Genomic DNA, 139191 nt, shown 5'->3' with positions numbered 1-139191 from the left:
AGGGTCAGTCTGGTCTCGAACTCCTGATCTCAGGTGATCCGCCCGTCTCGGCCTCCCAAAGTGCTGGGATTACAGGCGTGAGCCACCGCTCCTGGCCCTCAAGAGAGTAACCTTGAAGGAGCTAAAGTGGGAAGGGAGTGAGTTTGAGCAGGTAGAGGTGGGGGAACTGGCACTTGTTCAATTTGATGACATGCTTCTTTATGCATCACATGTCTCATTAGCATGTGGAATCTCCACCCCTGGGTGTGATTTTTAGTATTATAATGAAACAAAGGCGAAGGAGCACTCATTCTTCTGGTCTTGTGTACATATGGGAGGGAGGGTTAACTCCTTTGAGTAAGATTTAAGGTGGGAGCTGCTTATTTTAATTTCCTCAAGCTTCTGCCACTAGTTGTTATGGCACCTGGAGTAAGATTTATGTTGGGACGTTGCTCATCTTAGTCTCCCTAAGACTCTACGATGAGTGGGCATAGCACCTGGAGCAAGATTCATGGTGCAAGGTCTGGACAGTCTCGTTGGGGTCCCTGCTGGCCACTCCCACCCAGCTTACAACAGAGGTCCTCGGTGGGGCATGAGTGGGGTCCAAGTCCCATCCCTACCCTGCCTCAGTAGGACAGCTTGAGGTTTCACACTGCCGCTCAGAACAGTGCCCAATTTTTGTTTCTTTCTGGAATTTTTCATTTAATATTTTGGACCACAGTTGACAGAAGATAACTGAAACCATGGAAAGCAAAACCAGAGTTAAGGGGGAGCTACTGTACTACCATTTGCGAAAATAAAAAAGCGAAGGAGGCTGGGCGCGGTGGCTCATGCCCGTAATCCCAGCACTTTGGGAACCTGAGGAGGGCAGATCACAAGGTCAGGAGATTGAGACCATTCTGGCCAATATGGCGAAACCCCGTCTCTACTAAAAATAAAAAAAAAAATAAAAAAATTAGCTGGGCATGGTGGCGGGCACCTGTAGTCCCAGCTGCTTGGGAGGTAGAGGCAGAAGAATCGATTGAACCCGGGAGGCGGAGGTTGCAATTAGCCGAGATCACGCCCCTGCATTCCAACCTGTTAACAGAGTGAGACTTCATCTCAAAAAAAAAAAGCAAAAGCAAAGGAATATATTCGTATATATTTGTTTGAATATGCATAAATTCTCTCTGGAAAAGTATCAGAAACAGTAACATTGATTGCTTCCAGGGCAGGGACCTTGGTGGTTGGAGAGATAGGAGTGAAAGGGAGACATTCCACTGTTTACTCTGAAACTTTTTTATTTTTGACCCATGTGAATAAATTATCCATCCGAAAGAGAGGAAACAAACACAATTAAAACTAAAAAAGAAAAGGAAAACCTGACATTATGATTTACACAAATGGGAATTTTTTTTTCTCTCTCATAAAAAGAAGCCCAGGCCACGTGCGGTGGCTCACGCCTGTAATCCCAGCACTTTGGGAGGCCGAGGTGGGTGGATCACCTGAGGTCAGGAGTTCGAGACCAACCTGGCCAACATGGTGAAACCCCATCTCTACTAAAAATAGAAAAATTAGCCAGTTGTGGTGGCAGACGCCTGTAACCCCAGCTCCTCAGGAGGCTGAGGCAGGAGAATTGCTTGTACCTGGGAGCTGGAGGTTGCAGTGAGCCAAGATCGCACCACTGTACTCCAGCCTGGGCAACAAGGGCAAAATCCATCTCAAAAAAAAAAAAAAAAAAAAAAAAAGCCCAGAAGGAGGTGCTGTCCTTACTTACTGTTGATTCGGGTGCTCAGTGATGCCTGGGGAGCCAGGCTCTTCCTTGTCTTCCAGGTCCTCAAAGGATTGGCTTTTTATTTCCATGGCTGTTTCCTCATGATGGCAAGATGGCTGCCACAGCTCAGAAAAGATGTTGTCACACACAACATCCCCCAAACAAAAACTAAGGGCCAAGGCAAGCCAAAAACTTTCTCCTAATGATGCTTTTTATCCTGGAAAGAAAGACTTCCCTGTGCATGTCATTGTACAATCGCAAAGAAGAATGCGTTTATCGGCTCCTGAGATTGGGGGAAAGGCCTCTCCTCCTGATGTCATGGAATCTCTGCTCTGGTAGAGAAATGGGGTTCTGTCCTCAGGAAATGTGCGGAAGTCCGTTAGGCAGGTAGCAGAAAGAGTCTAGCACAGCTGTCTATGTGAATCGCTTCATCTTTTGAACAGGGAAATTCTTACTGACCCTTGGTGGGCTAACCCTGCTGGTACCCACAGTGCTTTCTGCAGGGAAAGAGTGGACGGAGTCTCCTGTGAAGTCTCAGACTGGTGGGGAAGCTGAACGCCCACCCCCATCCACTATGTCCACTGGAGAAACGGAACATCCAGGGGCTCCTGTGTGTGGCTGTGCAGGCTGCGGGGAGGGGTGGCGTGGCCGGAGAGCAGCCGTCCCCTTACCGTCTGATCGTGGGTTTTCTCGGCTCTGCCGTCTCAAGGGATACACAGCTTCACTCCAAGTTCTGGGATGTTCAGGGTGGTAAACTTGCCACGGGATTGTTGCTAGTTGAAATTCTGTTGGGAAGGAGAGGAGCTAGATAACTCCTACCTTGACATTTTGTTGATGCTACTCTCAAAAAGGGAAACTCTGAATTACCCGTGCTCTCCATGTCCCTGTGCTGCCGCTCTGTCCCGTCTCAGCCACCATTTTTTTTTTTTTTTTTTTTTTTTTTGAGACGGAGTTTCGCTCTTGTTACCCAGGCTGGAGTGCAATGGCGCGATCTCGGCTCACCGCAACCTCCGCCTCCTGGGTTCAGGCAATTCTCCTGCCTCAGCCTCCTGAGTAGCTGGGATCACAGGCACGCGCCACCATGCCCAGCTAATTTTTTGTATTTTTAGTAGAGACGGGGTTTCACCATGTTGACCAGGATGGTCTCGATCTGTTGACCTCGTGATCCACACGCCTCGGCCTCCCAAAGTGCTGGGATTACAGGCGTGAGGCACCGCGCCCGGCCCTCATCCACCTTTCTTCTGGACTTCAGTCTCAGCCCCGTCACGGGTGTCCCACCGCCGTGTGATGTGGGTTGGACTTGGTGCCGGCTGTATCCTTCGAGGGGAGGATGATTAGGGTTCTCACAACGAACGATTATCCCACTGTCCACGGCCGTGGCATCCTGTTGCGTCTTTTGAAGGCCACCATCAAAAGGCTATCTTTGTCGGTTTTCTATCAGCTTTTCCTTCTAGACAGGAGCTCCCCTCCATGTGGCCTGTGCTCTGTGGTTGTGTCCTGGAGCCTGTACTGACTCAGCACTGCAAAATAGGCAGCAGCAGTGCTGTGGGTGGAATCGTGGACCCTCCAAAATCCATGTGCCGCAGCTGTAATCCCCAGGACCTCAGAATGGGACCTTCTTTGGAGATAGGGGTTTGCAGAGATGATTAAGTCAAAATGAGGTCATCAGGGTGGGCCCTAATCCACTGAGAAATTAGGACACACTGATGCAGAAAGGAAAGACCGTGTGAAGACACGGGTGGCAGGAAGACCACCACCAGCAGGCCAAGGAGAGAGGCCTCAGAGGACACCAAGCTTGCCAACACCTTGATCTCTGACTTCCAGCCTCCAGAACTGTGAGAAGATAAATCTCTGCAGCTTAAGCTATCCAGTCTGCAGTACTTTGTTATCGGGGCCCTAGAAAATCAATATAGGCAGTTGGGGTGCAGTGGCTCATGCCTGCAATCCCAGCTCTTTGGGACGGTGAGGTGGGAGGATCACTTGAGCCCAGGAGTTTGAGAGTTTCACACAGTCCTGGGCAACATAGCAAGACCCCATTTCTTTCTTTCTTTTTTTTTTTTTTGTTTGAGATGGAGTCTTGCTCTGTCACCAGGCTGGAGTGCAGTGGGGCGATCTCGGCTCACTGTAACATCTGCCTCCTGGGTTCAAGTGATTCTCCTGCCTCAGCTTATTGAGTAGCTGGGATTACAGGCACGCACTACCACGCCCGGCTAATTTTTTAGTATTTTTACTAGGGACGGGGTTTCACCACGTTAGCCAGGCTGGTCTTGAACTCCTGACTTCATGATCCACCTGCCTCAGCCTCCCAAAATGCTGGGATTACAGGCATGAGCCAGCATGCCCAACCTACCTGCCTATATTTTTTTTAGAGCCAGGGTCTTGCTGTGTTGCCCTGGCTGGAGTTCAGTGGCACAATCATGGCTCATGTAGCCTCAACCCCTAGGCTCAAGTGATCCTCCTACCTCAGTCTCCCCTATAGGTGCATGCCACCACACCTGGCTAATTTTTTTTGAAATTTCTGCATATATATATGCAGGTGTGATTGTAAATGTGAATGGTGTCACAGAGGGCTGTGCTTTAGCACCATTTCTCAAAATATTTTCCTTCTTTTATTTCGTTGAAAAATGTCTAACATTTGTTTTTTTTAATCTAAACTATTAAGAATCCATGCAGTCTGGCCCCAGCCTATTGTAGGGGCAGGAGGATTTGACTTTATTTAAAGATACAGCTCACCATTATTTACTTCTCAAAAAAGGAAGTTGGAGCTGATGCTTTTACGGTCAACCTTAAATGACCCATCCACTCAGTCGGATCAGACGCCTTCTGAGGTGCGTGTTTTGCAGCTGCCCCGTCCTGATGAGCCCCAGCGATAGAGTTCTTCACATCAGATCCGTGACAGTGGCCTTTTATGGAAAGAGCGGCCAGCTGGCAGCAGCTCCCTAACAATCCTGCAAGCTAAGATCCTCTCTACGGAGTAGCATGGGAGAGAATTCAGGGGTGGGGAGGGGCAAGGCAAACATTTACTAATAAGAGGGCTTGAGGAGATTTAAAGTCCTTTTTGGGCAGTAGCGGTGGGGGGGGAGGATAAAAGAAGACAAAAAGAAACCAAAAACATAAAAATCATAAATACTCCTTCTGAGCCAAAAGGAGGCCAGCTAGATTTCTATTCACCAACAGAGTGTGAACTTGCGCTCTCTCACTGTATGTATAAAGTGCACACCTCGGGTCAGGCACCGGGGCTCATGCATGTAATCACTGCATGTTGAGAGGACAAGGCAGGAGGATTGCTTGAGCCCAGGAGTTCGAGACCAGCCTGGGCAACACAGGGAGACCTCATCTCTATTACAAATACAAAAAAGTAAGGCTGGGCGCAGTGGCTCATGCCTGTAATCCCAGCACTTCGGGAGGCCGAGGCGGGTGGATCACCTGAGGTCAGGAGTTTGAGACTAGTCTGACCAATATGGTGAAACCCCGTCTCTACTGAAAAAAATACAAAATTAGCCGGGCATGGTGTCACGTGCCTGTAATCCCAGCTGCTCGGGAGGCTGAGGCAGGAGAATTGCCTGAACCCAGAAAGCGGAGGTTGCGGTGAGCCGAGATCGCGCCATTGCACTCCAGCCTGGGCAACAAGAGCGAAACTCCGTCTCAAAAAAAATAAAATAAAATAAAATTAGCCGGGTGTCATGGCACACATCTATAGCCCCAGCTATTTGGGAGGCTGAGGCAGGAGGACCCCTTGAGCTAGGAGTTCAAAGTTGCTATGAACTGTGATAGAGCCACTGCACCACAGCCTGGGCAACAGAATGAGACTCTGTCTCCAAAAAAAAAAAAAAAAAAAAAAAAGTGCACACCTTTCCTTTCAACCAACCTTGGAGAATATTTTTCACTTTGCATGAGGCTAGATGTTTGAGAGTTGACTGAGATGTAACACCCGTGGAGCATGAAGAGATCTGATAGGACCTGAGAGGGCCAGACCACTCTGCCCATCCCGAGAAATTCTGAAGGGCATGGCATATGAAGTATTTTTTGTTTTGTTTTGTTTTTTAACCCAAGAGACCTCTAAAAGCCAGACTAACTGGATGCAAATCCCAGCTTCGCATTTGCAGCTGAATTGGAAAAGTTACCTCTCTGTGCCTCAGTTTCCTCCTTTGTTGAGTGGGAATCGTATCTACCTCATGGGGTTATTGCAAGGATTCAGTAAGTTAGTATCATAAGGTATGGAGAGCACTGCCCGGCACGTTGCCAGCCGTCACTGACTAACACGGTTCTTATTGGACTACACCCACCAGTTCCTCACTGAAATACCTTCATGGGATTATATTTTAGTGTCTTGACCTTTGTCTTTGAGATTGTCCCCATGGAATAGTATTTCTGTATAAATCCCAAGAAAATCAATCATCTGGGTCCGGGTCCCATTCTCTTTATTTGCATGTGGTTACAATATAAATACACTCGCCATTTTCCTCCCCTTCCAAAACTCTTCCCCATACCTAGGAGTCCTGCCCAACCCGTTGTTAGCAACCCCCTTTCCTCTCCTCTAGGGAAGGAGATCCTCCCTATAATTTCATCATGCAGGATCTACCTCAGTCCATGTGAAGTGTGGAACCCCGAAGGGCCTCTGAAACTTTGGGATGAGCACCACGAATCCTTTAGAGGGCCCGGTGACGTCCTTGCAGGTGACCGCGTGGCGGCTCCCTTGGTGCCGTGCTCTGGTGCAGCATGCCATGGTGGGCAGCAGTTGGCATCATATGCCCTGTCCGTGCCTGAGGCTGAGCAGCCCCGGTCAGTGGGTGGGCCTGCCAGGAGGCCTCAAGTTTGCTCAGGCATTTGGGAGAGTCCTGTGGAGGGCACAGTATCCAGCCAGTGCCCACCTGCTCTCAGAGGTGTCTGAGCCTCAGTCCCTTAGGGCTCTGCCTCCCCAGGCCCCCTGTGAATCCCATGTGGGTAGGGCGGCCTCAGGGGAGAAGGTGCCCTTGTGCCTCTCTTCTTCTGCCTTTTCCCAGACACCATCAGTCATGGGTGACAAATTGGGTGACTGTTAGAGGGTATGGCATCACAGTGCTCTGTCTCCGCCAGGTGCCAAGCCTTGCCGTCTTCCTGCGAGGGTGTAGAGAGCCAGGGAGGGCCAGGGTCCCCCTCTTCGGGAATGGGGTATGGAGGTTCTGGGGTAGCCGGGGGATCGCCAGGGCCCGTTGCTCCCCCAAGTACTGGTCCATTGTAGATGTAGATGTTGCCAGTGATTGTCATAGACCCGCCGGTGACATGAATGCCATTGGTACCTGTGGGAAGGGAGGTAGAGTGTTGAGGAAGGAAGGCCCCTGATTCAGGCCCGCTGCTTATTGAATTCTCCTTGTCTTCTTCTCACCTTCCCCTGTACCCCCTCCAAAACCCGGCCAACCCCTCTCCTGCTTGCTGCTGGTTTCTTGAGCCCTGTGTTCATTTCTCTGTTTCTGGGTTTTCCAGTCTCTTCCCTCTTCTCTAGCTGTGACACTGGCTGGCAGCGGAGTCTCTGTCCCTGTCCCTTTTTATTTCATCTGGCCCACAGTGTCTCCCTCCCTGCCATCCCTCCCTCCCCATCCCTCCCCACACTCTCTTCTCCCTGCCCCAGGCTCACCATGGGGCACCTGGCCCTGCTCCCCAGGTTCCAACGGTGGCTCCCTGATCTGACCCAGAGGACTCTGCTGTTGCAGCATCCCTTCTTCCAAAGCTGAGTTTGTGGGGAGCCCAGTGGAGATTGGGGAGACATCTCCAGAGTTGGGCAGCAGAGGCTGTTCCAGGTCGAGGGAGTGTAGATGGGCCTTCGGAGGCTCCCAGCTTCCACCTGCGGGATTGGGCCCCTCTCCCTGCAGGAGACAGACGGAGACCCAAACAATGGCAATGACGAGGGCCCCAGACCCACCCTCTCTTTCTCTCTCTTTCTTTTTCTCTCCTCCCTCTCTCCCTCTCTCTTTCTTTCTCTCTTTCTTTCATTCTTTCTTGAAAGGATCTGGCTCTGTTGCCCAGGCTGGAGTGCAGTGGTGTGATCATAGCTCACTGCAGGCTCACGAACTCTGGGACTCAAGTGATCCTCCAGCCTCAGCCTTCTGAGTACCTGGGACCACCAGGTTAACTTTCTTTCTTTCTTTCTTTCTTTCTTTTTTTTTCTGAGATACTCTCACTCTTTTGCTCAGGCCAGAGTGCAGATCTCAGCTCACCTCAACCTCTGCCTCCCAGGTTCAAGCAATTCTCCTGCCTCAGCCTCCTGAGTAGCTGGGATTACAGGTGCGCACCAGCATGCCTGGCTAATTTTTGTATTTTTAGTAGACATACTAAAAATGGTTCCACCATGTTGGCCAGGCTGGTCTGGAACTCCTGATTTCAGGTGATCCGCTTGCCTCAGCCTCCCAAAGTGCTGGGATTACAGGCGTGAGCCTCCGCGCCTGGCCCTGCTGGCTAAAACTTGAAACAACATTTTGGGTAGAGATGGGGTCTGGCTGTGTTGCCCAGGCTGGCTCATCTTTCTTTAGTTCCCACACCCCACTCTATGCTTTGGCAACCCCTGGTGTGCCTCTGCTCCTCCCCACACCCCCTGCCTCAGGGTCTTTGCACTGGATGCTCCTTCTTCCCAGAGGACGTCCCCCACAGATAGCCCCATGGCTGGCTCCTCGCTTCTTCAGCTCTCTGCTCAAATATCACCTTCTCAGAGAGGCCTTCACTGTCCACTCCGTCTAAAATGCCCCCATCCTCTGCCACTGTCACTCACTGGCTCCTTTCCTGCTTTATTTAGCAATTATACCCCTGATATATATTTAACTTTATTCTCGCTCCATGGGTATGTCAACTCCAGGAAAGAAGGCACTATATTTTGCTCACTGCTTTACCTATAGCGCCTAGGGCAGTGCCTGGCACATGGCATTTCAGTAAATCATCAGCTGAATGAATGAATGAGTGGGGAGTCAGCCTGCACACTCTTTTCTTGTCTGCTCCCACCTTGTACCCTCATCACCTCTTCCCCTCCTTGCTGCCTTCTCGGCCCCCGCCATTACCTCTGGATGCCTCTTGAGCAGCGATCCTGCAATGGAGAACAAAATGGGTGTAGGCACTCTGGCAGGCCTGAGACCTAGCCTTTCAGCCTCCACACCCCACCCAATGTGTAGCAACTTGACCACTGTCACTCTCATCTTCAGCCTCAGAATAAGCAGCTGGATGGAGATAAGGATGTCTATGTTGGGGGTGGGCATTGGGAGTCTTGAGGGTGTGGAGGGTTGCACTGGGGAAGTTGAATATTCCTCCCTCGGGCTCCCACTGCCATCCCATCCACTGCATCCAACCCCTTCCTACCCAGTTTCCTGCAGAGAGAAGGGTGGCTCTTCCAGATGCAGGCGAAGACGATGGCGAGGACCAGAAAGAAAGCCAGCGGCAGCAGGATGGCCAGCATCAGCATGGTTCCTGCCAGGAAAGCAGACAGGAGGGGTGATGACAGGCGCCAGAAGGGCAGAGGGGAGGAGGAGAAGGAGGAGCTTTCCAGATCCCTGGGCAACCCAGACAGAGAAAAGGGAGCAGCTCTTTTCCTTCTAGCCACACTGCAGCTCCTAAAGGCAGAATGAGAGAAACTTCCCTTGGGTTACAGGGAAGGGGAATTAAGTTGGGCTTGGGGACCTCTTGGCAGTCAGGAGAGACCGTACCATGGATGGACCTATTTGGGGGTGGTGCTGGTGCCCTCTTGCTCAGAGAGCAGGATTGAGCAGGCTTGTGCATGTGGGATGGGAGCTTGGGCAGTTGATTTTCAAGGTCTGGAAGTGGGACTGGGAGATAGTAGGGAAGGGCGGGGCTTGGAGTTGTAAGCAGACACAGGGTAGAGCCACATTTCTGTGGCCTCGGCCATCGCACAGAGGGCCGCTGTAGAGGGGCTAGGGTTGCCCTGCTGTACCTGTGGGGGTGTTTGCAGGGGTGAGAGAGTGGGGAGCCTTGCTTCTCAACTGTCTGTGGTCGCCTGAGAGGCACGGTGTGCAAGTTTTCCACCCCTTGCTCAGGGCAGGTTCTGGGAGGGGAAGAAAAGAGAGGCTGGAGTTCAGCTTCTCTGGCTTTGATCCATAGCAGTGGGTAATTGTTCTTTCTCTGGGTGTCAGTGCTGCTGGCAATAGCATGGAGTCTCCAGTGGCCATCAACTACACCTGGGCCAGGGTTTTGGGAGGACTTGGACATTTGTATTCGGGCCATTTTGCCCCTTCTGATTCACGTACCTCTGTAGCCTAAGGGAATGTGGAACGGGAGGCCTGGGGAGAAATTGGACTGGTAGTCTGGGCCATGGTTTCCTGCCAGCCGTGTGACTTTTAAGTCACTCATTTCTTTGAGCATCAGTTTTTCATACATAAGAGGTTAGCTCACATACTCTCCAAAATTCCAGCTCCAAAATGCCAGTCATATTTGATACATAGTTAAAAATTAACAGGGCATGGAAAAATACTTATATTGTGGAATGAAAAAAATCAGGTTACAAAATATTACAATTACTCTACTTTTAATAAACAACAACAACAACAACAAAACCCAGTATGTATAATCATGCATAGAAAAATGTCTGGGAGGATAGATGCCACAATGTAAAGAGTGGGTATTCTAGGTGGCGGTGCTGCTGGTGAGTTTCAGTTTTGCTTATCTGAAGTTTCTAATTTTCGATAGCGCATGCAATTACGACATGAGCTCTGGAGTAAGAAAACCTGAGTGCAGGTTCTAGTAACACCAATGACCACCTAGGTGGGTGATCTTGGGTATGTCACTTAACCTCTTTGAGTCTGTTTCTTCCTTCAGTCCATGAGGATAATAATAGAATCTACTTCATAGCATCGTTAAGCTGATGAAATGAGTTGGTGAATGTAAAGTGGTGACTGGGTGCCCGACGCACACAGCAAACCTTCTGCCAATGAGTGATGTTACAGTCCTTAGAAACAAGCTGCAGTCATCTACGAGGCTAGCAAGCCAATCAATCCACAGGAAAAAGTCAAGAAAGAGTCAAATGGGAATCTTCTGTCTAATAATAATAGTATATAATCTACTAAGGAGGCATTTGGTCTAGTAAATGGATTGCGTGATGCTGACATGCCTAGAATGTTGACAATAATGGTTATCACTACATTTCAGTGTGGGATATGTTCCTTGACATAGTATTACAGTATATATACTTTAAAATTGCATGTATGTGTGTGTGTGTGTGTGTGTGTGTGTGTGTGTAAGGAAGCTAGCCCACGGGTACTCCAATTTTTTCTGTAAGGAACTTTTCTTCTTGCCCCAATTCTGGGACGGAAGGGTTCATCTTTTCCCCATTTTTTAAAAAGATGTGGGGCATTAAGGCATGTTCCCAGGCACCTCCCTGTGCCCCTCACCCCTGGTCCCTCACCTGGCACCTCTGGGGGCAGTGGCTCTAATGGATTTCTGCAGCTTGTGTCGGATTGGGCAGTGCCTGGAGCTGTCTCCACCAGACCTTGGTCCTCACACCTGCGGAGGAAAGAGATGATGACCTTTACATGCTCTGGCCCACCAGGGCCCGGACTCGGATGGGCATGTGGAGCTAGCTGGAAGTGGCGAGTCGAGCTCACGGTGTCAAGGATGGGGGTGAGGACTGTTAGCAGCTGAGGCTTCTCAGAGGGTGGAAGGAGCACAGGCAGGGGTGCACTCACCTGGTATGGGGCTGGCAGCGGGCACTGGGGGAGGAGGTGTTCTGGAAGTACCCTGTCTTGCAGGGGATGCAGTGGTTGTTACTGTTACCGACTTCATCTGGCAAGAGAAAGGCAGGCCAGCCAGGGTGAATGGGCAAAAGGGAGGAGCCCTTTGCCCACTGTGAATTTCCTTTAAGCCCCGGGATGGTCTCCTCCTTGCCCATCTGCCCCATTCCGTTGCTCTCACCTTTCCCAAGCTCCGCTTTGCTGCCTACGCCTTTGCCCAAACTTCCCAGTACTGAGAGGAACCCCCTCGTGTGCCCCTTGCACCTGCCCCAGCTCCAGTCCCTCCAGACCCCTTCTGTGATCCTCTGCATGGAATGAGAAGAGGAATTTTAAGCCCAGGAGAACTACCTAGGCAGTCGCTGTGGACACAATACCATATTCCCTGCTCCTACTCGAGATCCCTGGCAATCAGCCTCCTTTTCACATCCAGCCCTCAGGGACCTCTGACCTTTGAGCTCGGCTTCAGTGCCAGGCGGGCAGTCAGAAAGTCGCTCGCAGTGGGTACACTCGGCGGCCTCGGCAGCACAGAACATTCCCGGCCGGCAGCGGCACTGGGTCTTCTGTTTGCGTGTGCAGGGGGCAGTCTCTTCGAGGCCCATCACTGGTGGGGAGACGGGAGGGCTCAGGGAGGGGCTGAGATCCAGGGGACCCAGCCTCCCCCCGCCCCCCACCAGGCACATCCTCACTCACCTGAGTCACAGGGGCGGCACAGCTGGCAGATGGTCAGGTAGTTCCAGTACTCATTGTAGGAATTTTCAGCACATGTGGCACAAACTGTGTCGCGGCTGCGGCTGCATTTAGCTGAGACATAGGTGCCTAGAAGGTGAGCGGGACAGTGGAGCCTCAGGAGACAGGGCTGCACCCTCACCTCCGCTGCCTGTGGTGTGACCCCGGCCTGTCCCTCGGCCCCTCTGGCCTCCCATCACCCTGCCTGTGGCCCTCTGGCTCCCTCTCAAGAGGTAAGAAAAGAGGAGGCCCAGTGGGGAGGGCCAGTCCCAGCTCCTGCAGGTGATGTCCAGGGTTTCCCACGCTCATCTCCAGCAGCCATTTTTCCTGGGGGGATAGTGCTCACCGTCCCGCTAAGGCCACAAGGGGGCTGGAGCCGCCCCCCACCCCCGTGACCCACCTCCGAGGCCCTGCTCTGTCCGGCCACCGCCTCTCACCTGGCGGGCAGCGGGAGCAGCAGATGCGCTGCCTGAGCTCGTAGTATTCCTTTTCCTGGTCCCTGCAGGTCTGGTTCTCCGACTGGTATGGAGGCACCTTCAAAGGGAGATGGAGAAGAGGAGAGAAGAGTTAGGGGTCAGAGGGAGGGCAGAGGGAATGAAGCGAGGGCTGCCCAGACCCCTCTCCCAGCCCTGCCAGGTTCCCTTCCTCACCACCTGGGGCTGGGATACTGCCAGGAGCCCAGCGAGGCCCAGCACCAGAGGCCCCCAGGCCAGGCCGCGGGCAGAGGTGGCCCAAGGCGGGCGCATGGCGGCCACTCGGCCAGCCGGCCAGCAGCGAGGGGGCCTGGGAGGAAGGCAGGAGGCCCGACGCCCCGGGCAGCGGTGGCGGCAGCTGCGGGAGCCCAGAGCCTGGGACGGGACTCAGGGCCGATGTGCCCCCCGGGGCCGGGAGCGGCCAGGCCGGGCCTCCAGGGCTCCCACGGCGGAGCTCAGGAAGTGGGAGTGCAGCAAGCTGGCTGCGGGGCGGGGACAGGGAGCGCTGGGAGCCGGGCCGCCCTGTCGCAATCGCAGCCAAGGGAAGAGGAACAGGCTTGTCTGCCTCGACGCAGGGCGGGAGGGGTGGCCGGGAAAGCACGTGAGGGCCGCGGGGCCGGAACCGGCCTCCTCCCTTCTTAGGAAGCCTGATCCGAGAGCCGGCTGCGGACAGCCCGGGCCCAGGAGGGAAGGGCGGCGGGTCCCGGGGTCAGCCCTTGGACAAGCCTGGCGAGTTCCAGAGTGCACAGGGGACAGCTGGGTGTGGGATCTGGAGCGCGAGGGGCTGGGGCCAGGGCAGGACAGGCATGGAGAGGGCAGGGCACAGGGACTGCCAGGCTGAGGCCCAGGAGAACCGGCTGGCAGACGCCTGGGTTCCTGCCCTGCTGTGGGACTTTTTCAGACAAATTACAAGGGACTAGCAAGTCAGCCAGCCCCCTACACCACCCACCCAGCCCAATCCACACAGGAGTAGGCACAGGTCACCTAGGAGACCCTTGAGAGCTGTGCAGCCAGCCCTGCTCCTTGTCCAAAGCTGGGAGCCCACCCAGTCCAGCCCTCTCCCCTTTAGCATGGAGAGGGAGGCCAAGGGTGACACGTAAGGGGACTGGGATTCCAAGGTAGCCTAGTCTGGTTCCTGTCCCCTTTCTTCCCCTCATCTTCCTCACCCCTTAGCAGCCCACCCACCTGTGGAGCTACTTGCAGCTGCCCCCTTTTACACGTGGCTCTCTGGTCCCCAGGTTTCTGTCTTCCTAACTCCCGCCTGTCCTTGAGGCTTCACCGAAGCTCTGAGGGGGGGCGTCCTCTGCCCGAGGTTACGCAGTCCCCGTGAAGACAGCTCTCTTTCTGTACTCCGTTGTCTTGCCTGCCTCCCACCAGGCTGTGAGGGCCGCAGTGGCGCAGACTGAATCTTCAAGGCCATGTTCCCCGTGCATAGCAGAGTCTGGCACATACCATGTGCCCAATACGTATTGATGGAATAAACAGGTGATGGCTACATCACAGGGCCAGTCCACGGCAGAGCCAGCTGCAATCTGAGTCTCCCGATGTCTGGGTCCCAGCTCATTCCAGCCGTCCTGCCACCTCCTTGTGGCTCAGGGGTGTCTCCCTTGGGATGAGGGGCTAAATTCTCTTGAGATAGGTCACTTGGGCACCATCTGCCTCCCTGAAGGGCTCTGTTCAGCATGCATCCTTACACTGGTCTGTCTAATTTTGGTTCTGATGTCTGGACAGGCTCTTGGTGCAGGTAATGGGAAATGTGCATGGGGAGGAGAGGTCCCCAAAGGGTGAAAGGGCCTAGGTGGTGGGCATTTCACTTGGTGAGGCTCTCTCCCCTCCTCTGGTGCAGGCAGCTCTCTGTACAGATGGGCCAGGGATGGCTGGAAAAGGGGCTGCTGCTCGTTCCAAGGCGCTGGTGCTCGGGGCTGGATGAGGCTCCGCACTGAGCTTGTAAATGCGTAAAGGAATGTGTGTGTGGTGACCGTAGGTCCTTTTTTCTCTCTCTTCTTTCTACTTTTTACTGTGGAAATTTCACACCCAAGATAATATACAAAAAGAAAAAAAGTAGTATTGGGAGTCTCCCACATACTCCCTACCCAGCTTCCACTCACGGTCAGTTTCATTTATTCTGTATACCCCCTGCCCCACCAACACACACGCTCTTCTAATCCCTCGTGATTATTTTGAAGTAAATCCCAGACGTCGGATCATTTCATTTGAAAATATCTCAGGATTGCTGGGAGAGGTGGCTCACACCTGTAATCCCAGCACTTTGGGAGGCTGAGGCGGGCAGATCACCTGAGGTCAGGAGTTCGAGACCAGCCTGGGCAAGATGGTGAAACCCTAACTCTACTAAAAATACAAAATTAGCTGGGTGTGGTGGTACATGCCTGTGATCCCAGCTACTTGGGAGGCTGAGGCAGGAGAACTGCTTGAACCCGCGAGACGGAGAGTGCGGTGAGCCGAGATGGCACCATTGCACTCCAGCCTGGGCAACAAGAGCGAAACTCCGCCTCAAAAAAAAAAAAAAAAAAAAGAAAGAAAATATTTTAGGATTTTACTCTAAAAGACAGGGACTCCTTTTCTTTCTTTCTTTTTTTCCCCACCCTGTCTTGCAGTGCTGAGACCCTGCCTTTTAATCAAGGTATAACATATAATACAATGAAGCACATAAAGCACACTGATCTTACAGATACAGCTTAGAGAATTTTCACTTTTGTGTATTCTTGCATATCCCCCGACTGTTCCAGAACGTTTCTTGTACTACAAAAGGTCGCTGCGTGCCCTTCCCAGTCAAAGCTTCCTGCTTCACAGACAACCACTATGTCAGACCCCTTTTAACCCCAGCTGGTTGGACTGTATCCTTCTTTCTGCTGCCAGCCCCAAGCTGGCACTTCAGCCCTCAGGGACTCTCTACCCCCTAAGGAAAGAGCCCTGAGATCTGAGTTTTGATTTAGGCCACATCACTTTATCTCTCTGCGCCTCTTTATTGTGCCAGTCAGCCGCTGGTTCGCTTGCAGGCCTGTGAGATGGAGGTGGGTGGGAGGAGAGAAGCAGCCAGGCTATTCCTCCTCTCTCTGCTTTCGGGCTTCACCTGCAGTCGGTTGCCTTCCTCCCTTCCCTCCTACCATAATCTCATCTTTTACCAGTTCCGCACTATTTAGTTCCTGCCACATGGCTCCAAAGGCCTCCTGATCTTCGATCGCTCCATCACCTTGCCGTCTTTCCAGGCCTAGAAATGGTAGCTGCTTCCTGCTTCGCTGTTTTCTGAGCTGCCTCCCATAGTGCTTCCATCACCTATGTACCAGTTAGTTTCCTGTGTTAAATTCCTGTTTGTTTTTTTGTTTTTTTGGTTGCGGGAAACGGAGTTTCACTCTTGTTACCCAGGCTGGAGTGCAATGGTAAAATCTCAGCTCATCGAAACCTCCACCTCCCAGGTTCAAGCAAGTCCCCTGCCTCAGCCTCCCGAGTAGGTGGGATTACAGGCATGTGCCAACACACCCGTCTAATTTTGTATTTTTAGTAGAGACGGGGTTTCTCCATGTTGGTCAGGCTGGTCTCGAACTCCCGACTTCAGGTGATTGGCCCACCTTGGCCTCCCAAAGCGCTGGGATTACAGGCCCGAGCCACCGTGCCCAGCTTAAATTCCTGCTGTTTGAAAGAGTGTTTCTTGTTTCCCAGCTGGATCATGAAAGACAAATCTTACCAATAAATGGCTACTATAAATCCCAGCCTTCCCCAGGAGGATAAAGGGAGACTCACAGGGGTGAGAAATCCATGAGCTCATGCGGGCAGGCATTGTCTTTTCTCCTTTCTTTTATGTTCTTCACCAATCTCCCTGAGGCTGATTTCCACTGGGCAACACCAGATCCAGGCTGAGTGTCCCAGGACCCCCAGAAGATGTATGAGGGTGGGGCTCTTCTCCCAGGCCTTCTTCAGAGGGAGCTGCTGAGAGAGCCTTCTTCCCACAGGCCCAGGAGGCGTCAAGAAAGGGAATTGGTGAAAGTGGATTCTTCTTTTTTTATTTTTTCAGAGTCTCACAGTCTGTCGCCCAGGCTGGAGAGCAATGGTTCAATCTTGGCTCACTACAACCCCCGCCTCCCAGGTTCAAGCGATTCTCCTGGACTCACCCTCCCCAGTTAAGTAGCTGGGACTACAGGCATGCACCAACAGGCCCGGCTAATTTTTGTATTTTTAGTAGAGATGGTGTTTTGTCATGTTGGCTGGGCTGTTTTTGAATTCCTGGCCTCAAGTCGTTCGCCTACCTCAGCCTCCCAAAGTGCAAAGGGCTCACAGGTGTGAGTCACTGCACCCAGCCAGGAATGGATTCTTCTAAATACTCTGTCCCTTCTTTCCCACTCCGCTCTTAGCTGACTAGTGCTCTTGGAAAGGAGCTGGCAAACACCCAGAAGTGTGTAACTGATGAGGGTTGTCCTTCTCCAGAGTGTTTGCATTTTCAGTGGTGACAATGCCTTAACCCAGTCTTTTCGGCGGGGGTGACTTTGTCCCCCAGAAGTCACTTGGCAATATTAGGAGATGGTTTTGATCACGATGACTCAGGAGGAAGTTCTACTGGCATCTGACAGATGGAAGCCAGGGATGCTGGTAAATGTGCAGCAATGCACAGAATTGTAGATAGGACAGAATCGTCCTGTCCCACCACAGAGAATGATACAGCTGAAAATGTCAATAATGCCAAGGTTGGTAAACCCTGTCTTTTTTTTTTTTCTTTTATTATTATTATTATTTTTTGAGACACAGTCTCACTCTTTCACCTGGTACCAGGCTGGAGTGCAGTGGCGTCATCTCGGCTCACTGCAACCTCTGCCTCCTGGGTTCAAGCAATTCTCCTGCCTCAGCCTCCGGAGTAGCTGGGACTACAGGCCAACACCACCATGCCTGGCTAATTTTTGTATTTTAGTAGATATGGGGTTTCACTATGTTAGCCAGGATGGTCTTGATCTCTTGACCTCGTGATCCACCTGCCTCGGCCTCCCAAAGTGTTGGGATTACAGGCGTGAGCCACTTCACCCGGCCAATCCTGTCTTAACTAAGTGATAAACTTCTAATAGTGAGCTTCTAAGTAATCTGCCAGGGCACTAGACGAAGAGTTTTCTGTTCCATCATTTTAGATGAAAGAGAAATCTGAGGTCGGGCGCGGTGGCTCACACCTGTAATCCAGCACTTTGGGAGGCAGAGGTGGGTGGATCACGAGGTCAAGAGATCGAGACCATCCTGGCCAACATGGTGAAACCCCGTCTCTACTAAAAATACAAAAATTAGCTGGGCGTGGTGACATGTGCCTGTAGCTGTGTCCTAGCTACTCAGGAGGCTGAGGCAGGACAATTGCTTGAACCCAGGAGGTGGAGGTTGCAGTGAGCCGAGATCACATCACTGAACTTCAGCCTGGCAATAGATCAAGACTCCATCTCAAAAAAAAAAAAAAAGAAAGAAAGAAAGAAAGAAAAATCTGTATTTTATAAGGGCAGCTAAAAGGACTGCTGCCTTCCACAGTGAGCAGTCCAGTGTGGAGTGGCTAATGGCTCCAAGTGGTAAGAATAAAGAGTTGCATTTAACTAAGTAACTGATTCTCATCCTGGAAAGGATAGAAGTGAAAAGGGAAAAGTGAAGAAAATTTAGATAAATTAATAGACACAAATAAATGGGTTGTCAGAGGAAGTTAGGATGGTTGAAGTTTTGCAGCTGCTTTATCAAAGCATACCCCGCTCTGTCCAAGATAAACCTTGAGTCTTACCCAAGAAGGTAGTTCTGCTGTCTTCCGCAGAGTGGGTCAGCAAGCAATGACCACTAGACACTGAGGTCACCAAGATCAATACGCCTGGTCTCTCCTTGCATCTATACAAACACACGTACATCAGGATAATAGTAAATAATAATAATAAATAATAGTAAACAGTGGTAAGTGCGGAGATAAGCTCTCCCTAGGCGGGTGGAGGGAAGGGTGATGACTTTGTCATCTCCTGTCTGTGGAGAACAAGAGTCAGGAAGACCCTTCGCACTCATAACCCTCATCCCACGGCAGCCCTCTGGTTTCACTTCTCCCTCTGCAGCCATGCACATATTTTGGCCAAGCCACAGGGTTAGAGGATGGCTAGTGTTGGGAGGGGAAGGCAGCCCTAGGTTGATGGGAAGGGCTGGGGCTCTGGGGGGAATCTGGGGTGGTCCTGGGAAGGCAGGTAGTCCTTCCGAGACAGAGTCTACAAAGCTCTTGACTTCTTTTTTTTATTTTTTAGAAGGAGTCTTGCTCTGTCACTCAGGCTGGAGTACAATCACGCTATTTCAGCTCACTGCAACTTCTGCCTCCTGGGTTCAAGCAATTCTCCTGCCTCAGCCTCCCTGGCTAATTTTTGCATTTTTAGTAGAGACAGGGTTTCACCATGTTGGCCAGGCTAGTCTTGAACTCCTGACCTCAGGTGATCCACCCGCCTTGACCTCCCAAAGTGTTGGGATTGCAGGCATGAGCCACTGTACCCAGCCTCGACTTGTTATAGAACAAAATCGCACTTCCCTCAGAGTCAGAGAAAGAGAACTGAGCTTTGAAAGGGGTGGCCTAGTTCTCAATCTGGCCCCACCCCTAACTCCTGGATGACTGTGACCAAGTCACTTTGCTTCTGTGGGTCTCAGTCCCCTCATGCGTGAAGCAGGGGGCTAGATGCAGGGTCAGCTGGAAAAAGTCTTTGTGCCCATCTGGGCTGCCTTACCCACCCCTTCTTGCCCTTTCCTTTTCTTAGGTAAGACCACTGAGGCTCAGAGAGGTCAAGTGCCTTTCGCAAAGTCACATCGTTTAAAAGCAAAAATAAGGGCTGAATATGGTGGCTTACACTTGTAATCGCAGCACTTTGGGTGGCTGAGGCAGGAGGACCACTTGAGCCCAGGAGCTGGAGGCTGCAGTGAGCCATGATCCTCCAGCCTGGAGGACAGCAGCATGATACTGTGTTTAGTTAACCTTTTTTTTTTTTTTTTTTTTTTTTTTTTTCCCCAGTGGAGACAGGGTTTCTCCATGTTGGCCAGGCTGGTCTCGAACTCCTGACCTCAGGTGATCTACCCGCCTCAGCCTCCCAAAGTGCTGGGATTACAGGCGTGAGCCACCATGCCCGACTTGATACTGTCTTTAAAATAAATAAGTAAATAAAAGCAAAAATGGAAGTTGTAGAAAAATAGCAATATTCTTCTGGAGGTTCTGAAAAGCACCTCCCTGGCTTTTCTATTTGCCTCTTATAAAAAAAGAACTATATATTTTGTTTTTTAAAAATAAATGTAGGTTGGCCAGGCATGGTGGCTCATGCCTGTAATCCCAGCACTTTGGGAGGCCGAGGCAGGTGGATCACAAAGTCAGGAGTTCAAGACCAGACTGGCCAACATGGGAAACCCTGTCTCTACTAACAAATACAAAAGTTAGCTGGGCATGGTGACTCATGCCTGTAATCCCAGTTACTTGGGAGGCTGAGGTAGGAGCATTGCTTGAACCGGGACCCAGGAGGCAGAGGTTGCAGTGAGCTGAGATCGTGTCACTGCACTCCAGCCTGGGATACGGAGCGAGATTCCACCTCAAAGAAAAAAAAAAAAAATACATGTAAGTTTATAAAGGCACACGAAAAGATATAGACAAATATACAAAGTACGGTGGCTCCCCTCGGGGGTGGGGAAGGAAGGGGACAAAGGGAAGCTTTTATTGTTTTATATACTTCTATATTGCTGGAAAATCGTATTGTGACAAAACGTATTTGTGGATTATTTGGTACACTTTAAAAGAGCATGGTTAAAATGGACTTCTGACCAAAGTGCAGGTCTCAGATGTCTATTTTCCTCCCAACACCAAGCTGCTCTATCCCGTTCCGGGTCTAGAATACTGCAGCGCTAGGCCATTGCCGCTCCCGTGCCTGGCAGGACATGGCAGGGTCACCGCTCTCTGGCTCAGCCCAGACCAGGCATTGCAATTCTTCTCACAGAGCCCTTGATACGAAAACTGTTTGCCATGCTGCCTTAAGCCAGTGGTTGGATTTCAGGCTGTAGCTAGCAAATAGAAAAGGCAGGGAGGTGCTTTTCAGAACCTTTGAGATCAAACAGCCAGGGCGCTGAGCATTGTGTTTGCAGGGAGGACCATGGCCAGTGTAAGGGCCTGGCTCCAGGGACACTGGAGTTTCTGGTGGTATCTGGGATCTTTGGGGCAGTGGGGACAGTGCAGAGAGCTTTTCACAGAGCCAAGGAGATAACCCAGCACCCAGAGAGCGGATGAATCCATGGGCTCTGTGTGGGAGTGAGGGGGGCCTTCCCGGCTTTCGCATCCAGGTGCTTGGGAGCCCCGATCCCTCATGAGTCTGTCTCAGAAGTAAATGGCAAAAGCACTAAGGAGACAACCCCAGAGGAGGAGGAGAATTCTGAATTGTTTATAGCTCTGTTGTTATTTTGTTTTGTAACCTCAGAAAACTGGTTTATCTTTGGGAAGAGTTAGTTTCTTTACCAGGACAGTGAAGAAAAATCCAGCCATCCCTTCCTAGGGGAGGTATCGTGAGCAGTATCAAGGTAAGCAAGGGGACCTGGTTTGGAATCCTGGCTGACACTGGCTCTCACTTTAAGAAGTTGCAAGGGACAGCCACAAGAGAGGAAGCCACAGACCAGGCTGGACCCTGAGCCTGGCGGACCGCTTTTTCTCTCCTTTGCCTGGTAAACTCCTTGCTCTTCAAGATTCAGGGCGGGGCACGGTGGCTCACGCCTGTAATCCTGGCACTTTGGGAGGCTGAGATGAGCGGATCACAAGGTCAAGACATCAAGACCATCCAGGCCAACATGGTGAAACCCCGTTTCTACTAAAAAATACAAGAAGTATGGCTGGGTGTGGTGGCACACACCTGTATTCCCATCTACTCAGGAAGCTGAGGCAGGAGAATCGCTTGAACCCGGGAGGAAAAGGTTGCAGTAAGCTGGGATCGTGCCACTGCACTCCAGCCTGGCGACAGAGCAGCACTCTGTCTCAAAAAGGAAAAAAAAAAAAAAAAAAAAGAAGAAAACAGAATCAGCAGAGATGACACCTTCTCTGGGAAGGCTTCCCCGAGTCTCCCGCAGTGAGCTCCCCTGCCTCCCTCCCTAGGCTCCCCCAGCCCTTGGCTCTTATCTCTGAGAAATCTGAGACCCGCACTTTGGTGAGAAGTCTCTTTTAAAAATGATCTTTTAAAATGTGTACATAGAAAACTTATCTTATGATGCCGCAGCTACCTATTTGCAGGCCTAAGTATCCCCCAAGTCTGTATCAGTGCTCAGGCTGGGCCTTTGTCTGCAGGCTTGCGGAGGGAGGCAGGCCAGACCAGTGACCACATTCCTGCACTCTGGGCTGCCTCCGGTGGGGCCCTCGAGGGGAGGGAGCCGCAGCCCTCCCTTTTGCGTACCGGGCCTGGGCTGTGTGGGTGGCTCTCCCGAGTCTCCTCCAGCCCTCTTTCTGGGCCCGAGTCTCTGACCCTTCCCTCTCTCCTTGCTCACCACTTGGCACTCCACTCCTTATCCTTTTGCTGCATTCAGTTTGGAAAGAGATTTTGGAGAAAAATACAGCCCCTACCGATGAGTTTCTGCTCCTTTCGAGGCCTGTGCAGGCTTGTGCCATGCCCACCCTCTTCCTCCCCGACAGCCAGCGCTGGCCACATCCTCCCTGCACCTTGTCTGCTTTCCCTGCCTCTCCCTGGGCTCCAGGTCTGTGCCCACAGTGTCCTGCCTGGCCCTTGAGCTGCCTCAGGGTGCCCACATTCCTGCAACCCCGTGACCACAACAGGGGCCATTACACATTCCTGGCCTGGCAGCCAATGGTGTAAAAAAGAACAGAATGTCCTAGGGCCCTGCCCAACCTCCAGCCTTACCTGGGCCCCTCCCTGGGTCTGGACGAGGTCGGAGGGGGTGGTGAGGAATCAGCAGGAAAGAGGATGGACCAGGTGGAGGCAGATGCACCCCACCTGAGTGAGCAGGAGGAGACTTACGGAGACCTCTTCTCTCTTCTCTCCTGGGCCTGGGGTGAGGCTGACCTGCCAGTGCCCTTGGCGGGTTTCCCACTTGCAGAGACTCTAGCTCCTGGAAGCACACTTAGGACTTCCCCCTTGCACTCCTGCCTGGAGAGCGGCTCCCTTTGGGGCCGGTTCCTTCTCTGTGCAGCCCCCTCTCCACCTCTGCTCACTCGGTGCCCCGCTTCCATCCCTGTCTCTCCGTCCCGCGCTGTCCACTGTCCCTCTCTATTACCTCCCTTTTTCTGTCCTCCCAGCCTCAGGGTTCCCCATCCAGGCCCTCTCAACCTGGCTGGCCCCTTCTCTTTGCGTTGCCCTCCAGGCTGTGGGCTCAGGATCCTTCTACTTATTCAGATCTTTGCCCTTCCACCTCCATCCTGTCCCCCAGCCTCCTTGCCTATCAGCTCCGAATCAAAGCCCCTGCCCAGAGTCCACCGTCTCAGGTCCAATACTCCGGGTTCACCTGCCCTCTGGATCCCTCCTCCCTTCGGAAAACTCCCAGCTCTGACTCCTACTCGGCTTCTCCCCACGCCCTGCTCACCTTTAATTGAGATGCTAATGAGGCTCCTGTTGCTTCTACTTCTGGCCAGCCGGCAGGCGGGCTCCCCAGTCAGGCCGCTGCACCTGTCAGGTGAGGGGGAGGAGAGGCTTGGCTGCCAGATTCAACTGGAAAGGAACCAGTCCCAGTCCAGCCGCAACCTGGGAGTGGGAAGCTGGAGGCAGCCCAGACCTCCCGGAGCCCTGCCGTCCTGGGGCGGAGACGGAATCAGGACACAGCTCGAGGTCAGGGCCAGAGGCTGGAGGTGAGGGTCTAGAGTGAGAGGGGGTAAGGCAAGGGGGAAGAGGAAGAGAGGCAGGATCAGAGAGAGGAGCCAGGCCAGGAAGAGGAGAGCTGGGAGACACCCAAAGAGAAACAGAAGGCAGACAGAGAGGGAGTGAGAGGCAGGAGCTGAGATGCAGATCCCGGAGGAAGAAGGCCGAAGGAGGAGGGCAGAGACTGCTTCGGAGACAGAAAGGGGGGTGCTAGGACGGGAACCAAAAGGTGGCCCTGTCAGGGAAGTAGAGGAGAGGCCGTTCCCGGGAAGCCCAGCCGCGGCACTTCTGGCCCCAGCTCCGGCAGGTTTGCTGGCTCCAGGAAAGGTGGAAGAGGGAGGGAGGAGGAGGAGAATGTGGGCACCGGGTGGGACGTGGGCCTGGCCAGGGGCAGCCTCACTCAGGTTCCAGAGGTGATGGGAGAGGGCACTCAGGGTCCAGAGCTCAGCCTTGACCCTGACGCTTGCTCTCCCTAGCCCACTCCGGGGCTCACGAAGGGGGGACAAGCTGGACGAGCAGGACCCTAAAGCTCCGCAGCCCACGCCAGGGCTCAGGAAGGGGGACAAGCTGAAGGAGCAGGACTCTAGACCTCCACAGCCCACCCCAAGGCCCAGGAAGGGGGACGAGCATGAGGAGCAGGGGCTGGGCCCCGAACCGGCGGCACCGCAGCAGCCCACGGCGGAGGAGGAGGCCCTGATCGAGTTCCACCGCTCCTACCGAGAGCTCTTCGAGTTCTTCTGCAACAACACCACCATCCACGGCGCCATCCGCCTGGTGTGCTCGCAGCACAACCGCATGAAGACGGCCTTCTGGGCAGTGCTGTGGCTCTGTACCTTTGGCGTGATGTACTGGCAGTTCGGCCTGCTGTTCGGAGAGTACTTCAGCTACCCCGTGAGCCTCAACATCAACCTCAACTCCGACAAGCTCGTCTTCCCCGCGGTCACCATCTGCACCCTCAATCCCTACAGGTCGGTCAGTCCCGCTGCCTCTTCCTGGCGCCTGCGCCTGGCAGGGTGGTCCAGGGTGCTGAGGTGCTCACTGGGCAGGCAGAGCCTCAGACCTGAGGGTGAGGAGCCTTCAGCCTGCTGGACTGACGTCCCTGCCCGGTGGAACCATCCTAGCACCCGAGGCTCACCCAGAGCGTGGTTGTCAGAGCAGGCTTGCCCTCCCCTGCCCTCTCTGCTCCTTCCTTCCCGTTCTCTTCTCCCTCCTGCAAGTGGGAGGGATGCTTGCAAAAGGGCAGGGGTGTGCTCAGCTCCATCCCTCTTTGAGAGCAAGATGCCAGCCAAGTATAAGACCTCGTCCACCTGAGCAGGAGAGTCTGATGGAGAGGTGAGCCCAGGTGAGGGGGGGCAAGGCCACGCAGGTGCTGTGGAGGTGGGTGCTGTCGGTCTTTGTTCAGAAGGGGATGAAACAAATTTATGTTACGGAGAAAGCCAGGTGGGGGGGTCGTGGAGGTTAGGGCTGCAAGTGAGCCCGAAGGCTGGGGACAGGGGCCTTACAGGACAAGGAGAATGGGTTCAGCCAGAGAGCAGCTCCTTGTGAAGCTGTTCCCCCAAAATCCCCAGGCTGAAATGTGGAGGCGATCCCTCTGGCCGCACCGTTCACCTGTGCAGGTGCCTGACCTTTCCGTGCCTGGGTGTGCCCTGGAGTTTTGGGTTTCATCAGCGCTCTTTGCCAGTGTTGGGTCTGGAAACTGGAGGGGGTGGTAAGCATGGAGAAGAGAGGAGGGCAGGGCTGAGGGTTTTTATGTACCTTCTATTCGTATTCACTCAGCCACGCCACACCCTGGGGACACCTACATCAGGCCAGACACCGGGCTGGACACCTGGGAAATGGATTCATGAATAATTCATACACCCTTATTGAAGGCAGGGTAGTTTGCTGAGTTCTGGGGACAGAAAGCTAAAATAAGATGGCAGAGACAGGCTTATAGGCCAGTAGCTGTGGCACACTGGGACACGTATGATAAAAATGGTGAGTTAGTGTGCCTTCAAGGAGTGTAAAACCTTTATGAGTGTGAGTGTGTGTGTACATATTGGTATGTGTGTGATTATGGATGCTTGGGACTGGTCATGCTGTGGGTGGAGGCCCCTTCATATATTCTATCACATCCAGAGGCGTGTTATGGACTAAGAAAGGTTGGGACGTCCTGTCCTGGAGAGAAAAAAAAGCCAGGCCCTTTTGTTGATTAACCTCTGTATGACGTCCCGGGTAGGACCATTTCCTTAGGAAGCTGCTGTGTGCACAGACAGCGCCAAGGTGTCTACAGGCATCTCATTTCATTCTCACATCTTACCAGGCAGGTGCTATTGTGATCCCTATTTTACACTTGAGGAAACTGAGGCAAAGAGAGGCAAGCCACAATATCACCGAGCGAGTCACTGAACTGCGACTCATCCTGTTTACCCCTCATCCCAAATCTCTGCCTCTTTTTAATAGCCAAGATGTGGAGTGTTGAGTGAATGAAATTTCCAGTCAGATGTGGTTTCTATCTCATTTCAGAGCTCTCGTGGGTCCTTCCTCTCGGCCTCATTTTTCTCCCCCTGGTTCCTGCAGGCATCTTCATCCCTGTAGGCCTTGGTGGAGGGGAGGGATGGCAGGCCAGGCACGGTAGTGGGCACTCAATAACTATTTGTGGTTGAAAAAACGTCAGTGCGAGATGGAGAGGGAGGGCAGGGGTGAATCGGGTGAGGTCTGCACAGTTCTTAGGTTCTGCTGGTTGCAGGACCCTGGACAGTCCAGGAAAAAGCCAGGGAGAGGAAGCCATAAGCCCTGCCTCTGAGGCCTGCAGGCTGGGAGGCAGGCATCTGCCCAGAAAGACTCCCTCCTGCTTGAACTGCTGCGGAGTTAGGAGGCAGAGAACACCTAGGATGGGAGGGGAGTCGGGGAAGGCTCTCCAGCACAAGGGAAGGAGATTCAACACCCACCCAGCCCTACTTGCTTGACCTTGTAGTCACATTATGTGCTATACCCTAAAACTGGGAGCTTATAGACACTCACTCATTTAATACTGACAAGTCCAGGGAGGTGGACATTATTATTGCCATTTTTCAGATGAGGAAATTAAGGCTTGGTAAGGGAAAATAATTTGAACAGGGAACATACATTATTTATTTATTAAATTAAAAAATACGGGCTGGGCCTGGTGGCTCACACCTGTAATCCCAGCATTTTGGGAGGCCAAGGCGGGCGTTGAGGGGTGTGGGATGGAGCCCAAACAAGGTTGTTTAAAAGAGCCCCTCACTTGAGGCCAAGGGTTCGAGACCAGCATGGCCAACATGGTGAAACTCCCATCTGTACTAAAAATACAAAAATCAGCTGGGCGTGGTGGTGCATACCTGTAGTCCCAGCTACTCAGGAGGCTGAGGCAGGAGAATCGCCTCAGGAGGCGGAGGTTGCAGTGAGCCGAGATCACACCACTGCATTCCAGCCTGGGCCACAGAGCGAGACCCTGCTTAAAGAAAAAAAAAAAAACAAACAAACCAGTAACAACACTTGTATATATTTATGTGTCAGACATTTTAATAAATGAATCTACATCTAAATTAAATGATTCTGCTTTGAATTATTTAATTCTCACAACACAACTTGGAAGTACGTATCAATGATTACTCTTTTTTAAAAAAAATATAAAGACGAGGTTTCACCATGTTGGTCAGGCTGGTCTTCAACTCCCTACCTCAGGTGATTCACCCGCCTTGGCCTCCAAAGTGCTTGGATTACAGGCGTGAGCCACCACGCCCGGCAGGTATCATGATTACTCTTATTTTATGGATGAGGAAACTGAGGCCCAGAGAGTTAAGTAACTGGCTCAACTTCAGACAGGCAGCAAGGGGTGAAACTGGGACTCAAAAATCATCCCCCTACCCCCGACGAGAAGCCAGGGCATCTCAGATTAGCAGCTGAGTCGCCAATCAAGTGTGTTTGATTCAAGGCTCTTTTTCCCATGACACTTTAAGTAGGGATCAGGCAAAGGCCTCCCAAGGTTGTGCCCTACATGCTGTAGAGCAGCAGTCATAGGAGGACAATGTGTCAGGCGTGCAGGAGGGAGGGATCCAGGGCCACTCCTGCTCAGGAGGGAGGCAGGGCGGGTGGACAGGTTCACGCAGCCTGGTGCTGGCCACAGTGAGTGAGTCATGCGGAGCGCGGTGAGTGATCCCTGCAGAGGAAATCCACTGATGAGCTAGAGGGAGTGCAGTGAGGCGGTCCTTCAGGGCTACCCACCTGCTGAAGGTCACCACCAGCAGAGGGAGAAGAGGAAAAGGGGCATGTGGGACTCTGTGCTGCTTTCCAACTTCAAGGAAAGGGGACACAGTGCTGAAGACCTTTCCGACTAAGCAAGGGCGTGCCGAGTCCAAAGGGAAGGGTTGCCCACTGCAGCCCCTTTCTCTCTGGTCAACAAAGCGGTTCTTCATTCAAAGGAGAGGGCCAGTCATACCTACCATCATGGGAAACAGAGCCCACAGACGTATTTTTCATCCAGTCCCAGGAACGGTTTAGGCTGGACCTAAGAACTTGGGGTTCTTGAACAATGAAGGAGGTCATGGTAGCGTCTTTCCTGGAAATAGCACAGCAGGAGGCCTGGCAGCAGGCGTGGGTGAGGCAAGGGGCAATTTTCCAGACAGAGTCCCTTGGGGAGGGTGGGAAAACCCTGAGCCAGGGAGTCCGTCCCCTGTCCGTGGTTCCCTGATGTGGCAGCGTGACCCTGCACTTCCTGGACAGTCTGGACACCAGGCTTTGCTCAGCAGGCCTGGCAGGAGAAAAGCCTGGACTCTCAAGCGTTGACTCCCCTCTAGCCCTGCCACGGCGGTTGAATCCTTCTCATCTCAGAACGTTGCTACTGCTACGGCAGACGCTATTAAAAAGTTCTTCCTGGCCAGGCGCAGTGGCTCATGCCTGTAATCCCAGCACTTTAGGAAGCCAAGGTGGGCAGATTCTTGGAGGTCAGGAGTTCGAGACCGGCCTGAGCAACATAGTGAAACCCCGTCTGTACAAAAAACAAAAACAAAAACAAAAAAAATTAGCCAGGCATAGTGGTGTGCACCTGTGGTCCCAGCTACTCAGGAGGCTGAGGCATGAAAATCACTTGAGCCTCTCACTGCCCTAGCTATTCATCCTCTGGGCAATCATTGGTTTGTGAGCACCTACTGCTCTTAAAATGTCCTAGGGCCAGGTGTGGTGGCTCACACTTATAATCCCGGCACTTTGGGAGGCTGGGGTGGGCAGATCACCTGAGGTCAGGAGTTCGAGACCAGCCTGGCAAACATGGCGAAACCCTGTCTCTACTAAAAAATACAAACACTAGCCAGGTGTGGTGTTGTGCACCTGCTACTCGGGAGGCTGAGGTGAGGCAGAGAATTGCTTGAACCTCGGAGGCAGAGGTTTCAGTGAGCTGAGATCGCGCCGAGGCACTCCAGCCTGGGTAACGGGGTGAGACTCTGTCTCAGAAAAAAAAAAAATGTTGTAGCCAGGACTGAACTCCACATGTGATCTGAGAGCTCAGAACAGGCTCTAGTGGGGTGATCTCTGTTACAGGTGAAGGGCACCTGTCTGTGAACACACTGTGGTGCGGGCTGAGCTCGGAGGGACTGTGTGTCGGGAGGACTCTGCTGGGGTTGTGTGTTCACAGCCCCGTCGGAGAAAACGCTGGAGATGCTGAGAGGTGGAGAATGGCCTGTGGCAGGGCTAGAAGGGGCCAAAGAAGGAGAAGTCAAGGCCTCTAGGTGGTCCTGGAGGTGGGAGAGAGCACTTGCCGGGAGGAAGTTAGTGCATTTCTGGTGCCCAGCTCTGCCTGGTAATCTGGGAATGCTGGCTGAGTGCTCCGGGAGGGCCTCCGGGTGGGACGGGCCTAGGCAAGTCCCAAGGCTATCAGGGTGAGCATGGGCTCTTCTGTGAGAGGAGGCCACCAGGGCTAAGAAGGAGGGCAGAAGAGGAAACCAGATGACAATAGAGCAAGGTGTCAGCCCCAAGTCTCCCAGGGTCCCTGTACCCTGCTGGTCTGTCCTGGACAGAGAGGGGCTAGACAGGAGAGGGCCAGCTGCAGGGAAAGGAGACTGCTGCCTGATCTCAAATGCTTCAGAGCTGGGAGGCAGACACAGTGGAAAAGCAGGGGCCATGGTGTGAACAGTCTTTCCTGACTGAGTGACCCTGGGAAACTCACCTAGTTGACAGGCCTCAGTTTCCTCAACTGTAAAATGGAGATGATGATAATGCCTGCCTGATGGAATTGTACATGGGCTGACTCACCCCCCAGTCAGTGTAGGGCTGCCTGCCAGAGCAGATGGGAGTGAGGGCCATGAGCATGACCTGGGAAGGAGGTCAAGGCTAGAAGGGCTGGCCTGTCTGGAGGAACCCCTGTGGGCATTCTTTTTTTTTTTTTTTGAGACAGAATCTCACCTTGTTGCCCAGGCTGGAGTGCAGTGGCGTGATCTTGGCTCACTGCAATCTCTGCCTCCTGGTGTGGAGCAATTCTCCTGCCTCAGCCTCCTGAGTAGCTGGGATTACAGGTGTGTGCCACCATGCTCAGCTAATTTTTATATTTTTAGTAGAGATGGGGTTTCACCATGTTGGCCAGGCTGGTCTTGAACTCCTGATCTCAAGTGATCCACCCACCTCAGCCTCCCAGAGTGCTGGGATTATAGGCGTGAGCCACCATGCCCAGCCCCTGTGGGCATTCTTTATCCCTTCCTTCTACCGCTGGTCTCCTCAAAACAAGATCAGGTGTCTTCAGTGTGCCCTCTGTTTAGTGGTCAATTCCCTTAGCTAGGTGTCCTCTGCCTCTCGCTATAGGAATTTCTAGTATTGGGGGGTCAGGAAGGGAGAGATTTGTTTTTTGAGAGAGTGATATAGGAATCCTTTATATCTTATGCTGAAAAAGGGGAGCAGTCGAGCTTTCGGAGTGAAGGAATTCCCTATGGAGTCCAACCTCCCCTGGAGGCCTTGTCGCAGGTGTGTGGGGGAGGGATCAAGGGCTGGGAGCCCAGGCTGTGCTCAGTGCGGGGCTCATCTGTGAGGCCAGGCAGGAGGGAGGGGCGTAGAGTGGCAACATGGAGGAGAGAGCCTGGCACAGGGATGGCATGGGGCTCCCCAGGGAAGAGCAGTGTGGCCAGAGAAGTGACAACCAGATTGAAGTTGGTGATGAGAGAGAGATGAGCAGGAGGCAGAAGGGACCTGAGCCAGCTTGGGAGAGGGGTGGAAAGGGAGGCCCAGCCAGGATGTGGTGGAAAGAACTCCAGCCAAGTAGGGGATCTGGATTCCTCCTGTGTGACCTTGAGAAAGGCAATTCACTTTCCTGGGCTCCAGGCTCCTCTGTGTCTTCCTGATAGTCGATGGTCTCTTCACTTTGTGTCATTGAATATTTTCTCGTTTAACCCTCCAAGTGCTTCATGTGGTAGGCAGACCTAGTGTTATGCCCATTTTACAGATAAGGAATTCAGACTGAGATTCAGAAAGGTTGGGTAACTTACCCAGCGTTACATAGATAGAAAGTGTGTGACCAGAACACCAGGCCCCACATCTCACAGATTCTGGCTCCGGTGTTCTTTCTGGGGCATCATGTGGCCCTCCTAAAATAGCCAGAGGTAGCAGGGAAGGACCAGAGGGCAGTGTTGCAGTTGGAGTGCTGCGTGACCCATTTGTTAGCTGTGCCGTCTGGAACAAGTCATCATGCCTCAGGTTTTTCACCTGGAAAAGGGAGCGACCATTGTGTTAGCTAACAGTGGCTAACAGTATAGTGTGTTATGCTGAAGATTAGATCATGTTAAAGAAGTTTCAGCCTAAAGTCGTCTCTTTGCCTTTTTATTTTTTTATTTTTATTTTTTTTGAGACGGAGTTTCACTCTTGTTACCCAGGCTGGAGTGCAATGGCGCCATCTCGGCTCACCGCAACCTCCGCCTCCTGGGTTCAGGCAATTCTCCTGCCTCAGCCTCCTGAGTGGCTGGGGATACAAGCACGCGCCACCATGCCCAGCTAATGTTTTGTTTTTTTAGTAGAGACGGGGTTTTACCATGTTGACCAGGGTGGTCTCGATCTCTTGACCTCGTGATCCACCCGCCTCGGCCTCCCAAAGTGCTGGGATTACAGGCGTGAGCCACCGCGCCCGGCCGCTCTTTGCCTTTTTAAAGTTTGACCTAAAGGTTGCTTTGTGCATGGTGAACTGCAGCCTAGCCGGATGTGTGTTTACACTAGAGTGTGTTACACTATAACCTACTTTTGTAGCAATCACAGAGTTTTGGCCAGTGAAAGGCAGCCCACTGTTCACGCCTCGTCCAAATAAGGCAAATGCCGAAGGTATAACCGATCTGGCTGTTTCTGTACCTCACTTCCGTTTTCTGTGCATCACTTTGCTTTTCCTGTCCATGAATATTACCTGACCATTCAGCAGTCCCCAGAGTCACTCTGAACCTATTCTGGTTGGGCGGGTGGCGGGGGGGCTGGTTGATTCGAGATTCATTTTTTGCTCAGTGAAACTCAAGTTAAACTTAATTTGTTTAAAGTTTTTAACAATTAAATAATGTACATTCTAATGCCACAGTGCCTGGCTCATAGTAAGTGCTCAATAAACGCTAGCTATGATTGACATTCTTTAACTACCAATAACAAGCAAGTCTCTTAGAATGCCAAACACACACCTTTGGCCAGAGCTACGTTTCCTCCTGTGAGAGGTTTAAGGGCTGCCAGAGCTGATGCCTAAGGCCCAGTCAGCTAGACTTCTATGGTGGAGATGGAAATAGAGCTAAATGGAAGAGGAAGTGAAGATTTGGACTAGACAGTGGTTCATGTAGCTGCACGTTAGAACCACGTGGGGGCTCTTCTGAACAACCTTGTTCTGGCCCCATCCCAGATTCATTAAATCTGAATCTCCGGCAAGTAGGACCCTGCACTGGTATTTTTTTCTTTAAGTGAGGTGTAATTTACATACAATAAAATGAACAAATCTTGAGTGCCCCCTGAGGTTTGACAGTCAAGATGTTGAACACTCCTATTACCTGGTGCCCTTTCCATCGATCCCTCTTCCTCTCCCACCATCATTTTCTGAATTCTGTCACCATCAACTAGTTTGGTCTGTCGTAGAATTCATATCAATGGGATCATACAGTATGTATTTTCTTGTATGTGCATCTGACTTATTTTGCTTAATGTTTCTGGAATTCTTCCCCGTTCTTTTGCAAGTATCAGTTCCTTTTTATTGCTGAGTGGTTTTGATGAACCGATTCTGGTTGAGGGACTGCCTGATTTAAGTATCATTCTTTGCTCAAGTAAACTCTGTTAAATATAATTTTGTCTAAAGTTCTTCTTTTAACAATTAAATAATGTACATTCTAATACCATAGTGCCTGGCACATAGTAAGTGCTCAATAAATGCTAGCTATGATTGCCATTCCTTTTTTTGTTTTGTTTTGTTTAAAGATACGGCCTCGCTCTGTTGCCTAGGCTGGAGTGCAGTCTCTGTTGCCCAAGCTGGAGTGCAGTCACATGATCACAACTCACTGTAGCCTCTTACACTCCCAGACTCAGGCAATTCTTCTGCCTCAGCCTTCTGAGTAGCTGGGACTACAGGTGTGTACCACCACATCTGGCAATTTTTGTATTTTTTTTTTTTTTTTATAGATACAGGGTTTTGTCGTGTTGCCCAAGCTGGTCTCAAACTCCTGAGCTCAAGTGATCTACCCACTTGACCTTCCGAAGTTGGAATTGCAGGTGTAAACCACCATGCCCCGCTGATTGCCAGTCTTTTAATTAGCAGTAATGAGCAAGATTCCTAGAATGCCAAACACACACCTTCAACACACCTTTGAGTTGCTTTAGGCTTTTTGGCTATTATAAATAAAATGGTTATGAACATTCATGTACAAATCTTTATGTTTTTCTTGCTCTTGTGTGGCAGCTAGGAGTGGACCTGGTAAAATATTTAGAAATGAAATTACTGGGTCATAAGGTAGATACGTATGTTTAAATTTATAAGCACTACTGACTGATCCTCCGAAGCAGTGGTACCATTTTATACACCCATCAGCAGCTTAGAATAATTCCAGTTGCTGTCTACATCTTCACCAACACTTGGTATTGTCAGTCTTTCTAATTTTAGCCTTTCTAATGGTACTTTACTATGGATTTAATTAGCATTTCTCTGGGGACTAACTATGTTGGGTAGCTTTTCAGGTGTTTGGTGACCATTTGTATACGTTTTTTGGTCATTAAAAATTTTTTTAATTGTTAATTTATAAGAATTCTTTTTATATCAAGATGATCTTTTCATTAGGTGTTTTTCCTTTAACAAAACAGCTTTATTGAGACATAATTCACATATCATACAATTTACTCACTTGAAAGTCAATTGTTTTTAATATATTTCACAGAATCATGCAATTACTACAGCAATCAATTTTAGAACGTTTTCATCACCCCAAAAGAAGCCACATACCCATTAGCAGGCACTCATCTTTCCCGCCTATCTACCTAACCCCTAACCCTGCACAACCACTAATCTTCTTTCTCTCTTGATTTGCTTATTCTAGAAGTGTCCTGTAAATAGAATTGTGCTATACGTTGTCTTCTGTGAGTGTCTTCTTTCATTTAGTACCATGTTTTCAAGCGTCATTTGTGTTGTTGCATACATAGATCAGTACTTACTCCCTTTTTATTTGCCAAACAAGATTCCAGTGTATGGATACACCACATTTTATTTATACTTTTATCAACTGAAGGACATTGGGTTATTTTTACTTTTTGGCTATTAGGAATAATACTGAACATTTGCGCACATTTGTGTGTGTGTGTGTGTGTGTGTGTGTGTGTGTGTGTGTGTGTGTATCTGTATGTGGACATATATTTGCATTTCTCTTAGGAGCGGAATGGATGGCTTATATGGTGACTCTATATCTAACCTTTTGAGGAACTTCCAGATTGTTTTCCAAAGTGATTGTATCATTTTTATATTCTCACTAGCTATATACGGGGTCAGAATCTTTTAAAAATGTAGGTCTGTCCATAGTGTGCCTACTACATAGGGTTGCTGTAGGGATTCTTTGTTAGATATTTTTCTAACAAGAAAATTTTGCCCATCCCGAGTTCAGGAAGATATCTTCCATCTTCTACAGGGTTTTTGGTCCTGAATTTTATGTTTAGGTTATGATCCATCTTGAATTAACTTCCGCGTGTATAGTATAGAGGTTGAGGGTCATTTTTTCCCAATACAGTATTCAGTTGTTTTAGCACAATCTGCCAACAAATTTTATTTTCTCCACTGAATTGGTGTTTTGGTCAAAAAGCAGTTGACCATCTATGCGTGAGTTTATTTCTGGACTCTATTCTGTTCCATTGATCTATTGTCTCTCCTTACCAAGAACCACAACTGTTTTGATTACTGTGGCTTTGTAGTAAATACTAAAGTCAGGAGGAACAGATTTTCCAACTTGGCTCTTGTTTTCCAAAATTTTCTGGCTATTCTAGATTGTTTGCATTTCCCAATAAATCTTAGAACCAGTCTGTCAATTTCTTTTATTTACTTTTAAGATGGAGTCTCACTCTCACCCAGGCTGGAGTACAATGGCTCCATCTCAGCTCACTGCAACCTTCAGCCCCTCCTACCCCCCACCCCTCCCCTTCAAGTGATTCTCCTGCCTCAGCGTCCCGAGTAGCTGGGATTATGTACCTCGATAATTAATTTTTGTATTTTTAGTAGAGACGGGGGTTTTACCATCTTGGCCAGGCTGGTCTTGAACTTCTGACCTCGTGATCTACCCGCCTCGGCCTCTCGAAGTGCTGAGATTACAGGTGTGAGCCACTGGTGCCCAGCCAGGTACAGTGGCTCACACCTGCAATTCCACCATGTTGGGAGGCCAAGGCTACTGGATTACTTGGGTTTAGGAGTTGGAGACCAGCCTGGGCAATGTGGTGAAACCCCCTCTGTACAAAAAAAGAAAAAAAAAATACAAAAATTAGCTAGGTGCGGTGGCACGCTTGTGGTCTCAGCAACTAGGGAGGTTGAGGTGGGAGGATTGCTTGAGCCCAGGAGGAGAATGCAGAGAGTGGTGACTGTGTCACTGCACTCCAGCTTGGGTGACAGAGCGGATCCTGTCCAAACAAACAAACAAACAAAAAGCTGGAATTCTGATCGGGATTGTGTTGTATCCATGAACTTACGTATCTCTCCACTTACTCTGGTCTTTACTTCAGCAGGGATTTCAATATCGTTTTCAGTGGGCAAAGCAGTTCTCAGTCTTGCACATCGTTTGTTACGTTTATTTCTATGTATTTGATGTTGCTTATGTTATTTACTCTTGCTGCTGTATTTCTGGTTGTATTTTCCAATTTTTTGTTGCTAGCACGCGGAAATGCAATTAACTTTTGTGTGTGTTTTGTACTCTGCAACCTTGTTCCGTGTATTAGTTCTGTATTTGTTCTGTTTTGGTAGATCGCATCCCTAAGGCCCTGCTCCTCTGGACTTTCCTGATGGAGATGGTAACAGGACCTGCACTGAGAAGGAGGAATGTGGGGATTCATAGCGACTGTTTAATTTATGGTGTTTGGGCCGCACCCGAAACACATGAAAACAGTCTTCGGAGGAGGGAGGCGGGGTGGGTGAGGCCTCCTGTATTTTCCGTTTCTGGGGAGATTCTCAAAGTGCACTTGTGAACTCTTGATTCAGGTGCCATGTGGCACTCAAGCCGAACGGCCAGCGACCCTCGCCTGAGGGGCTCAGGGCGGGATGACCCGGGCACCACGGCCACGCCCAGGCCACGGCCCCCACCCCTCCCCTTCTCGGTAAAGGGCAAGTTCCGGGTTCCCTTCCAGGTCCAGGCGAAGGGGAGGAGGGCGCCCCACAGACGGCAGGCGCCGCGGTAACCGCCGTCCCAGCCCGGCCCCGCTGCCTCCGCCTCCCCCGTGGACACACCTGTCTGCCGTTCCCCGCCCGACCGGCGGGAGGCGCCACGGCCACCCCAGCCCCGCCCGGGGTTCTCCGGGGTGGCCCGGCCTCCCGGGGCACAGAGGAGGCCCCCTGGCCCGACGCTTTTCCCCTCGCCCCTTCCAGGTACGCGGAGATTAAAGAGCAGCTGGAGGAGCTGGACCGCATCGCCGAGCAGACGCTCTACGACCTGTACAAGTACAACTCCACCACCCTCGCGGCCCGCTCCCGCGGCCGTCGCGACCTTCGGGGGACCCTGCCGCACCCGCTGCAGCGCCTGAGGGTCCCGCCCCCGCCTCCCGGGGCCCGCCGAGCACGTAGCGCGGCCTCCAGCGTTCGGGACAACAACCCCCAAGTGGACAGGAAGGACTGGAAGATCGGCTTCCAGCTGGTGAGGCCCGCGCGCCCGGCCCCGCCCACCCGCTGGGCTCCGCCCCTTTCCGGCCCCCGCCCACCCGCTGGGCTCCGCCCCTTTCCGGCCCCGCTCGCGCAGACCAGTGACACGGTGCGGGGCCGGGTGGGCTCGCGAGCAAAAAAATAAGTAAATAGATACAAATCATAACCAGATAATTAAAATAACACCTCTGGGTGCCCCAGCTTATGGAGCCTCCTTCCCGAGGGGGAGGGTCTATGTAGAAGTGTTTCAGGGATGGGAAGTCAAATCTATTACGGAAAATGTACTTTTATTGTTATTATTATTGTTTTACTGTTTCTGGTCCTTGATTCAGGAAGGAAGATGCAACTTTCTGAATTCCAGTCCCCACTGGTGGGACTCAGTTGGGACCCTCCAGCCTGATGGAGAACTGGACTAACAGCCCAAGACAGAGAATAAGGAGACGGTTTAAAAAAAAAAAGGAAACTTGATTTTTTTTTTTTTTTTTTTTTTTTTTTTTTTTTTTTTGAGACGGAGTTTCTCTCTTGTTGCCCAAGCTGGAGCGCAGTGGCGCGATCTTGGCTCACTACACCCTCTGCCTCCCGGGTTCAAGCGATTCTCCTGCCTCAGCCTCCTGAGTAGCTGGGATTACAGGCATGCGCCACCACGCCCAGATAATTTTGTATTTTTAGTAGAGACGGGGTTTCTCCATGTTGGTCAGGCTGGTCTCGAGCTCCTGACCTCAGGTGATCTGCCTGCATTGGCCTCCCAAAGTGCTGGGGTTACAGGCGTGAGTTGCCGCGCCCACACCTGTAATCCCGGTACTTGGGAGGCCAAGGAGTGCAGATCACCTGAGCCCAGGAGTTTTAGAACAGCCTGGGCAACATGGTGAAACCTCGTCTCTACAAAAAAAAAAAAAAAAAAAATTAACCGGCATTGTGGTGGCACAAGCCTGTAGTTCCAGCTACTCAGGAGGCTGAGATGGGAGGATCGCTTGAACTCGGGCAGTGGAGGCTGCAGTGAGCCTTGATCACACCACTGCACTCCAGCCTGGGTGACAGAGTGAGCCACTGTGAAAGGCAGACAGACAGACAGAAAGAAAGAAAGAGAAAAAGAAAGGAAGGAAGGAAGAGAAAGAGAAAGAGGGAGGGAGAGAGAGAGAAAGAGAAAGAAAAGAAAGAGAGAGAGGGAGGGAGGGAGGGAGAGAGAGAAAGAAAGAAAAAGAAAGAGAAAGAAAGAAAGAAGCAAGGGAGAATGAGGGAAGTAGACAGGGAGGTTCCCACCAGTAGAAGCAGGCTGGGGACTGGAATTCTAGACCCAGCTCTTGCGGGAATGAATGTCTTGATCCCTCAGTCTTCCCACCAGTGAAATAGGAGAGAAAGTTTTGCTCCTCCCCAGCACAGGGGACATATAAATGAACCCGAACCGTGTGTGCAGCTACTGGTCTCCTTCCTGGCCCACAGCTCCCTTAATTCCATGCTCTCCTGGTCCATGCCCCTGAGGACTTCGGCTTCTCTTCCGCTTCTGTCTTTCCCCACTCCTGGCTTCCGACCCCTGTCCATCAGTCCTCAGAACCCCAGACCACTCATTCTTTGCCCTTGGCCCTGCCAAGGGCCCTATCCCTGGCTGCGTTTCCCCTCTGACTCTGGTCTCTGTGTCCAGTGCAACCAGAACAAATCAGACTGCTTCTACCAGACGTACTCGTCAGGGGTGGATGCGGTGAGGGAATGGTACCACTTCCACTATATCAACATCCTGTCGAGGCTGCCAGAGACTCTGCCATCCCTGGAGGAGCACACGCTGGGCAACTTCATCTTCGCCTGCCGCTTCAATCAGGTCTCCTGCAACCAGGCGTGAGTCAGTCCTGCCTGGCTCCTTGCTTTCCATGGGGTTCCCTTCCCTGGGTCAGCCTCACACCCTGCGTGGGCAGGGCCCAGTAAATGCTTGTTGACTTAAAAAATGCCAGTACCAGCAGGCCAGGGGAAAGTACTGGCTTCGGGTCCACACCCTGCCCCAGAGAGCGCCCTATGCCCTCCTGCTGCTCCCTGCACTGCTGGATCTGAGGGAAGCGGCTTCACATGGATGCCTTGGGAGCTTGAGGTTGGGCTTTGAGAAACCAAAGGTTGGAAGCCTGGGTCTTGGTCTTTCTAAGGCCCCTTTCTCCCTAGCATCAAAGCTCAAAAGGGCCTGGAAGGCCATCTGTCCCATATACTCTGCACCCTGAGCTGAGGCTGGTAGTAGGAGCGAGATGGAGTTGTGGGTTGAGGGAATAAACCTGAGTTTCCGCTCCAGCTCCGTCACTCCTGGCCAGGTGACTCTGGGTGTATCACATCATTCTTCAGAGACCACTTCTTTGATTGTAAAATGGAAGAAGAACAAAAATGAGATTCATTCAATGTTCGTTCAACAAATAGTTCTGACGTCTGGGCTATGTACCAGTCACGGTTCTAGGCATTTGGGTTACGTCAAAGGAAAAACTATATAATCCGTGCCCCTTTGGCAGTTTTACTCAAGTGATGAAGACGATGATGATAACACTTATCTCAAGAGCTGTAGCGAGTGCTTGAGATAGAAACATGAGAGCACTTTCTAGACCGCAGTAAATGATGAGTTTCATTACTCTTGTACTCAGACAGGTGAAGTGACTTGCCCCTGGGAATGGGCCGGCCCTGACCAAGGATTCTTCCCACCCCACTGCCCCTCCGGCATTCATTCTGTGAGGACCCCTGTTATAATGTCCTTGCAAAGAGCTCATGGCAGCTGTAGGCTCTCTGAGGGCTGGGAGAGGCTGAGGCCACGGGGGTCCCCTCCTGTAGCCTCCGGCCCCCTCCCCCCTGCCTCCTCCTCTTGCTCGTTGATTTTCAGGAGCCATCTCCCTGCCTCTGCTCTGGCTCTGCCCTACAGGGGGGCCTTCCCTCTCCTGCCCCTGAAGAACAGCTGAGGGCAAGGCGTCACTTCTCACCCCTCACGCACACTCTGCTCAGTACACAATTTTGTTCGTCTTTAGTCTTTGTGTTTGTTTGAAGACAGAAGCTATCAGCTGGGAAGCAAGATGGTAGCAACACCTAAGCCTGAGTCAGCCCGCACCTGCCACCAGGTCGCTCTAACCGTCGCCGTGGCACCTGTGCCTTCCCTATGCCCTCATCCAGTGCCCTCCCTTTGCCCCGTGTGCCTGCCTCCCAGTCAACGGAAAGTCCGTGGTTCATCTTTGTCTTGGCACGTAGCCACTTAGGTCAGCTCAGAGCCTCACCGTCCACCTGGGTTGTTAGACGCACCCCTCCACCCTCCTGTGTGCTTCTGCCTCCAGATCCTCCCTCCCTTCCGCAACCACAGGAAGCTTTGTACTTCAGCCTTACTTCACTGCACTACACAAACCATTCCAGTTAGTCCTGTGTGTTGGTCCATTTTGAGTTGCTGTAAAGGAACACCTCGCCGTGCCCGGTGGCTCACGTCTGTAACCCCAGCACTTTGGGAGACTTGAGATGGGCAGATCACCAGAGGTCAGGAGTCAGTGACCAGCCTAGCCAACATGGCAAAACCCTGTCTCTACTGAAAAATATAAAAATTAACCGGGTGTGGTGACATGCATCTGTGGTCCCAGCTACTCGGGAGGCTGAGGCAGGAAAATTGCTTGAACCCAAGAGGCAGAGGTTGCAGTGAGCTGAGATCGAACCACTGCACTCCAGCCTGGGCAACAGAGTGAGACGCCATCTCAAAAAAAAAAAAAAAAAAAAAAAAAAGGGAATATCCGAGGCTGGGTAATTTATATAAATAAAAGGTTTAATTGGCTCAGCGTTGTGCATACTGTATAAGCGGGGCACCAGCCTCTGCTTAGCTTCTGGGGAGGCCTCAGGAAACTTTTTACTCATGGTAGAAGGGGAAGAGAGGGGCAAAAAAGAGACACCAGGCTCTTTTAAACAACCAACTTTCGGTTGAACTAATTAATAGAGTGAGAATTCACTCATTACTGCGACGTGGGCACCAAGCCATTCAAGAGGGGCCTGCCCTGTGACCCAAACACCCCCCACTAGACTCACCTCCAACATTGGGGATCACATTTCCACATGAGATTTGGAGCGGACAAACCTCCAAGCTGAATCATCCTGTTTAAATTCCTTCAGCTCCTTAGTGTGGCTTTCTCACCCCTCTCCTCCCCTATAACCCACACCCTTTCCCCCACTATATAATCTTTTTTAAATAACACTTTTATTGAGAATAATTCACATACCATAAATGTATCCTTTTAATATGTACAGTTTAGTGATTTTTAGTGTATTCCGAGTTGTGTAACCATTACTGCTACCTATTTTTAGAACATTTTCCTCACTCCAAAAAGAAACCCCGTACCCATTAGCAGTTCTTCCCCCATTTTCTCCCCTTCTCCAAGCTCTGGGATCCACTCTTCTGCTTTCTTTTTTTGAGATGGAGTCCTGGTCTGTTGCCCAGGTTGGGGGACAGTGGTGTGATCTCAGCTCACTGCAATCTCTGCCTCCCAAGTTCAAGTGATTCTCCTGCCTCAGCCTCCCGAGTAGCTGGGACTACAGGTGTGCACCACAACACGCGGCTAATTTTTTTGTATTTTAGTAGAGGCAGGGTTTCACCATGTTGACTAGGATAGTCTCGATCTTCTGACCTTGTGATCCACTGCCTCGGCCTCCCAAAGTGCTGGGATTACAGGCGAGAGCAACCAGGCCCGGCCTCTGCTTTCTGTCTTTATGGATTGCCTATGGTGGACATTTCACATGAATGGAATCATACAATATGTGATCTTTTTGAGTGGCCTCTATTATTTAGCATAACATTTTCAAAGTTTATCCACGTTGTAGCATGGATCAGAGCTTCATTTTTATGGCTGAATACTATTATATTTTGTAGATATACCACTTTTTTTGTTTGAGACAGGTTCTCACTCTGTCACCCAGGCTGGAGTGCAGTGGCAGGATCAGACCTCACTGCAGCCTTGACTTCCTGGGCTGAAATGAACCTCCTGATTAAGCCTTCCAAGTAGCCGGGACTACAGGCTCATGCCACCATGCCCGGCTAATTTTTTTTTTTTTTTTTTTTTTTAAATTTTAGAGGGGCTGAGTCTTACTATGTTGCCCAGGCTGGTCTCGAACTCCTGAGCTCAAGCCATCCTCCTGTCTCAGCCTCCCAAAGTGCTGGGATTATAGGCATAAGCCACCCACGGCCAGCCGACATTTTTGCTTATCCATTCTCATCTGATGGACATTTGGATTGTTTCTACTTTTGGCCACTATGAATAATGCTGCTATGAACTTTCCTGTACATGTGTTTGTATGGATCTATGTTTTATTTCTCTCGGGTGTTTACCTGCGAGTGGAACTGCTGGGTCATATGGAAACTCTTTATTTAACATTTTGAGGAACTGCCAGACTTTTCCAAATGGCTGCACCGTTTAACATTCCCAACAGCAATGTATGAAGGTTCGAAATTCTCTACATCGTCCCCATGTAGTTGTCTGTCTTTTCGACTTTAGCCATCTTAATGAATCCCTGTAATCGTAATAGTGAGCTAATACAGTTCTTATTAAGCCTAAACACCATTCTAAGCATAATTCAATGCTCATAACAGCCCTGTGAGGTTGATATTTTTGTTATCCCCATTTTACAGCTGAGGAATCCGAAGTACAGAGAGATGAATTAACTTGTTTGGTCCCACATCTAATACTTGTTAGAGCCCCGGGATTCAAATACCAGGAATTTAATTCTGGAGTCTGTGCTTTTAACCATCACATTATACTCCTTCTCATAGGCCACTATATTAATGTGCTTAGTGTGTATCTCTGTGAGTTTTTGCAAAATGTGTATCTAATTAAAATAAATGGTATTGTGTTATAGATCTCAGTTCACCTCTTAAATTTTTTTTGAGTCAGAGTCTCACTGTGGAGTGCAGTGGTGCAATCTCAGCTCACTGCAACCTCCGCCTCCCGAGTTCAAGAGATTCTTCTGCCTCAGCCTCCCAAGCAGCTGAGACTACAGGTGTCCGCCATCATGCCTGGCTAATTTTTGTATTTTTGGTAGAGACAGGGTTTCACCATGTTGGCTAGGCTGGTCTCGAACTTCTGACTTCAACTGATCCGCCTGTCTTGGCCTCCCAAAGTGTTGGGATTATAGGCATAAGCCACCGGGCCCCACCCCCTGCTTTTTTTTTCTTTTTTAACGAAGTTCTGTGTTTGAAACCCATCGTGTTGTTCCACCTTGCCTGCTCATCCAACCTGTGCATGCTTTCTGTCAGGGCAGCACCCACCACCCTGTGCTTGTGCCCTCTCTGTGTGTGCAGGGCTCACCAGCCTTCAGGACTGGCCACTTCTGTAGCCTCTCCTCCATTCCTTCCCTGCATCCAGCCCAGGCTCTAGAAGTGCTGACTTCCCAGCATATCCTAGAATGTGCACTGGTATGTCACGCCTCTGTGCCTTTATTCTTCAAGGCCCATGGAATATCCCAGGTTATCTAGTTCCAATCTCCTCATTTTGCAGAAGAGAATAAGCTTAGAAACAATGACTTGCTCAAGGCTTTACAACCAGAGCCCCACTCCTTATCTCTGGCCAGCCTCTTCTCCCTCTTCTCTTCATTCCTTCTCTGCCTTTCACCAGCCAAAGTCCCCACTCCCTCTTTGCCCTGCTCCCATCGCTAGCTCCAAGATGGCAGGGTAGTAGAACACAGATTCTTTCTGTACCGTGTGGCACATGTGCTGTGCTACGATCCACACAGCCTCCCTGTTCTAGAACCTGTGATTTGCTGTGAAATTGCATTCCTACTGCAGCAGTGTTGCCTCTGTGATTGTTTTCCCTCTGTCCCCACACTTGTCACAGATGACTTTCGGACCCCCCATTCTGAGACATGCTGATGCAAAAGCCTCCGGGAAACACTTGGTCTCATTCTTGCCCTGGGAACTTACCTTCCTCCCCCCAGCTCCGTGCTCATCGCTGGTCACACTCTCTCCTTTAACCCTGCTTCCCTCCACCTCTCCATTTCATTCATTCATTTATTCATTTCTCACTCAACAACTATCTAGCTCCCCTCCACTCCTCCATTTCATTCATTCATTCATTCTTCACTGAACAACTGTTAATCATCTCCTCTATCTCCTAGATGACAGGAACTACGCAACTAACGCAGAGATGACACAGAGATGAATGAGATGTGGCTCCTGTCCTCAAGGAGCTCATGATTCATGGGAAACTAACACTTAGACACATGAACAGTTAGGGACACTGCAAGAATCGTTTTAGTGCAACAAGAGAGAAGTCACAAGGCAGCAGGGAAGTCAAGGTCAGTGAGCTCAGATGGCCTGGGGAGAGGAGCCTGGGCTAGAAGGTAGATGACCTGGGTGTGTACCGCGGGCTCGCCATCACTGTGTGACCTTGGGCCAGCTGTTTGAGCTCTCTGAGCCTTAGCTTCCTCCTGTGTGATGTGAGGATGAGGCTCTCACAGGCTGTTGGTTGGAGTGACTGAGGGAGTGTGAGTTAATCTCTTGGCATTGTGCCGGCACGTAGTAGGTGATCAGGAAACAAATGGCTCTGAAAGGCACGAGTCCGGTAGGAGTTTAAGGAAGTGGCGATTTCTCTCTGCCCCATCTTCCTGCTCCATGGACCACGCACACTTTCCTCTCTCACCCTACTCTCTCTTTCCTGATAAGGAATTACTCTCACTTCCACCACCCGATGTATGGAAACTGCTATACTTTCAATGACAAGAACAACTCCAACCTCTGGATGTCTTCCATGCCTGGAATCAACAACGGTGAGCGACTCCCCGCTTGCTCGCTTGCTCGGTGGCCGCCCTCTGCCTCAGCCATTCACGTGTACTCACCTTGAGCTCACCTCCTAGAGCTGCGGGAAGGGGTCCTCTCTGCTCTCTATCCCTAATAGGCACCACGTAGTCCATTCCAGACATGAGAGGAATCCTGTCTCAGGCCTTCCTCCTGCCTCTGGAATCCAGCTCAGGGGTTGCCAGGTCCCACTGCGGGTCTTCCTGAGCTTGCTCTTCTTGCAGCGTTAGAGATCGGGCCAGGGCGGATTTCCATCTTCTACCTCTTCTCCAGGATTCCCGCCCCTACCAACTCTGCTCTCTCTGCACCTCTAGGTCTGTCCCTGATGCTGCGCACAGAGCAGAATGACTTCATTCCCCTGCTGTCCACAGTGACTGGGGCCCGGGTAATGGTGCACGGGCAGGATGAACCTGCTTTTATGGACGATGGTGGCTTTAACTTGCGGCCTGGCGTGGAGACCTCCATCAGCATGAGGAAGGCAAGGATGCTGATGGGGGTGGGGGGGCCTCGAACGAAAGCCCAGATTGCAGAGGCATGAGGGGAAGGCATGGGGGGTGGGTTTACAAGCTAGAAGGCTGGGGAGGGAGAGTGTGTGGGGTGGACCTTGAGCATGTGGAGGTCTTCAGGAGCAGGAGGGAGGGGCAGAGGGGCTGGCACTGGGAAGCAGGCCCTGCAGGGTGGACCCTGGGGGACAAGGGCTGAGAAGGCGTTCAGGGCATGCTTAGGATTTCTGGGAATGCTCTGGGCCCAGTGGCCTTGAAATGGGCACTGGGTGGGCATGGGGATGGCTAGAGGCATGTATTGAGAGGGCGAGGCAGGTAGGAGGGGCTGGCAGGTGTGAGGTCCAACCTAGGACTGAGGGAAGGCAGGGAACCGAGAGGCACTTGCTCTGTCCTCTGATCTCTTGGTGTATGTGGGTTCGCAGGAAGCCCTGGACAGACTTGGGGGGGATTATGGTGACTGCACCAAGAATGGCAGTGATGTCCCCGTCAAGAACCTTTTCCCTTCGAAGTATACACAGCAGGTGAGGCCTGACCTCTGTGGCAGCCACCCCAGGCCTGCCCTGGTCGGTCCTGCAAAGCTGGAGGGGAGTGTGTGTGTGTGTGAGAGAGAGGGGGAAACTGGGGGGCAGGGGGTGGAAAGAAGATGAAGGCTCTGTGCAGAGAACTGCTGAGATCAGGCCTGAACCCCTCTCCTCTCCCCCTCCTCCCTTCCAGGTGTGTATTCGCTCCTGCTTCCAGGAGAGCATGATCAAAGTGTGTGGCTGTGCCTACATCTTCTATCCGCGGCCCCGGAACGTGGAGTACTGTGACTACAAGAAACACAGTTCCTGGGGTGAGAAAGGGAGCCCCTGCCCCGCCCCACTGAGGGCAGCACTCCCCGAGCCCAGGCCAGGGGCTCCTTCCCATCAGTGCGGTGCAGTTTGTGGAATGACTCCCACCTGCCGGAAGGAATCCTCCCTGGCTTTTGTTTTTCAGCCTTTAGTCTCTGCCTCTGTCCGTTTCCCTCTCCCTCCGTCTCCCTCTTCTGTCTCTGTTCCTCCCTCTCAGTGTGGCAGTCTCTCCGTTTTGGCCTTTGTGCATTTGTCAAGGAATTGCCCCATTTAAAAATAACCTGCAGCAGAAGGAAGGAAGAGCAGGTGAGAACATCTCCAGCGCTTCCTCACTGACTGCTAAGGTTTCAGTGCACACTCTGCCAACAGCTTCCCTGCTCGGTGCCCAGGGCACTTAGCGGGGCAGGCTGTGGAGGCGCTGGTGGGGTACACGACACTTCCTTGGGGCACAGGAAGAAAATATTAGAAGTTACATGGGTCTGTCTCATTCCTTCACATTTTCCATCTTACATGCTTTAGAATGGACATACTGTATCCATTCAATAGTAGAGGTATGTAATTTATAAATCAAATACATGAGGGCCTGGCGTGGTGACTCACGCCTGTAATCCCAGCACTTTGGGAGGCCGAGGCGGTGGATCACAAGGCAGGAGTTCAAGATCAGCCTTGCCAAGATGGTGAAACCCCATCTCTACTAAAAATACAAAAAATTAGCCAGGCGTGGTGGCACATGCCTGTAATCCCAGCTACTCGGGAGGCTGAGATAGAAAATTGCTTAAACTCGGGAGGCAGAGGTTGCAGTGAGCTGAGATTGAGTCACTGCACTCCAACCTGGGCGACAGAGTGAGACTCCGTCTCAAAAACAAAAACAAAAATCAAATACATGTATTGGACCTGCTTATTTAAGATATATGTATTTTAACCTGAACAAGGGCACAATCACAGTTCGGAGCACCTTGGAATCTCCTCCTTATCCTGGTATAGGAGTAGCAAATCTCTTTCCTCTCGACTACAGCTGAGTTGTTTGGCGGGGAAGCCGTGTGCCAGGAAGCTGAGAGAAAGAACATCACAAAAAGAAAATACGGAAGCTCCAAGGGTTTTTATCCCCGGAGTGCGTGCTCTTCCCTGGCACAGCTGGCCCGTTTCATCTGCGGTTTCTCCTCCCAGGGCTCTGCTGGGCCCAGCTGTCCCACAGGGTGGGCTGAGGGCCATCGAGGGAGGTGACATGGTAGCGGGCACTGGAGACACAGAGGCCCTCAAACGCAGTGGACTGTCTCACCCCAGAGCTCAGCGTCCACGTCCATCCCTGCCTCGCTCCTGTGGTGACTGTTCCGCTTCTTTCCTGGGCTGGCTCCGCAGTTTTCTTCTGCCTGGACTTTCCAGTTGTGGCCTCCTGGTTCCTGTCTCTCTGACCTTAGAGGACTGCAGCACATCAGAACTGGGGGAAACCCGAAGGCCATCTGGCCTCACCTCCTTTCTCACATGAGCAAATTGAGGTCCAGAGGGAGGATGTGACACATCCCAGGGTATGCGGGACCAGGACAGAGGGGTCGTCACCCGTCATTCCTCCCTGCCCGCAAATAATTATTTCTACCTTGTGGGTTTGCACAGCTGTGAATGAAAAATAAGAATATTGATTGCTGAGGAATCGTGAGGATGAGAGAGGAAGTAAGGCTGAAAGCACAGTCTGTTCATTTCCTAGGGCTTACTTCCCTGGGGAGGAGGACCAGCTGCCTCCCCTTCTTCCTGAAGATCTCCAGCCCTGCTAGGGATTTGGGTCATAAATGAAGAAGGACTTCGGACTGAGGAACTAAAAGTAGCAACAGTGACAAAATAACATTACTTAGAATTTGAGAAATGGGGGAGGAGAATCTACAGTTCCATTATTTTATTTTATTTTTTGGTAACAGCTTTATTGAGATAATTTTTATCCCATACAATTCACTCATTTAATGTGTACAACTTTGTTTTAGTAAAATTTTAGTTTTTAGTTTTAGGTTTTAAGTACAGTCCCAGAGTTGCTCAATCATCACCATAATCCATTTTGGAATATTTTGGACTACAGGTGTGCGCCACCATGCCCAACTAATTTTTGTATTTTTAGTAGAGACAGGGTTTTACCATGTTGGCCAGGCTGGTCTCGAACTCCTGACGTCAGGTGATCCACCCGCCTTGACCTGCCAGAAGTACCGGGATTACAGGCATGAGCCATCATGCCTGGCTTATTGTCTTTTTTTAAATAATAGATACCTTAGTGGGCGTGAAATGGTATCTCACTGTGGTTTAATTCCCTTATTCTCATACAATGATTGCTCCCGTTTTTCTTTATGGCTTTTAAGTTTTTGTCCATAGCCTATATTTCCTTACACTGGCGTATCCTGTTTTGTTTTTCCCCAGACTGGGCTTATTTTCTTTCTTTATTCATTTTTATTTTATTCTTTAGAGAAAAGGTCTCACTCTGTTGCCAGGGTTGGAATGCAAAGGCACAATCATAGCTCACTTGCAACTCCTGGGCTCAAACGACCCTCCCACCTCAGCCTCCCAAAGTGCTGAACCACTGTCCCTGGCCTAACTTAATTACTTCTTCTTTTTTTTTTTTTGAGACAGAGTTTCGCTCTTCTTGCCCAGGATGGAGTGCAATGGTGCAATCCCAGCTCACTGCAGCCTTTGCCTCCTAGGTTCAAGTGATTCTCTGTCTCAGCCTCCTGAGTAGCTGAGATTACAGGCACGCACCACCACACACACCCAGCTAATTTTTGTATTTTTAGTAGAGACAGGGTTTCACCCTGTTGGCCAAGTTGGTCTCGAACTCCTGACCTCAGGTGATCCACCCACCTTGGCCTCCCACAGTGCTGGGATTACAAGCATGAACCACCGTGCCTAGCTAGCTTAATTTCTTAAACACTTCCTGGAACTGCCAGTTGTAAAACACTTCTTGGTACTGCTACTTCTAAGGCATCATTGTAATGCTAACTAACGCTCTTGTAAAGTGCCTTAGTTAGAGATCTGGGGAGACCTCTTGGGTGTGGGGCGGAGGAAGTTGAGGTGCCCTAGGAAAACAGGCATTTTTCTGTACCCACAGGCTACTGCTACTATAAGCTCCAGGCTGACTTTTCCTCAGACCACCTGGGCTGTTTCACCAAGTGCCGGAAGCCATGCAGGTGAGTGTCCCTTGCCGAGGGTACAGGTTAGGTACAATACAGGTTACCCAGCCAAACCTTGGAGTGGGAGAGCTCTGCCCCCAACACTGAGCACCTTTTTCCATCCCCAGTGTGACCAGCTACCAGCTCTCTGCTGGTTACTCACGATGGCCCTCGGTGACATCCCAGGTAGAGTGTGGGGAAGGGACGGGTAGGGGATGTGTGTGCCCATGTAATGCGGTGGCCTTCTCTGGGTATATGTATGAGTGTATTTGACACAACCCTATCCCTGTAAGCCTGAAGAGTACGGGATGGCCTTGGTGACACCCCATTCTTTACTAGGAATGGGTCTTCCAGATGCTATCCCGGCAGAACAACTACACCATCAACAACAAGAGGTCAGTCCTGCCCTAGTTCCAGCCGCAGGAAAGGGATCTTTGGGGGGGAAAATAGACCTAGGAAGAGGGGGCTGATTAGACAAAGGTCCACGAAGTTCATCCCCTGCCATTTCTTCCCGCCCTCTGACCCACACCTAAGGAATGGAGTGGCCAAGGTCAACATCTTCTTCAAGGAGCTGAACTACAAAACCAATTCCGAGTCTCCCTCTGTCACGGTGGGTCCTGCCTGGATGGAACCTGTGATGCTTTGGGGGTCTGTCTTAGCAGGGCAGTTGTCAGGGAAAACCAAAATCTTGTCTCTGTGGGGTCAAAAGGCTCTGGGTCTCCGAGGCAGGGGACCAAAGAAGTGGGTCAGGGGGAGTTTGGGAGGGTTGAACGAAGGCGCTCAGCCAGGGCATAATGTCTCTGGGGGTGGTGGGAGGGACAGGCATGCTAGATGCTGGGGGGAAGATGCCCGAGTCATGTCCTCATTGCAGCTGCCCCTGAGTGTGGGGCCAGTTCTCAGTTTTCTCTGGGTGACACTGGCCAGGAGCAGAGACAAGGAGCCCAGGGGGCCACTGCGAGGCCGAGAGCACTCGGGCATCCTCAGGAATAAAGGGAAACAGCTTGGTGAGGAGGGATGGGGGCTGCTCTGCCAGAGCCCGCCCAGAGCCCTCCGCCCCGTCATCAGTGTGCCTCTCCTCTCACAGATGGTCACCCTCCTGTCCAACCTGGGCAGCCAGTGGAGCCTGTGGTTCGGCTCCTCGGTGCTGTCTGTGGTGGAGATGGCTGAGCTCATCTTTGACCTGCTGGTCATCACGTTCCTCATGCTGCTCCGAAGATTCCGAAGCCGATACTGGTCTCCAGGCCGAGGGGGCAGGGGTGCTCAGGAGGTGGCCTCCACCCCGGCATCATCTCTCCCCTCCCACTTCTGCCCCCACCCTACGTCTCTGTCCTTGTCCCGGTCGGGCCTTGCTCCCTCCCCAGCCTTGACAGCCCCTCCCCCTGCCTATGCCACCCTGGGTCCCTGCCCATCTCCAGGGGGCACCACAGGGGTCAGCTCCTCTGCCTGTCCTCTTGGGGGGCCCTGAGAGAGGAGAGGTTCCTCCCACCAAGGCAGATGCTCCCCTGGTGGGAGGGGCTGGCCTTGGCAGGACTGAAGGATGTGCAGGGCTTCCACTCAGAGCCGCCCAAACTGTCTTTGATGTGTGGAGGGGAAGGAGATGGGTAAGGGGTTCAGGAAGTCGCTCCAAGAACAGCGGCCAGTGAAGCTGCCCAGAAATGCCTTGGCTCGGGCTCCCTGCCCCTTGGAACTGCCTCTCAGCACTCTGGTTTCCCCACTCAACTGCAGACAAGTCTCCTTTTCCCTTGAATCAGCCAAGCCAAACTTGGAGCTTTGACAAGGAACTTTCCTAAGAAATGACTGACGACCAGAACAAAACACAACCAAGGGTACACAGGGGCATGCACGGGTTTCCTGAGCAGTGATGGCTAATGCCAGCCCCCGATTGGCCTGGCCACACTGCTCTCCAGGGACAGATGTCTGCTCCTCCTCTTGAACTTGGGTGGGAAACCCCGCCCAAAAGCCCCCTTTGTTATTTTTTAGGCAGTTCTCCTTCCCTGACGCCTCAGGCGAGGGCTGGAGCAGACCCATGTAGTAAAGGCAGCCCCAGGGCTCCTCTAGCCTCATATCCATGCCCTCACAGAGCCATACCGTGGTGTCTCTGCCCTGTGTCTTTCATATCTCAAATCTGCTCAGGATATTTCCTCAGCCTGAAAGCTTCCCCAAGCATCTGCCAGAGAACCCCTATGCATCCCTCAGAAACCTGCTCAGACACCATTACTTTTGTGAAGACTTCCGCCCCGTCTTGTCTTTCCGAGAATTGATCGCTGCCCCTTCTCCTGGGCTTCTATAGCACGCTGTGTCATCTGCTGGAGTGCTGCTGTTGTGTCAGACTTGTGCATTTGTGTCTGCCTCCCCAACAGGCTGTCAGGGCCTTGTGGTCAGGGACTGAATCTTGCCCGTTGACATTTGCTCCATGTCTAACCCATCATCCTGCTTGGAGCAAGTAGGCAGGTGCTCAATAAATGTTTGTTGCATAAAGGAATGTCTGGAGAGCTGAATGGGGCATGATGAAGGGGGCAGGATACAAGTCACCGCCCAAGCTTCTGGGTGGTCCCGGGGTTGGGGGAGGGTTAGATCCCCATGCCCCTTGGCTACCCCATGGAAGTGACCGTTCTTCATGGGGTCCTAAGAGGGACAGATGTTCTGGTGAATTCCTTCATGGGTGTTGCTGCTATGTGTCCGTGGCCATGTTAGGGTGGAAGGCGGAAGACATGGTGCTGCCCCCTCAGGGGACCTATCTGACAGTGTTTGGGGAGACTTGTCCTGTCCAGTGTCTGAACCTCCTTTTCCTTCTCTGCTGTAGTCACTGTCATCACTAACACTCCCCTCCTCCCACCGCGACAATGAACCCTCATCTGCCCCCTCCCATCAGCCGCCTGGTGGTGGTGGTGGAAGATGATGAGGCTCAGGCCAGTTTCTCCTAGAACTGCAAAGCCTTATACGGTCTTATTCATACATGATTGCAGAGGAGGGCACCGGGAACCTTCCCAGCTTTAGTAAAGGAGAGACTGCTGTCCTGGGAGGGGCTGAAGGATGTGTGAGTGGAACCCCAGTTCTCTGATCCTGGTTTCTCCCCAACTCCAGCGTTAAGACCTGGAATCCAGAAGCAGCCCTTTCTCACCATCTTTGGGGATTCTGTCCCTGCCACCTGAGTCTTGTTCGTCTTTTCTTTTCTTTTTGAGACAGAGTCTCACTCTGTAGCCCAGGCTGGAGTGCAGTGGTGCGATCTTGGCTCACCGCAACCTCCGCCTCCCAGGTTCAAGCGATTATCCTACCTCAGCCTCCTGAGAAACAGGGACTGCAGGCTCGCACCACCACACCTGGCTATTTTCTTTTTAAAAAATTTTTTAGTAGAGTTGGGGTTTCACCATGTTGGCCAGACTGGTCAACATCTGACCTCGTTATCCGCCTGCCTTAGCCTCCCAAAGTGCCAGGATTACATGTGTGAGCCACCACGCCCAGCCTAGTCTTATTCATCTTAATTACAGTCTCCCTGTTCTGAGGAGCCAAAGGTGAAAGGGACGTGAGGAAAGAGGAGAAGGAGCTGGTGACGGGTGGGAAGGTAGGCAGTGTTGTGACCTGAAACGGTGTGACGACTGCCGACTTCCCTTTCCTAGATATGAGCTGACGAAGGGGAAACAGTGTTGCCTCAGCCGCCTCCTCCGTCAGAGCCCTCAGGCACAGACTGCCCTTGTCTGCCCCTCAGCCTCAGCCTTGGCCTGCCTGGTCCCCAGCGCCCTCTCCTCTGGCTGATGCAGGAGGACCTGCCAGACACAGCCAGGTGTATCGCGGCTGACTGCAGTCGTCTCCCCTAGGGTCCTGCTTCTCCTGCCTCCTGCTTTTTTCCCCCTGGAGCTGTCTCCTTATCTTCTCTCTCTCTCTCTTTTTTTTTTTTTGAGACGGAGTTTCGCTGTCGTTACCCAGGCTGGAGTGCAATGGCGCGATCTCGGCTCACCGCAACCTCCGCCTCCTGGGTTCAGGCAATTCTCCTGCCTCAGCCTCCTGAGTAGCTGGGACTACAGGCACGCGCCACCATGCCCAGCTAATTTTTTGTATTTTTAGTAGAGACGGGGTTTCACCATGTTGACCAGGATGGTCTCGATCTCTTGACCTCGTGATCCAACCGCCTCGGCCTCCCAAAGTGCTGGGATTACAGGCTTCAGCCACTGCGCCCGGCCCCTTATCTTCTCTTGTCTGTGGGTTACTCCTGGACCCTGAGGTTAGGAATTGGAATCAGGCTGTTAGCAATAAAAGAGTTTAAGTTGACTTATTTTCCTTATCAGGCTTAGTAAGTGAAGTGACTTGCTAAGATTCATAATTCTTACAGAACCAGCCATGAACCCAGATCCCTTTCTGACTCATCCTGTCATTCTGTGACACATGCAGTCTAAATGGCAGGGCTGGGGCAAGAACCCATGTCACCTGCACTTGGAGTCCAGTGACCTTTGGGTTAAGCATGTCTGTGTGTGTGTGTGTGTGTGTGTGTGTGTGTGTGTGTGTGTTTTGTGATGGAGGAGGAAGGTCGCTGCTATCGGTAGCTGTTTTCTTCATTCTTTGTTCTACAAACCCTAACAGCCGATTCTGTCCTTCCTCGTCTGCCCCTCTCCTGCTTCTGCATCTACTCTGATCACGATTTTTTTCTCTCCCTGGAGGAATGACGGTCTCATTCTCACCTCCTCCACGAAACGTGTCAGTTTTTCATATTCCTAGATCCACCCACTTCTCACTGTCTCTTCTTTTTTTTTCTAAACAACATTTTATTGAACAATTTAATACTACATGTGTCAACGTTGTAAAGTTATTGAGTAAATAAGCATTTATCCTAAATATTGAGAAATATCCTGCGTTCGTGCCAGGCTATGTGTCATGGCTTTGGCACTTTTAGACTATTAGAAATACCTTGTAGCATTAAAAATAGGACACTGAAGTCATTTATTTTTGCAGCCCTCTCCCATACCACACTCCCCTGTATCACTTATCTTCCTGAAGTTGTTATTAATCATTAACACAACTAGCTGGGCACAGTGGTGTGTGATGGTAGTCTTAGCCCCTCAGAAGGCTGAGGTGGGAGACTAGCTTGAGGGCAGGAGTTCTAGGTTAGGTGAACTATGATTGCACCGTCGCACTTTAGCCTGGGTAACAGAGCAAGCCCCTGTTTAAAAAAAAAAAATAATAATAATTGCTATCATGCCATCACTTATTGAATGCTTAATATATGGCAAACACTTGCTAAACACTTCGCATGCTTGATTTAAGCATCAAGCCAGCTCTTTGAAGGGTACCAGCGTGTTTCCCAGTTTTTAGATGAGCAGACTGAAGTTCTTGCTGCTTCATATTGGAAACTTGCACTTGATTCTAAGGCCCCTGCTTCTTCAAGAACTCTGCTTTGGGTTTGCTTCTACTGTCCCTGGGGTCTCCCTTCATGATGGTGGTGAGCTGCTTCCTCTCTGAGTCCAGCTTCAACCCTACCGTTCTCCAGAAGCGGGACGATGGGGTGGAGTGAAGTCAGCTCCCCTCGCAGTGTGGGACACCAAAGCACCATCTCATCTACAGATCACAGAGGGGAGGCCAGGAAGAGCCAGGGAGGGTGGTCTTGGGGCTGGGAGGTCCTCTCAGAGGGAGAAGGGGTGAGGAGTTCTGATTTCAAGTTCCGAAGCTCTAGGACCTCCCTCTTCTGTGACTCCCTTCATTTCTAGCAGCCTCAGCTGCTGCAGGCCCTTGGATGGGGCTGGGTGTAGGGAAGGGGAAGATCATTGTACCCAGAAGATAGTTGCGTAAATGTTGTATCTTTGTTGTAAGATTCTTTTGGGAGATATCTGCATCAGTGGGGATGGCATAAAGTACCCAGAGTCAGGATGTGGGGTCTGACTCAAAGTGACAGAAAAAGTGGCAGTGTGTTCCTCATTAGCCAAAGGGGCCCTTGGACTGGGGGTCGGGAGTCTGGTGTTCTCTACTGGCTCTGCTTCCTGGCACACCAGGTTTCTGGACCTCAGTTTTCTTCTCTATAAAACCAGGAGGTTGGCCAGACACAATGGCTCACACCTGTAATCCTAGCACTTTGGGAGGCTGAGATGGGCAGATCTCTTGGGCCCAGGAGTTCAAGACCAGCCTGTAAAACAGGGTGAAACTCCGTCTCTACAAAAAATACAAAAATTAGCCAGGCCTCGTGGTGGGCACCTATAGTCCCAGCTACTTGGGAGGCTGAGGTGGGAGGATTACTTGAGCCCAGGAGGTTGAGTCTGCAGTGAGCTGTGATGGTACCATTGCACTCTAGCCTGGGCAACGGGGTGGATCTTCAAAACAAAAACAAAAATGAAAAACAAGCAAACGAAGAAATGAAAAAAACCTATGGGGTTGGAGTCGATGATCTCTAGGGTCCGTTATAATTGATGTATTAGAATATTTGGGAAAAGGGCCTTGGGAATATATGAGGAACACCCGATGGAAATATCTTTATTTCCACAGCAGCTTCGTGTGTCTCGCTGATCCCCGTGGCATCACTTTCCACGTGTAGTGGGCAGGCGTTGTTACCACTGTTTAATAAATGAGGAACCAACAGAGGCTGAGGAGAGGAGTCGCCTGATGCCCCATGATTGGTGGCAGAGCCAGGATCAGCAGTGGGGCAGGGGGGCAGGGGGGACCTGGCCAGGCGGAGACGGGATGAGACCTGGAGTAAGTAGTGGCAGGAACCCAGTCAGGACAGAAAACGAGGGTTAAGAGTTACTTTGAGGTTTGGATTGGACAAGCAAATTCCCAAGAAAGAAAGAGGCATGGCCGGGCGCGGTGGCTCAAGCCTGTAATCCCAGCACTTTGGGAGGCCGCGGCGGGTGAATCACAGGTCAAGAGATCGAGACCATCCTGGTCAACATGGTGAAACCCTGTCTCTACTAAAAATACAAAAAATTAGCTGGGCATGGTGGCGCGTGCCTGTAATCCCAGCTACTCAGGAGGCTGAGGCAGGAGAATTGCCTGAACCCAGGAGGCGGAGGTTGCGGTGAGCCGAGATCGCGCCATTGCACTCCAGCCTGGGTAACAAGAGCGAAACTCCGTCTCAAAAAAAAAAAAAAAAAAAAAAAAAAAAAAAGAAAAGAAAGAAAGAAAGAAAGAGGCATGGAGGCTAGCTAAGAACTCTGGAGTAAATAAAGGGGAGTGCCGGTAAGGGACGTGGAGTACTTTCGATGCGTCAGACACTTATCTATCTCTCTCCTGTCTGAACAAATCCTTACAGGAACCCAGGAGACAGGTTATCTCCACTATGAATTGGAAAACAGACCCAGAGAAGTTCAGTTATGTGACCACGACCACCCAGCTAAGAAGCTAAGCATTCTGAACTGGAACCCAGTGACTCTGACTCCTAAGCTCTAGGTCTCTTCACTGCTGTGTTCCATTTGGGAAAGGCGGGCGATGGGGGGAGGGGCTTATTGCACCCTGGTGTTTGGTTGGGAGTGGTCGGATTGGTGGGTTCGGATTGGTGGGTTCAGGGTGCAAGGCGGCCGGATCTGGGACTCCCGTGTTTGTGACTGGGGCTTACAAAGAGTTAACCCGCCTCCCGCCTCCTCCTCCAGCTCTTCCTGGTGCGCTGTTGCAACACCGCCTCACTCTGCCTCACTGTTCCCCTCCCACCTCCTCTCTCCTTCTCTCTACTTTAATTTTCTCAGAATTCTCTGCACCCGGGCTCCGGTTCTAGCCTTTGGGGTTCAAGATCACCGGGACCGGGCCGTGGTCTCTATGCCCGAGTCTCAACCCTCAACTGTCATCTCAAGACACTTGTGATGTCCTGGACAGACCGAGACGAGACTCGGGAAGCCTCCTGCGCTGCCACTGCCACACTGCCCTGAGCCCAAATGGGGGAATGAGAGGCCATAGGTGTCTGGCATGGGCCTCCCCATCGTGCCTGACCTGCTGCTGCCACTGGTGAGACCAGGGAGAAAGGGAAGAGTGGGCTGGTGGGCGAGGCCCTGCCCGGTCGGCGTGGGCACTATCCGGGAGGGGGCTGAGCCTCTCCTGGCCCGGCCTGGCTCTGGCGCCAGCCTCAGGCCGGCAGGTCCTAACGTCAGCCGCTGCCAGGGTGGGGTTCCCCATTCATCGGCCTCTTGGAGTAGGGGCTGCGCTGAGGCAGGGGAACTGGAGAAGTTCGAAAGGGAGAGAGTAAAAGGAAGCCCTGGCCCCTGACAGCGTGAGAGTTTGCCGGAGTTTGCCGGAGCCGCGGGGATGGGGGGCAGGTGATAGGTCCAGGGTGGGGCAGATTTGGCGGGGAAAGGAAAGGAGTGGGAGTAGGAAGGTTAGTGCTCCGGGAGCCCGGACGGTTCTGAATTCTGTCCCTCTGGTCAGCTGGCTGGCCTGGAATGTGTCGGGCTGTGGGTTGCCTGTGGAGCCTGGCTCAGCACCGCCTGCAGGGCAGGAGTAAGTTGGCTAGGGAAGCGGGGAGAGCGAGTCCAGGAGCGACGTGTTGGTGTGGTGGGTTTGGGATGCTCGTGGGGGGAGGTATTTGAGAATGGGCTGGGACACTGGATGGGGCAGGGCCACCCAGTGGACAGCGCCCCAGTGTCCCGGCCTCTCACCCGGGGACATTCCTCACCCTTCTGCCTGCTGGCAGACAGGTGGCTTCTGCGGGACTGACTCTTCCCAGGGAACCGGCACTACCCCCACCTGGAAAGTGTCCTTGGGTCTGTCCTCCAGCCTCCCCTCCCCCACCCCTCTTCCCATAGACCTAAACAACAATCCCTTAGTTTCTGATTCTACAGTTCAGTTTGGGGAAGTTGGTAGAAAGTTGTTTCGTCACTGGAAAATGTCCCTTTCTCTGACCTTGGCCTTGTTTCAATGTATCCTTGATCATCCTCCATGTCTTGGTCAGGGAATCATCCCATTCAGTAGCCCTGGGCCCATCAAATCGGGCAGATTTTCTCTGCCCTGTGGTGGCCTGGCCATGCCCGGCCTCCAAAAGCCGTGCCTACCTCCTCTCTCTTATGCTCTTCCTCTCCCACCATTCCTTTCTTTCCAACAATCTCCCTGCACTCTCCTCATACTTCCAAGAGACTCTTTTTTGAAATCCTTTCTCTCTAGTCCCCTTGCATCTCCTCTCTGCTCCGCTCTGGTCCCGCATTTCCAGCCCCAGGTCCCCAAGCGGCACGTCTCTGTCAGGGTCTGACTCTTCTTCTCCCTCCTAGTCCCTCCTTAGTTTCACCCCGTCTTCCCTTCTCCCCACTGTCCTTCCTCCAGGGTCTCCCCACCAGACAGCTGTCCCGACATCCTGCTTCTGTTTTCTGTTTGGGGTGGCCCCGGCTCTCTCACGTACCAGCGGCATGAGCAAGAGCAGGTTTTATAACCTAACCTTCCATGCTTTCGTTTCTTTATCTCCAAAATGGGTGTCATAGTCATGACCTCATACTGTTCTGAAAGTTGACTAGACTGATACATGCTCAGTGTCCATTTGATTACTAAGTGAGTGCTCTGGGCTAGACACTGTGATAGGTGCTGGGATGACAGCAGAGAACAAAATCCCTGCTCATAGCTTTGTCCATTGGGGGAATAGGTTGTAGCAAATAGAAAGCACTCAATGAGGGCTGTGTGTTGCTCTGATTAGTAGTAAGTACTCGGTGGTGCCTGTCTGGAAAAACAGAGGCTGAAGGTAGCAGGAACAGGTAAAGGACAGTGCCTGGGGCCTGGGTGCTTCAGCCCAGGTGGGATTATGTCTCCTAAGGGACAGAGCCTGGTCTGGAGTTGAGGGGAAGGGGAAACCAAGAGAGTGCAACATCGTTCTGAATTTCTCACCATTCATTGGGCAATGCAGAGCTCACAGTGTGTGCGTGTGTGTGCGTGCGTGTGTGTGTGCGTGTGTGTGCGTGTGTGTGTGCGTTTGTGTGTGTGAGGTGGCGTAGCGGAGTAGAGAAGAATGATATAGGAGAGAGTGTGGCAAAGCAAACAGGATTTTGCTGCCCTCAAAGAGCTTACAGTCTAGGAACCAAGACAGTTTACAGTGAAAAATGATTTCAGAGCAATCCCGAGGAAAATGCATTGTGATGTGGTGTCCTGAGCACCAACAGAAGGAGGAAGAACTGGGGAAGGAGATGGGCCTTCGACCGCAGCCCTGCCTCGCTTAGCAGGTCTCAGCTCCCGTGCTCAGTGTCACAAAATTCAGGAGCTTCCCCAGGCTGCTTCGGCGTCCTTCGCTGTGCAACTGGAGTGCTCCCTGTATAGATCTCAGGACCTACGACAGACTGTCTGACCCAGCTGAGAGATCTTTTTTGTTTGTTTGTTTTGAGATGGAGTCCTGCTCTTGTTGCCCAGATGGGAGTGCAATGGCGTGATCTCGGCTCGCCGCAACCTCCACCTCCCAGGTTCAAGCAGTTCTCCTGCCTCAGCCTCCCTAGTAGCTGGGATTCTAGGTCTGCACCACCATGCCCGGCTAATTTTTTTTTTTTTTTTTTTTTTTTTTGAGACGGAGTTTCGCTCTTGTTACCCAGGCTGGAGTGCAATGGCACTATCTCGGCTCACCGCACCCTCCGCCTCCTGGGTTCAGGCAATTCTCCTGCCTCAGCCTCCTGAGTAGCTGGGATTACAGGCACGCGCCACCATGCCCAGCTGATTTTTTTATATTTTTAGTGGAGACGGGGTTTCACCATGTTGACCAAGATGTTCTCGATCTCGTGACCTTGTGATCCACCCGCCTCGGCCTCCCAAAGTGCTGGGATTACAGGCTTGAGCCACCGCGCCCGGCCCATGCCCGGCTAATTTTGTATTTTTTTTAGTAGAGACGGGGTTTCACCATCTTGGTCAGGCTGGTTTTGAACTCCCTACCACCTTGGGTGATCCACCCGCCTCGGCGTCCCAAAGTGCTGGCCGAGAGCTCTTGAGAGTATGAGCTGTATATTAACCCTCTCGGCATCCCTAGCACCCACACAGGACCTGTGACATAAACTGTGCCCCTTAACTATTTGCTGAATGAGTTAAAGAACAAGAGGTGGGTTAGATGGGATGAGGGCGGGAAAGCCTCATAGAAAAGTGGATATGATACTGACATCTGAAGTCACTGCCTGGCAAGGTAGCTAGAAAGGAGGGAGGCAGAGTCGGAGGCTGATGTGAGGAAGAGGAGAGCAATGGAGAGATGGGATTTTGTGTTGATGGGCAGGGTGGCAGGAAGCCAGACACCTTGGTGGGAGTGGAAAGACCGTGCTGAGAAACACTAAGAAATGAGAATGGAACATTGGAGGGAGTGGGGGGAAGGATGGAGGAAGAACGTTGCATGTGGTCCCAGGTGAAGGAATCCATTCATTCACGTTTTCAGAAGTTGTTCTGATACATGTTAAGTGTTCATTTGATTTATTAAGTGCATGCTCTCGGCTAGACGCCGTGATAGGTGTTGGGATTACAGCAGAGAACAAAATCCCTGCTTATAGCTCTGACAGTCCATCAGGGGAATAGGCTGTAGCAAACAGAAAGCCCTCAATAAACCCCAAGATCTTGACATTAAATAAGGTTTGTATATTGCTCTGATTAGTATAATTACTGGGTGGACTGCCTGTCTGGAAAACAGAGGGTAAAGGTAGCCTGAACAGGTAAAGGGAAGTGCCTGGGGCCTGGGGTGCTTCAGCCCAGGTGGGTTTATGTCCCCAGGGGACACGCTGTGCCTGGACTGTGATTGGAAGTGAGGCATCTCAGACGGGTGCCGTGGCTCATGCCTGTAATTCCAGCACTTCAGGAGGCTGAGGCGTATGGATTGCTTGAGTCCAGGAGTTTGAGACCAACCTGGACAACGCAGCAAAACCCCATCTCTACAAAAAATACAAAGATGAGCAGGGCATGGAGGGGGGGCATGCTTGTTGTCGAAGCTACTCAGGAGACTGAGCTGGGAGGATGGCTTGGGCCCAGGAGGTGGAGGTTGTAGGGAGCCCTGAACACACCACTGCATTCCATACTGGTGGTGGAGGTTGCAGTGAGCTATGATTGTGCCATTGCACTTCACCCTGGGTGACAGAGTGAGACCCTGTTTCAAAAAAAAAAAAAAAGAATGTCAAAAAAGAAGTGAGGCATCTCTGGAAGTGCTTATTCGGATCATTTCCATGACCATGGAAATGGCGTTTGGAGCCAGGCCCTGGAGATGAAGAGAAGTTCACACACTTGGGCGTGCAAGTTAAAGCCTGAAAGTACTGGTGCCCACTGGCTGGGCATGATGGCTCACGCCTATAATCCCAGCACCTGAGGTGGGTAAATCACGAGGTCAGGAGTTCAAGACCAGCCTAGCCAAAGCCGTGTCTCTACTAAAAATACAAAAATGAGTTGGGCATAGTGGCAGGAGCCTGTAATTCCAGCTACTCAGATGACTGAGGCAAGAGAATCACTTGGACCAGGGCAGCAAAGGTTGCAGTAAGCCGAGATCGAGCCACTGCATTCCAGCGTGGGTGACAGAGTGAGACTCCATCTCAAATAAAAAAAGCCTGAATGCAGATAAGGAAGTGGGTAGGGTGAATGGGAGCAGGAGAGAGTCTGGGGAGACAGCTTCCATAACCCAGGTGTGAGGCAACCCAGGAATGCGGAGATGACGGAGAGGTCACAGAGGGAGGCCTGGCAAGATGAACTGACACAGGAAGGGACATTGACACAGCAAGGACAGGGACAGGGACCTGGGGAGAGAGCGTGGCGAGGTCTCAGCGTTTGTCCGGGAAGTCGATGTTGTGACATTTGTCTACGTGAGGAGACGGATGAATTCCATCTGGGGCATGTTAAGAGTCAGGGTAATGGTCACGTGGAAGTCTGTACCTACCAAGCCAGCGCAGGGGTGCTCAAAGTTCGTTCTGCCTTTGTATCATTCGGACGCGCTGTCCTCACTCATCAGTGCTTCTCCAGAGGAGAGGAGCTCACCAGACTCTTCAGTATGGGTGTGTGTGCTTGTGTGTGGGGAGGTGGGGGAATGGCCTGAAAACTCTCCCCTGGAGATAAATATATTCCTACCAGGGTGCTGTCTCCTCACCTCCCTCTTTGGGCGAGTGGAGACAGATGTGTCATTAGATCGATCAGTTGATCCCTATTTATCTGCTCCCAGTCTGGAGGCCTGGTTCTGGGAGCTGAGAGGGCACCAGGGGAGGATAAGATACCTTCTCACCAGGAGCCTCTTTGATCTCTCATCTTACAAGGTTCGTGGTCACTTTGGGGAGATCATATCTGTCACCCAACTTAACCATATTATGATAAGAGCCAGAAGTAGATAGGGTCAGTTCACATCATTCAAGTTCACAGGGGCTGAGGGTCTAAGGAGCTGGGGTGGAGGAAACAGACATCATCAATGGAGGCTTCATGGAAGGGAGATGGGATCTCAACTGGGCCCTCGGAGGAGGAGCTGCTATGACCTCCCCCAAGATCTTGACATTAAATGAACAGACACGTGAATGCAGGGGAAAGGAAGACTAACAGTCCTTGCAAGGTGGCTGGATCAGGGTCAGACCACAAGGTAGATCTCAGCTTCGCCTCCTCACTCCGCAGCCCCAGCACAGGAAGTCACACTTTAAAGCCTCCCCTGGCGGAAATTGCGGGGGAGTTGGAGGGTGTTGGGCCACCCCCTCAACTGTCTCTCCACAGGCACCCCAGCTTCCTGCCCTTCCCCTGCTCTCGGCTGGAGTCTGGGCCTGCAGAGCTCACCTCCTGTTCCCCCTGTTTTGCTTCACTTATGCAACTGCTGAGGACTGGGCGCACTGGGCCAGCTGGTGCCAGCAGTGGTGCCCACTTGGGGGGAGTCTGAGGGCCCTGGCTCCTAGGGGTCAGGGAGGGCTGACTCGGAGCATTCTGGGGGCCAGGGGAAGCCTGGGAAGCAGGACCAGTTCTTCCATCTGGCATCACTTCTTGCCTGCTCCCTTATTCCTGGAAGTGGGTGCTCAGGGTTCTGGAGCCTTTCCTGTGCTGCCAGTGGGCTTGGGGAGGGGCTGCGGACACTCAGAACTGGCCTGATTTCCTAGGGATTGTGTGGGGGCCCCAGGGAGGCCCCCAAACCCAGCACAACTGGCCAGAGCCAGCCCGGCTGTGGGAATGCGGTGAACCCAGGGTGGGAGGGCAGCCTTGGCTTGCCTCCTACTGGGACTGGGGAGAGTCGGGGGCTGGAGTGAGAGCTCATTGAACCGGGTTGAGCTGTTGGAGACTTGTTGAACTGGTAGAAGGAGCAGGGCGGGGCCTCAGTTAAAGGATGCTGAGGGGCAGGCAGGAGCCAAGTGGTCCTCGGGGAGGGGAGGGCACTGACCTGATATGTGGAAGCCAGGGTCAAGGGAGACTTCCCGGACCGGGGAGAGGGAGGCATTTCCCGGAACAAGTGGGCCAAGTGGGACAGGGGTCTGTGGCCTGGCTCTTTGAGTGGAGAGGGGTTGAAAGGGGGTTGAGTGGGGATGGGAAGGAGGGACTGGGTCATAGGAAGAAGGGATTGATGGAGTCCCACGCGCGCGGGCTGGTGCCTTCTGCCTTTCTGCTGACTCACGCCCCTGAGGAGCTGGGGAAGCTGCTAGTTCCCTCTCCCCCTCCCTAGATCTCCCTCCCTCCGGCCTGAGTCACTGGGGCGGAGTTGCTGGGAAAAGATTTCCCTTTCCCGGATCTGACTTAACCCCCAGAGTACTGGAAAGAAAAGGGAGCCCGTGACCTGAGAAAGCCTCTCTCCCTCTCTCCCTCCCTCCAGGGAGGCTCATCCTCACCCTGGCCAGAGGTCCCCGTAAAGCTTCCTTCAAAGCTGTCTGGGTCTGGCGTCCTCCAGTGCTTCATCCTGACTCTGTCTCTGCCGGTTGACTCTGCCTCAAGCGCCCTGGATGGGATCCAAAGTGCCAGTGACCTTAGATGGCCCGATGTCTTCTTCGGGGAAAGGAACCACACTTTCAGGATTGGGAAGTTCTTCCCATCACCACCCCAAGCCCTTCCTGTTGCCCTGGACGCCCCAGTCCTATTTCAGGGGAGGTGGCACGGTGTTGGCTGGCGTGGGCTGGGAAAGGTTGCAGTCCTCTGAGCGGGGGGTGCACACCTCCGCACGCCAGGGCTGGGGCTGCTGCCATGCTTGTTCTGTTTGGCTTCGCATGTTTGCGGCTGAGGCTTGGGCTTCCGGGCCTGGGCAGCTGCAGCTGCAGCGTCTCCCCGTGGCTGACTCAGGGCGTGACCGGCCTCCTACTCGGAAATGTGGAGCTGGAGAGGCTGGGCAGCTGTGGGCTGCCCGGCCCTCCTTCTCTGGCCTGGGGTTTCTGTGACCTGGTGAGTCCGTTGCTCCCCAGTGTTTAACAGACATCGAGGACACCCTCTTATCTTTACATAAAGTGACTCTTATAGCAGAGAGAAAAAAAAAAAAAATTGAAGCCCAGGGAAAACCAGAAATGAAACTGGCAGAGATCAAAGTCCCAGGCTGGAGCTAAATATTTACTGCTGGCTTTGGTTTCCTGGCACTGATGCCAGAACAGGGCAAGCCATTTAGCTGCTGTGGGGTTGGCTCGAGGCTGTAAAGCATACCTTCCAGAACGTCATGGCGTGCAGGGGGCTCCAGGACCCCCCAGCACGCCCTCAGCTCTGACCTGACCCTCATCCAAGCTGGGTCACCGGCCTTGGCCAGCAATATTTGCCTGTGACCTGTACACCTTTGCCCACTCCTGCCCCCATCTCAACTTCGTCTCCCATCCACCAATCCAGGACCCACAACCTTTCCCTTTGACTCCCCTCCCCATTTGTCCTTGCCAACCCTGGGTGTCTGTGGAGATTATGAGGCGGAGAGGTTGGGCCAGGGAATGTGAGGGCGGGAGGCCGAATAAGGTTTGATACAAGCAGGTAAATAAACTTTCTGCTGCTTCTGCCCACTCCCCAGGAGTGGTGCTCACAGGAACATCGCTCGCCCCCACCAGCAGCTGACTTTTCAGAAAGCTTTTCATGCACATACAGTGAGGATGTGCACAGATCCTCACTGATCACCTCTGTGAATGTTCACAAAGCGATCCCACTGTGAACCCAGCACCCAGGTGGAGAAACACTGCCGCAGTCTTCAGGGCTGCTTGTTGGAAGAAAGGGCCAACAAGCCCTGAAGAAATCTTCTAATTCCCAATCAAAAACACATCCTTTCAGCATCTGCCCCGTGTCCAGCACTGTTAACTGTCGGGGATTTCCCAGTGAGGCTAAAATACACTGCTGTAATCCTAGCACTGTGGGAGGCCAAGGTGGGAGGATCACTTGAGCCCAGCATTTTGAGACCAGCCTGAGCAACAGAACAAGACCTTGACTCTACTAAAAATCAAAAAAACATTAGCTGGGCATGGTGGTGCACGCCTGTAGGTCCCAGCTACTCAGGAGGCTGAGGTGGGAGGACCGCTTGAGTGTGGGTGGTGGAGGCTGCAGTGATTGCATCACTGCACTCCGGCCTGAGAAACAGAACAAGATCCTGTCTGAAAAAAAAAAAAAAAAAAAAAAAAAAAAAAAAAAAAAAAAAATACGGCTTAGCTCTGGGGCCTACTAGCTTTGAGTTGAGGGCAACTAGAGAACAATGAAGCATCAGATTATATGGTCCTGACTGTCTAAGTTTCCAGGAAGAACTCTCAGCTTTGTGAGTGGGGTGGTCTGGGGGGATTGTTTCACGGAGGAAGGACTTGAGCTGGGGAGGTTTTAGATCCGTTGCCCCTAAGCTTCCCTCCCTCCCTCTCCTGATGGCGTCTCCTCTATCTGATTCTTCTCCAGGTGCTCCTGGTGCTGTTGGTGGGAATATACCCCTCAGGGGTTGTTGGACTGGTCCCTCACCTCGGGGACAAGGAGAAGAGAGATAGTGCGTGTCCCCAGGGAAAATATATCCACCCTCAGAATAATTCTGTTTGCTGTACCAAGTGCCACAAAGGTAGGAGAAAAGTGCAAACGGTGAACGTCCTCAGGTCTGGGGCGCTGCTGCCCCTTCTTCTTTCAGCTGTTCTTCCCTAACTTTGCTTCCTCTCCTGGGCTGGGATTTTCTCCCTCTGTCGTCTCCTAAGGACTTCAGGGTGGAGCCAGAAGAACTATACGGGGTGGGGCTGGAAGGAACTTGAGAGAGTGAGTTCCCAGCAGGAAGGGTTCTGCTGTTGTCCCTAGCATGGGGCTCCTTCCCTGAGCCCTCACCCGCAGCCTAACTCTGCCGCCCTGTTCACAGGAACCTACTTGTACAACGACTGTCCAGGCCCGGGGCAGGACACGGACTGCAGGGAGTGTGAGAGAGGCTCTTTCACCGCTTCAGAGAACCACCTCAGACACTGCCTCAGCTGCTCCAAATGCCGAGAGGGTGAGTGTGCACAGGCTGGAGGGTCAGGCGGGTCTTGAGTGGCACGTGCCTGCCTGTCTGTGCGTGGGCAGGTGGGTGGGGGCATGTGTGTCGGTGGGACACGGCGTGGGTGTGAGTGTGTGTTAAGAGACAGGCACACACGTAGGGGCATGTCAGGAAGGGGGTGGAGGGACAGGGGATGCAGGACTCACACTCCATCTCCTCCCTGCACCAGAAGTGGGCCAGGTGGAGATATCTCCTTGCACAGTGGACCGGGACACCGAGTGTGGCTGTGGGAAGAACCAGTACCGGCATTATTTTAATGAAAACTTTTTCCAGTGTGTCAACTGCAGCCTCTGCCTCAATGGCACCATACTTATCCCCTGTGAGTGCAGCTCTGCTGATCCCAAGCCCTCTCCCCACCCCAGGGGCTGGCCCCTTTCCCATGCCGCGGCACTTCCTTTTCTTCCCCCTCGCGTAGTCCGTGGATCTGACGAGCAGCTCCCCCACCCTGTCCCTCATCACTTTCTCTGTCCTGTGGGGTGGGGGTCCACGGTGCTCCCCCTTTAGCGGTGCGGCACTTCTCCCCACAGGCCAGGAGAAACAGAACACCGTGTGCGACTGCCATGCCGGGTTCTTTCTAAGTGAAAACAAGTGTGTCTCCTGTAGTAAGTGAGTATCTCTGTGAGCTGCTGGGCACTGGATGGTAGCATGGGTTGGGATGGTGACTGTGGGGGGGAGCCACTAGCAGGGCAACGGATGCCAGGATGCCCCAGAGTGCTCAAGCGCCTACTGGCTGAGTGGAAGACACTTCGCTAAGACACCAGGCAGTCCTTCCCCTTGCTCTTCAACTCTTAAGAAGTCTTTGAGGCTAGAAGATCATGCCCCAAGGACTTGCAGCCCTTCCAACTCAGGTAGATTCTTGGGCCGTAGGATCTACCGCAGTTCATTGATTCGAGGACATACACTCTCACAGCTCTGAAATCAGACTGCATCTTCCTGTAATTGAGGATTCATCGTGGTTTAATTGGCAGCTTTGTGTGTGTCTGGGTGGTGATGTGAAGAAAGGCACCCTTTATTCTTGATGGCGTCTTTGGTTTGGTGCAATATGGTATTTCCTCCATCACTTTGTCCAGGCCTCCTCACTCCTGGCTCTCCAGAGGCTGTTCTTGTCACTCACTTGCAACGAATACACTCTGAGGGCTCTCAGAATCTGAACCAGAGCATAGACACTGGCTGTGTGACCTCGGGCAAGTTTCTCAACATCTCTGAGCCTGACTTTTGTTTTCTTCTTTTTTGAGACAGGGTTTCACTCTGTCACCCAGGCTGGAGTGCAGTGGCGCAGCCACGGCTCAGCCTCCACCTCCAGGGCTAAAGTCACCCTCTTGCCTCAATCTCCTGAGTAGCTGGGACTACAGGCGTGCATCACTGTGCTGAGTTAATTTTTTCTTTTTTGTAGAGACAGGGTCCTACTATGTTGCCCAGGCTGGCCTTGGACTCCTGGGCTCAAGCGATCCTTTGCCTCGACCTCCCAAAGTGCTAGCATTACAGGCATGAGCCACCATGTCTGGCCTGGGCCTTAACTTTTCTTATATTTGAAGTAAGCATAATGACATTCATTTGGTGAATTTGTGAGAACTAAAAGCAAGCAAACAAAACCTACAATATGTCTAACACAAAGCTATTTATTTTCCATTAATCTTCATCTCTTCTTTTTCTTTCTTTCTTTTTTTGTGAGACGGAGTCCCACTCTTTCACCCAGGCTGGAGTGCAGTGGCACGATCTTGGCTCACTTCAACCTCTGCCATCCAGGTTCAAGTGAGTCTTCTGCCTCAGCCTCCCCAGAACCTGGGATTATAGGCACAGGCCACCATGCCCAGCTAATTTTTGTGTTTTTAGTAAAATAGGGTTTCACCATGTTGGCCAGGCTGGTCTCAAACTCCTGATCTCAGGTGATCCACCCGCCTCTGCCTCCCAAAGTGCCAGGATTACAGGCATGAGCCACCGCACCTGGCTTCATCTCTTCTTGAAAGCACTTTTATGTATCATTCCATGTGGTTCTCACCATGAGCTTGAGAGGTGGGCTAAAGCGCCTCTTCCTGTTTTCAGCTTCCTGCTGGGAACTCACTCTCCCAAGTTCCTTCCAGCACCACCCCATAGAGTTTTCATCACTCCACATTGTCCAGTGACAATGCCCAATATGGAAGGTCTGCTGGTCCTGTAGGGTGCTCTCTGGCTGCCCCAGCGACAAGTATTTTAAATTTTTCACATGCATGTTTGACCCCCTCCTCCCTGAAGTCAGGTATTATAATTAGCAGTGTCATTTAAGAAAAAGCCCTTTGGCTGAACGTGGCGGCTCACGCCTGTAATCCTAGCACTTTGGGAAGCCGAGGTGGGCGGATCACCTGAGGTCAGGAGTTCGAGACCAGCCTGACCAATATGGAGAAACCCCATCTCTACTAAAAATACAAAATTAGCTGAGCATGGTGGTGCATGCCTGTAATCCCAGCCACTCGGGAGGCTGAGGCAGGAGAATTGCTTGAACCTGGGAGGTGGAGGTTGCGGTGAGCGGAGATCACACCATTGCACTCCAGCCTGGGTAACAAAATCAAAACTCTGTCTCAAAAAAAAAAAAAAAAAAAAAAAGAAAAAAAAAAGAAAGGAAAACAAAAGAAAAGTAAAAGCCCTTTAACCTCTCTTTGCCAAAGGATTCTCATCAACAAAACAGTGATGGAACAGCAATCCCAAGCTAGCTAGTTGCCTTCTCAAGCACTTATTAAATCAAGTGTAACGATTTTGCTTAATCCTCAAGCCTGAAAGGGGGGTGATCCCTGCGGTGATGAGAAAACCGAGGCTTGGCGGTTAATGGCTTGCCTAGATTCATGCTGCTAGCCAAGGAATGGACTGGAATTTACACCCTGACCCTGGCTGCTTTTCACATTTTCTACACAGCCTTTTCAAGATCCCTGCCAATTCTAAAATTAAATGATTTACGATCAACTGTGTTTCATTCTTCTGCATCGGTTCCCAAAACAAATTATATCAAGAGACAGCAGAAATATTTGTAAAGAAAGGATGTCTGACAGTCTGTGTTGGTGTTTTTCTGTGCTCCTCCAATGGTAGGGCCTCTGTTCACCAGTGCCACCTTTTCTTTTAGCTGTAAGAAAGACCTAGACTGCACGAAGTTGTGCCTGCCCCCGACTGACAATGTTAAGCGCCCTGAGGACCCAGGTGAGGAGAAGTGTCCCGGTACCCATGCTCACCTGTCCTCTCTTTCTCCTTACTCCACATGTCCATCCGTCCCACCCATCCATCTACCCGTGGCCTCTCTCTGCCCCTTCCTCTGACCGCCACGTGCTTTGTCTCCAGGCACCACAGTGCTGTTGCCCCTGGTCATCTTCTTTGGTCTTTGCCTTTTATCCCTCCTCTTCATTGGTTTAATGTATCGTTATCAACGGTGGAAGCCCAAGCTCTACTCCATTGGTGAGTGGGCTTTGGGAGGGAGAGGAAGCTGGTGGGGGTGAGGGAGGAGGTGCGTGGGTGCGATGGACAGGTGTGGAGGGAGGTGAGGAGTGTCCCCTCAGTTCACACCGCTGGGGACTCTGGGCAGGAGGTGGCCCTGAATGGCTGGGGAGAGGTCGAGCTGCATCAGTAGCTTTCTTGTCCCTGGGGCCACATAAGCCCTGAGGCATGTCACCACAATTCCCCACTGCCAGCTGAGTCCAGGGCGCCAGGGCTGAGAAAGGAAGTGAAATTTATGACGCTTTGTTTCTTTTTTCTCAGTTTGTGGGAAATCAACACCTAAAAAAGAGGTGAGATGAAATCAGGGAGCTACTCCCAAATGTCCCTGCTGTTCCTTATAAGTGCCTATTCAGCTCCCATGGAAACATCCTTCCCCTCCCGGGGGATCCCCTCATTCCCTCTAAGTCCCCCCCATCCAGAATAAAGAGGGGAGGGGCGGGGACTGGTTTTTGCTCCCCCACTAATGCTGCCCCACCTTCTGTCTTTCAGGGGGAGCTTGAAGGAACTACTTCTAAGCCCCTGGCCCCAACCCCAAGCTTCAGTCCCACTCCAGACTGCATCTCCACCCTGGGCTTCAGTCCCATGCCCAATTCCATCTTCACCTCCAGCTCCATCTATACCCCTGGTGACTGTCCCAACTCCGCGGCTCCCCACAGAGAGGTGGCATCACCCTACCAGGGTGCTGACCCCGTCTTGTCCCCAGCCCTCGACTCTGCCCTCATCCCCACCCCGCTTCAGAAGTGGGAGGACAGCGCTCACAAGCCACAGAGCGTAGACAGTGAGTTTCTCCTGCGGCTGGAGATGGAGGTGGGGGATGGAGGGACTGGCGGGGGAGAGGTGGGAGGGGTGCGGGCGGGGTCTGGGGTTGCCGCCCACCCGAGGCTCACCAGCCCGCGTGCCCCCAGCCGACGACCCCGCGACGCTGTATGCCGTGGTGGACGGTGTGCCCCCGCTGCGCTGGAAGGAGTTCGTGCGGCGCCTAGGGCTGAGCGACCACGAGATCGAGCGGCTGGAGCTGCAGAACGGGCGCTGCCTGCGAGAAGCGCACTACAGCATGCTGGCGGCCTGGAGGCGGCGCACGCCGCGGCGCGAGGCCACGCTGGAGCTGCTGGGCCGCGTGCTCCGCGACATGGACCTGCTGGGCTGCCTGGAGGGCATCGAGGAGGCGCTGTGCGGCCCCGCCACCCTCCCGCCCGCGCCTGATCTTCTCAGATGAGGCTGCGCCCCCGTGGACAGCTCGAAGGACGGTCGCTGCGAAACCCCCTTCTGGAGAGGAGGGGTGCTGGAGGAGCGGGCAGGAGCTGGCAGCCGCCTGCTTGGTGCTACCCTCTAGATGTACATGGCTTTTCTCAGCGGTCCGAGCGTCGCCGACAGTCAGCGCTGTGCGCTGCGTTCGTGCAGAGAGGTGTGCCTGCCGCGGGCCCAAGAGCCCGGGAGAGGCAGAGCGTGCCAAGAGCCTGAGTGGGTAGTTTCGGGGATGAGGGGCGCTATGCCTCATGTCTGTTTTGGGTATTCTCACCAGCAAGACTGCTCGGGGACCCCTGGTTTCTCTCTGAGCCTTTTTCATACATAAGCAGTCTTTTTTTTTTTTTTTTTAAAGCAATCATGTTACACTAATAGAAACTTGGCGCTCTTGTGCCCTCTGCCTAGACAAGCACAGAGCAGGATGAACTGTCCCAAGGCAGGGGTGAACACAGAACAATGGGGCCTCCAGTTGGAGCTGTGGACTTCTGTAAATGCACTAAATCTCGGAAATTAAAGCTCTGCTCTTGGAGAGAATGGTCTGCCTGGATGGGAAGCGGGGCAGAGGCCCAGTCCTGAGGGGTGATCTGGGAAAAGTCCTGTGCTAGGGTCAGGCAGCCCACCACCACCACGCCGACTGACAGAGAAGCAGCAGGCGCTCTCTCTGCCCTCCCTTATCTGTTGCCCAAGCTGGAGTGCAGGGGCGCCACCAAAGCTCACTGCAGCCTCCAACGCTTGGACTCCTGGGATCCTCCCACCTCAGCCTCCAGATATAGGCGCGCCACCACACCGGGCTAAATTAAAAAACATTTTTTTTTTTGTAAAGATAGGATTTCCCTCTATTGCCCAGGCAGGTCGAGAACTCCTGGGCTCAAGGGATCCCGCACCTCGGCCTCCCAAAGCTCTGGGATTATAGGCAGGCATGTCCAGCCAGGAAAGCCATTTTTATGCACAGGGGTCAGGTTTCTGTGGGGCTCAGGTGCACCTATGATACATAAATTTACAGTTTTGATCCTCAAAGTCCTCAGAGCAGGAGGCAGGGTGCCTGCGCCAGGCTTCCTTTGGGAAATGTGGGCTTTGAGGTAGAGTCAAGGATGCCGGAGGGTGACCAGCACTGCTGGTGAGAGACTTCCTCCGGGGAGAGACGCATGTCACAGGTCCTCATGTCACAGGTCCTCCGCATTCCTCACACCTCTCTGAAAAGACAGGACGGGGTGTGAGGGGTGTTAGGCGACAGTCAGTGGCAGTGGCTGAGGGTCAGGTGAAGAGTGAAGCAGAGAGCCCTTCCTGCCTCGCTCCCTGCTCCTGTACTGCCCTCTTTCTATACTGCACCCCCATACAGACATCCCCATCTGCCCCCTCCCAGGCTAGCTTCCCTCCAGCACTTACGATGTGGACAGGGGGGTGTCCAGCCGAATGATGTTGGTCTCCCGCATCCTCTGCAGCTGGGCCAGAGTCAGCTTCCGTGGCCTGCTGTCCCGGGGCTCCACGGCCCCCTCAATCCTTTGGGTGGCTAGCTCCTCCCGGATCTCTCTCAGCATGTCCTCAGCCCGCAGCGGGTGCAGGGATCTGTGGCCGGCACCCAGGAAGAGAGACCCCTCTTCCTCTTCCCCTGAGGACTCCCAGGGGCTCTCCCCGGCAGAGTCAGCATGGGTTGGGGAGGAGGGAAGCTGGCTCCGAAGCCAGGCCCTGTGCAGTGTTTCCACCACCACATTCCCTGGCATGGAGGCCCCATCTTCTTCCTCAGACCAGGTTGGTGGGTCTCCCCGGGGAAGACTGCCTCCTTTTCGGGTTCCTTCTGGCAGTTCGGGGGCACTTCGGCGTTGAGGAGCTTGGGAGTCAGGAGGCGGGGGACGCAGAGGGATGGCCCGGAGGTCCAGGGTGGAGAAGGTGAGGCGAGGGTCCCGCCGAAGGGCTCTTTGGCGTAGACGGCTCAGTGGGGAGCGGGACCCTGTGGGGGTACCTGGGATCAAAGTGCCGTAGCCAGAGTCTGAGGTATTATCTGGCACAAAGGGAGCATCTTCATCTGTGTCTTCCGTCACCACCAGGTGGGGGATGATGGTTGAGATGTCAGGAGTCCTACAATTAATGGTGAGGAGTCAGATGCATGGTGGTCAAGTTCAAGTCCAGGAAGGTTCCCTTGATCACTACATCCAGAAACAGGCCCTCTTCCAAACTTATTTTGGTATCGTCTTTCCATCTCACTGTGATTGGTTTTCTCATCTGGCTCCCTAGATTTTAAGCTCCTAAGAGAGCAGGGGCTGCCTCTAAGCTGTCTTATCCATAGCACCTGGTCCAGGATCTTGTATGGAGTGGGTGGTCAGGTGTTTGCTGAGTGGTTCCTGAACTCACCTGATGTTATCCTCAGGGAACGATTCTTCTTTTCTCCTTAAGAATGCCGCCAAGCAGCGTTGCTATCCTAGATGAACCTCTCATATTCCCTGGGGATTTGGCAGCTCTGATCTTCTGCAAATCCACACCCGCCTTCACTCTCCAGCCTGCTCCTCTCGGGCTGCTCCTGTGCGGCTCTAGGCTGGCTAACCCTGTAGGCTGTCCATGCCCTGTCCCCGACCCCCAACACAACTGATACTGACCTTCCCTATCCTGCCCAATAGACTGCATTCCTCTGTCTATTCCCAATTCCACCAAAAGTGTACTGTAATGCCATTTCTCAGCCTTATGGCTTCCTCCTCTTCCCCTCCCTGCCTGCGGCCCCCTACTTGTGGAGGTCTTGTAGTCCATGTGAGTCTTACCTCCTTTCTGCACTGTTCTGAGAGCCCTCCAGGGAAGGCGTGGAGGGCCTGGTGCTGGGGGACTCCCTGTCCTGGTCCCGATAGAGGGCCAGGAGCTCCCTCTTCTGTTGGATGTACTCCTCTTCCTTCAGCTTCTGTAGGGTTGCCTGGGAGAGGACACCTCATTATTAAGCGCTCCCATTTACTGAGCACCCCTCTAAGAGCGTTACATATATTACCGTATTTAATCTTTACAAAACCCCATTAGCCAGATATTTTTACCCCTCCCTTATCACCAAGACATGGAGACTCTAAGGTTGAGTAACTGCCCGAGGGGGTACTTCTTATAGTAAGAAAGTGGGGTGGGGTGGGGATTTGGTGTCACCAAACTCTGGAGCTGGTGTTGGGGGTGAGTGGGGTGAACAGAATGCCCCTTTTCCTACCTGTACAGGTCTTGCTTCTCATGCCCCCTTGGTAGACCCTTTATCAGGCCTTCCCCCTCCTTCAGGAAGCCCTCCCTGGTTGGTGGTGATGGTAGAGTAAGTGTTCTGAATTGGTACTGGTTGCTACTTCAAGAGCATCCCTCTCCTACCCCCTGGGCCTCTGCCCTGAAGCTGGGAGGAGCAGGAGGGCAGAACATGGGCAGAGGTGGGCTTTGTCCCGGGCTGAGGACTCTTCTGTCCTTCAGAGGGAGGAAAGTTCCTAGAAGGTTGAGGAGAGGATGCATTGTATCATCTGTCTTCCTCCCTCCCTCCCTCAGCTATTTCATACAGGTACCATCGGGACAAAATAGCGCCATCTGAGTAAGGTTCAAAGATCTTTGCACATGTGGTCGTTTGAGACACACCGTGGCCCTTTGGCATGGAGAACATGAAGGGTAGCCCATTTTACGGATAAGAATCCTAGACCTAGAGACGGGAAGTGACTTGCCCAAGGCCTCACAGGTGTGGAGAAGCAGAGCTGGGTCAGGGCCTTGCTCTTTGAGTCCTGGTTCAGTCACTGCAACACTTTCAAGGGCAGCCTTGAAGGGTAAAGAGTTACTGAAGGTCGTTAGCTTGGGGAGGGGAAGGGGAAGAGGAGGGGAGAGAAGGCAGCAGAGCTGAGGCTGGAGGCGGAGATGAGCCTTGGCAAAGGGGAGGTACGGGTAGCTGCTGCGGGCAGCGCTGACATCAGCCCTTGCTGGTATGGCCATATCACTGTTAAAATATCGAAGTCTTCCGTGCTGGTAAGGAAATGGCTGCTGCCTGGGCCTCATCCACTTCCCCCATCCCCATGATCTAGCAACTAGTGGGGACGGTCTGGCACAGCAGAGGACCCCAAGTACAATGCTCCCTTCTGATCGGCTGATGTCTGATTGGCTGATGGCTGATAGTGATTGTTCTGCCCAGCTTGGGGTATATGAGGCAGCAGCTCCTGGGCACCTGGACTTTCCCAAAACCTCTCAGGAAAGCCTGGAGGCAGCTGGGTCAGGACAAGAGATGAAATGGATGAACACGGATAGGAAAATGACATCAGGGTTATATTGCCGTTTTTTTCTGGCTCTCCAGTCACTTATTCCCAAGGGTGACAGCAGTCTTACGAGGTGTGGTCTGTTGGCCAGAGCAGGGGAGGGTACCTGGGGACAGGAAACCTGTGAGGGCCAGGCCCGGCGGCAGGATTCCCTCTTCCCCAGGCCTTATATCCCAGCTCCATGTGAAGTAGGGAAGGAGTGAGGGAAGGGAGGGTGGAGGGGCTGGGCTGATCTGCTTGTCCTGCTGGGGTGCCCTTTTGCCCCACAGGACCCAAATTCAGGTTTATGTTTGGGGTGCCAGGAGAGGGATGTTATGTGAAAGAAAGGAACTGGAAGGAAGTGGGGTTTCTGTAAGGGACGTCCAATGCCAGCATCTCTGCTAAACTCCTTGCCTGACCCAGGAAGAGGCTGGAGGTAGGCAGGGGGAGCCCCGAGCACAGGGGGACAGGGCCGTCTGAGGTGCCTCCCAGCAAGCCCAAAGCCTTTCCAGCAACCCTGGGAGGATTTTCTCAGCTTGGATAACAGGAGAGACATATAGGGGGCAGAGGGGAGGACGGGGAAGGAAAAGGAAATTGGCAGTTGAGCCAGAATGTGACACCCCTACAAACCCGAGAATAGGAAGGGAGGGCCCCCAGCAGGATTCTTCTTCCCTTGTCCCCGTGTAGAGGAAATGCCTCCTTTCCCTGCTGTCCCTGGGGTGGCTCCTAAATTCACCCACTCTCCTCCCAGAACTCCCCAGTGCTGGACTAAAACTCTGAAAGGCACCCACTGACTTCCCCAGCAACGGATGCGGATGCATTTCCCCAGTCAGCAGCTGGCCCTACCCAGGCCCCACGGACCATCCCTCTCTTCTAATGATGGCGATGGCAAACATTTATGGAGTGCCCATGCAGTGCTGGGCCTTGTGGCCAGCCACTTACAGACGTAATGGTCCTGTCTGTCCTGCGTGCACTGAAGTTCCCCAGAAGAGGTGAGGTAACTCCCTGACAGCTTACGTGTCAGAGCTCAGGGGGGACTCGGGTCTCTCCTTCCAACCCTGGCTCTTAGCCCTCACTGCCTCCTTCGGTCTCCCTGCTATAATTTCTTGGTTGCCGTCTCTGACAGCTCTTTCTGTTCCTGTCACTGTTCCTTTTCCTCTTCTCCGTCCCTGGGCCTTCCCCAAGATTCAGTCTCTTCTCCCTGCAGCTCATTTTCCCTAACAGTGTCAGCCATCACAGCTAGATCTGGTAACAAGTTAACATTTCTGCCACGGTGAGAAAACAATAGTCTGACCCCTGGGGATTGCTCTCTGAAAGGGACCAATAGAGATTCTACTGCCCTCTTCGGTTTATAAAGACTGATGGCTCTGGAGAAGATTCTCTAAGAATCTGGTGTGAGACAATAGCAGGAAAAGTAATTTCAAAGTTTCGATTTTCTCTGCTCTGCTAAGGAAGGCAGGGAGCCTTGGTGCATATCTTGGTTAGAGATCTTTACAGGTCTTTCCTGTTAGCCTGGAGTGAGACTACTGGGGTCTGAATTGTTTTGCATAGTAGAATACCGGTAGTTTTTAGTAGCCCCAGGGACTCTAGAGGGAGAAGGTGAGGGTCTGAAAGTTGTTCCATGAGTAAAAACCAAAAAAAAAAAAAAAAAAAAAAAAAAAAAAGAGAAAGTTTTGAAGGTGGGAGTGGCAAAGAAAAAAGGCAGCCTGTCATTCACCCCCACTGGCTGTCCTGGGGAGTTGGGGTTCTAGGAACACAGAGGCCCTAGAACCCCAACTTTTGTCCTTGGGCTTTTTTTTTTTTTTTTTTTGTCCTTGGGCTTTTGTCCTTGGGCTCCCCTTGAGCCTCTAGCCTTTAGGATATTTTTTTATTTGATTTTTTTTTTTTTTTTTTTTTTTTTTTTCTGGGACAAGGTCTCACTCTGTCGCCCAGGTTGTAGTGCCATGGTGAGATCATAGCTCACTGCAGGCTCTGACTCCCGGGCTCAAGCGATCCTCCCACCTCAGCCTCCTGAGTAGCCACCACCTCACCCAGCTAATTTTTGTATTTTTTGTAGAGACAGGGTTTTGCCATGTTGTCCAGGCTGGATGTTGACCTTCTGGGCTCAAGCCATCTGCCCATCTCAGCCTCTCAAAGTACTGGGATTACAGGAGTGAGCCACTGCGCCCAGCCAAGAAAATCTGATTAACCAACAGAATGGTGTCTCTTGCCAGTCAGTCCAGCCTTGTGGAAAGTGTGTTTAGGCCTAGGCAGAAGTGGTGGAGAGAAGTCCCTGCCTCATAGAGGGGACTGTGAACCGCGCTGGCAGCAGGGGGCGGGGCAGATGGGAGGCCACTCTCAACCCAAAACCCACCTGCCTCCCCTTGGGGTTTGTCTTTTGTCTTTATTTCTCACCTGAATTCCAGGTGTTTGTTTCTGTATTTCTCAAAGCTCCAAAGATATCTCCACTTGGGTATATCTTGGCTGTCTGCTTCAAAGCGCTGCTGTTAAAATATTCCTACCCTGACCCACTTCGCGGAGGAAGCAATAACTAAATAAACACGTTTCCCTTTCCCTTTCTAATGAATGCATTTCTGTCTGGGGTCCCATTGCCCATGTGGTCTTCCAGACAGAAACTTCGGGAGGCCAATCGTGCTCTTTGCCCCTGGGTATCTGGAGTTCCTGGGCCTGTGCCCAGTGCTGGCGCCAGGCCGTGTGCCTAAGCCGAATGACAGCTTTGAATCTCCCTAGGAAGCAGGTACCGTTATTATCTGTTTTGCAGCTGAAGAAACTGAAGTTGAGGGAGGTCATATAACTTACCCAAAGTGTCACATGGCTAGGACCCGGTAGGAACAGTGTCTGAATGTGGATTTTTCTGAATTCAGTAAAGATTTGAACCACAGTATCCTTAAGGCTCGCCTGCCTCGTCCCTCTTGATCTCCTTTCTTCTCCTCTGTTTCTGTCCTTTTTTTGCAGTATCTCCCTAAGACTATGGCACTAAACCTTCAATGTTTTTCACACCCAAACTAGCACAATAAACTTCCTGCCACCACTTTCTCCCTCCTCCAGCCCACCTAGCATCCCGACACCTGATTTCCGACACTGATCTCACCATGTCATTCCCTAGCTCAGGAATTCACGGCAGGGCTATGCATGGTGGTTCACGCCTGTAATCCCAGCACTTTGGGAGGCCTCGGTGTGCAGATCACTTAAGTTCAAGGGTTCAAGACCAGCCTGGGCAACATGGCAAGATCCTGTTTCTACAAAAAAATGCAAAAAATTAGCCAGGTGTGGTGGTGCGCAGCTACTTGGGAGGCTAAGGTGGGAGAATCATCTGAGCCCAGGAAGTTGAGGCAGCAGTGAGCTGTGATCATGCCACTGCACTCTAACCTGGGCTATGGAGTAAGACTCTGCCCCCTGACCAAAACAAATAAACAAACAAACAAACAAACAAACAAACAAAAAACAAAGAATTCACGGTGGCTGTCTCTTGTCAACCCTATTCAACTCAAGCCATCCAGGCCACAGGGTGCTGCAACTCTGTGGTTCTATAGTATCTGGCCTCTTACCATGCACTCACAAACCCTGTGCTCCAGATTTAGGCAGATATGGTCATCATTCCAGAAATAAATCCAGCCAAAATGGTCCTCTGATTCTTCTGCCCATGGTCTTTCCCATCCTTCAAAGTCCAACTCAAACACCCCTCCCTGGCCATTCCACTCCTGCAGTGGGTTGAATAGTGCCCCCCCCCCCCCACACACACAAAGATATATCTCATTCCTAACTTCTGAAACCCAGGAATGTGACCTGATTTCGAAAAAGCGTCTTTGCAGATTTGCAGAGATCCTAAGAGCTCAAGATAAGCTCTTCCTGGATTTAGGGTGGGCTCTAAATCCAATACTTGTGTCTTTCTAAGAGAAAGGAGAGGGAGATTTGGACACAGGACACACAGAGAGGAAGTCCAGCGGAGGACAGAGAAACAGACTGGAATTCTGTTGCCACAAGCCACAAAACACCTGGGGCAGCCCGGAGCTGGAAGAGGCAAGGAAGGATTCTCCCCTAGAGCCTCCAGAGGAAACTCAGCTCTGCCAGCACCTTGGTTTGAAACTTCTGGCTTCCAGAACTGCGAGAGAGTAAGTTTCTGATGGATTTTAGGCCACCAAGTTTGTGGGACCTCATACAGCTCCATTTGTATCTCTCTCTTATTTTGAATTCCTCCTGCTTTTTATCTGCTCATATCACTGCCCTACCTGACTCCTTCACTGGCCCTCTGTCATCTATAGGACAAAGCTCACCTACAGGATGCCTTATCATGACATCCAGAGACGGGCATGACCTGGTGGCACTTTCCCACCAGCCTTTCCCTGTTGCTCTGCTCTTGCACTTTATACTGTAGCAATAACCAGCGGGGACAGTTCCGTCTCACACACGACTGTTTCACATTTCCGGCCTTTGTACTTTCTGCTCTTCCACGTGGAACGCCCTTCCCTCCCTCCCTTGAGTCCCTGACACACTCCTAGGTATCCTCCCAACGCTGCTCAGATACCAGCTCCTCCATGTCCCTTCCCAACAGGCCCAGCAGACAGTGCCTTGCTCCCTTCTCTGCCCTGGCTTTATTCTACATACATCTTTCTATTACTTATGTACTAATTACTCCAACTAGGCTGCAGCGCCTATACCTCGAGGACAGGAATGGCAGTCTATTCTCTTCTGATTCCCTAGCACCTAGCCCTAGCACCTGTACTCAGCAAGTGCCCCATAAATGTGGCGAATGGAGGATGACTTCTAGCAGTTAATCGTTCCAGGCTGCACAAACCTTCAGAGGATGCCACGTCTTGGGCTCTCCCAGTGGCTGGCACAGTAGCTGGACAATGGCTTTTTCCACCTTCTGATGGTTGGTGGAGGCACTACCTCCCTCTTTGGGGCTCACCAGCGGGTCCAGTCTGAACCTGAAACCACCCAGCCTTTCTCTCCTCCTCTTCCTCCCCTCTGTGCTTCCATTTCCTTCCTCCCGCCCTCCCTGCTTGCTTTCTTTTCTTTTCTTTCTTTTTGAGACAGGGTCTCACTCTGTCACCCAGGCTGGAGTGCAGTGGCACGATTTCAGCTCACTGCAACCTCTGCCTCCCGGGCTCAAGTGATTCCCCTGCCTTAGCTTTCTGAGTAACTGGGACTACAGGCTTATACCACCACGCCCAGCTAATTTTTGTATTTTTAGTAGAGACGGGGTTTCATCATGTTGGCCAGGCTGGTCTCAAACTCCTGACCTCACGTGATCCTCCCACCTCAGCCTCTCAAAGGTCTGGGATTACAGGTGTGAGCCACCGCTGTGCTCCCATTTCTGAGCTCCAGACCCCTGTCCATGCCTCCCCATTCCTGGCTTTCCCATACCTGGGCCTGCTGGGTCTTCTCCAGCCACTGGGCCCGGTCTGTAGAGCTGGGACAGTGAACAATGAGGGCGCTGGAGACACACTGGAATTCAGTGAGGTGGATGAGCAGGAAGCTGTCTGGATAGAGGCGACAACCTTCAAGAGGCCAGCCTTTATTTGCTCCCCATCCCAACCCCTCCTTTCCCTCGCTAAGCGGGGAGGGGAAAAGGCTCCCTGCAGGAAGGACTTACGAGGGTCTCGCAGGGGTTGGCACACAAGCCTCTCCAGCATGAGAGGGGGCCGGATGACCTTGGCTTTGTCCGCCTTGCGTTGGGGCTTGGTCACGAGGAGCACGTCAGAGAAGAGGAACAGGTACACGTCCAGCTGCGCGTGGGGCGCGGGGGAAAGAGACAGGGTCAGCTGGAGCCAGGGGCGGGGCTGGTCCGGGAGGAGGCTCAGGCGTGGTGCGCAGGCGTGGTGCGCAGGCACACGGGGACACACGCAGAGCCCGAATGTGGGAGTGGGTGGGGGCGTCGCTCTGGTCCCCTGTCTTGCTTTACAGGCAGGGAAAATGGCTGGCTCAGGGTCACACAAATGACTGGAGCTTAGCCAGAACCACATCCTCTTCCCAACACCCCTCTTCTCCGGCTTCCCCTGGAAGTTTCTGCCTCTTACCTTCTCCCACCGTGCCCATCCCCTCCACTCTGCCCGCAGGACCCTCACCTTCCCTTCTCGCCCTTCCTTCACTCGCACGGGTCCTTCCAGCAGCAGCTGTCTGGTGTACTCAGGGGCAACTCCCAGCATGGGGGACATCAGGTCCAGGGTGGAGAATGGACGAAGGTTCTGAGGGACACACAGGGGAGGGGTCAGGGCACCTGGCAGGCTGCCTGGACTTCCTGGCCAAGGGCGGCTCCTGGTTCTGCCACCAACACCTTTCTGTCTCTATCCTTCCCCCACGGGCCACAGGAAGCCTCCCAGTGTCTCCTTTTTACACTGCTGCCTCTACCCATTGGGCTGTCACTACCGGGAAGAATGATAGACACCCCTGTGGCACCCAGGTGTGGGGTGTTCTGGCCTCTCCAGGCCTCCCCTTCACCAGTATCGCTAGGACCTTGCTTTTTCTGCGTCCCTTCCCTCTGCCCTCTCACCTTCTCCACCTCGTCACTGGGTGGCTCCAGCACCTCGTAGGGCCCGATGCGTTGGGCTGCAGCCATCAAGCTCTCTTGTTCTTCGCCCTGGCGGACCTGTCCATTGATGTGTCGCAGGAATGACTCCACGGCTTCGATCTAGGTGGAGTTGGGGGTGCGGGAGGAGGGACAGCTCAGCACCCCTCCCAACCGACACCAGCCACAGCACAGCGCCACACTGTCACAGACACAATAAGAAAGAGACCTGTTTCCAGTCCCCGACTCATCAGAGTCCTGGCCCCCCTGGGGCACCTACCATGGCATTCAGGGCCTCTTGGGCTCGTGCCCCGGGGCTCCTCTTGAGCACAGCGTGGAGCAGCAGTGGGTACTTGGTGATGCGCTGGTGGGGCTTGATGAGCAAGTCACAGAGCATCTGCCTCCCGGATCGCTTGTGCTTCTCACACCACTGCAGGGAAGGCGGGCAGGGCTCAGGGGTCTGCTTCCTCCTGCCCTGCCTAGTGGTGAACTCAGCTTCAGGCTCAGCTGGAGACTGGCTGGTTAAGGGGCACCCGTCCCTCTCCCCGGCACCCCCTTTCCCACCTGTACGAAGGTATGGAAGAGAGGGTTAGTTTCTTGCTGCTTTCGGGCGTAAGCCATGGTCTGTTTCACTCGGAGACAGTACTGGACATAGGGCTGGAACCGCTGGCCAAACTGGAGAGACAGATACAGGAGGTGATGGGGAGAAGGCCATGCATGCAGGCTCTGGCCTTTGCCCAGGAGCAGATGAAGAGAGAGCCTCACAGAGGCCCTTGGCACAGCTCCTGCCGGTCCCTCCCTCCCTCCCGCCCTCCCAGGATTGTTCTTGAGCCCAGGCCCCTCTCTCTGGATTCTGGGGAGGAGCGGAGGTCCCGACACAGACCTAGAGCTCAGAGAGCTCTCTCCATCCACAGAGCTACTGGGCCCTGCTGCTCTGGACTTACTCTCCCACCATCAATAATTCAGCTGGGCCGTTTACAGAACGTTGTAGATCCCATTTCACCCGGGGATGGGGTGGCGGCCTAAGGGTTTGCTCAGAAGCCTTGCTCCCGTGGAGGGGGTGCCTAAGGCTCCCGGGAGACGTGCGCCTGCCTCTCTCTACCTCTCTACCCCACTGCAACGTTCTCCTGCAGGGCCCATGTTTTCCTGGCTAGGTAACATCGTAGAAGAAAGTCGGACTCCAGGCCCTCTCGCTTTCTCTTGTCACTCTTCTCCACGCCCCAAGCACCTCCTGTGGCCTTTTACAACTGCCCAAGTCATCCTAAGGGTCTCCTCACTTAGACCCATTTGCTGTCCCCAGCTTTTGTAGTTGATGGGAGCCGAGTTGTGACCCTTCCCTGAGACAACTGCATTTTCTTTCTTGTTTGTTTTGTTTCATTTTTTTTAAGTCAGAGTCTCACTCTGTCGCCCAGGCTGGAGTGCAGCGGTGCGATCTCAGCTCACTGCAACCTCCACCTCCCTGGTTCAAGCAATTCTCTGCCTCAGCCACCTGAGTAGCTGGGATTACAGGTGCCTGTCACCACACCCAGCTAATTTTTTTCTATTTTTAGTAGAGACAGAGTTTCACCATCTTGGCCAGGCTGGTCTTGAACTCCTGACCTCATGATCCACCTGCCTCAGCCTCCCAAAGTGCTGGGATTACAGGCATGAGCCACTGCACCCGGCCTGAGACAGCTGCATTTTCACTTCATAAGGGCCTCCAGAACAAGGAGCCTTTGGCACAGAGGTCAGTCAGACTTGCGGCATGAAAGGCAGAGGTGGGGTGATATTAGGGGTAGGGGCTGTGTCCTGCAGCTCCTCAAGTCACACAGAGATTTGTGTACTGCAGCCATGCCCTACACACAGGATCCCCGAGGGCTCCCACTTCTGCCCCATCCAGACACAGCCCTTCAAAGGCCTCACCGTCAGGAAGCCGCTTTGCAGGCCGACGGGGTCCAGGGGCTGGCCCGAGGCCCGAGTCTCCTCCAGGGTGGGCCCCAGCACCTCCTCCCAAAAGCTCCGGTGGGTTCGAATCAGGCTGGGGACATTTCCAAACAGGGTCTCAGCTGACACCTGGAGGAGGGAGCAGAACTGAGTAGCACGCCTTTGGCAGGTCACCAAGGGCAGCACTGGCCAAGGAAGGGTGAGAACCCTAAGCTTGGGCAGCAGGGGCGGGGACGGAGAAGGATGAGCTGGCAGCGGGCCTGGAAGATCTCAAGGACACTGGTCTGGGAAATGGGGGGCCTGTGGCCTGCTTGGAGTCCCCAGTAACAGGGGAGTAGGGAGGGCAAGGTGTCCCCAAAAATGGGGCAGTGGGAATTCAGACAGGCATGGGTGGAGGGCCCGCCCTCATCCTCAGGCTCAGAGCTCAGGCTGTGCCAGGGTCCCCTCCTGAGTGCCCACTCACTTCCGTCAGCAGTCCCACTCGCTGCAAGTTGAGCAGGCCGGCGGCTAGGAGCTGCAGGGAGGGAAATAAGGATCTCAGGGCCCTCCCTCCCTCCTCTCAGGATCCAGCACAGCCCTTCAGGGTCAACTCCCAGCCCCCACCAACTTCAGTATTGCCAACCTCTCTCCCTGGATCCCAGACTGGCCAAAAATCCTGCCCCTCCCTCCCCCAGTGACTTGCGTTCCAATCTGAGAGGATGGGGGATCATGCAGGGAAGATGGGGCCGGGGCTGGGGCGGAGGGAGGCTCACATCGGTCATGATCTTGAGCTTTCTCACGTAGATCAGCTCGGTGGTCAGGAGCTCCCACAGGGCTTCCTGTTGGTGGCAAAGCTCCCGGCTCATCTCCTGGGGTGGGGAGAGTGCTGCGTCAGCTGGGGAATGATGATTAGAATGGCAGGTGCCAGCTGTTAAGTGCTACAGGATGTACTGCATAGGTTCTAGGTACTTTGTACATGACCATGACCTTTTCACCCTCAAACCAATGCTCCAGTGTACAGGTGGCATTATCTCCATCTTACATTTGTGCCAACTGAGGCCCAGAGAACTTTATTGTCTTCACCAAGGTCTCAGAAGTAAGTGGCAGCGCTGGGATCTGAGCCCAGATCAACGAGTTTCCAGATGCTTTTTCCACATGACCCCACTTCCCGAGGCCTTTCCCTCCTCCAGAGCAGAATCTGTGTGTGCATTCGCACCGTGGGGACAGACTCACTTTGTGAGTTTCAGGCTCACCTTGTGCCCAGGCACCAGCTCCCTCCAGGACTTCTCGATGGTCAGGCTGCTGTCGCCACCCTCTCCTATCTCCCAGTGCTGCCGGTCCTCGGGGGGCAGGCGGGGCATCCCAAACATGCTGAAAGTGTGCAGCCTCACCTCCAGCTCGTGGGCCTTGCTGACTTCCTGGGGAGCCAAGAAGGGCATCAGCTCTGACCACATCCTTGGCACCCAGCCACAGGGTTCCGGGAGGGCTGCGTGTGTGTACGTGCGTTTAAGTGTGTGTGTGTGTGCATGCGTGTGTGTGTATGTGTGTGTGTGTGTCTAGGACGGGAGGGGGCATGCAGCACTGAGCTGGGGGACATGGAGGCCTAGAGGATGGAGGTCAGCCCCAGCTGGAATTCCAGGGAAAAATGCATTGCTGGAATATGGGTAAAGAGGCACCCTTGTCTGCAGAATGGTCCCTGAAAGGGGTGCAGAAAGGGGTCTGAAATGGGCTCCCTGACAGGAAAGAGGTCTTCTGTGGGTCTCCTGATTCAGAGTGAGGTAGGGGAGGGACAGAAACAGATGCTTCAGAGGGACCTTCAAGTGAATCAGAACAAGACTTAGAGAACCAGTGGTCTCAGGCACTGTTTTGACATTTGCCTATGAAATGGGCTTTTTTATGAACAGCATGGTTTTTTACAGGTTTCTTTCTTTGCTTTTTTTTTTTTTTTGAGATGGAGTTTTGTTCTTGTTGCCCAGGCGAGAGTGCAGTGGCGTAATCTTAGCTCACCATAACCTCCACCTCCCGGGTTCGAGCAATTCTCCTGCCTCAGTCTCCTGAGTAGCTGGGATCACAGGCACGCACCACTATGCACAGCTAATTCTTGTGTTTTTAGTAGAGAGGGGGTTTCATCATGTTGTCCAGGCTGGTTTCGAACTCCTGACCTCAGGTGATCCACCTGTCTCGGCCTCCCAAAGTGGTGGGATTACAGGCGTGAGCCTCTGTGCCCCGCCCATTTTACAGGTTTCTTTGGTACCAAGTAATGTGGGCAATAGACAATCCTGACCCTCACTCATTCCATCCAGATGTGGCTTGGGAGGAGGGGTGAGGCTCACCGAAGCGCTGAAGGATGGCGTGGCCCTGAGGATGGAGGGATTATATCTAACTGTCAGTGACTTGCTGATTTGACTTGCTAATTTTCAAAACCTGAAAGCTCCGTATCAGTTCTTTATCCATGTTTAAGCAAAGTGTCTCATGTCAAAGTCCCTGGTTGCAATCCATGGACCAAGGAGAAATGTATCCATGAGACGTCCTAGGCAGAGCCATGTCTGACTGGCAGGCAGTAGCCTCCCAGATCTGTGCTCTCAGCCCCTGGCGTTTGCTGGTCATCTGTGGAGCCATCACAACTGGGGCCCGTATGCGTGGGGATGGGAGGAGAGGGACCCCCTTACCTTGAGTTTGGGGGAGTGAGGTGGGCCGGCTCCCATGTGGCCTCCATGCCTCTTCTCGGGTTCTGAGTCTCGAAACCTCATGGGTGACAGGCCCCGGGCCTGGCCAGAACCCCTGGCAAAGGGGACATACTGCTGGAGGCGTCGGCGACTGGGATCCTGGGGGAGAAGCAGGGGAAGTTCTGGGGCTGCCTCCCTTTCCCCAGAAACCCAGTGAGGTAGTAGGGGGCCAGGCTTGGCTCTGGATGTCGTCCCCCACCCTGGTAAGTTGCGCTGGCTCACCTCTCACCGCAAACCAGTTTGGCGTGGGCTGTTCCTGCCCTGAGTCACAGCGGCCGCTGCCAGCAAGGCTAAGCTGAGTGGGCAGGGGCATGACAGTCTGCCTCCCCAGGGGGGTCTGGGGCAGAAGTGGGACCTCCTGCCAAGCAGGTGCACAGGCACGCACATGCCTGAGCTCTGGTGAATGTGCCCCCACTGCCTCCTGCTCTCTGTACCATGAGGTGTGCATGGACAAGGCGTGGTGCACGTGGCATTCTGGTCTCTTGTAATTCTCCTTGTCTGTGACCAGCCTCCCTCACACATGGGGACACGGGCACATACATGTGCAGCCTCCTCCCCAGGGGCGTGCAGCCTGCATCCCATCCAGCTGGGAGTGGCTGCCCTTCTGTGTGAAAGGCTGTGGCCACAGCCACATGGCTCCTCCCAGGGCAGGCCTGGTCACATTCCTTCATTTGCCTGTGGCCTGAATTACCCCACATACTTCCTAGTCTCCCTTCTCACCTATTGCCTAGGAGAGTCCCATCTCCAAGGGTGAAATTCTCGTGCAGTGAGGCAGGGGATATCCCAGCCAGAAGCGGAACTGTCCTCAAGGTGGAGGGGAAGCCTGCAGGCTGAGGGACAGACCGGGCTTCCACACCCCTCTCCGTGGTGAGGATTGGAGGAGGGCCAGGCAGGTGGAGCCAGGGGTGGAGCCAAGGTGGGCACCTTCCTGTTCCTACCCACCACGGGAAGAGCAGGGACATCCTGAACCTTTGCTCTTCTTCATCCTGACTCAGGGAGGCACAGATGTCAGGAAGCCCTCAAATTCCTGCCAAGGAGAGGCGGGAGCCTGGGAGGTGCCAGCTCAGGGTTTGATGACCTTACCGGCAGCTCTGCACCTGAGACCTGTCTAACAGCACTCCTCTGTGGGCCTGGTTTCTCCTAGCTCTACCTCTCCTGCCCAGCTGTCTGGGACTGGGGTGTGACATCCCTAGAGCCTGGCCTGGCACTGCCCTCCTCTCCCCCACAACCCAGAAAAGAAGAGCAGGGTAAGGCGCAGGAATAGTGCAACCTCTGAACCTGTATGTCAGGTGTCCCCAAACTATGGCCCCGCGGGCCGCATGCGGCCCCCTGAGGCCATTTATCTGGCCCCCCGCCGCACTTCAGGAAGGGGCACCTCTTTCATTGGTGGTCAGTGAGAGGAGCACAGTATGTGGCGGCCCTCCAACGGTCTGAGGGACAGTGAACTGGCCCCCTGTGTAAAAAGTTTGGGGACGCCTGCTGTAAGGGGACAGAGGCTCTGCACCCAGGTGTCCTCCCTCCTGCCCCACCAGGTCACTTTTGGGGCACAGCCTAGGCTTACCGGCACGGGGCCTCCTCGGGGATAGAGACTGCCAGCAGTGCTCTGAGCAGAGGCTCGATGCCGGCCCCCATAAGTCTCAATGCGGGAGGCCACGAGTCCCGGTAGGGGGCCCTCATTTGGAGGACCCAAGGCCTGCATCCCTTCTCTCCTGGGTCACCTCCAAAGGGCCATAACTTCAGTATTCAATAAAAGGCGTCCTGTAGGGCGGCAAGAGAGAAAAGAGGAATGAAGGGCCATCCCCAATCAGTGAATGACACCAGGCGGGAGACCAAGGCTGGTGGGGGGCCTGGGGAGAGGGTGCAGGGGGAGAGGAGAGGGCTGAGGGCGTGGTCACTTGTTGGGGAGAAAATGGCTGCCTCATCTATGACTTGGTGAGAGTAGGGTAGGTCCAGGCACATGCTGGGTAGAAGGCCCCTTGGAGATGTACCTCCTCTCTCACATATGTGCGTTTTTGGGGTACAGACTCCTGCACTGGCCTCAAACGGGAACAAGGGTCACAGACAGGTCTCAGGCTTTCTGGATACACCCAGATGGGAGAGCTCTCCTTGCACCTGGATATTACCCCATCCCCTTCCCATATAAAGCCTGGGAAAAAGCAGGAGCGAGGCCATGGGTTGGGCGGGGTGGGGTGGGAGTGGGGGTGGCCGCAGACAGCCCAGTCTGCCACCCGTTTTTGCACAGCCTGCAAGCTAAGAATGGTTTTTGCATATTTACGTAGGTGAAACAACCGCGACCCCAATGCGGAAAAAAAAAAAAAAAAAACCCACCAATATTTTGGGACAAGTAAAAATTACATGATATTCAAACTCAGTGCCCGTAAATACAGTTTGGTTGGAATGCAGCCTCCTCTGCTGGTCTCCTAATAGTCCATGACTGCTTTCTTGCTAGTTAGGACAGACGGTGTGGGCTGCAAAGTCTCTCATATTTACAGTCTGGCCTTTACTGAAAGGCTCGCTCATCTCTTACCTGAACCCTCCTGGCCACAGACAGGGAGGTGAGTGGGGCCAGGAGTGAGTGTCCGGCCACTGGCCTTAGCGACCAGACAAACAGAAGAGTTTCTCTGCTCTTGGGTTCTATTCGGTCCTCCCCAGCCTCTGGGAACAGCACCTCGGAGCTGGGGGCCAGGCGTGGGGCTCCATCCCTTCCCCCTAAACCTGAGGGGAGGGCCCGCCCTCGAGTGGGCAGGGCCTGGAGAGGAGAGGCCTCCTAAGGGGGTGGGCTCAGGGAGGCCCCCAGCAGGTGGTCTGAGGTCCCTCCTCAGCCCTCCCCTTACTGTTCCTCCGATTTAGGAGTAAAGGAGGAAACGTTCACCGTCCCTCGTGCCGCCTCCCAAAAGTCCTCCCTCCCACGGAGGGTCTCCCTGGCACTGCTCCCTACCCAGGGTCGTTTCTCAGCCTAGCCCCCAGCTCCCCCTCCTCCCTTCCCCTGCGCCCCAGCTCCCAGGCCCCGGGTCCCCGCCGCCCCGCGCCGGGCCGCGCAGCCCTCCCGCCGCTCACCTGTGCCTGCAGGTGTCCCCGCGCCCGCTGCCCTCGCCGCCTCCCCCCCGTGGGGCTCCCCGTCGCCGTCGGCTCCCCGGCGATGCCAGCCAGCCCCGCTGCCCGGCCTGGGACTGGGACCTACGGCCCGCGGGAGCCGGGCGCGCGGGGCCGGGCGCGGAGAGGGGCGGGGACCGGGTGGCCCCTCCCTACCGCCCGCAGCGCCCGGGGCAGCGAGGCGGGGCCCTGGGGACCGAGCAGCCCCCGCCCTCGCGCGGCGCGGCCGTGCCCTCCGTGTCCGCTTTCCGTCGCACCTGAGCTATTCGCCCGGGCGGCAGGACTGGGACCGCGCGCCCGCCCCTCCCGGCCAGACCCCCGCGAGGCGCCGCGGCCGGGGAGGCGGCGAGGGTGACAAGCCGTGGCAGGCACCCCCCTCTCCTGCGGGTCGCGGCGAGTGGCCGGCTCTCCTGTCCTTCCCCTCCCTCGGCCTGGACCCCTAAGCAAGCAGGGAGCGCTCCTGCCACCTGGAAGGGCCGCCGGGCGTGGGGGGCATCGCTGCTCTCCGGCTGTGGAGTTTAAAGTGTGAGCCTTCTCTCTCAGCGGGCGGGCTGGCCTTACTGGTGGCAGGTGGTGGTGGAAGGCTATCCTGGACTTTGCCTTTGCGCCAGGGATAGGGCCCAGTGTCCGGCTTGAGGCATATGGCACTTGTCCTATGACCTAAGACTCATGTGGGGGCACCCTCCAGCTTCACCCTCAAATAAGCCCACTCCGGGCTACACCAGGGCCACCCAGCCCCTGTGGTGGCTGCTAAAATAGATGCTGTGGGGCCAGGCATGGTGGCTCTCGCCTGTAATCCCTGCCTACGAGGGGGCAGGTCATGAGGTCGGTAGTTCGAGACCAGTCTGGCCAATATGGTGAAACTCTGACTCTACTAAAAATACAAAAATTAGCGGCGGGTGCCTGTAGTCCCAGTGACTTGGGAGGCTGAGGCAAGAGGATCGCTTGAACCCAGAAGGCAGAGTTTGCAGTGAGCAGAGATTGCACCACTGCACTCCAGCCTGGGCGGCAGGAGATGCTGTGGAAGGACTGACATGTGCTGGGCATTGCATGAAAGGACCACACTTTATATCCTTTATTCTTTATTTTTAAATGTTATTTTTTAAAAAGAAAATAGAGACAGGATCTTGCTGTGTGGCCCAGGCTGGTCTCCAACTCCTGGGTTCAAGCGATCCTCCTGCTTCCGTTTCCCCACGTTTTAGCTTCTCCAGATCATGGCACCTCGTCTGATGGAAGCACTGGGTATTTGAGATAGAAGTGTCGTGTGGATGTGCGGTCATTATAATCTTACAACCATGAAGCCCAAGATCCTGTCGTGGGCAGGTGGCAGGTCTGAGGCTCCCACTCCCTCACCTTGCCTGAGGTTTATTTCCTGCCGGTGAACTTGACAGTGATTGATTTGGCTCCTTACTTCTGCAGAGCATCCTGAAGTTCAGGAAACACTTCAGAAGCAGAATGTCCTTGGGTTGCCAGGGGAAGGGGTTCTCTATTCCTCTCTCCTATCTAGCATATGAAACGCATACAGGATCAGAGTGTTCTAGTCCTCGTTTGGACTCTGGTGACTCTATTTTGCTTGGAGGAGGAATCTATATCATTGGACAGTTTCTAATTTTGTATTCCCCATGTCCATCCTCGAATCTGCCCTCCGGGGTTCTCTTTCTCTGAGCTTGCTGTTGGGTGATGGTCCTGCTGGTTCAGAAGCCTCCTCTGTTCTTCTGGCTCCCTGAACCAACCTGTCTCCTGCCTCCCAGCTGGTGGTGCGACCAGTTTTCGGGGGTGAAGTCGAGTGGGACAGGAGAAACCAGAGTTTACCTAGTTCCTAGCCCTTCCCTCTTCCCCATTCACTCTGTGTGTGTGTGTGTGTGTGTGTGTGTGTGTGTGTCTGTGTGTGTGTGTGTGTCTGTGTGTGTGTGTGTGTGTGTGTTGTGAGAGCTAGACAGAGAGAGAAAGAGAGAAAGAAGAGGAGAGAAAGAGAGAGAGAGAGAGAGAGAGAGAGAGAGAGAGAGATATCCAGGAATGACAAGAGTAGCCATGAGGGAAAGAGTTAATAAGCCAGGAGGTGGTGATTATGAACAGTATTAAACGACACCCCAAAGACAGCGGGTGTCAAGGGCCCCTAGCTTCTCCTCCCACTCCTCCCAGTGTCTCCCAGAAGGAGAGAGAAGGAGGATTGAGGAGTAAGAGGGAAGATGAACTTCAGAGAGCACCAGACATGCCTGGGCTTACAGTGCTCTGGGGTGAGCTGGCTAGACTGGCCCAGTGGACTGGGAAGAGTTAACCCTTTCACTTCCCTCAAGGCGCTGAGGTCCAGTCTCCACCCACCGCTGCCCCAGGGCCCATCTTCAGCCTCTCTGGGAGCAGAGGTTCCCAGGGAAAGCTGGAGTCTAGAAGCCAGAGGTGTGGCCGGGCACGGGTGTGTGGGCTGGGAGGTGGGCCTCCCGTGTTCTCTTTCTTCTCTTCTGTTGCTCTCACAGTCTCCGTTTCCACGATCCCTTCTGTGCTGTGGAAAGCACACGCCTGTGGCAGGCTGAGAGGAGCACTCTTAGAGAGCTGGATGAAATCTAAAGAACTGGGAGGCTAGAGGCTTGGCCTCTACCAAGTGAGGCTAGGGGCCACCTGGCCCTTGGACCAGAGTATGTCACCTGGATACTTCTGTCTATTCCTGGTGTTCCTAGCCAATCAGGCCCCCCAGATTGACCCTATAACTGATGGCAAAGTGTCTTTCCATGGTCAGAGCTCTGAGGATCAAATGCTTCTGTCCCATAGCAGCCTGAGGATAACTGCCTGGGCTTGGCATGGGGGGGTCCCTATGGGGTTGGCATAAGGGGCTCACCGGGCAGGAAGATCAGGGCAGGAGTGGGGACCATCTGGGCTAATGAGGTACTGGCAGGCACTAGCAACAGGAGACAGCTAATGGGAGCTGTGTCCTCCCTGTCCAGAGCAAGGGAGAAACTGAGGGTCCAAGCAGGGATGCCCCAGGTCATGTGAGGCAGATGAATACCAGGAGGCCAGCCATGGGGCAGAACTGCTGCCTCCCGCTTCTTCACTCCTCCCCTCCCACCTTCCTTCCACATTTACTGGCAATGTGCAAGACAGTAGGAATGTAGGAAAGAATCAGACAGGTCCTGACTTCTAGGGATTACAGACTAATGGGGAGGCAGATGGGTGAAGAGAACACTGACATTTAAGTTAGACATAGAATGAGTAAGTCAGGAGCTGTGGGAACACTTTGGAGGGAGCAGTTACTACGTCCTGCCAAGAATGGCTTCTAGAGGAGGTGAGCTTTGTGTTGGGACTCGAAGGATGAGTAGCAGTCAGCTGGCCTGAGAAGGAGGAAAGGACATTTCTGGAGCAGGGAAGAGCCTGTTGAAAAAGAAATTGAGGAGGGCAGACTTCCCTAAAGGCCTCCTGAGGGTCCACCCTGGTGACTCCCTGGGAACATCCCAGCTTCCAAGCTGGTGATCTCTGGGAAGTGGCTTGGGAGGATGAACCCTCTCGATGGCCTTTCAGGACCTCCGCAGTTTGACCTCAGTTATAATTCCCTGCTCAATCCCTAGACGCGTCCCCATTCCCTGGATCTGCCTCGGCTTTCCTGGCTCCATGCCTTCTACTTTTTTTTTTTTTTTTTTTTGAGATGGAGTCTTGCTCTGTCGCCCAGGCTACCAGGCTAGAGTGCAGTGTTCGATCTCGGCTCACTGCAGCCTCTGCCTCCTGGGTTCCAGCCTCTCCGGCCTCCGCCTTCTGAGTAGCTGGGATTACAGGCACATGCCAACACGCCTGGCTAATTTTTATATTTTTTAGTAGAGACAGGGTTTCACCATGTTGGCCAGGCTGGTCTCAAACTCCTGACCTCAGGTGATCTACCCACCTTGGCCTCCCAAAGTGCTGGAATTACAGGCATGAGCCACTGCCCGCAGCCGACTTCATGCCTTTGCTCAAGCTGTTCCCCTCAGCTGGGTGCCTTGTCCTCCCACTCCACTTACCACCTTCAAGGTCTTTCCTGACTGCCTCCCTCAGGAAGCCTTTCTTAATAACCCCACAGCCAGGCTGATCACTTTCCTCCCTGCTTGCAGCTGTTTTGGCCGCTATGTTTCTTTAAAAGGCACCAACCACTCTTGTTCTGCCTACCACTGTGGATATTTATGTATACCACCTATGCCTGAGGGCAGGGACTAGCAAACACAGGACTGGCATAGTGTTTGGGAATTGAACTGAATTACTTGCTAGAGGACGCAGATTGAATGATTTCCAGATAGACTTGCTTGTACTGTTCCATCCCTGCCCAAAGGAGCCAGCTTTGCTGTTTAGATCCCTGGAATTCTTCCATAATTGCAGTTTGGCATTCCCACTTGATTACTGTAGCATCAGCACATCTTATATGCACCTAAAGGGTCCTCCCTGTTAGGAGAAACATACCATATAAGTTTACCTTGCAGGCCAGTTCTTTTCTCTTTTTCTTTTTTTTTTTTTTTTAATTCCAAATTCTCCCAGATCCTGAATTGTAAGCCAATTCTGATAGGTGGTGGTTTTCTAGAATACTAACTTAAGAAGGATCCTGTGGCTCCCTCGGCGGAAAGAATGCTAAGATGGCTTAGCAATGCCTGCCCCAGGGGAAAGAGGGCTCTTTCTGCCTTAGTGTGAAATATTTGTCACTCACTTTTCTTGCACTGAGCTAAGACTGGGACACTGAGCATGTAGGGCCTTTGCCTCTGGTAGAGCCGATGGGGAAAGTGACTAGGAGACAAGCCGGTGGATCTACCTTCTTGAGATTTATGGTGGCTCTCCTTCAGTCAGAAGCCTGGATCTCCAGGTCTGTGCTCTGACGCACCCTTTTGACATATGGCCCCAAGGGGGCTGTGGAATTTTTTTCCTTCTTTTGAGACAGGGTCTCCCTCTGTCACCCAGGCTGGAGTGCAGTAGCACCATAACAACTCTCTGGGCCTAGACCTCCCCACCTCAGCCTCCCGAGTAGCTGGGACTACAGGAGCATGCCATCATGCCCTATAGTGAACAGAACCTGGGTGAACAGATGGGTGAACAGAATATTGATATTGAGGTTAGACACCGAAGGGATAAACTGGGAGCTGCAGGAACACACTGAAGGGACCAGTTACTACATAGGGGAGCCAGGGATGGCTTCTTGAGGAGGCGAGCTTTGTGCTGGGACTTGAGGGTTGAGTAGCAGTCGGCTGGGTGGAGAAGGGGGAAAAGGGCCTGGACCAAGGGCTCTGGAATCTTTTTTATTTTATTATTATTATTATTTTTTTTTTTGAGATGGAGTCTCTCTTTGTCACCAGGCTGGAGTGCAGTGGCATGATCTCAGCTCACTGCAACCCTTGCCTCCTGGGTTCAAGTGATTCTCCTGCTTCAGCCTCTCAAATAGCTGGAACTACATAGAGGTGTGCGCCACCACGCCTAGCTAATTTTTGTATTTTTAGTAGAGACAGGGTTTCACTGTGTTGGCAGGGTGGTCTCCATATCTTGACCTCATGATCTGCCAGCCTCGGCCTCCCAAAGTGTTGGTATTACAGGCGTGAGTCACCCCCCCCCAGTCAGGGGCTGTGGAAGCTTTTTTATTTTTAGGTAGAGAAAGGGAGGGGGAGGGTGGAGAGAGAGAGAGGGCCTCTTGAGAGAAGGTGAGAGAGAGAGAGAGAGAGGGAGAAGGAGAGGGAAGGAGGGAAGGAGGAAAGGAGGGAGGGAGAGGAGGAGGGAGGGAGGGAGGGAGAGGAGGAGGGAGGGAGGGAGAGGGGAAAGGGGGAGAAAGCGGAGAGGAGGCAGAGGGATGGGGAGAGAAAGAAAGGGGCTGTGGAATCTTAATCAGACTTGTAGGGCCTTTGTGACTCCGGAGCCCCAGCAGGTTCCTTAGCAGGTGACGCTGAGGTGGTGGCACCGAATTTGCCAGCTGTGGGAATGTTCCCCATCCTTCTCTCTTTCCAGGCAGCTCAGGCCTTCAGGAATTACAAGGGCATATCCAAAGTGAATGGCGCCCAGAGGCGTTTTATTTCTTGGCTTTCTATCTTTGCCCCATGGCACCCGACAGCCATGGCCTCCCGTCGGAGCCTCCCCTGGAAATGCAATGAGATTTCTCTTGGTCTTTGGGGCAGGAGCGTACAAGCCTCCAAGGCCTGGCCTTCCTGAATCGATGGGCCTCAAGTGGCCTTGTAGTCCCACACGCCTCCCCACGCAGGAGCGCGGGCTAGTGCCTTGGCAAATGGCTCCCGCCTGTGCCCGACACCTCTAGCAATGCTTCCTCCAGGGTCAATGCCTTTGTTCAGGTGGCTCTGCTCAGGGAGTGCGGTCACCTCCTTCAAGCCCCCTTCCCTCCAGTGGTCATTTGGTTTCCTCCCTCGGGTCTGCACCGACACTGGGTCCTCTCAGGCTCCTTCCATCTGACGATGACTCAAACATACACGCACCTAGGCAGTTTAAGGCTCGGGGTCAATCCTTGCCCGTGTCTTCAGAGCTAGAACAGCCCTTCCCCCATGGCCAACTTCTAACTCTGTGGCCCATGTCACTTCGTCCAGGGTCACAGTCAGCCCTCGCCTGTGGCACATGTATTTTGAGGCCCATTTGCCCCGGGGGGCTGACTGTCTGGGCCCATCGCATTATGGCACACCTTGCCCAGCCCAAGAAGATGGGCTGGTTTTCCTCTTAGAGTAGACGCTAGCAGCCCAACAGTCTTAAATCATCATTTCTAATTTAATTCGACAAACCTGACTTTCAGGAAGTTCTTTCTCATCTCTGACCCAGATACCTCCAGCTTAAATGTAATTTCCTCACGCTCTGCTGAATACCCTTCTCTGTATCATGAACCCCTCTTTGGGTAACTGAGCCACATTTCTGGTCGTTTTAGCAGGTTTAGAGTTCCTGGATCCTTCCACCTGCCTTCAGAGACCACGTTCTCAGTTTGGGTTCATACAGGCAGACAACAAGGTCTGAGGAACCATCCTGTGTCCCAGGCACTGGGTGGCAGGCTCAGAAGACATCATTCCACATTAGACCTTACAACCCAAGAGGCAGGTGCTACTGGGATCATCCCACTTAGTTGGTGCAAGACTGAGTCTCGGAGGTAAAATAACTTGACCAAGGTCACAAAGCCAGGATGTGGAAGAGCTGGCTCAATTCCTACATCTAACAAGGCTTTAGAGTGGACATCTGGTCCAGCCTTCAGCTGCCCAGCAGGAGACCACCGTGAGCATGTAGGACAGATGTCTGCTTCTGACTTTGCATCCGTTTTGTGCTGGTGTCTACCTTCATTTTGCATTAGTCATTTCTGCCTGCCCAAATGACTTTCAGTTACGGATTTCTGCCTCCCGTTCTGCTCATGTGCTTGCTGGTTTGTTGTTTTAGAGTACAAATGCATCATGCAGGGCTCAGAGGCGTGGAGCCATCCCTGTCTCATGCCAGGGTCTTTGTTCATAGGGAAGCCCTTCATCAGGCTTTTGGGGCAGCTTGATTTGATTTGCTTATCTCGCCATCCTTGTATATAAAATGAGGATAAAACAACTAAATTTGGGGATCATTGGATCATTGTCATAACAACAATAGCTAACCTTTTTTTTTTTTTTTGAGACAGGGTCTTGCTCTGTCTTCCAGGCTGGAGTACAGTGGTGCTATCATGGGTCTTTGCAGCCTCAACATCCTGGGCTCAAGTGATCCTCCCCCTTCAGCCTCCTAAGTAGCTGGGACCACAGGTGTGTGCCACCACACCTGGCTAATTTTAAATTTTTTTAGAGAAGGGGGGTCTCCCTGTCTGCCCAGGCTTGTCTTGAATTCCTGGCATCAAGGAATCTTCCTGACTTGGCCTCCCAAAGTGCTCAAATTATAGGCATGAGCCACTGCGCCCTGCCAGAGCTAACATTTTATTAAAGCAATAACTATGTGTAAGACACATAGTTTATATGTTTTATTTTATTTAACCTTCAAAAAAATCCTAGGAGATAGATACTATCATACTCCTATCACAGAGGAGGAAACAGGCTCAGAGAGGTTATATGACATGTTCAAGAGGACAAAGTTAGCAAGAAAAAAGGTCAAGGTTTGACCTCACTTGTCTCACTCCTCAGCTGGCTCCTTTAACTACTATCCAATAGGAAAATAAACAAGTTGCTCTAGGTAAGCCTTGTGTATGGAAAGGAAACCAGATAAAGCCAACTGCCTTGTTTCAGCCCTAAAGGTCATCTCAGCATTTAAATACACAAGAAATCTAACTCCTTAAACCTTTGAGAAGTGTTCACTGAAGGCTGCTGGCCAGGGCTGGTCTTGACTGAAGGCTGCTGCCTGGAGGCTGGGTCCAGGGCTCTGCTGCTCACCATACAGTGTTGTTTCCTAACAAGCATCTTCAATCCTCCCTTCCCCAAATATTTTTCCCAGTAGTATCTATTCAGCCCTCTTCTCTCCCACTCCCTCTTCTGTCTCCTTCCAAACCCTCTTCCTGATCTTCCTCCTCCCGTGGCTCCATTCCCTTTCCTTTAAGGATCCTTGTCCTTCTTTTGGTAATCTTGTCTGACCTGCTCAGCAAAACAAAGATGTTTTGCCCACGGTCCTCAAGAGGAGGATAGTAGATCCATGCAATAATGAAATATGGTTGTCCTTGGCATGCTGGACCCTCAATGCATGGCCAAGGCAGATAAAAGAAAACCCTAAGGGGCTGAGGGGACAGCAGAGAGGGGATTTAGAAAACTACTTTCTGGCCAGGCACGGTGGCTCATGCCTGTAATCCCAGCACTCTGGGAGGCCGAGGTGGATGGGTCATCTGAGCTTAGGAGTTCGAGACCAGCCTGGGCAACATGGTGAAACCCCATCTCTACTAAAAATAAAAAAAATTAGCCAGGCATGGTGGCACACACCTGTAATCCCAACTACTTGGGAGGCTGAGGCAGGAGAGTTGCTTGAACCCAGGAAGCAGAAGTTGCAGTGAGCTGAGATTGTGCCACTGCATTCAAGCCCGGGCAACAGAGCAAGACCCTGTCTCAAAAAAAAGAAAAAAAAAAAAAGAAAAAAAGAAAAAGAAGAGAAAACTACTTTCCTCACAGGCCCTGCATTCTGTCTCTTTTCCTTCCCTTCCCTCCATCAGTACCTGGGGTAGGAGGAGGAGGAGGTGTGGGTATTAATCCCTCCTAACCATCTGACTCAATTCTGCACATTCTCCAAGACCTGGATAAATCCCTGCCCAGACCCTCCTGGACCAACCGGATCCACAGTCCCTTCCCTGCCCCTGATTCCTGTGGGTGTTGGCCCCTCTTACCATTTGCCTTCCCTTTCTTGTTAGCAGACTCTCAGGGTGTGTGAAGCTTCACCTCATCTGGGCTGTAAACACAAGGGAGCCCAGCTGAAGTCTCACTAACTTGGACGAAATCAGCAGAATGACTTAGCCAACCTTATTGATTCATGTGCAAAAGTACGTTTTTATTGTTATTAGGCTGTCAGTAGATATTTTGTGGGTGCTTGTTACGCAGCACTTATGTGACGTTCAAGAATGAATACAACCATTTACTAACTCTGTGATCTTGGGAAAGTTATTTACTTGCTATACCTTTTTTTTTTTTTTTTTTTTTTTTCTGAGACAGGGTCTTACTCTGTCGCCCAGGATGGAGTTCAGTGGCGTGATTTCAGCTCACTGCAACCTCCGTCTCCTGGGCTCAGGCCATCCTTCTGCCTCAGCCTCCTGAGCTGCTGGGAGTACAGGCACATGAGATGGACAGAGCTTCCCCTGTACCCCAAAATTTTTTCAAGGAGAGGCAACATGTGTGGGGATTTGGTTCATGTTTAGGCAACCTTGGTCTGAATCTTGGTTTTGCTACTTAGGGGCTGTGTGGTCTTGGACAGGTTATTTAACCTCTTTGTGCCACAGAATCTTCACAATGTTTCTGTCTACGTCATATGGTTGTGGTGAGGACCCAATGAGTTAGTATGTAAAGTGCTTAGTTAGAACATTACCTGATATATTGTAAACATAGTTTGTGTTTTTGATATAATAGAATCCACCAAATGGATGGATAATTATTTATTGCTAGAATAACTAGGGTTCAGAGCAAATTAACAAGAAAAGAAGATATTATATCACTAGTAAGTTGGAGGTTTCTAAAAGATGTATTCATGATAATTGTTCAATGCATTAATTACAGCAAAATCGGCCAGGCGCGGTGGCTCACGCCTGTAGTCCCAGCACTTTGGGAGGCCGAGGTGGGTGGATCACGAGGTCAAGAGATCGAGACCACCCTGCTCAACATAGTGAAACCCTGTCTCTACTAAAAATACAAAAAATTAGCTGGGCATGGTGGTGCATGCCTGTAATCCCAGCTACTCGGGAGGCTGAGGCAAGAGAATTGCCTGAACCCAAGAGGCGGAGGCTGTGGTGAGCCGAGATCGCGCCATTGCACTCCAGCCTGGGTAACGAGAGTGAAACTCTGACTCAAAAAAAAAAAAAAAAAAAAAAAAAAAAAAATTATAGCAAAATCATATCTTAGGGGTAAGTTAATCTAAGGTAGGAATAAATAAATGAGCAGAGAAGAAATTAATAAATGATAGCAAATTGGAGACACATTAAAAAAATTTTTTTTAAATGACTGAAGCTAGGCTTCACCAGGAGTGAAACTCCATCTCAAAAAAAAAAAAAAAAAAAAAAAAAAAAAAAAAAAAAAATCAGCTGGATGTGGTGGCTCATGCCTGTGGTCCCAGCTACTTGGTGGGCTGAGGTGGAAGGATCACTTGAGCCTGGGAGTTAAAGGTTGCAGTGAGTCAATATCATGCCACTGCACTCCAGCCTGGGTGACAGAGTGAGACCCTGTTTAAAAAAAAAAAATGCGACTTTTCCAATTATTCAATAATTTGGGAGCAAAGGGAATGAAGATTTTTTTCCTACAAGTCTTAGTAAATGTTTACAAAACATAGAACACTAAAGTGCCTTTGATATATGTTCCTTTTATTGGAGGATGCAATGTTTGTTGAAAGTAAATGTTCAGTTTTGCACCTCCCCCTTCCTGAAGTAGTGCAAAATATTCGGAGGAGAGCAGCCCCACCAGGATGGGGGACAGCCTCGCCCCGGGCTCTGTGTGAGGGTTCAGAAGCTGCCCTGCGCAGATCTGCTTCCAGCTTCATAGGAGATGACATTGTCCTGGTGCCTTTAAGAATCACGATGGCGCCGGGCACGGTGGCTCAAGCCTGTAATCCCAGCACTTTGGGAGGCCGAGGCGGGTGGATCACAAGGTCAAGAGATCGAGACCATACTGGTCAACATGGTGAAACCCCGTCTCTACTAAAATACAAAAAATTAGCTGGGTGTGGTAGCGCGTGCCTGTAATCCCAGCTACTCAGGAGGCTGAGGCAGGAGAATTGCCTGAACCCAGGAGGCGAAGGTTGTGGTGAGCCGAGATCGCGCCATTGCACTCCAGCTGGGGTAACAAGAGCGAAACTCCGTCTCAAAAAAAAAAAAAAAAAAAAAAAAAAAAAAGAATCATGATGATCTTTAAGGTAAATAGATAAGACCTGGAGTTCTGCCTTGAGCTTATCACGTGCACGACTAAGGTGCTATCAGTGTCAGTATTTTTTTTTTTTTTTTTTTCTTTTGAGTTGGAGTCTTGCTCTGTTGCCAGGCTGGAGTGCAGTGGCACAATTGGCTCACTGCAACCTCCACCTCCCGGTTCAAGCTATGCCCCTGCTTCAGCCTCCCTAGTAGCTGGGACTACAGGGGTGCGCCACCACGCTTGAGCTAACTTTTCGTATTTTATTAGAGACGGGGTTTCACCATGTTGGCCAGAATGGTCTCTATCTCCTGACCTCGTGATTCACTCGCCTTGGCCTCCTAAAGTGCTGGGATTGCAGGCATGAACCACTGCACCCAGCCCACTGTCAGTATTTACTACCTGACTCTCCCTCAGCACTCCAGTATTCCTGGGCAGTTTCAGGGGTATGGAAATTAATACTGTCCCTCCTCCTACTGCACCCTATCTGAACCCACAACATCCCAACACATCTTTCTAACTTCACATTTTGCCCTTTACAAAAATATGTATAGGACAGAGAAGACACAAAGCCCTACAAGAGGTTTGTGGATTTCATTAAAAAAAGACTCGCCCACACCAATATTATGATTTATTATTTTAAATTTTTATTTCAATAGTTTTTGGGGAACAAGTGGTGTTTGGTTACATGGATAAGTTATTTAGCGGTGAATTCTGAGATTTTGGTGCACCCATCACCCAAGCAGTGTATGTGGTACCCAGTGTGAAGTCTTTTATCTCTTACCCCCCTCCCACCCCTCCCCTGAGGCCCCAAAGTCTATTATTTCATTCTTATGCCTTTGCCTTCTCATAAGCTTAGCTCCCCAACTTGTGAGAACACACGGTGTTTACTTTTCCATTCCTGAGTTATTTCACTTAGAATAATGGTCTCCAACTCAGTAATATATAACACATTTTCTTTATCCACTTGCTGGCTGAACTCAAACTGATATTATGAAGCATCCTTTTTTCAGGGCCATGAAGCTTTTACACTCCAAGCATTCTATCGTAAAATTTGGGAAAGGTGAGAGATTGTGTGATGCCTGACGTGTTCTATGTGGCATGGGTTATTGTTATGATTGCAGAGACAGGGTCTTGTTACGCTCAAGAGATCCACCTGCCTGGCCTCCCAAAGTGCTGGGATTACAGGCATGAGCCACCACACCTGACCGACCTGGATTATTTCTTAACACCCTCTTCCTCTATTGGACAAAGTTATTTTCAGCAATAATCATGAATTGAAATTTTCATATTGGCCCTCATAAAACAAAAGTATTATAACTCATAATTTGCCTTCCTTGTCACTGTTTTGTTTTTTGTTTTTTGTTTTTTTTTGAGATAGAGTCTTTCGCTCTGTCACCCAGGCTGGAGTGTAATCTTGACTCATTGCAATCTCTGCCTCCTGGGTTCAAATGGTTCTCATGCCTCAGTCTCCCTAGTAGCTGGGATTACAGGTGTGTGCTACCATGCCTGGCTAATTTTTGCATTTTTAGTACAGACAGGGTTTCGCCATGTGGACCAGGCTGGTCTTGAACTCCTGGCCTCAAGTGATCTGCCCACCATGGTCTCCCAAAGTGCTGGCATTACAGGCATGAGCCACCATAACCAGCCTCCTTTTCACTGTTTTAAATTTTTAACACAAGAAAGCCCAAGTAAGGGTGGGTGTGGTGGCTCACGTCTATAATCCCAGCACTTTGAGGGGCTGAGGTGGGCAGATCACGAGGTCAGGAGTTCAAGACCACCTTGGCCAACATAGTGAAACTTCCCCACTCTACTAAAATTACAAAAATTAGCCAGGCATAGTGGCACGCGCCTGTAGTCCCAGCTACTTGGGAGACTTAGGCAGGAGAATCGCTTGAACCCAGGAGGCAGAGGTTGCAGTGAGTCGAGATCACGCCACTGCACTCCAGCCTGGGCAACAGAGCAAGACTCCATTTCAAGGAAAAAAAAAAGTCCAAGTAGACAGAGGAAAATAACTCAAGTTATTCCTTTGTCTTTACAATCACGGCACTATCATTGTTACTTTGGAATCTATCTTTGAAGGGCAGAGATGTGTGGTTCTGTCACATATCTCTCATGTGGAAAAGGAGGTCTTGATCCAGAGCCCAGAGGGATTCTTAGAGCTCGCGCAGGAATCACAGAGTGCAGTAGGAAGAGAGTTTACTGGAAGCTATTCTGTTACACAGTAGGGAATCCTCAGAAAACAGGCAGAGGAATGTCCCAGCTTTAAGTATTTCTCATATAGTCTTGCTTATGTAAAGGCTAAACTAAGTTGTGTTTACAGGTGGCTGAGCAGACTGCATGAGAGAGTTTATTACTCTGTTGATTTAAAGAAAACTCTCCTTGACGTTTCAGTATGTACGTTGAAATTTTTTTTTTTTTTTTTTTTTTTTAGATGCAGTATTGCCCTGTCGCCCAGGCTGGAGTGCAATGGCGCAATCTCACTCGCTGCAACCTCCGACTCCTGGGTTTAAGCAATTCTCTGGCCTCAGCCTCCCAAGTAATTGAGATTACTGGTGACCACCACCAAGCCCGGCTAATTTTTTTTTTTGTATTTTTTAGTAGAATGGGGTTTCACCATGTTGGCTAGGCTGGTCTCGAACTCCTAACCTCAGGTGATCCACCTATCTCAGCCTCCCAAAGTGCTGGGATTACAGGCGTGAGTCACTTTGCCCGGCTGAAGTTCACACATTATTAAAACTGAGTGGTAATGACAGCATTTATTTAGATTTAGAACTTGGACCAATAAAATACTTTTCGAGGGAGGAATGTTTTATCCCTGATATTGTTTAGGATTGCTGGCTGAGGGGATAACCAAGAGCTTTGGGTTGGTTACTCTTTGAAAATTCTCTACGGACAATGTACCATCGATTCCCTGCCTTGGTGGTGGGCAGGGAACAGTTTCTACTACACTGCTCTTGCCTACCACTGATAGGAGAGAGGTCCACCTCTCTCTCTTTTTTTTTTTTTTTTTTTTTTTTGAGACGGAGTTTCCCTCTTGTTACCCAGGCTGGAGTGCAATGGCGTGATCTCGGCTCACCACAACCTCCGCCTCCTGGGTTCAGGCAATTCTCCTGCCTCAGCCTCCTGAGTAGCTGGGATTACAGGCACGCGCCACCATGCCCAGCTAATTTTTTGTATTTTTAGTAGAGACAGGGTTTCACCATGTTGACCAGGATGGTCTCGATCTCTTGACCTCGTGATCCACCCGCCCCAGCCTCCCAAAGTGCTGGGATTACAGGCGTGAGACACCGCGCCCGGCCCACCTCTCTTTTATAAAGTAGCAGAAGGGTGACTCCTGTCAAAAGGCTGGTGGGACGCCAGCCAGCATCAGCCCTTGGCCCCTCCCCTACTTTGTTGTTATCTTGTTCCGGTCTCCATCCTACCGTTTGTCAGGAGATGCTGAAGTTCTGGACCTTGAGGCTGAGAGACTTGCCCCAGGGCTGGCACAGCTGGAAGGAGCCTCGGACCCCGGCACTGCATCAGCTCCATTGAAAGTGCTCCATCCATCTTCAGTCTATGTGGGGGAGAAGTAAGATCTCATCTTTTCTGGGGTCTCGCTCTGTCATCCAGACTGGAGTGCAGTGGTGAGACCTTGGCTTACTGCGACCTGCACCTCCTGGGTTCAAGCAATTCTCTTGCCTCAGCCTCCTGAGTGCCTGGGATTACAGGTGACCGCCTCCCCACCAAGCTCATTTTTGTATTTTTAGTAGAGACAGGGTTTTGCCATGTTGGTGAGGCTGATCTTGAACTCCTGACCTCAAGTGATCTGCCCGCCTCAGCCTCCCAAAGTGATGGAATTACAGGCATGAGCCACCGCGCCTAGCCCTCTTTTCTGGGGTTTCTGACACGTTCAGGGATCAGGGACATTTATGCCAGGGTCCTGACATTTAAGGTGAATCTGGAGAATGAATAGGTATTTTCTGAGTAAGAAGAGGGAAGAGAATTTCAAGGAGTCAGGGCTTGGGTAGGAAAGCCAAGAGACCACATGGTAAGTTTGAGGAATGGAAAGAAGTTCTGGATGGGGGAGCTTAGGGTGCCAGGGTCTCTGGAATAGGAACCCCAGAAGGACTTACCTGTACAAGTGATTGATCTGTGCTTGTTAGCATTACCTAATATTCTGTCTGGGAGTTCTGGTGTGCTAGGAGTTTCTCAGAGACCAAACCACGGAACCCAGGGCCTCACCCTCCCAGGGTTGCCCTAGGCAACCTCTGTTTGTAAAGAGTCCTGTTTACCATCTACTGACTCACGGTCCTCTGTGGTTTCTACGGTTCCCACTAACAGTGAAGCATAAATCCATTCCTAGAGGGTGGAGTCTACAAGGTGGGGCTGTCCGCTCCCTTTTCTGGCTCAGAACTCCTCACGGCTTCCCAGCCTGCAGCAGTGAGGGGTTGTGGGAGTGTCTTTGTCTATGGAATCTCAAATGTGGGGTTCCTTGGGAGGTTGGGACAAGGAGCTGGGTGAAGGGACAGATCTCTGCATTCAGGCCTGGGGCCACTTCCATTGAGTGGGAGAGAACTGGGCAACTCTAAGCTGACCGGAAGCCCCATTCCCTCTCCATAATGAGAAGAGGGGCCCAGGAGGTGGAGAGAGAGACTCCAGGAAGAGTTAGAGCAGGATTAGGAGACCGGCCCCTTTCTTCACCAAGGGCAAGAGGCACTTATTCCCCAAAACAGTGGCAGATGTAATAATGCAAAGCCGGGAGGAGCAGTTGTTTGGCAACTGGCAGAGACATACATAAAGGAACCAAGAGAAAGGGAAGCCAGAGGGACAGGTGGGCTTTCAAAAGAGTATCTCATTTCACACATTTGCACAAAGCCTTAGAGGTTACAAAGCATGTGTGCATCTGTTTTTCTTATCTGCTTGTCATAGAAGCCCTGTGACGAAGCCAGGACAAAAAACATCAATCCATTTTAAAATGAGGAAACTCTGGCTTATGAAGGTTGCTTAACACAGCCAAGGTCAAAAACAGGACCAGAATCTAGAGCTCCTGGCTCACAGTTCAGTGCTTTCTTTTTCTTTTTTACTTTTTTTTTTTTTTTTTTTTTTTGAGACAGAGTCTTGCTCTATTGCCCAGGCCGGCGTGCAATGGCACGATCTCAACTCACTGCAACCTCCGCTTCCTGGGTTCAAGTGGTTCTCCTGCCTCAGTCTCCTGAGCAGCTGGGACTACAGGTATGCGCCACGACGCCCAGCTAATTTTTTGTGTTTTTAGTAGAGATGGGGTTTCACTGTGTTAGCCAGGATGGTCTCGATCTCCTGACTGCGTGATCCACCCCCCTTGGCCTCCCAAAGTACTGGGATTACGGGCTGAGCCACCGTGCCTGGCCAGTGCTTTCTTTAATTTTTTTTCTTTTTCTTTTTTTTTTTTTTTTGAGGCGGAGTTTCGCTCTTGTTACCCAGGCTGGAGTGCAATGGCGCGATCTCGGCTCACCGCAACCTCCGCCTCCTGGGTTCAGGAAATTCTCCTGCCTCAGCCTCCTGAGTAGCTGGGATTACAGGCATGTGCCACCATGCCCAGCTAATTTTTTGTATTTTTAGTAGAGAGGGGGTTTCACCATGTTGACCAGGATGGTCTCGATCTCTCGACCTCATGATCCACCCGCCTCGGCCTCCCAAAGTGCTGGGATTACAGGCTTGAGCCACCGCGCCCGGCCTTTTTCTTTCTTTTTTTTTTTTTTTTTAATAGAGATGGGTCTCTCCATGTTGCCCAGACTTCTCTTTAATTATCCCAGAGTGTTGGGATTACAACGCTTTGGCTTGAGCCACCACACCTGGCCCAACGCTCTTTCTACCAAATGAACGTCTCTCAAACTTTGGCCTCCCTGGGCCATTTTAATGGGTGTTTAATACAGGCAAAGGGCCAAAATTTTGGTCAACTTGAAAAATTGTCAGCTGGGCCCCTGCCAGTGGCTCATGCCTGTAATCTAAGCACTTCAGGAAGCCAAGGTGAGCGGATCACTTGAGATCGGGAGTTCAAGATCAGCCTGGCCAACATGGTGAAAGCCCATCTCTACTAAAAATACAAAAACTAGCTGGGTGTGGTGGCAGGCACCTGTAGTCCCAGCTACTTGAGAGGCTGAGGTGGAAGAACCACTTGAACCCGGGAGTCGAAGGTTGCAGTGAACCAAGATCATGCCACCACGCTACAGCCTGGGTGATAGAGTGAGACCCGGTCTTGGAAAAGAAAACATTGTCACTGCTGGTGTGGCAGTGCACTGCCTGAGGTCCCAATTGCCTGCGGAGGCTGAAGTGGTCAGATCGCCTGAGCCTGGGAAGTTGAGGCTGCAGTAAGCTATGATCACACCCCTGGAGTCCAGCCTGGGTGACAGAGCAAGACCCTGCCTCAAAAAAAATTTGTCTCAAATTTTAAAATAATGCATTAAAACACTAAAAAAGTAACAACAGTGTCTCGTTTTAAATCAAGGAGAAAGACGTTGTCATCTTCACTAAGTTGTTTATATTCAGCCTGATGTCAGACTTTAGGAATGACATCCAGGGCTCTGTGGCTGTTAGTCCTAGATGAGCCCTTGAAACTTGAACTCAGAACCGTGGTGGACAGTCTCAGGGAAGGCGATTTGCCATACCGCCAGGACCTACATCTGTAAGCATCTGTAGCACACGACACTCCAAATTTGGAAGACTGTCTTAACCCTGGGTGGTGGTGGCGGCAAATAGATTTCTTATCCAACCCTAGGCTTCACTGGAAAGTACTTCATGTTCTGATGTTGAATTTCAACTTTTTTTTTATTGTCGTAAAATAGACATAACACGAAGTTTACCTTGTAATCTCAGTGGTTTTAAAAGATACCCAAGTTCCTTTCTGGCCCCAGCCCCGGCCCCTACAGCTGCCGAGATGTTGATGCTTAAGAACAGGACTGCCATTTATGAACGCCTTTTTAAGGAGGGAGTCATGGTGGCCAAGATGGACATCCACGTGCCTAAGCACTGGAGCTGGCAGACAAGAATGTGCCCACCTTCATGTCGTGAAGGCCATGCAGTCTCTCAAGTCCCCAGGCTATGTGAAGGAACAGTTTGCCTGGAGACATGTCTGCTGGTGCCTGACCAGCGAGGGTGTCCAGTATCTCCGTGATGACCTACGTCTGCCTCCGGAGATTGTGCCTGCCACCCTACGCCGCAGCTGTCCAGAGACTGGCAGGCCTCAGCCTAAAGGTCTGGAGGGTGAGCAACCCACAAGACTCACAAGAGGGGAGGCCGGCAGAGATACCTGTGGACGGAGCAGACAAGAAAGACGAGGCTGGGGCTGGGCCAGCAACCGAATTCCACTTTAGAGGCGCATTTCATTGTGGACGTGGTCAGCCACCGCTACCTCAGTAAAACTGGAGAGGATAATTTTGCATTGAATACACTTACAGCCCCCCCGCCCAAAATTACATAAAATATACTCAATGATATGTTTTTTATTTCTTTCTAAAAAAAATCTCAAATGTTGGGAAATAGCAAATCTTTGGTGATGCAACTGTGCCAGAGTTCTAAGTTTAAGAAACCCTGATATTTTATTTCTAACACTAAGGTTGTAAAATACTGGTCCTGAGTAATAGGTTCTGGTATGTCACTAAGATACATTACTTGAACAAACCCTTTGCAATTAGACAAATGCTCTTCATTAGCATATCAATGTCACACAGTGTCATCCTCAATTTAAAAAAACTCGTGTGATGGAAAGGAAGAAGTAAAACTATCTCTGTTTGTAAATGACGCAATATTTTATATGGAAAACCCTAAGGAATATCATTAGAATCTACAAAACATAATTTGCTCTATAAACCAGTTCAGCAGAGTTGCGGGATACAAGATCAGCTCATCACTGGTTCTATGATTTTCTATATACAAAATTCAGTTGGATTTCTATGTACTAGCAGTGAACAACCTGAAAATGAAATCGAGAAGACTGTCTGCTTAGAATAATATCAAAATCAATAAAATATTTAGGAATAAATTTGACCAAAGAAATGCAAGAACTGTAAACTGAAAAATATTGTTGAAAGAAATTAAACGAGGTTTAAATAAAATCAAAGGACAGCCTGTGTTTATTGTCTAAAAACTTAATATTAAGATGGTGATACCCAATTTATCTACAGATTCAATGCAATCCCTGTTGAAACTGTTCCCCCCAGCCCCAGAAATGAACACACTGATCCTAAAATTCATGTAGAATTGCACAGGACTTACAATAAACAAAACTATCTTGAAAATGAACAAAGTTGAAGGATTCATTCTTCCAACTTTTCAAAACTAACTACAAAGCTACTATAATTAAGAATATTGGCATAAGGATAGACAAATAGACAGATGAAATAGAATCCAGTCCACATATCTATGGTCAATTGACTTTTGCCAATGTTGCCAAAACCGTTCACTGGGGGAAAGAACAGCCTTTCAACAAATGATGCTGAAACAAATAGATGTCCACATGCAAAAGAATGAATTTGGGGCCAGGCGCAGTGGCTCACACCTGTAATCTCAGCACTTTGGAAGTCTGAGGCAGGCAGATCACAAGGTCAGGAGATCGAGACTATCCTGGCCAACATGGTGAAACCCTGTCTCTACTACAAATACAAAAATTAGCTGGGGGTGGTGGCACAACCGCCTGTCATCCCAGCTACTCGGGAGGTGAGGCAGGAGAATCGCTTGAACCCAGGAAGCAGAAGTTGCAGTGAGCTGAGATCATAGCCACTGCACTCCTGGCAACAGAGTGAGACTCCATCTCAAAAAAAAAAAACAAAAAGCTGGGCGCGGTGGTTCAAGCCTATAATCCCAGCACTTTGGGAGGCCGAGGTGGGTGGATCACAAGGTCAAGAGATCGAGACCATCCTGGTCAACATGGTGAAACCCCGTCTCTACTAAAAATACAAAAAATTAGCTGGGCGTGGTGGCGCGTGCCTGTAATCCCAGCTACTCGGGAGGCTGAGGCAGGAGAATTACATGAACCCAGGAGGCAGAGGTTGCGGTGAGCCGAGATCGTGCCATTGCACTCCAGCCTGGGTAACAAGAGTGAAACTCCGCCTCAAAAAAACAAAACAAAACAAAACAAAACAAAACAAAACAAAAAAACAAAAAAGAAATCCCATACATATTAACAGTTAGTCCCAATTCCCTCCTTATACCATCCCCTGGCAACTGCTAATCTATTATCTGTCACTATGGTTTTGCCTATTCTGGACTTTTTATACAAATGGAATCATACAATATGTGACTGGCTTCTTCACTTAGCAAAATGTTTTCAATTTTCATGCGCGTCATAGCATGCAACAGAACTTCATTCCTCTTTATGGCTGAATAACATTCCATTGTATGGCTACGCCACATTTTGTTCATCCATAAATCATATTGCTGGATGGACAACTGAATTTCCTTGGCTAATCTTTTTTTTTTTTTTTTTCCTGGCCGGGGGAGACAGGTTCTTACTCTGTTGCTCAGGCTGGAGTGCAGTGGTGTGATCTCGGCTCACTGCAGCTTCAACCTACTGGGCTCAAGAGATCCCCCCACCTCAGCCTCTCAAATAGCTGGGACTGCTCATGCCACATTTTGTTCATTCATTCATCATCATCACATTGCTTGATGGACATTGAGGTTGTTTCTCCTTTTTGGTATTATGAATAATGCAGCTATGAATGTGCATATACAAGTTTTTGTGGCTGGGCGCAGTGGCTCATGCCTGTAATCCCAACACTTTAGGAAGCCAACGCAGGCAGATCATCTGAGGTCGGGAGTTCAAGAACAGCCTGACCAACATGGAGAAACCCCGTTTCTACTAAAAATACAAAATTAGCCAGGTGTGGTGGCACATGCCTGCAATCCCAGCTACTCGGGAGGCTGAGGCAGGAGAATCGCTAGAAGCCAGGAGGCGGAGGTTATGATGAGCCGAGATCATGCCATTGCACTCCAGCCTGGGCAACAAGAGCAAAACTCCCTATCAAAAAACACTAACAACAAGTATTTGTGTAAACACGTTTTCTTTTCTCAGATACATACCAACAATTGCTGAGTTATAAGGTGATTCTTTATTTAACTTTTTGAGGGGCTGCCAAACTGTATTCCACAGCAGCTGAATCATTTTACATTCCCACCACCAATGTATGAGGGTTCTGATCTCTGCATTCATACCAACAGGATGGAGTCTCACTGTGTCGCCCAGGCTGGAGTGCAGTGTCGCAGTCTCGGCTCACTGCAACCTCCATCTCCCAGGTTCAAGTGATTCATCCACCTCAGCCTCCCAAGTAGCTGCGATTACAGGTGCATGCCACCACACCCGGCTAATTTTTGTATTTTTAGTAGAGACAGGGTTTCACCATAGCGGCCAGGCTGGTCTTGAACTTCTGACCTCATGATCGGCCCGCCTTGGCCTCCCAAAGTGCTGGGATTACAGGCGAGAAGCACCACGCCCAGCCGTTTTCCTTTTTTTAATTGTATAGCTATCCTAGCGGATGTGAAGGGAAATCTCATTGTGGTTTTGATGGACATTTCCCTAATAACTAACGATCTCGTGTTCATCAGCCATTTCTACATCTTCTTTGAAGATACGTCTATTCAGATGCTTTGCCCATTTTTTAAATTGGGTTGTCTTGATTGCTGACTTGTAAGTGTGCTTTGTGCATTCTCGATGCCAGGTCCTTATCAGATAAGATATTTGTTTGTTCAATAAGACTGTATTTGTAAAATATAGTCTTCTATTCTGCGGATTGTCTTTTCACTTTCTTGTTGGTATCTTTCAATCCACAATGTTTTTAATTTTGGTAAAGTTTGATTTTTTTTTTTTTTTTTGTATTTTTTTAGTAGAGACGGGGTTTCACCATGTTGACCAAGATGGTCTCGATCTCTTGACCTGGTGATCCACCCGCCTCGGCCTCCCAAAGTGCTGGGATTACAGGCGTGAGCCACCGCGCCCAGCCGGGATTCCTTTTTGGAGTGATAAAAATGTTCTGGAATGGACTGGGCGAGGTAGCTCATGCCTGTAATCCCAGGACTTTGGGAGGCCAAGGCAGACAGATAACGAGGTCAAGAGTTCAAGACCAGCCTGACCAACGTGGTGAAACCCTGTCTCTACTAAGAACACAAAAATTAGCTGGGTGTGGTGGCACCTGCCTGTAATCCCAGGTACCGGGAGGCTGAGGCAGGAGAATCGCTTGAATCTGGGAGGCGGAGGTTGCAGCGAGCCAAGATTGCACCACTGCACTCCGGTCTGGGTGACAGAGCAAGACTTCGTCTCACGAAAAAAAAAAAAAAAAAGATTCTGGAATTAGATAGTGGTGATGGTTGCTCAACCTAGTGAAAACGCTAAAAACCACTCCACTTCAAAATGGTGATTAAAAAAAAAAAAATAGGGTCTCGCTCTGTCGCTCAGGCTGGACTGCAGTGGTACAATCACAGCTCACTGCAGCCTCAACCTCCTGGGCTCAAGTGATCCTCCCAGCTCAGCCTCCTGAGTAGCTGGGACTGCAGGTGCACACCACCACACCAGGCTAATTATTTTATTTTTTGTAGAGATGGGATTTTGACATCTTGTCCAGGCTGGTCTCAAACCCCTGAGCTCAAGCGATTCTGCCCACCTAGTTCTCCCAGTGTGAGGATTACAGGTATGAGCCACTGTGTCTGGTGGCTCATCATTTAAAATGATGATTTTTATATTATCTGAATTGTAACTCAATAAAAATGCCAAATCAAACAATATGCAGTTTGCCTTTTCCCTCTAGGGTCAGAGTACTTCATGGTGTGTGTGGGGGGTGGGGTGTCGGGGTGACAGGGAAGCATTTTCTTGTACATGCTGCCTGTTTCTATATGACTACACTGAAAGGAATGTGTCCTTAGTGACTTCAGTTTGAGTCACATGAAAGCCATTGCAGTCTGTACATCAGGAGTTTAGCCAGCCATAATGAGGACTCTCTGCCAGCACATGCACGTCATGGCGATTGCCCTTGTGTGCTGTTTGCCACTGTCATGTGACATTCAACAGCAGCATTTGGTAAAATGCTTTTCTCTAAGTATTAATGTCATTAACCTCCCTGCTGGTTTGTCTGGCTTCTTTGCCATCCAGTGACTTGCAGCTGCAGAGGTGAAGAGAGTTTTGAATGATATGCTATATTCTTATACAAAATGAAATTTTTATTCTGGGATATGTTGCTTTGTGCTTATTTTGGAAAAAAAAAATATCAGAAGGCTCTGATTGCAACGGACACAAAAGATCTGATGACTTCAAGCCAAGATCTGACATTTCATAGCATAATTCGTTGGGGACAAGGAGCGAATAGCCAGTAAAACCCAGTTTCTAGATAATCTCTGAGGTAGCCCTTCTCTCCCGTTTCTCTTTGCTGCTTGGGCTAAAGAATCATTTACATTTTCCTTCTTCCTAGCACATACAGCTATTTTATATTCCCACTGAAATCCTGTTTACTGTCTATCTGCATGATATTATTCTAAGCTGTCAGATGTCATCTTCATTGGCACCCTGATGAGTCAATGAAGCACTTTTGAGCCATTTAATGATTTTTGTAATTTGGAGATATAGCATGACCCTATGACTACGTAAGGCATATTTTAAAATACAAACAAAACCATGCATAGGATGGAAAATAAGATTAGCCCAGGTGTCTGGGCACAGTGGCTCATGCCTGTAATCCCAGGACTTTGGGAGGCCGAGGTAAAAGCCCAGGAGTTGAAGACCAGCCTGGGAAACATAGTGAGACCTTGTCCCCACAAAAAATAAAATTAGCCATGCTTAGTGGTACATGCCTGTGGTCCCAGCCACTCGGGAGGCTAAGGTGGGAGGATCTCTTAAGCCCTAGAGGTTGAGGCTGCAGTGAGCTGAGATTGTGCCACTGCACTCCAGCCTGGGCAACAGAGGGAGACTCTGTTTCAAAAAACAAACAAGCCAACAAAAACAGCCGAGGCAATTCGAGCAGTCCTGGAAACCCCTTGTGCACGTTTTAGGATTGTGATAATTATTAAAAACATAATCATTATTAGAACGTAATGATATTCCTGTGACCGTCATAACCACTGTCAGTTTTCAGATGTGAAAAGTAGGGGAACGAAATCGTTGATGACTTTGTCCTCTGACACGTGTCCACCTGAGAACCTGTTGAGCCAACTGTCCTTGGGCCTCACTCTGAGAAACATGTCACCGCTTCAAGAGATACCAAATTCCTAAGAGAAGGGCTGTGGGGAAGATGGCTGAAGGACAGGCGGGTGGACAGAGGCCGTCTGGAGGCCTGCCGGGAGACAGAGTGGACGTGGCCATTTCCCCAGAGCCCTCCACTTTTTCCTCTGGCCTCGGAGTACTCTGCAATAATTATGATCCACCACCAGAGGGCACTGTGGCACTAGGGACGCCAGCCTTGAACCCTCTGTATCTGGAGTTCCTATTCTGCACGTGTTTTTTGATGGCTACCCACCTTTCAACCCTCTAACCACACCAATTTCGTTTCTCTCCTTATATTCAGGGTTCTTAACCTGGCAACCATGGTAGGACTTTTTAGGGTCAGTGAACCTCAGAATCTATAGATGTGTATGATTAAATGTATATACCTCTATAGATGTGTATGATTAAATGTATATACCTCTGTCTAGGTAGTTTCTGTAGTTTTATTTGTTTATTTTTGGGGGGGGGCAGAGTTTCACTCTTGTTGCTCAGGCTGGAGTGCAATGGCGCCATCTTCGCCCGCCAGGTTCAAGCGATTCTCCTGCCTCCCCCTCTCGAGTAACTGGGATTACAGGCATGTGCCGCCACGCCCAGCTAATTTTGTATTTTTTTTTTTTTTTAGCAGAGACGGGGTTTCTCCATGTTGGTCAGGCTGGTCTTGAACCCTCGATTTCAGGTGATCTGCCCACTTGGCCTCCCAAACTGCCGGGATTACAGGTGTGAGCCACCACACCCAGCCAGTTTTTATAGTTTTAATCAAGTTCTCAAGGGTATACGTCACCCTCTCCTCCCACCAGAAGTCAAGAACTATTGCCTAAGCAGCAGTATCCCCTTGAAGGGGTAGAATACTGTGATATTAGGGACCAATTGGTTGACAAGGGGCAAACACTTAAAATCCTCAAACTACCTTGCAAGATGTCCCCATTTTACCAATGAAGAGCCTGAAGTGTAAAGAGGCTAAAGACTTTGCCCAGGTCACACAGCTAGGCAGTGGTGAGGCTGGGCTTCAGCTCCTGGAGTGTCCAACTCTGCGCTGTTCCACACTGAGAGAAAGCCTCACCCATTCAACGGAGCCGGGCCTCGGAGTAGGTCAGTTTCAGGTAAATGACAAGGTCACGGCGTGGCCCAGTAGTGGGAGGCTGGGGTGGAGGAAGTGGTCATCAGAGAGGAAGAGGACAAAGAACAAGGATGGCCAGTGGCGTACGGGTCCCCAACGCAGACGCGGAGACTGCCTGGAATAATGAGAGGAAGGGGTGCAGAGCAAGACATGAGCTGGGGCTGAGCCTTCGGGAAAAGAGGGGGTGAGCAGGAGGCCAGAGGAAGACAGCGAGGAGGAGAGGGCGCTGGAACGGGATGCCCTGCTTCTCAAAAGATGTTCAGAAGCAGGGGGGTGGGGTGGGGGCGGGGCATAACTTCCGGAAGCTGCCATGGGGAGCCAGAAGGACACCAACCTCGTTTCCTGCTCCTAAGGTGTGTGGGGAATGTGAGAATAATAAGATCGAGGCTAGATTTGAGCAAGAATTTTCTGACCGCATAGGGTATGAGGCATGAAGACTGGCCATGAAGGGAACCCTAGAAAGTGTTTCTTTCCTTTCTGGGGAGGTTTAGGAGCAGCCCTGACCCCCACCCACCCTCCTTCACTTCCCTCTCCCCCAGGCTTTTTGAGGTCTGTTAGGCACTGTCTGGAGTCCTTCGATGTGGGTTTCATTCACTCTGCAAACCTATTGAGCCCCAGGAGCTGGCCACGCTAGGAGCTGGAGATGCCCGGTGAACCAAACAGAAGGAGTGTTCACTTCCCAGCAGGAGGGGTTGTTTAGGTCTGCTGTTGGTGCAAAGCTGTCAGAAGGAAGAGTTACTCAGGGGTGCTGGAATTGGGTTATGGAGTGAGTTCAGAGAGTGAGTCACTCTTGCTGCTTAGGGGTGGGGAAAGGTGGGTTGGCAGTGGCGGGAAATGGGAAAAGGCCGGGACTTGATGTTTGAGGTCGGGGGCTGTGTGGTCTTGAGCAAATCATGTGTTTCTCCTGTGCCTGACTGGGAAATCAGGGAAGAATCCCTCATTCCCTCATCGTTGTGGAATTAACTGAATGTGTTGCCCAAATAACGAAGAGCTATGCAAATGATCCTTATGCCATTCCTTAAGTAGCAGCACCCCAGCCCCACCCCCAACAAAGGGTAGGTGTATTAAATACAAGACTATGTGTCAAAGTGGTAGGTGGCACTGTAGTGCTGGGCACCCCCGTTAGTCCAGTCTCTGTTCAACGCCAGTGAATCTGCCTCCATCTCAGGACCCTTGAGCTCCGCCGAGAAGGAGAAACGTAACTGTCCCAGGCAGAGGGCTGTAGTCAGGGTGCTGAGGCCAGCCATAGATCTGCCGGGCACTCACATTCAGGACCTTAGTCCCTTGGGGATGAGAGTGGAGCAGGAAGCCCCCTGATGAGGAAGGATTTCTGCCTGCTTCCTGCTCCCTTGCACCCCAGAGCCCTCACACCTCCATTCATTTCGTACATTTCTATTGAGGGGTTACTGTGGGCAAAAGGGGCTTACAAGTCGGGATGGGGTGGAGAGCAAGACAGAGGGGCATTTCCAGTCTCTCCGCTTGTGGGCTGGGTGGGTAGATGGGCCGTCCAGGCTTCCAGTTTCCACTTGGACTTGGCTTAGGATACCAGGAGGGGGCCCGGAAACTCATTTTTTAAAAGCAGAAGTGGGTGCGGGGGCAGTGGCTCATGCTTATAATCCCACTGCTTTGGGAGCTGAGACCGAAGGATGAGCTGAGGCCAGAAGTTCGAGACCAGCCTGAGCAACACCGCAAGACCCGGTCTCTACAAAAAAATGAAACAATTAGCCGGGTGTGGTGGGTGGTGCGCGCCCCTGGTCCCAGCTGCCCAGGAGGCTGAGGTGGGAGGACTGCTTGAGCCTGGGACGTGGAGGTTGCAGTAAGCCCAGATCGTGCCACTGCACTCCAGCCTGGGCGACAGAGCGAGACCACATTATCTACCAGAAAATGGAAAAATACTCCAACGCACCCCACCTTCTTGGATTCCCGGGTTGCCGCCGATTGCCACCTTCTCGCCGGAGCTCAAAGCCGAGGAGGGAGCACGCGGGGCGGGGCGGGGCGGGGCACCCCGGCTGCACGTCCACGCCTGGCCGCGAAGGGGCGCGACAGGACGGGGCCGCCAGCCGGGCTGCGGGTCGGTCGGGGCCGCGCGAGGATGGTTCAGTCTCCCCGGGTTTGCCGCGCCCCCTCGGTGCTGGCTTCCCTGCCCGGCCGCGCCCTGACGCTCGGGGATCCCAGGCTCTGCGCCGCTCTGCGCCCTCCAGGGGTTCCCCTGCCGCCGGGAGTCCCGCGCCTCCCGAGATCGCAGGCAGGGCGCGCGGGTCTGGGCCGGGCGTGGCTTCCCTCCAGAGCGGGTTTCGGGGCCCGCCCCGGCGCGGCCCGGATCCGAGGAACAGCTCTGCCAAGGCCGGGCCGTGGGCGGCCGCCGCGGGGGAATGGTGCCCCCTGCCAAAACGCAGTGGGAGAAAGCCCGCTCTGTTCCTTGAGTGCGCCCGGTGTTTTCGCCTCTTCTTAGAGCAAATCAGGAAAAAATAGGGACTCCTGGGCGGGTCCCCGCTTGGCAGGTTGAAGAAAGTGTCCCGACAGGATCTGGCTCAGAATCCTAGTGTGTTGAAGCTGCGGAAACCTCGCCAAACCTGGGCCACCGGCCTCACCATGGAGATCCCGCCCGGGGAGCAGGGACTCTCCACCAGGTCCAGAACTCCTGGGCGTGGGTGGGCCTCCCACTCACAGAGTGCATGCAGAGTGCCTAGAATAGCGCCTGGCATGTCAGCCCTCCACTAACGCTGCGTTTTATAGAACAGGTGACCCTGAGCAACAGTCAGGGCTTTCAACTGCGAGAGTACGATTATTCCAGAATTTTCTGCTGTGTCTGGGACAGCAAGACCAACCCTCCTCTCCTTGCTCATCAGCTTTCATGGCCGATCTACTTCCATTTATGAATAGTTAATATACTTTCTCTTTCTCGTGATTTTCCTAATAACGTTTTCTTTTCTCTACTTTCCCTTATTGTAAGAATGCAGTATATAATACACATAGCAGAAAAGAAGCGTTTACTCAGTGTTTATGTTATCTGTAAGCCTTCCAGTCAACAGTAGGCTCTTGGTAGTTAAGTTCTGGGGGGAGTCAAAACTTATACTGAGGTGTGGGAACCTGTAGTCCCAGCTACTCAGAAGGCTGAGGCTGGAGAATTGCTTGAGTACCAGAATCTAAGACCCGACTGGGCAAGAGTGAGAACGCTGTTATTGGGGAAAAAAAATATTATTATTATTATTATTATTTTTTTTTTTGAGACGGAGTTTCGCTCTTGTTACCCAGGCTGGAGTGCAATGGCGCGATCTCGGCTCACCGCAACCTCCGCCTCCTGGGTTCAGGCAATTCTCCTGCCTCAGCCTCCTGAGTAGCTGGGATTACAGGCACGCGCCACCATGCCCAGCTAATTTTTTGTATTTTTAGTAGAGACAGGGTTTCACCATGTTGACCAGGATGGTCTCGATCTCTTGACCTCGTGATCCACCCGCCTCGGCCTCCCAAAGTGCTGGGATTACAGGCTTGAGCCACCGCGCTCGGCCTAAAAGAAAAAAATTATTAGGCCGGGAGTGGTGGATCACGCCTGTAATGCCAGCACATTGGGAGGCCAAGGTGGGCGGATCACGAGGGTCAGGAGTTCAGGACCAACCTGGCCAACATGGTGAAACCCCATCTTTACTAAAAATACAAAAATTAGCTGGGCATGGTCGTGCGTGCCTGTAATCCCAGTTACTTGGGAGGCTGAAGCAGGAGAATTACTTGAACCCAGGAGGTGGAGGTTGCAGTGAGCCGAGATTGTGTCACTGCACTCTGGTCTGGGTGACAGGGTGACTCTTGTCTCAAAAGTCAAAAAAAAAAAAAGAGAAAAATTATTTTTGACTACTTGAGGATTGGTGCCTCCACACATGCATGTACTGTTCAATCAACTGTATTATTTTATGTGTATAATTTAAGGTATATAATTATATTTGTATATGCAAATTTAGATAAACATATATGCATATTTATATATCTATGCCTACTAGCTAATCTTTATGTGTGCCCGGTATTGTTCCAAGTGCTCCTCATGTATTAATTATCTCATCTGATTTTCACAACCACACGAGGGCATAAGTGCTGTTACTTATCTCCACATGGTAGCTGAGGAAACAGAAGCTCAGAGAAGTAAGGTAACTTTCGCAAGAGCACACAGCTAGGAAATACAGGGCAGGAGTTAACCCCTGACTCCCTAACTTTAGGGGCCATGTTCAGATATTGGTGGAGTCTGGTAACATACTATCATGGGTTCGGCCCTTCGCAGTGTCTGGAGATCAAAGTGTTAAACTCAGCCCTGGGAGGAGGAGCCACTTTCCTCGTGGAAATCTGCTGCCCTTGTTAGCTCTGCTCCTGTCGCCAGAGGACCGAGCTTTCTAGTGGTCCCCAGGTGCCAAAGGGCCAGAAGAGAACCTCTGGCCACACTTTTCTCCTTGTTAGCGCTCCCTAGGGCCCCAGAACCTGGTTTCTGTCTCCCACTGTTCCCCTTTCTGGTTTTGTAGATGACACTTGCTGCTTTGGGGTGAGTTATCTTTAGCAAGGTTTCCCAAATACCTGTGAGCAGAGTGGAGTTGACTTGGGGTTCATTAGAATGTCTCGAGACACATTGAACACCCAGATTCCCCAGCCCCTTTGAGAGCGGTGGTTCTGCCTGCACATTGGTACAGTGGACTTAAAGGGAATGGTCTTGCCTGAGCCCTCCTGAGAGATTCCGACTGGGTAGATCTGCGCTTCTGCCTGGGCATCAGGATTTCAGCAAGCTAGGTGGAGGTGGCCTAGGAATCTGTACTTTGAAGAAACGGTTCCTGCTATTTTGTGAGCAGCTGTGTTTGCAGACTTCAGGGTGGACTTCCTTTCTTCTCATTGTAAAGAGTGCCCAGGATTTTCCCACCAAGGCACTTTTGGAATTAGAAGTTAGAGGTAAGTGCTGCTTTTGGAGTCTTGTCCCTTCTCAGCCTCTGCTGGCCCTTGCCTCAGTTTACTGGATTTGTCTCCTTACCAGGTACCAGTATTCCCGCCCCCCAGGGGGGTTCGTTACTCACAGGTTCTGGGCAGAGTGGCCCGTCCTCTGAGCTTTTCACCTGGAGTTGGACTCGAACTCTGAGGGCTCAGAGCAGCCATGCTGGCAGCCCGGGGGCTCTCATGAGCTCTCACATCTGTCTGCTTCCCGGTGTGAGCCGGAGGGAGGGATTGCATCTTCCCTCTTCTGGGGCAAGGTGTTTCTCCTTGTCTTTCAGTATTGCATTCCAGCCTGGAGTAACGTTTGGTCTGGTATCTCCCAGCTTCATAGCATTTATTACCATTTTTTTGAGACAGAGTCTCGCCCTGTTGCCCAGGCTGGAGTGTGGTGGCGAGACCTCGGCTCACTGCAACCTCCACCTCCCAGGTTCAAGTGATTCTCATGCTTCAGCCTCCTAAGTAGCTGGGATTACAGGCATGTGTCACCACACCTGGCTAATTTTTGCATTTTTGGTAGAGACAGGGTTTCACCATGTTGGCCAGGCTGGTCTCGAACTCCTGGCCTCAAGTTATCCAAAGCCTTGGCCTCCCAAAGTGCTGGGATTATAGGCGGGAGCCACTACACCTGGCCTGATAGGCTTTTTTGTTCTTCTTTGGATACCAGGTGTTTCTCCGGGGTTCCAGGTATTAAGCTAGGAGTCTAGGGACCTGTGTTCTGGACTAACTGTGTGCCCGGGGGCATGCCATTTACCCTCTTTGACCCTCAATTTCCTCACCTGTTAAATGGGTACCTCACAAGATTGCTGTGTAGTCCAAATAACACAGCCTGCAAAGATGTGCTTTGGTGACTGTGACACCAGTGCGATCCTGAAAGAGCTTTCTCTTGCCTAGTTGGCAGAGTGAGGGGTAATTGCCCTTTTCAGGAAACCCCCAAGATGTCAGCGGCTGATATTAAAGTCCCTAACAGTGAGAGATCCTAGAATCCTGCCTCTGCTTCTCATTGAATCCGAGGGTACGCACTGAGTGCCTGCTGTCTGCACCCAACATGGAGCTGGGTGTGAGGCGATTCTGGCTGTGGGGCAGTAAGGCAATGCACATAGGAGAATAAGCATATCACGCTGGGGGAAAACCACGTGCTCTAAGCAGTGACTGCATTGGAATTTCAGCGGGGTAGTGCAGCCTACATGGCCAGCGATCAAAGACTATGCAGAGGAGGAATCTGAACCAGACGAGCTCAAGGGGACAGGTTGGAATTGGGAGGGCGGAGGGGAGGATGAGGGCAAAGTGGCCCTGAGGGGTGCTGCAGAGCGGGGCTGAGGGGAGGCCTGTGGGAGAGGAGAGTGGCTTGGCCGCCTGCCCTAGTCCTGCTTCTCGTAGTAACCCAGCCCAGCGGGACTGACCAGCATCAAAAGCCTGTATCACAATGAAGTCCCCTGAGTGAGGCTGTGGCCACCTCCCTTCCCACCTCTGTCTTTCTAAGCAAAAGAAACATCCTTTTTTTTTTTTTTTGAGATGGAGTCTTGCTCTGTCACCAGGCTGGAGTGCAGTGGCATGATCTCAGCTCTTTGAAACCTTTGCCTCTTGTGTTCAGGCAATTCCCCTGCCTCAGCCTCCTGAGCAGCTGGGACTACAGGCATGCCCCACCACACCCGGCTAATTTTTGTATTTTAGTAGAGATGGGGTTTCACCATGTTGGCCTGGATGGTCTCGATCTCCTGACCTCGTGATCTGCCCACCTCGGCCTCCCAAAGTCCTGGGATTACAGGCGTGAGCCACCGCGCCCAGCCCAGGAACATCCTTCTTCTAGGAGCCCCTCCTGGAGGGAGACCTGGTGCCCTGTCTCTTTAGAATTTTCAGTGCCCTGGTAGCCATTTTTGGTGCATTTACAAGGAGAGATTAATAAAACCCCCTCCCATTCTGGGCCTTGCTCCTTGCCCCACTGGCAAGGGCAGGGGCAGGGGCAGGGGCAGGGGTAGGATAGACAGTCTGGTATGTCCTGGTGTTGCCACAGCAATGAACGCTGCTTGCTGACCACAGGCTGAACATGCTAGGTGGCAGGTCACCCCTCCCGGACAGCTGCCCTCCCCTGTAATTCTCTCTCACTCTGGGTTCTCTGGTACCCCCTGCGCCATCTCCCTCTGTAACTTCTTCCCTTTTCCCCCTCCCCCCTCAGCATGCTGTGCCAGCTGAGCTTATCAGCCGACCCTGAGCCAGCAGCAACCATTGTTCTCATGCTTGGGAATGGAGCAACAGGGGAAATCACTGTTTGGAGCCAAGGAGGAAGGAAAGAGGGATGGGACTGGAAGGGGCAGGTGACGGAAAAAGTGACTTCCAGCCATTCCCTGGCCTGACCTGGATGGCAGCTTAGAGTGGTTGCCAGGGTGATAGCCAGACAAACGCCCACCCCCACCCCCAGCCCAAACTGCATAATGGTAGTCGTGCCTTTTCCCAGCTCGAACCCCTCAGGCGCCCGCCTTGTGTGCAGTTCAGAGTCTTCAGGCTGAGCTGCCCTTGCCTCAGTTTCCCAGCCTGACCACAAGAAGCAGGTGGGGCGTCTGGGATAAAGAGCACTCACTGGCTGCTGGCTGTGTGCTCCGCAGACAGGCACTCCACCCCGCACCCCGCACCCCGCACCCCGCACCCCGTGCCCCAGGGCTCATCAGGCCGACTTGTACACTGCTTCTGCTGGGCCCCCTGGCCCTCTGGATTCTGGTCAGCCAGCTGGAGGCACCAGCAGGAATTGGAGGGTGACAGGGGAGTCCCAGGCACTCACTCCCTGCTGGGCTGCTGCTGGCCGGTGGCTGCCTCCTTCTCATGGAGGCCACAGCTCTTGTCAGCTGCTCCAGCCGAAGCTCCACATCTCCTGGCTGGGGCTCCCTGTTCCTTCCCCTGCTCCCCAGTCCTGAGAGGAGGGGGCTCGGCTCTTGCTGGCCACAGGGGGCCTCACTGTCCCTTGTCCTTTGTGGATTTCCCTCAATCCTGCCCACCCCTCCATGATAAGCTCCTCTGTTGAACTCTCCTTGGTCACCCCTTTTGGATACATTCTCTCTGCTGTGGAGACCCCGACTGCTGCAGAGAATGTCTCAACAATGAGGGAGGAGGCCAGGCACGGTAGCTCCTGCCTGTAACTCCAGCACTGGCCAAGGTGGGCAGATTGCCTGATCCCAGGAGTTTGAGACCCTGTCTCTACACACACACACACACACACACACACACACACACACACACACCACACACACCACACCACACACACACACACCACACACACAATATCACACACACCACACACTCACACCACACACACACACCCCCACACACACCACCCACATCATATCACACACACCACACACACACACCACACACACACCACACACACCACACACACCATACACACACACCACACACCACACACAATATCACACACACCACACACACACCACACCCCACACACACACACCACACACACATCCCACACACATATCCCACACACACACCACACACACACCCCCCATACACACCCCCCCACACACCCCACACACCCCCCCACACACCACACACACACCCCCCATACACACCCCCCACACACACCCCACACACACCCCCACACACACCACACACATACCACACACACACCACACACACACCCACACACACACCACACACACTCCCCCACACACACCACACACACACACCACACACACACCCCCCACACACACGACACACACACACCAGACACACCCCTGCACACACACCCCACACACCACACACACACACCCCACATACCACACACACACACCCCACACACACACCAGACACACCCCACGCACACACCAGACAACCCACACACACACCCCACACACACCACACACACACACACACACACACACACACTTTAGCTGGGCGTGATGGCATATGCCTGTAGTCCCAGCTACTCGGAAGGCTGAGGTCGAAAATTTCCTGACCCCTGGAAGCCAAGCCGAGCCAAGCAGTGCTGAGCTGAGCAGTGAGCTGAGATCGCGTCACACCGGCTTGGGCAATGCAGCCTGTCTTAAAAAAAAAGGAAGGAAGGTGGCTGTCCCAGGACAGCCTTTGTGGTCAGGGCTCTGGCAGGCTGGGTGTGTGGGTGGGTAGCCTCCCAGGGGTAATCTGAGATGCACCCAGAAGGCTGCTCTGCCTGGAAATAGCCAGGCTGAAACCTGAAGTTTGAGGGCCATTCCTGTGGTCTAGAAACTTTCTGTAAAGATACCACATTCCCCAGGAAGGCGAGCATCACAGCCAGTCATTCATTTCTCTACCTGCTTTAGTTTCATCAGGTAAGAAGCTTGACTGCAAACTTCAGAAATGCAATGACTGCGTCTGTCTTCGCTGTGTAGACATGGGGCCTGGTGCCGAGCAGGTTTAGACAACTGTTGAGGCCAGGCACAGTAGCTCACGCCTGTAATCCCAGCACTTTGAGAAACCGAGGGTGGATCATGAGGTCAGGAGATTGAGGCCATCCTGGCTAACACGGTGAAACCCGGTCTTTACTAAAAATAGAAAAAATTAGCCGGGTGTGGTGGCAGGCGCCTGTAGTCCCAGCTGTTCGGAAGGCTGAGGCAGGAGAATTACTTGAACCAGGAGGCGGAGGTTGCAGTGAGCCGAGATCGTACCATTGCACTTCAGCCTGAGCGACAGAGCCGGACTCTGTCTCAAAAATAAATAAATTTTAAAAATCTGTGGGATAAACGTATTCACCACTTAACAGTGAGTGGTGAGTGCCTACTTCGTTCCATTACGTTCCGGTTGGAGTCCCTGGGAAGCGGGATTTCCCTTCCTGGGGTTGCTCGGGAATATGGAGTGAGGTGCGGAGCTGCTGCCGCGTGTCTCAGCACTGCGCCTTTCCAGGTGCTCAGAGCCAACATCCTGCAGTTACCTTTGACTCTGTCTCACGCCAACACTCAATCCATTACGAAATCCTGCAAGGCAGATCCGAACCCAGCCACTCCTCAGCCCCTGCACGGCTGCCAGCTGGCTCTCCTAGCTGGAATCCTGCTCAGGCTCCTTACTGGCTTCCTGACTCCCACCTTTCCCACCTCCCACAGTCTTTGCACAACACGAGTCCTTTACAGACATCAGTTGGATTATGCTATATTTTTACTCAAATCCCAATAATAGTTTCCCAGGACACTTGGAGTGCAGCTAAAGTTCTTATTTCAGCCTCTGAGGTAGGCAGCTTCTGGCTCCCGTGATCCCTGCCTCCTGGTGTAGTCCCCTCCCCTGAGCGTGCGCTGGACCTGATGACTTACTTCTAACCTATAGAATACTGCAAAATTGGGGGGCAGGTGGCTCACACTTGTAAATCTTAACATTTTGGGTAGCTGAGGTGGGGGGATTGCTTGAGTCCAGGAGCTTGGACCAGCCCGGGCAACATAGTGAGACGTGGTCTCTATAAAAAATGCAAAAATCAGCCAGATGTGGTGGTGCATGTCTTTTGTTCCAGCTACTCGGGAGGCTGAGATGGGAGGACTGTTTGAGCCTAGGAGGTCAAAGCTGTAGTGAGCGGTGATTGCACCACTGCACTCCAGCCTGGGCGACAGAATGAGATCCTGTCTCAAAAAAAAAAAAAAAAAAAAAAAAAAAGAGTGTATAGTAAAAGCAATGGATGTCACTCCTGAGATTAGGTTATGAAAAACTGGCCAGGAGCAATGGCTCACGCCTGTAATCCCAGCACTTTGGGAGATTGAGGCGAGCTGATCATGAAGTCAAGAGTTCGAGACCAGCCTGACCAACATGGTGAAACCCCGTCTCTACTAAAAATACAAAAATTAGCCGGGGGTGGTGGCATGCACCTGTAATCCCAACTACTCAGGAGGCTGAGGCAGGAGAATCACTTGAACTTGGGAGGTGGAGGTTGCAGTGAGCCAAGGCCATGCCACTGCACTCCAGCCTGGGCAACAGAGTGAGAATCTCTCTCTAAAAAAAATAAATAAATAAAAGAAATAAAGAAAGAAAGAAAGAAAAAGAAAAGAAAAAGAAAGGCTGTTTCTGCTATCTTGCTGGCTCTCGCGCTGTCTCCTTCTTGGCTTGTGTACTTTGATGCATCAGGCTGTTCTGTCAACAAGGAGCTCGGATGTTCCATCTAGCATCTGGTGAAGAACTGAGCCCATCAGAGCCCTGTGAGTGAGCTTGGGAGTGGCTCGTTCCTTCTCCAGTTAAGCCTTGAGATGACAGCAGCTTTGGCCAGCACCTTGCAGCCCATGAGGAATCCTTTTTTCTTGAGACGGAGTTTTGCTCTTGTTGCCCAGGCTGGAGTGCAATGGCGCCATATCTGCTCACTGCAACCTCCGCCTCCCGGGTTCAAGCTGTTCTCCTGCCTCAGCCTCCCAAGTAGCTGAGAGGACAGGTGCCCACCACCACGCCCAGCTAACTTTTGTAGTTTTAGTAGAGACAAGTGTAGAGTCCAGCCCTACAGGGTCCTTTGAGCCCCTCTCTGTTGGTGTGGAGATGAGAAACTGTAGAAATAAAAAACACAGACACAGAGAAAAGAGAGTTTGGGCCCAGGGGTCCACTGCCAACCCAAGTTCGCACTCGGCAGTGGCCCCGAGTGCCTGGACACTCTGACTTTTATTGAGTACAAAGCTGGGGGCGGGGTACAAGCTGGGTGTGGGGTAGGTAGGGCGGGGTACAAGCTGAGGGTGGGGTAGGTAGGATGGGGTACAAGCTGGTGGTGGGGTAGGTAGGGCAGGGTACAAGCTGGGGATGGGGTAGGTAGGGCGGAGTACAAGCTGGGGATGGGGTAGGTAGGGCGGGGTACAAGCTGGGGGTGGGGTAGGTAGGGTGGGGTACAAGCTGGGGGCGGGGCAGATAGGGCGGGGCATTGGCGGTCAGTGATAGGGTCAGTTACATCACACGTCACATAGGTGGGGCCCCAAGACTTTCAGGTAGCCGAGATGAGGTAAGGAGCATAACGCATCAGCCCTTTTCCATACTTGTCAAGAAAGAACTAACACATTTAGATTTATATTACTTTTACTGATTATCTCTTCTAAGGAAAAAGGAACCAGGTGCAGAAGCGGATCATGGGGTTGACATGGAACGTGACCGCTGAAGCACAGCGTCACATAGAGACAGTTAAGCCTCGAGATTTCTGCGGGCCTGCCTGACAGCCGCCAGGCCCACCGCCAGAGCTCGGAGGAGGGGAGTTTTCTCCTAACTCCCCCGAGGATGGAGACGTCTTGGCCATCTTGAACAACCCCTTCCCTAGCTGGCTAAACAGCGGGGGCTTTCCCAGCGCTGGCGCCCTCCAGCAGCCCTTACAGGGGCGTGACAGAGGGCTTAAAGCGTCTTGCCTTAGGGTCATTCATTTCACAATGTCCCTAGGTTCACACTTCCAACCTGATAGGCATTAGTAAAAGAACTAAACTCACCTATGAATAACTAAGATCACCTATGAATAACTAAGATCATCTATGAATAACTACTATGGTTACATCTCTAGTTACTTTCTTCTTCATTATTTATGTGGGAATAGGTTGAGGCTTCTGACTCCTGCCTCAGCACTTTTGGGGTCTCCCCTGCACAAATGGGGTTTCGGCATGTTGCCCAGGCTGATCTCAAACTCCTGACCTTAGGTGATCCATCTACCTCAGCCTCCCAAAGTGCTGGGGTTACAGGGATAAGCCACTGTGCCTGGCCCATGAGGGATCTTAAAACAGAGGACTTGACTAAGCAGCCCCCAGTTTCCTGACCCACAGAAACTATGAGATAATAAATGCTGTTTTGCGCTGCTCTGTTTTGGTATAGTTTGTAACGTAGCAATAGGTAACTAAAACTACCTCCAGAGATCTACTATTCAATCTGTAGCCTTACTCCCCGCCTCTGGGTAGCTTTCTGACCTCACCTTCTCCTTATCTCCCGCTCACCCACTCTGTTGCAGCCAGGCTGGCCCTTTCATTGCTGGGGTGCACTGACAGCCGCCCACGTTCAAACCTCGGTGACTGCTGCTGTCTCTGCCTGGAACACACATCCCAGTCACCTGCGCGGCCAGTGCCTCTCCTCCATTATCACCTTCTCAGTGAGACCCACTTTGACCATTTTATTTAAAAGTACACTCATTACACCAAAGCACTTTTGATCCCCTTTACGTGGCTGTACTTTATTTTCTCTCTCTCTTTTTTTTTTTTTTTTTTTGAGACGGAGTTTCGCTCTCGTTACCCAGGCTGGAGTGCAATGGCGCGATCTCGGCTCACCGCAACCTCCGCCTCCTGGGTTCAGGCAATTCTCCTGCCCCAGCCTCCTGAGTAGCTGGGATTACAGGCACACGCCACCATGCCCAGCTCATTTTTTGTATTTTTAGTAGAGACGGGGTTTCACCATGTTGACCAGGATGGTCTCGATCTCTTGACCTCGTGATCCACCCGCCTCGGCCTCCCAAAGTGCTGGGATTACAGGCATGAGCCACCGCGCCCGGCCTTCTCTCTCTCTTTTTTTTTTTTTTTTTGGAGACAGGGTTTCGCTGTCACCTAGGCTGGAATGCAGTGGTGCGATCACGGCTCACTGCAGGATGGGCCCAAGGGAGTGATCCTTCCACCTCAGCCTCCAAGTATCTGGGACCACAGGTGTGTGCCACCACACTCGGCTTGTTTTTTATATTTTTTAGAGGCAGGGTTTCCTCACGTTGCTCAGGCTGGTCCTGAACTCCTGGGCTCAAGCACTCCTGCTTTGGTCTCTCAAAGTGCCGAGATTACAGGACTGAATCACTGCGCCTGGCCTACTTCACTTTTTCATAGCCCTGTTGCCTTCTAACGTAGTGAGTAATTACAAGGAGCTTGCCTGTTCTGTTCACTAACGCCTCCCAAGGGCCTAACATGGCACTTGACACAGTAGATGCTCAAGAAATATTTGATGAATTAGTGGGGCATGGTGGCGGGTGCCTGTAATCCCAGCTACTCAGGAGGCTGAGGCAGGAGAATTACTTGAACCCAGGAGGTAGAGGTTTCAGTGAGCCAAGACCGTGCCGCTGTACTCCAGGCTGGGTGACAGGCGAGACTCCATCTCAAACATATATATATATGTGTGTGTATATATGTATATATATATTTGAGATTATTAAATGGTTATTAATTAATTATTAATCCCTAATACATGGGATTAATATAATATGGAATATATATTATATATATGTATATATAATAATATGTATTATTATATATATACATATATAATAATAATAGGAATATAATATGTATATATATATATATACACACACACATATATATACATTCATACATATATGTGTGTGTGTATATATATATTTGATGAGGCCGGGCACAGAGACTCATACCTCTAATCACAGCACTTTGGGAGGCTGAGGTGGGTTGATCATTTGAGCCCAGGAGTTTGAGACCAGCCTGGGCAACATAATGAAATTCCCAAGTCTACAAAAAATTTTAAAAATTAGCTGGGCACAGTGGTGGGTACTTGTTCCAGCTACTTGGGGTGGCTGAGGTGGGTGAATCGCTTGAACCTGGAAAGTTGAGGCTGCAGTGAGCCATGATTGCAGCCACTGTACTGCAGCCTGGGTGACACCATGACACCCTGTCTCAGAAAGAGAAAAGAAAAGTATTTGATGAATGAACGGAACACACCAGAAAATGAGGGAAGCAGAGGTGGTAAAGGCTCAAAGCCAGACCAACCCCTGGTGGTACCATGTGTACCCTGGAGCCCACTGTGCCTCGGTGGTTCCAGTCCACAAAACCAAAGAGTTTTCTTTCATGCGTCAGCCAGTCTGAATCAGGTTCACCATCACGTCCAACCAAGAGTCCTGAGTAATATGTGGGATTAATGAGGAGTATAATGTGATTGCAAGGCTGAAGCGGGACAGGAAAGGAAAATGTAGGGAGAGAGAAGGGGAATGGCAGGGACAGCCATTGTGAGCCTCTACTGTGCGCCCGGTAGTGGGCTCGCTTTGTCATGTATATTGTTGCTTTTCATTCTCCTGACAACCTTGTGAATTAGGTATCATCCCTCCCACTTCACAGGTGAAGAAACTCAGTGAGGTTAGGCGCCTGGCCTAAGATCATAGAGCTAGTAAGTGGCAAAGGTAGAAGAAAATCCAGGTCTTGGCCGGGCGCAGTGGCTCACGCCTATAATCCCAGCACTCTGGGAGGCCAAGGCAGGTGGATCACCTGAGGTCGGGAGTTTGAGACCAGCCTGATCAACATGGTGAAACCCTGTCTCTCCTAAATACAAAAAATTAGCCGGGCTTGGTGGCAGGCACCTGTAATCCCAGCTACTTGGGAGGCTGAGGCAGGAGATTCGCTTGAACCTGGGAGGTGGAGGTTGCAGTGAGCCAAGATTGCGCCACTGCACTCCAGCCTGGGATAACCAGAGCGAAAACTCTGTCTCAAAAAAAAAAAAAAAAAAAAGAAAGAAAGAAAATCCATGTCTTTCTGATTTTAAAATCCCATGCTTTCTTGATGGTTTCTTTCTTTCTTTTTTTTTTTTTTTGCAACCATGAATTTGCCAAAATCTCCAAATATTTTCACTATTGCTGGAACCCTGGCAAGAGCAGCGAGTGGGGCTGCCAGAGGCTGTGGCTGAGGAGGGAAGGGAGGAGGGGTACCTGTGTGGGCCCTTTGTAAGCAGGTATTTTTAAAGCTGGGCCTTCTCCCTTGTAACAAGTATCAGTGATACTTCTCCTGGCTCTTAGATCAGGGAAGGTATCCTCACCTCTGTTGCCAGGTACGCATCCAGGGAAGGCAGAGCCTGGAGGTTAGATGAGGCCAGGCCGGCCTGGAGAGGTGAACTAAGGCTGCTGGACTCAAGGCGTCCTGGAGGTTTTGGTACACCACACAAATGCCTCGCCTCCAGGCCCTCTGAGAGCACCGGAGCTTCTCACAGCTCCCTGCAGCCCGTTTCTAGGGAGTGCGTTTCCTGTCCTAACCCACGTGGCCCTGTCCCCTCTGACCTCAGCTGATTGGCCCAGCGTTGGGCACCTTGCTAACCAGGGGGTCCCTGGGGGGCTTTGGTGTCTGAGCGATGTGATGAGCTGGGCCTCCTGGTAGAGGGAGCAGAAGCAGGAAGACACACAGAAAAAGCAGAAACAGAGGCAGCCCCCCGGAGAGATGCCTGTTTTGGGACTGGCCCGGGTGCCTGGGTGCCGTCTGCTCCCTGAATTAGGAGGCCTGCTGTGTGGCTGCTCCTGGGGCCCTGACCTCTTCAGTCCCTTTGTGCTGTCAATTCCAGACAAGAATCTCTTGTTTTTTAAATTTTTTAATTATTTTTAATTTATTATTATTACTTTATTTTATTTTTTAAAATATTAACTTCCCGGCTCGGTGGCTCACACCTGCAATCCCAGAACTTTGGGAGGCCGAGGCAGGTGGATCACCTGAGATCTCGAATTCAAGACTAGCCTGACTAACATGGAGAAACTCCGTCTCTACTAAAAATATTTTTTAAAAAATTTAGCAGGTCATGGTGGCGCGTGCCTGTAATCCCATCTACTCAGGAGGCTGAGGCAGGAGAATCACTTGAACCCAGGAGGCGGAGGTTTCGGTGAGCCAAGATCGTGCCACTGCACTCCAGCCTGGGCGACAAGAACAAGACCCCATCTCAAAAAAAATAAAATAAAATAAATAACTTTTCACACTACACCGATGTATATTTTTAGTTTAAAACTTTTGTTTTTTTGAGATAGGATCTTGCTCTGTCACTCAGGCATCATCACAGCTCACTGAACTCCTGGGCTCAGGCAATTCTCCTGCCTTGGTCTCCCCAGTAGCTGGGACTACACCTGTGCTGCATCACCCTATTTATTTTTATTTTTATCTTTATTTATTTTTTTGATATGGAGTTTCACTTGTCACCCAGGCTGGAGTGCGATGATGCAATCTCGGCTCACTGCAACTTCTGCCTCCTGGGTTCAAGCAATTCTCCTTGCCTCAGTCTCCTCAGTAGCTGGGATTACAGGTGCCCACCACCCCAACTGGCTAATTTTTGTATTTTTGGTAGAGATGAGGTTTCGCCATCATCTCTACCAGGTTGGCCAGGCTGGTCTTGAACTCCTGACCTCAGGTGATCCACCCCCCTCAGCCTCCCAAAATGCTGGGGTAACAGGTGTGAGCCACGGCGCTATTTTTATTTTTTGTAGAGACAGGATCATGCTATGTTGCCCAGGATGGCCTTGATCGCCTAGGCTCAAGAAATCCTTCCACCTTGGCCTCTCAAAGTGCTGGGATTGTAGGCATGAGCCGTGACGTCTGGTCTCCCCTCTTTTCAGTCTAGCTTGAGCGGAAGCAATTGTGGTAACCGAAAGAGGCAGACAGGTAACCCAGGCTACAGAGACTGATGTGGGCTGCCCTGCCTCATTCACAAGGATCCTGACGCTGGGGCCTGTGGCCTCCCACACGGGTGCTTGGGGCCACCGGATCCTGTGGTTCATATGGATACCTCAGGGCCAGAGCCTGAGGGAAGGGCAAGCATGTGGGCTGGAACCAAGGGCAGGAAAGGAGGGGTCACAGGGGAATGTGGTTTTCAGTTATGACATCACAACAGACCTCAGTCGTGGGTGTGTTTTAAGTAATCTGTTACTCATAATAGCCAAAGCACTTGTGTGGATTTTAAAGCACATATTTGTCTCTGTAACCACGTCAAATTTCCCAAGGCCCAGAAGGGTACACACTGAAAAGTTCCCTTCCTTACCAGAGTTTCAGCATCTTACCTGAAACATTTTGTGTACCTATAAGCAGACATTCTTTTTTTTTTTTTTTTTTTTTTTTTTTTTTTTTTTTTTTTTTTTTGAGATGGAGTTTCGCTCTTGTTACCCAGGCTGGAGTGCAATGGCGCGATCTCGGCTCACCACAACCTCTGCCTCCTGGGTTCAGGCAATTCTCCTGCCTCCGCCTCCTGAGTAGCTGGGATTACAGGCACGCGCCACCATGCCCAGCTAGTTTTTTGTATTTTTAGTAGAGACGGGGTTTCACCATGTTGACCAGGACAGTCTCGATCTCTTGACCTTGTGATCCACCCGCCTCGGCCTCCCAAAGTGCTGGGATTACAGGTGTGAGCCACCGCGCCCAGCCAAGCAAACACTCTTGTACACATTCCTGCTTTCCCTTATTTATACCCAAACATTAGCATACTGTTCCCATTACCCTGCGCCTTGTTTTTTTTCATCTATGAATAATTAACTAACTTTCCCCCCAGTGAGAGCAGATTTGAGATTGTCCCCACAACAAAGTCACTTCTGCTCACCTGCCCTCCAAGGGCACCTTTCCGAGCGGGAGAGGGGGTTAGTCAGCAGGGCCCGGGACCCTTTGGGAGAGTATGTGTGTATTCATGTGTGTACATGTGCATGTGTGTGTGTGTGTGCATGTGCGTGTGAGACCAGCAGGACAGCCTCACTTGGAAGATCTGGTTTTAGGTCTAAGGCCCCACGAACAAGACCAGAGCCTTAATCCCACAAAGAGGAATGACAAGCGTATTCTCTGGGGTTGTTGAGGGTGGAAGGAGGACGTGTTGAAGAGGGCCTACTGAGATACTGTCCTGTGAATTGTCAAGTCCTAGGTGGAGAGCAGTTATTGTCAGATGGACAGATTCGAAAGCCTCTCATCCATTTTCCCTTAGGGATGTATCTGGCCTTCTCTGCTTACTGCCAGCCACCTCCCCATTCCCAGCTGAAGGCATCGTCTCCTCCTCCTGGAGCTTCCCTCCCACGTGGACCTGCCTGTTTCTGGGCACCCGCTCCACCTCACTTTCCTCCCACCACCCCTTCTCGGGCACCTGAAGCCGCCTCGGGCGGGGCGCAGCAGCACAAACACAGCTACTGCTGGCTATTTTTTTTTTTTTGAGATGGAGTTTCGCTCTTGTTGCCCAGGCTGGAGTGCAATGGCGCGATCTCGGCTCACCGCAACCTCCGCCTCCTGGGTTCCGGCAATTCTCCTGCCTCAGCCTCCTGAGTAGCTGGGATTACAGGCACGTGCCACCATGCCCAGCTAATTTTTTGTATTTTTGGTAGAGACGGGGTTTCATCATGTTGACCAGGATGGTCTCGATCTCTTGACCTCGTGATCCACCCGCCTCGGCCTCCCAAAGTGCTGGGATTACAGGCTTGAGCCACCGCGCCCGGCCTTTTTTTTTTTTTTTTTTTGAGACAGAGTTAAGCTCTGTTGCCCAGGCTGGAGTGCAGTGGTGTGATCGCCACTCACCGCAACCTCCGTCTCCCGGGTTCAAGTGATTCTTGTGCCTCAGCCTCCCAAGTAGCTGGGATTAAAGGCACAAGCCACCAAGCCCAGCCTTTTTTGTAGAGACAAGGTTTCCCTGTGTTGTCCAGGCTGGTCTTGAACTCCTGGGCTCAAGCAATCCACCCACCCACCTCAGCCTCCCAAAGTGTTGGGATTACAGGCATGAGCCACTATACCTGGTCCCTTCATATGTGCTTTTTTTTTTTTTTGAGATGGAGTTTTGCTTTTGTTGCCCAGGCTAGATTGCAATGGCAGTCTTGCTTCACTGCAACCTCCACCTCACAGGTTCAAGCGATTCTACTGCCTCAGCCTCCCAAGTAGCTGGGTTTATAAGCATGTGCCACCACCAGGCCCGGCTAATTTTGTGTCTTTAGTAGAGACAAGGTTTCACCATGTTGGCTAGGTTGGTCTCAAACTCCTGACCTCAGGTGATGATCTACCCGCCTTGGCCTCCCAAAGTGCTGAGATTATAGGTATGAGCCATTGTGCCTCACCTCTTCATATATATTTTTTCTTACTGATATGAGGACACAGCCCATTTTTTTTTTCTTTTCTTTTCACCTCTTCATATGTTTTAATTGAACACTTAAAAAACCCTTTGGGTCAGAAGTTGTTCTGAGCATTTGGATGTGTTAACTCACTTATTTTCCCAACTACAACCAAAGAGGTAGGTACTATTACTGGCCATTTTGTTGTGTCTTGTTTTGTCTATTTCTTTTTTGGAGACGGGGTCTCCCTATGTTGTCTAGGCTGGTCTTGAACTCCTGGACTCAAGTCATCTTCCTGCCTCAGTCTCCCAAAGTGCTGGGATTACAGGAGTGAGCGGGCTTCCTAGCCATTTTACAGATGAGGAAACTGAGGCTGGAGAAGTTAAGTGCAGCTGCACTGCGTGCATCAGGCACAGGCAGGCAGTGCTGGTGCTGGACCTGCCTCTAGAGCCTGTGTGCCTGGCCCTCCCTCACCCCCTGCCCTTCCTTCCTTAGGTAACTCCTTTGTAACTTGGCCTCAGCTTAAATGTCACTTTCTCCAGGAAGTATTTTCTGAGTCCCCTCCTGCAGTGTAAGCGGCCTCCCGAGTGGAGTGCCTTCGGTTCCTCCTGTATATCTCTTGATCACTTCCTGTTTTGTACTGTAATTGCTTATGTGTCTGTGCTCAGTCCCCTGGGGTTGGCAGGTTTGGGTACCTTTGTTTGCCCTTAAACCTGATCTGCCTTGCATACAGAAAGCATGCCATAAATGTGAGCTGAGTGACCTTTCCTGATGCAGAGCTGCCGGGAGCTGTAGGAAGAACAGTCCCCAGCGGTGGTTTGGCTCAAGAGGGAGGAACGTGAAATCAGAAACAGACCAGGGGATGTAGCCGTGCTGATGCGTGTGTGTGTTTGGGTGTCTCTGCCTCCCCATGGAGGGGTGGTGAAGAGAGCGTGAGTTTCTTTTTTTTTCTTCTTCTTCTTTTTTTTTTTTTTTTAAATAAAGGCGGGTTTCACCATGTTGGTCAGGCTGGTCTTGAACTCCTGACCTCAGGTGATACGCCCGCCTTGGCCTCTAAAGTGCTTGGATTACAGGCGTGAGTCACCACGCTGGGCCAAGAGCATGGGTTTCAAAGTGTGGTGAACTTGCTTCAAATCCCCACTCTACCACCTGCTGCGTGTGATCTAGAGAAAGTTCTGGAACCTGTTTCTCATCAACCTAAGTTACCTGAAAGGGCTGGCACGACGCCAGTGGGCCCTGCTCCTTCTGCTGCGCCAATGTCCTAATGCAAATGGCCTCTACTTTCTTCGCCCCTGTTCCCATCTGCAAAATCAGACCCTTGGCCAGGGCGGTTCTGAGGCCACCTCCCTGTTTAAGCCACTTTAGCTTGATGGACGCATCTCAGGTTTTATACTCTGGAACATTTGGATGTAGCTGGGAACTTCTCTCCTGGAGGAAGCAGAGGGTGATGTTTCACCCAGCAATCCTGCACCCACAAGAAAGCCTGCCCTGGTCAGCAGAAGAGCAATCCGAGAAGCTGTGTATGAAGATGGAGTAGCCCCTAACACAGAGGTTCCTTTCTAAAGCTGCTTGGGAATCGGATTACAGCGGTTCCCTCCTGCTATCAAGGAGGCCAGAAGTGCTGATAAGACCTCACGTATTTCTGTGCAAAGCTGATCTCCGTTCAGCTTCACAAGAGCCCTAGAGACAGTGACCTTGACTAACCACGTGCCGATGCTGGACACAGCAAGGGACTGTGTTATTCAGGGTTCTCCAGAGAAACAGCCAACAGAATACGCGTGCGCATGTGTGTAGACATATGTATGTATATGTGCAGAGATTTACTTTAAGGAATTGGCTCATGGGTTATGGAGTCTTGTTGAGTTCCAAGTCTGTAGGGTGGGGTGTCAGGTGGGAGACCCAGCAAAGAACCCTCTTGCAGTTCACCACAGAATTCTCTTCTGTGGGGGCAGGTCAGTCTCTCATTCTCTTTAGGCTTTTGGCGAGATGGATGAGGCCCATCCATATCATGGAAGACAATCCGCTTTACTGGAAGTTCATCATTTACATCTTTTTTTTTTTTTTTTTTTTTTTTTTTTTGAGATAGAATCTTGCTGGAGTGCAGTGGCGTGATCTTGACTCACTGCCACCTCTGCCTCCCAGGTTCAAGTCATTCCCCTGCCTCAGCTTCCCGAGTAGCTGGGATTACAGGCGCATGCCACCATGCCCGGCTAATTTTTGTATTTTTATTAGAGACTGAGTTTTAACATATTGGCCAGGTTGGTCTTGAACTCCTGACCTTGTGATCTGCCCGCCTGAATCTCCCCAAGTGCTGGGATTACAGGCGTGAGCCACTGCACTCAGACCCGAATCTTTTTTTTTTTTTTTTTTTTTTTTGAGATGGAGTCTCACTCTGTCGTCCAGGCTGGAGTGCAATGGTGAGATCTCGGCTCACTGCAACCTCTACCTCCTGGATGAAAGCAAGTCTCCAGCCTCAGCCTCCCGAGTAGCTGTAATTGCAGGTGTCTGCCACCACGCCTGGCTAATTTTTGTATTTTGTTTTATTTTATTTTATTTTATTTTAATAGAGATGGGATTTCGTCATGTTGGCCAGGCTAGTCTCAAACTCCTGACCTCAAGTGACCCTCCCGCCTTGGCAGAGTGCTGGGATTATAGGCATGAGCCACTGTGCCCAGCCTTAAATCTAATCATCCAAAAACACCTTCAGGGAAACATCCATGATGTTGGACCAAATATTTGGTCACCATGGCCCAGCCAAGTTACACATAAAAGTAACCGTCACCGGGCTTTCTGTTTAATCCCTGCAACCTGGGAGTACGTGTCAGATTCCTGTTTCTGATGAGGAAACTGAGGCTCCAAGGAGTGAAGAGGTATCTCCGGGCACGGAGCTGCGGTGGCAGAAGGCAGAGCATGAGAGTGCTGTCTGCGTGTCACCTGGACGACCCGAGCAGAGGCGTGTAACATCACGGACCAGAACCAGGTGGAAGGATGACTATGCACGGACAGGGGATGATGGGCAGTTGGGGTCTCCCCGCCCCTCCAGATCTGAACAAGAGCGGCTCAAATCTTCATTCCCCCCTCCGGCAAGTCTAACGTCTCCCCACGGTGCCTAAGTTGTCTGGGATGCGCTGGAATGCATTTTCATGGTGATTCTGGCCCCTGAGCTCCTGCCTCTGCCCGGGTAACAATCTTAGCCCACGTGTCCACCCAGCAACCTTCTACCTTTATTTCAAAATCCGCCCACTTCCCGCCCCATCACCTTGCACCTGTGTTTGTGGCCAGCTTTGCTGACGGTCTGGAGGAGGGAAATTACAGAGCAGCAACGACAGCCGCAAATGGAATAGTAGTAGGCAATGTGCTCTTACAAAACCAGCCTCTCCTGGCCGTTTCTGCAGCTCGGGTGCCCTGTTACTAGGTGCTCCACCGCTCTCCTCCTTTCTCCGCCCCCTTTTATCACTACCCTCTTCCTCTCAGAAATGCAATCAAATTCCTCCCATTTTCTTTTGCAGTGAAGTTCTTCCCTCTCTTGTTCAGAGTCCTGATCTTGGCTCCAGGCTCCCACTGGTGTCCTGGGGGTGGGCAGATTTTCTTTTTTTCCTTTTCTTTTTTTTTTTTTTTTTTTGAGACAGAGTTTTGCTCTGTTGCCCAGGCTGAAGTGCAATGGCATGATCTCAGCTCACTGCAACCTCCACCTCCTGGGTTCAATCGATTCTCCTGCCTCAGCCTCCTGAGTAGCTGGGAGTACAGGCATGTGCCACCATACCTGGCTATTTTTTTTGGTGGTGTTTTTTTTGTTTTTTGTTTGTTTGTTTGTTTGTTTTTGTTTTTTTGTTTTTTTTTTTAGTATATATGGGGTTTCACCATGTTGATCAGGCTGGTCTTGAACTCCTGACCTCATGATCTGCCCGCGTTGGCCTCCCAAAGGGCTGGGATTACAGGCCTGAGCTACCTCACCTGGCATGGACAGATGTTTTATGAGAGTTCTTTATACCAAGAGGCAGCCATTCTCCTCCCCAGGTGCCCTTTTGAGGGTGGTGCCTGGTTCTTTCTCCCATAGGAACGGGAGTAGGGCAGTGTCTGAGGCCAACTACAGCATTGCCTTTCCCAGCACTGGCCAGGTGAGGCCACCTCCACCTGTCTGGCCTGAGGCAAGTGCCTGTGTCGTGGGGACAGATCTCTGGTCACTTCAGCTGCAGACTACAGGCTGTGATCCCACATAGCCCTGCGATTCATCCTGCACTGTGACTTGTCCACAGGGAGTGGGTGCCCTGGCCAGGGGCAGGAGGGTCTGGTCTGGAAATTACACTTGACGCTG

General features: G+C 51.7%; 4 protein-coding genes across 11 annotated transcripts; 2 read left to right on the top strand and 2 right to left on the bottom strand.

Moving 5' to 3' along the window:
* Nucleotides 1–6136: 6136 nt before the first annotated feature.
* Nucleotides 6137–13195, bottom strand: LTBR (lymphotoxin beta receptor). 2 transcript variants are annotated; one of them, XM_039461635.2, is made up of 10 exons: nucleotides 12813–13195; nucleotides 12597–12693; nucleotides 12124–12249; nucleotides 11882–12034; nucleotides 11389–11485; nucleotides 11109–11206; nucleotides 9053–9160; nucleotides 8758–8783; nucleotides 7347–7575; nucleotides 6137–7011 (listed from the first exon to the last, which is right to left on the bottom strand). In XM_039461635.2, exons 1-10 carry the CDS (start codon nucleotides 12903–12905, stop codon nucleotides 6746–6748), a joined length of 1293 nt encoding a protein of 430 aa, XP_039317569.1. In that variant the 5' UTR covers nucleotides 12906–13195; the 3' UTR covers nucleotides 6137–6745. The 2 variants fall into 2 exon arrangements, with proteins under 2 accessions (XP_039317569.1, XP_003942220.2); XM_003942171.4 differs by having other exon boundaries at nucleotides 12810–13194.
* A 9308-nt stretch (nucleotides 13196–22503) lies between these two features.
* On the top strand, nucleotides 22504–51474 carry SCNN1A (sodium channel epithelial 1 subunit alpha). Its single transcript, XM_074403423.1, is given in 15 exon segments — nucleotides 22504–22646; nucleotides 23224–23264; nucleotides 23923–23943; nucleotides 23945–24414; nucleotides 36483–36747; nucleotides 38392–38582; nucleotides 44389–44492; nucleotides 44835–44998; nucleotides 45446–45544; nucleotides 45738–45855; nucleotides 48936–49014; nucleotides 49125–49182; nucleotides 49336–49391; nucleotides 49531–49606; nucleotides 50081–51474. Coding segments are annotated over 15 exon segments (2211 nt in total). The 5' UTR covers nucleotides 22504–22558; the 3' UTR covers nucleotides 50462–51474.
* A 5099-nt stretch (nucleotides 51475–56573) lies between these two features.
* TNFRSF1A (TNF receptor superfamily member 1A) lies at nucleotides 56574–71515 on the top strand. 2 transcript variants are annotated; one of them, XM_074403422.1, is made up of 10 exons: nucleotides 56574–56910; nucleotides 65668–65821; nucleotides 66107–66235; nucleotides 66450–66599; nucleotides 66808–66886; nucleotides 69372–69445; nucleotides 69584–69697; nucleotides 69998–70026; nucleotides 70226–70514; nucleotides 70642–71515. In XM_074403422.1, the coding sequence occupies exons 1-10, from the start codon at nucleotides 56872–56874 to the stop codon at nucleotides 70950–70952; spliced, it is 1368 nt and encodes a 455-aa protein (XP_074259523.1). In that variant the 5' UTR covers nucleotides 56574–56871; the 3' UTR covers nucleotides 70953–71515. The 2 variants fall into 2 exon arrangements, with proteins under 2 accessions (XP_074259523.1, XP_074259522.1); XM_074403421.1 differs by lacking the exon at nucleotides 56574–56910 and adding an exon at nucleotides 63981–64206.
* Nucleotides 71509–89538, bottom strand: PLEKHG6 (pleckstrin homology and RhoGEF domain containing G6). Of its 6 annotated transcripts, XM_039461628.2 has the most exons (17): nucleotides 89392–89538; nucleotides 88862–89083; nucleotides 87896–88092; nucleotides 86278–86433; nucleotides 84862–85026; nucleotides 84382–84477; nucleotides 84093–84143; nucleotides 83609–83758; nucleotides 82271–82381; nucleotides 81987–82136; nucleotides 81692–81829; nucleotides 81267–81386; nucleotides 80795–80927; nucleotides 80566–80681; nucleotides 73732–73877; nucleotides 72368–73057; nucleotides 71509–72174 (listed from the first exon to the last, which is right to left on the bottom strand). In XM_039461628.2, the coding sequence occupies exons 3-17, from the start codon at nucleotides 88031–88033 to the stop codon at nucleotides 72165–72167; spliced, it is 2370 nt and encodes a 789-aa protein (XP_039317562.1). In that variant the 5' UTR covers nucleotides 88034–88092; nucleotides 88862–89083; nucleotides 89392–89538; the 3' UTR covers nucleotides 71509–72164. The 6 variants fall into 6 exon arrangements, with proteins under 6 accessions (XP_039317562.1, XP_039317564.1, XP_074259521.1 ...); XM_039461630.2 differs by lacking the exon at nucleotides 88862–89083; XM_074403420.1 differs by lacking the exons at nucleotides 71509–72174; nucleotides 72368–73057 and having other exon boundaries at nucleotides 73777–73877; nucleotides 80566–80677.
* Between the last annotated feature and the right edge of the window lie 49653 nt (nucleotides 89539–139191).

Source organism: Saimiri boliviensis, chromosome 7, assembly GCF_048565385.1.
Source record: "Saimiri boliviensis isolate mSaiBol1 chromosome 7, mSaiBol1.pri, whole genome shotgun sequence".
Taxonomy (NCBI): Eukaryota; Metazoa; Chordata; class Mammalia; order Primates; family Cebidae; genus Saimiri; species Saimiri boliviensis.
This window is presented reverse-complemented; position numbering and strand designations above follow the sequence as displayed.

What these genes read in the sequence shown, in the direction of transcription:
- TNFRSF1A (XM_074403421.1), top strand. Translation starts at nt 64,012, where the DNA reads ATGCTTGTTCTGTTTGGCTTCGCATGTTTGCGGCTGAGGCTTGGGCTT. An exon ending in TAAGCGCCCTGAGGACCCAG is followed by an intron (nt 69,446 to 69,583) that starts GTGAGGAGAAGT and finishes CTTTGTCTCCAG; the next exon opens with GCACCACAGTGCTGTTGCCC. An exon ending in CAAGCCACAGAGCGTAGACA is followed by an intron (nt 70,515 to 70,641) that starts GTGAGTTTCTCC and finishes GCGTGCCCCCAG; the next exon opens with CCGACGACCCCGCGACGCTG.
- PLEKHG6 (XM_039461628.2), bottom strand. Translation starts at nt 88,033, where the DNA reads ATGCAGGCCTTGGGTCCTCCAAATGAGGGCCCCCTACCGGGACTCGTG. An exon ending in AGGAAGGGCGAGAAGGGAAG is followed by an intron (nt 80,928 to 81,266) that starts GTGAGGGTCCTG and finishes CCCCACGCGCAG; the next exon opens with CTGGACGTGTACCTGTTCCT. An exon ending in CAGAACAGTGCAGAAAGGAG is followed by an intron (nt 73,058 to 73,731) that starts GTAAGACTCACA and finishes CATTAATTGTAG; the next exon opens with GACTCCTGACATCTCAACCA.
- LTBR (XM_003942171.4), bottom strand. Translation starts at nt 12,905, where the DNA reads ATGCGCCCGCCTTGGGCCACCTCTGCCCGCGGCCTGGCCTGGGGGCCT. An exon ending in CGCTGCCAGCCCCATACCAG is followed by an intron (nt 11,207 to 11,388) that starts GTGAGTGCACCC and finishes TTTCCTCCGCAG; the next exon opens with GTGTGAGGACCAAGGTCTGG. An exon ending in TGCTCAAGAGGCATCCAGAG is followed by an intron (nt 7,576 to 8,757) that starts GTAATGGCGGGG and finishes TGTCTCCTGCAG; the next exon opens with GGAGAGGGGCCCAATCCCGC.